General features: G+C 41.5%; 1 long non-coding RNA gene across 1 annotated transcript; it reads right to left on the reverse strand.

Annotated features, from left to right (window-relative positions):
- Positions 1 to 33,012: 33,012 nt before the first annotated feature.
- Positions 33,013 to 97,081, reverse strand: LOC112639771. The gene is made up of 3 exons (XR_003123666.1): positions 96,977 to 97,081; positions 80,383 to 80,483; positions 33,013 to 33,931 (listed from the first exon to the last, which is right to left on the reverse strand). It is a non-coding gene; the product is annotated as an uncharacterized LOC112639771 (long non-coding RNA).
- Positions 97,082 to 144,179: the final 47,098 nt, after the last annotated feature.

Below are 144,179 nucleotides of genomic sequence, written 5' to 3' on the forward strand. Positions count from 1 at the left end.
CCATCCCGAAGACTGCATGTGCCGAGTTCACTCTTCGACTGAATATTCCCGGCCTATTCCAACGACGATGACTCGTTCGCTTTCTTTATTTCGCGTATCTTTATTCCGACCGTCCTCGACTCGTTCCACCTTCATTTTTCCGCCTCAAAGTGACTCGCGGTCGAGAGCAAAGTGGATTATCCCGCCAAGGATTATCCTGCTGCACGATGATCCTGAATTCACCGCCCGTGTGTCGTTGAAATCCTGTTTCGCCGGCTGCCACATTAGGATAATGAACCTCATTATCCGCCGCGAATCATTCGGTGACTCGCGTTTAACGATCGAATGCGGACGCGTAGAGTAGAGTCGCGATAGAGCGGCGATAATTGAATCTCGCCTCGATGAGCGAGCGCTTTGTACAGGGGGAAAAAGAGAGAGAGAAAGAGAGAAAGAGAAGGAACGAGAGGAGGAACAACAATCGAGAAGTCCGCACTTGTACTTGACGTTTTTCTCTCTATCAGCGTAATTCGACGTTTCGATCGTTTTCTCGGCCGTAAGAAAGAGAAATACGACGCGGCCGTTCGGACGGACCGTTTAACCTTCCGTTTGCCGTGATGCGCGACGTAGTTTTTCGTCCAAGACGCTCGACCGCAGAGAGGCGTCGAGAGGATGATATAAGTGGCCGCTCGTCGCAAGAAACGACCTGCCCGGTGTTGTACGTGTGTACGTCTGTTACGCGATATCGACAAGTCCATCGCAAACTAATGCAATCATATATGCACGTGCGGGTACCGTTAGTCGCTTCGCGATTCCTTAGATAGGTGCGTTCGATCCTCATCAGGAAGGGGAGAGGGAGAAATGAATATATCGATAACGCGTATCGATTTCAGGATCAGTGGTCAACGATGATGACTATGCGAGAGAACTGTATACGCGGGATACCTAAGATCGGTGAAAAATTAAACTGGTTTCGAAGCATAGACAGGGTATAGATAACGCGCTGGTTTTTCCATTTAGCGAGTAATCTAATCGCGTAATCTGGCCAGGACAAGTGATTAGTCGATTTAGACGGAAGACGAATAATTATTAAGTACCTTGTCTTATATAATTAATTATTTGCTAATATATAGAATTAAAATGGAGATATCGCGATAATTAATTCGAGGAGAAATCCGCAATGTTGATGCGATTGCGGAAGTTATAAAAATTAAGTTTTATCGCATATCTTTACACGATCATTTATACGTTATAATTCTTGATTATCGTATTTTAATGTGTCAATTTAACACGAATGTTCACCGGAAGCACGCTGAAGCTATTATTAATATCATCCGATGGCAAGAAAACACCCGGGAAAATGAAAATTGTAGAAAAGGGGAGCACGCGACATCAGGCATATATATATATCGAAGATAAGATCGCTCCGTACGAATCGATTTCTCGATCATTTCCGACCGAAAACTCCTGCTACCGGTAGCCACGTTGGGGCGATAAAAAGCAGGAGATTGGACAGTGATAGCGGAGGGTTCGAGTAAAAGCGGAGAGAGACTCGGAGAGGAGAGAACGATGGCACTTCTCCCTCTCTCGTTCCTTCGAGCGAGAGAGGAAGAAGAAGAAGAAAGGAACGAGGAGCGGCGGAGCGAGAGAAAAAGAAAAGAATAGCCCTACGGTCGGCGTCACGCTGTCGGGTACATCGGTTTCGCCTTCTCTCCGACTCGTGCACCCTGGTCGGGCTCTCCGACTCGTGCACTGACATTTATATACACGCACGTATCCACACACACGCGCACACAGAGTCGCCCAATATCGCGAAACGCAGCGTGAAGGGACACGCTGATGTGCATGCGTGTCAGATAATTATATGTAATTGCCGGGCAGGATAATTAGCGATCAACAATAAGTCTCTGCCCCTCCTCTCTCCCTCGTCCAACCGTCTCGCTTTATCCTTCTCTCTTATATTCGCCACGTTGGGGTACACGAGGTCGTTGAGAATGCATGTGCGTACGCGCATCGTACGCGTCGGTCTAACGTGTGCGTAATATGCATATATATATATACACATGTATACACGTACACACACGTAAGCTCGAGATGCGCAGTTGCGCGAGCGCGATGCGTAGCGCGTTCGTACGCGAGAGATACAGAGTTGCGGCAGGGCATCCTCTTCCACCGAGAGAAACAGAGAGGCGTGGTGCGAGGCACGGTAGCCCACAGGGGCGATCGGGCAACGGGGGATGTTGCTAATAATATGCTACGCGAGTTGGCGCGTTACTCGCGCTACCAGGCTGCGCGCAGCCGGGGAGATCGAAACGGGAGCTACCGGGAGTGCATCCGAGATAGATGAGGATTCGAGAGGACGAGAGAGAGGGAGAAAGAGAGAGAGAGAGAAGAGAAAGAGAGGGAGGCAGAGAGGAGTCGAGGGGCCGCGCGCGCGAGTGATCCCCACGGCGATGCGCTTCGATCGATCGAGGACGAGTAGCACGACTTCGAGCTTTGACCGAGGGCCTCCCGGTGCACGTCTCCGCCTCTGACGTACACGGCATAATAGGGTTCCGCTGGCCTCGCGAAATTGGAATCCGGCGAATGCTTCTACGATCGGCTACCGTCGTCTGAGCGCGCACGTGGTCGTCGATTATTGCGACGATCGTTTCGCGACCGTCTGGTTCGCGTCAATTTTATGACATACCGTATAATTTTCATCCAGCGTGGATTAATATACACGATTCGCGATAAGTACATGTTAATATATTCGTGTAACGTATTTAAAAAAGATGTTAACACAAATTAGTATTCTTAAAATTGTTTATTACATACGGCAGACAGATGTAAACGATCCTTTGAATAAGTATTTTACCCATTTCGATTCTCGATAAATTGCGAGACGTCGCCTAAAATCATGTTTCATGGAGATTCATCGCAGCGTTAATCTTTAGGCAATTAATTGCAGTGATCATAGATCTGCTCAAACGGACACCTCGCGTTCGCGAGGCATTACTGCAGACGTGACTAATCTTCACCGAGATCCTGTATTGACAAATCGAGATTTTCTTTTCCGGCGAATGACAGGACGCGTCATGGGAACGTACAGGTGCGCGACTCGATCGTCCACTAATTACGCAGACGGGCGTCGTGGCACGTCGTCGTTAAGATGTTTCTTGTTACGATTACCTACCTATTGGACGAATGACATTGCGTCGATATTCCGGACATGCGTAATAACGGTGAATCGTGCAAGAATTAAAGCGAATAGGAGGATCATAAATTGGAGTAGATTCGACTAAAGTTGACGGTACGACGGAAAATTTATGTAGTGCAAAATTCGGTCTCGGATAAAATCAAATCTCGTATTCACGGTGACAAATACCTTACATTCTCTACGCTGAATTTCAAATGGATTTATTATAGACGTCGAAATATGTCGACGATAGAATATGGGTGTAACGATTGCCAAAAGTTCCAGATGCATAATGCATTGTTGATCTTTTTACAAGATATGGAAAAGATTATTTTAACTGAAAGTTACATTCAATATTTCCTTCGCACAATTTTTAAAACGACAAAAGATTTTAGCTAGCCTCAAATTTCCTCATCAATCTTTAGAAAAACGCACTTTGCGAGTGTACAAATGCTTTGTATTTAGCGATAATATTAATTTTTCAATTATTATCCAGTCCAAAGTGATGCTAAAACCCAATGTTGACCCAATAGACGAAGAGACTCAACAGGGTCGACAGAACTCTGCGATAATAAAAGGATCGCGATTGCGACCTATCAGTCTTTTCGGTCGAGTCGACGGAAATAGAAGAAGACGCGAATTCGTAGGTACCGAGGGAGCGGGGAAAAAAAGGATGGGAGCAAACCGACGGTTTATCAACCTTATCTCTATCTCTTTCTCTCCTCTCCCACCTTGTTTCTCCACTCGGAGGCGAAAAACAAAGTCAGGAAAGTTACGGCGAAACGCAAGCAACACGAAACGAGGGTCAAAATCCTTGCGCTTCGAAGGATGCTGCTGCTGTAGCTGCCGTTGCAGAGACGACGCGCGCGGAGCGAGAGGCGGGAGGAAGCGAGACGGCGCGCGAGGAGAAACAAAGACAAAAACTGAGGAGAAAAGAAAGAGTACGAAGAAGAGAAGCGGGAGAGCGCGAGAGAGACGGAGCCAAGGGCTTTCGAGAAAAGCAACGGGAGTGAGAGAAACAGGGACTTGCCTAGCGGGACGAAAGGGAAGCGGTGGAGGCAACGGAAGAAGGGAAACGGGAGAGGAGAGTAAGGCTACTGCGCGTTAGCTGTGCCTGTAGTACTCTACCTCCGCGGCCTCTGCCACCTCCACCTCTTTCGACCGGCTCACCTGAAGACAAGTTACCCCGCAATAAAAACACCGAGAAAATTATATGCCTCCTGGCCGCGCGCGCCAGCGGTGAACGCCGAGCAAAAGGACCACTTGGCTTTTCTACTAACGCGGGGAAAAGGAGAGCAGAGGACAGCGATGCCGAGAAGACAGGCAAAAGGAAGAGGGGGCGAAGGAGAACAAGAGCGAACGAGCGAGCGAGCGGAGAAAAGGAGACGGCTCTCGCGAGGAAAGAAAAAAGCGCAAAGGTTCGCCAAGAAAGGACGAAGGAGGAGATAGAGGTAGATTGCAGAATGAAGAGAGGAAAGAGAGAGAGAGAGAGAAAGCGAGCGAGAGAGTCTTCTTCTGCGCCTAAGGCTGCCAAGGAGCCGTTGAAGAAGACTGCATAAAGGAAGAAGCCACGCATCGCTACGGAAGCCTCGATCGAGCCACTAAGGCCGTCGCCTTTAAATACAGGGTGCTCGCCGCGTAACGCGGGTTTCGAGTTTATTATGTCGAAGCGTGCCGAAAGACACGCGGGGGTACGTGATTTTTGCAGATTTATTTTTTTCTTTCTCGCGTATATTTTACGTGTCACGATAGATGATAAGCTCGTTTGAGTTCAATGAAAAATTGAGCGAAAAATATATATTCGACATAATATATATAAATATAATTCTCGTATATATAAAATATATATTGCATATACGAAAGGCGAGAAAATATATCGATACGTCTTTTATACATTTATTTATACTGCAATCTTTCAAGAATATAGAGAGCTTAATATATTGTATTTCGTAGCCGTTTATCAACCAGTAAACTCGATACTCGGACGATTCTCGAAGCTGACCGTGTGTATTCCGAATAAAATTCAGGGCAGTAACAATCTTTCGTGACGGAGAGAGACGGTGCGGAGCGCGGCGAGCTTGCGGGAAGAGGACGACGACACAACAGACCAGACCAGTCCGACCAGCTGATGAGCCGGTTCTCCGATACACTTTGTTTCGTCTTATTTTCTTCCTCGGTACCCTCCTTTTTATTGCTAAGGTTCTGGCCCGAGAGGGACCCCGCTCCCTCGGTGTATTTATACCCGACTCTCACTGGTTCCTCCTCTCTCCTCTCCCGCTGTAGCGGGCGTATATACGTGTACCCCTCGACTCCGAATTTAAGGGCCTCGAGTCCGCGCGCACGGACGCGTACCCCGCGGGAGGCGACGTATACACGCGTCTCTCGATTTAACGAGCTTTTTATATATTTTCAAGTGGATATTGACGATCGAGCCTCATTCGTGCACCTCGCGCGTGACATGGAAGGAAATGTATCGCTATGCGGGGAGAGGAGAGGGACGTTCTCGATAAAGTGTCTGTAATATTTCAGTTGAATTTCTCTCCCGTATACATAGCGTCGAAATATATCGCCGTGTATAAACGGCAAATTACGGGAATTATTCCGATTTTATCGCGTTGACAACTTTGCCCGCGAATCCCCGGGAGAGAAAAAGAAACGAGAGAAAATACCGTATCGTATTTCATTAATAATGTTTATTTAATTATGGAACGGTTTAACATTTATGTTTAACCGCTGACTCTGAAGCGGCATAAATTAAATTGCAGCAACGTACACGCGCGAGGTTCTTTGTTTATAATATTCGTATTATTATACTCGTATTTATGTCACGAGAGAGACTCGAGGAAATCAAGCTGTCTGCTTGCAAAAACACGTTGCAAAATAAATCCCTCCGAACCGCGTAGACGTGGATATGAAAAAGATGAATGTTATCATATATGCGAATATATTATTATTCATGTAAAGACAGTAGAAAGAATGATCTATCCTATGAAAAACGTCAACGTCGATTTCGCTAGCACAACGATCGACGTCCCGATATTATACCGTCGCGGCGGGCAATGAGATCATTGCCTGGAATAAATGAGACAATAATTTTATGCCACCGCGCGCACGAGTAGCACCCTCGCGCTCCATCGCGCCTCGGCCGCTCGATTGCGCAACGATTTATTTTCCGCGGCAATGTAGCGCGTAAGCTGTAGTACAACTGGCCTTGGATAAGATAGGCACAAGAGAGACGGCATAATGCACGACGGCGATGCGGCCAGCTGCGTGCTCGAGGGCCCTGCATCATCATCATCGTTGTCGTCGTCATCCTCGTCCTCTCTCTTCTTCGTCCTCTTCATCGTTCCCTTCATCTCGAACGCTACCGTTACTCGCCCAGCGTGCGAGGCCGGTGTCGAAACGGCATGATCTCGCCAGCTTCACGCTCTCCGTTCTTTTATTAAAGATATTATCGTTATTAATCCGGTGAAATACGAAGCGCGTGGAACATGGACGCTTCGTGTATCGCTTTAGAGACGTAGAGAACGACGATAATGTTCTACAGCTGTAACTTGGCATCTTCTTTCGATGATGTTTATGCTACAATAATAAATTCAAGGTCGCCATCGCGCACTCATCGATTAACTTCGATAAAGAAAGAGAGATAAAGAGAGAGAGAGAAGGAGAACAAGGGACTTGCAATCTCCGCAGCCTCGAATGCAGCGTTTTGATACAATTACTAACGTTTAAGTAACGATTGGCAGTCAATCGGAAATGTAACCCACCGTTGTCGTTCGTGAGAATAATCTTTAAAGCGCAGTCTGAATCAACAGGACAATGTGATTCGGCAAGGTTCGTGTTCATCGTGTCCCGCTTCTTGCGCTCTCCCTCCCTTCCTCCACCCACCGTACTACTCTGTGTACTTACCATTCGGTTTCCAGAAACTACACTGTTTGCGTCGCTAATTAGACACGTAGTACAGCTTCGGCGGTGTACATATTCGATGGCGATGAACGTGAGAGGGAGAAGGATAGACAGGAGACGAGGGAAAGGGGAAAGCGAGACAAATCGAGGCGAGATATACGTCTCCCTCTACTGGAGCATATACCGACGTTCGAACATGTACGTCGGATATTGATCCAGGTACGTGACTACGTAGATCACGCTAAACACCGTGGATAACCGCCGGGACGCTTCAAGATTACCTTGGTCCACTGCCTTACTGCTCCCGGATTGGAGATCGCGCGCACCCGCGCCCGACGCGCTGCTCTGGCCTCTCGCTTCCTCAAGACCTGTTATCAAAACTGGTACACTCGGTGGTTAATGTCCGATAATACCCGACACGGCGACACATCGCCCCCCCGGACATATGTGCGCTATAATAAGTCGATTTGTAATTAACAAAGAGTCCATGGGGAGACGACGGTAATAACCATCCGATATCCTTTCCTCCGACGTCCTTTAGATAATTTCGAAATGCAGGCTTGGAAAATTGAGACTATGTTTCTCTCTCTCTCTCTCTCTCTCTTTGTCTTTTTCAAGCATTAATCGATAATTGTGTAACGAACGTGCGCATTGTAATAATAACTTTGATCATTCAGAGTTGTACATGTAATATCATTATTTTCTACAACAAGAAAAGCTACGATAAAGAAGAGAATTATAATATATTTCACACAAGTTAAAAGGTGGGAATTACGATATATTTCACAGAAGTGAGAATTATGAAAATAACATGATCAATTTATAATTGATATGTATACGATGATCTATAATGTTGCGATCGAAGATGCAACGCGATAGATGTTTATGATGCTCCGTTGATCTTGTTTTCTCGGCAAACATTCACGTCAATGTACTATTATCAATCGATTTGCAATTAGCAGAGACGTTAGGGATGATTCAGTGTGCACAGTCGCATTAATTCTCTGTCATGTTAGGCAGTACTCCGTATTTGTTTTGGCGAAATTACGTAAGCTCCGCTATAGATTATCGATTACTCGCTGTCTGCAAAGATCCGCGAGAGAACCTTGAATTATAATTAAAATTACGCAATATTATTGCCAAGAGTCACGATTCCTGCACGAGTCTGCCGCCTCTTCGTGTGTTTCTTCTCCGCGTAAGGACGTACAAAAGTTATTAGCACGTAAAAGCAGCACGTACATATCGTGCAATTATTTCCTTTGATTCATCAAATGAATCTCAGATTTGCCGTGCACATGTCAGCAATTACATTTTTGGAAAACGCACGATGTATCTCGGGCCACCTTGTACACCTGCAAGTAAATGATGAGTCTTTCTTCTTCCGTGAGAATAGAAGAACGCGTCATCGCATAAGTATCGTCTCATTTTTGCGTTTAAGTACATCCGCTATTGTTTCCATAAAAGGCTATATGGAATTTCCCGCAAATCTCTGATTGATATCGTTCTTGATTAACTTTTCTCCTTCATTCTGCTCGACTCAATTCCATCCACTTACTCTCATTTATTCATTTGCAGTTTTTCGCAAAATTAAATATCACATTTATATGAAATATCCGTTATCTTTGCTATAAAATCAGATTTAAACGTTTTATAATTCGCGACGAAATTTAAAACAGAATTATATTTATAATTTAATGTATTTTTTGTATATTTATGAAGACCACTTTTTTCAAATGTGTTTTTCTGTATAAGCAATAAATTAAAATTGATGAATAAAAAATCGTGAATTATAGATCGTTTGATAGCTTATTGTTAGTGCGGCGATAACCTCAAGAGAAGAGAACGTTTTTGCATGCGAAACATTTTTCATGATATTTAATTATTCAACGGAAACTGTCAATATATATAATATATAAATTTTTGTCCTAAAGGATCCTCTCTTAACACGTGCTAGCGAAACATTATTGGTTCGACATTCTATTTCGTTGCGCGGATCATAAACCATACAACTTCCGTCGAAACGTGACGACGTGACATAAAAAGCGTATTAACGCGGTCGTAGAAATTTACAAATATATATCTCCGCGGAACATAGTTTCTTTGTGGATCGCTCGTCCGACAGGCACCGATTTATGGAATCTCTTTCTATTTTCTACGTGTAACACATTATTACGACAAAAGGTTACGCTCCGGCGATCGAGTAGAGTGAGTGTCGTATGACGAAGGACATAAATGCGAAGACCTTCCAGTTACGAACGTAAAAAATGCATTAACGCGCCCGTAGAAATAAATTTACATGTACGCTCTTTGTAGAGCAACTCTTTGTCAGTTACTCCTTTGACAGGCATCGATTTACGGGAAAAAAAGGGTGCGAGAGTTATGCCTGTTAAATGGCCGTTAGAAACGATCAATTTTTTAATGCATCTTACAAAGTTGTCCATAAAATGACCAGCTGCTAACGTTAATGGTGTCTCAACGGGGCGTAAGTTTAAAGCTTCTCCCAAGTTTTCTCTCGAGCTCTCTGCCGTAAATTCATATTCCTATATATTTGAAACACGAACGTGCGATGCGATTTACGCATCGTACATTGCGCTCGATTTATTATTATTTATTTTGTCATAATTTTTAAATATAATTAAGATTCAATTACAGATATTTCGGTATCAAACGTTGTATCACATTTTTGAAATACGATCCCTTTCGCGCAGCTTTCGCGTTTTCCAAAACAGGAATACGATCTTTCCGTGCACGACGATTACACTGCGCAATCCTTTTCCTCATTTTTTTCATTCTCTTGGATGGCACGAGACAGAACAAGACCAGCTGACAAGGGTCTCGAACTTCGACCTTTTTCTCGAATTTCTTCCAGCGGCGATCCTCCTCTCGATCTTTCTCTCTCTCTCTTTCTTTCTGGAAGCTCCTTCGCCCCCGAGGGGCGCATGATTTATTTTCACTGGCACCGCGCGACACGTGTTGCCTCGTAACACGTGGCCGTGCTTACATTTCGGAGCTACGCGTACGCGACACGCACGCACGCACGCGTGCATACCAACCGCATGTTATCTCAACGTCACACCACGTATTGTTTTAAGGTCATCTCGGAGACCTGTATTATTTGAACGCGGATATAGTGCCTCGGCTATTATTCCGAGAAAGAATAACTCTCGCGTGGCGATACGATTGTAAAAGCAAGGCGCAGGGAGCAGCGATACGACGAGCGCGCGAATTTTTCCACGAAACGACGTGTGCGACGCCAATCTTATCGTATTTCTATAATAATTCTCAGATGCGGGAGATGCGGGAGATAAATAATATGTAGCAATCCCGCGTACGAAGGAATAATGCGCCGTGCATCATCTCCAGCAGCGCGCGACAAAGAGAGAAACGCAAACGGACGCGGAGTCCCCCGTCTCTCTCGGTGTCTTAATTAAAAAATTACATATCCTTCGATCGGTAATCGGTACAATTTTCCCCGACGAGGCATGCATAATGTCGGGGCCATTACGGCTCCTTAATCGCCGGCAATCGCAATCGCCGTGCGCTATCAGCGCCGAGATCGATCACCGGTCGCGCGCGGCGACTTTAAGATATTCAGCCGTTCGCGTTGCATCGCATCGCGTTGCATCGCATCGCGGAGACGCATTGTCTCCGCGTGCGCGAGCCGCGACTCGGTGCCATTAGCGTCGTTAATCATAGAGCCCGCAGGCAACCCCGCACGTCGTAGAACGAGAGAGAAAGAAGGCTAGATCCAATTCAGATATACATGTATACGCGCGCGGTTCTCGCCGAGGATCCTTGAGCGAGGCACCTTAACGATCGATCGAAAAGGCCGTTACGCGACGTGCAATTAGAGGCGAGATTACGAAAGGGAATGCCTCCCATTCATTAGGATCTTTGCTAGCGAGTGCATCTATCGCTAGCTTAGAGAGAGTAAAGTTGCTCGCAGGACCGACGTCGTCGATGATCTAAACTTGGCCTTGCCTCCTCTTCCTTCGCGCCGATCGTCGTTGTTCCCCGACGGCTTCCCGTCCAGAGACAGGACGAGGGGGAGACGGAGAGAGAGAGAGAAAGATATAAGAGTTAATACCAAGATTACGGGTTGTCCGACTCTCGCGCTGCGGTAACCGCTGTACAGCGTTCTCGGGAGATGCAACGTTCTTTTTCTCGATGGAAAGACGCGACGAGAGGGACCTTCTTCTTCGATCTGTTGCTAATACAAACACGATTGACCATGACACCGTAACCTTACCCGATCCCTCTGATTGCTTGTACTGACGGCGGCGGTTAGGATCATTAGCTATCGCGTGTCATTAGCTTCATTGTACCCGCGTTGGTGATGGCTTTGTATGCCGTTTGCATAATGACGCGCAATTATTTATCTGGAGTGCATTGGCAACGAAAGAAAGAGAAAGAGAGAGACGTCTAGGCGTGTCTCGAATCATATTTTCTACGTAGTTTGGTGACGGCTTGCGATTTGTACGTGTCGTATCGCAAATGATGAATCGAATAGTAAGTGATGCGATTTTCGTCGTAATAAAATCTTAATATTCGCTGCTCTTTCGAGAGGTATAATATTAATTATTTAGATTTATGCACAAATTGATTATTTATGTAACAAAATGAGTTATCATATATATAATAGTAATAAATTTGTACTTTTGGCATAGATAGATTATTTTTCATATTACATTTTTCATCAAAAAATTGTATAGAAATAAAAGACTTTTCTTGACATTTTCAAGTTTTCATTTTGATACATTGCGAAAAAATAAGAAACGCTTGCTCGATTTTAGGAATTTGGATATACATAATTTATGTAGCACATTTTCGGAGAAATATAAAAGTTTTATACAATGTAAATCTACATCTCAAGAACCGAGCTTTCTGCTAGCAAAATTTTCCGACTACCTGATGTATATATAAGATAAATGAAAAATAGGAAAGCAGGTAGACATGGGAAACAGGTAAAACTAGTTATTATTAGACTAACAAAGACAAGTTTACCTAAAAAAGAAGCAGTAGAAGAAGATTCGTACTGCACCAGAATTGTGAGAGACAAAATAACATCTTTCTTGATATTTTCAATCTTTTATTTTTATAAATCACGGAAAAATACGTCACGTTTATTCGATCGTAAAAGTATGAAGAACCTAGCTTATTTACGACGTATTTTCGTATTGCGGAAAAACATGGAAGTTTCAAAGAATACACAGATTCGCCGGCAGATAATTTTGCGCGATGCCGAAGGGCCCTCTTTCCTATTTAATAGATAAACGAGAACGAAAAAGAAAAGAAGGGGCTGAAAATAGGGGGTACATTGTAGCTAACCAAGTAGACGTTAGTAAGGTAGAAGAGACCAGAGAAGCGAAGAATAGAAAGGTAGAAGCAGCGAAGATGAAAGAGATTCGTCGTGCACCAATAACAAGGAAGAGCCGCGCGGTTTTACATATTGCATTCAGCTGAAAACCATTATGCAAAGTCGAAGCGACGTCCCGGCGCATGGACGTGGGCGAACGTGGCGTTGTAAACCGTGATTAAAACATAAATCATGCGTAAGCTAGTAGAGCGCTCCCTTACGATCTCCGCAGCGTAAGATTCGCGGCCCGTTCCTCTCTTTCAAAATGATTTCTTGGCGGCACGCCGAATAGATATCTCTTCTCTCGACCTCGTCGTGCCTCGCACTTGCATAATGCGCCAGCATCATAACTTTATTCCGGTGACTTTATTCTGCGGTACGTACACGGGAGCTTGTGGCTTTTACCGGCTTCTCGAAGAACGGCAGATTAAATACAATTTCGTATATCTTGCGGCTTGGTTGCTTTCGGGCTAGTAATACGTTTTCCTCACATACAAAAGTGCGTACACTATTTTTGAAAATTTCCCAATTTTCTTTCCTAACGTAAAATGAATTTTAATAATTTTGATTAATTAAAAGTGACAAAAATCTAATCGAATTAAGCGACAATTAAAATTGATCACATATAAAATTGTTACATCCCTTTCCCTTCCTCGTACAAAAATTGCAAACTTGCAAATGTTCTTTGAAATTATCGCCGTGTGTATTATTTATACGGCAAATAAAGCTTGATTGCTTTCGGGATAGTAATACGTTTCTTCGCACACAAAAGTTATATATTCGTACGCTATCTTTGAAAATTTCCCAATTTTCTTTCCTAACGTAAAATGAATTTTAATAATTTTGATTAATTAAAAGTGACAAAAATCTAATCGAATTAAGCGACAATTAAAATTGATCACATAAAATTGTTACATCCCTTTCCCTTCCTCGTACAAAAATTGCAAATTTGCAAATGTTCTTTGAAATTATCGTCGTGTGTATTATTTGTACGGCAAATAAAACGTTCAATCTGTCAGTTTTCTATGACAAAATCGCTAGGATAAATGGTAGGCGAGATAACCCAGATAACCGTTATGACTATCGACAGTCCGCTCTCGATCGTTCACGGACACGCGAGGATTTCTTTGTCCCGCGTAAGATTACAATATTACGAGAGATAGTACGCAATCGAACGGCAATTTTCTGCAATGATATCCCCGCGCGGTGCGCTAGTCGGCAAAAACTTTTATCACTCAGGTGTCTCTCTGTCAAAATCAAACCGCACGTTATTATTATACGGCGCAATATACCAACAACAAAACTAAACACATCGACTGCGCGTAACAAGTTTTCCCGTTATTATTACTTCTGAATGCCATTGACCCCGTTCGATTCTTGCAAACTTCAATATAAGTTTTCTGTGCAATTAGATGGGAAAATATCGCGATCTTTTTGCAAATAATAACCGCGCAAAAACGAGCTAAATTATATTAAATTTTTTTATTTAGAATGTACTTTTTTAATTTGTACTAAATTGAAAATTTTAATCAAATTGATATATTAATGTTTAGTATATTTTTATGCCAAAGTTATAATAATAACAATTATTTATCTATCATATGTATTTTGAGGATGGCATAAATATTATATAATTCATCAATATGAAGAAAAAAAAAGAAATTATTGCGACGAAAATGACGTCATCAAACGTTGTTATACACAACGTCAATTTTATGAAGCTGCATAAGACTCAGGGGAGCGTGATATAAAAAGAGACACCTCGCTTTTATCAACGGTTCGGCGATTTTTGTTAAAACGCTGACTCAGCGATGATTGTCATGGATTAACAGACCGCGACGTTTCGATACTAACGATTTTCTCTCGCACAATGCCAGTCTGTAGTATGAATCTTCGTAATCGTACGCACGACACGCCGACACGCTAATTGAATTAAATAGTACCACAATACACATGTTAATTGAATTAAATAGCACTACAATACACGTACTATATATATATATATACGTACGTTCATATACGTCATGAATGCGCGCGTATCGCGGATTAATGACGTTTATCTCCAGGTCTACTATCTACGCAATTAATGTTTCGACGGCGCAATAGCTCATAATTGTCAAAATTGTATCTCTCTCAGAGATACGATTTAATGTCGATTATCATTATCACGTCAAATTGCAATAGCTCGCTATAAAGGACATGAATGCATGCGTGAAATTCGCGAGATATCATATACTTAAAAATTAAATGTCATCAATAATCTTCAAATATCCTCAATGTTACAGTTTTAAATATCTAAATTGTGACGTTATCGAATATCTGAAATTATGAAAATTGCATTTCGAAATTTAATTTCGTAAAATAATAAACTTAACGCAATTTACATCACTTTGTAGAATCAAAAGACGTATGAGTTCGATAATGGACAATCGGCTCGTGTACCTGTCAGGTGTAATAGCAATGAGTGCCGCTCATTGATACGGCTTTTTAACGGGCGATATTAAGTTGCAATCACTGATAAAAGTAATCGATAGCTCGGCCGATTTAATTACTGCGGTTCGTCCGCCGGTGCAAGTAAATCGCCTCGCTAATTATCCGCAACAGATAGAGCAGAGATAGAACACGTGTTGCCTATGAATAACGGAAAGGAAATTAGGCGTCGGTTAATGGCGAGTGAGGGAACGGGCGCCGGCGGGCATTCATTGTACACTTGCCGGTACACTTGCAGTTTCCGCGAGCGAGCAGCGGCTGCGCTTAGAGTTCTTTTAATTATAGCCATTTTCTGCGATTAGGAAAACGGAACCCGTATCTTGGCGCTCCGTTGCTCGCATCATTCTCTGACACGCGAGTGCCAAGCGGCTGTTAAGTGAGATAATTTCTATTTTCCCACATAATCGCGCTCTCGAGCGTGCTTATCTATATTTTTCTGTCCCTTTCTCGTTTTCTTTTTCTCTCTGCCAGTTTTATTGCGCGTAAAATACATCAACTGTGCCACACGCATTAGTCCGAGTCGAATGAGACAAACGAATCGCGTCGTAATTAACATGCGCCGCGTTATCTTGTGATAATTTTAATTTTAGATATCGCATTTATCACATCTAGCGATATGCAATCGTTGTAAATGGTTTGCCGGCTACTTTTAATAGAATCAGTGCGGATTTTCGTTTAGAAAAGGAAACGCGAAGCAGGTTATAAATTTTATATATCTTATATAAAACTTTTAATTGGTTTTTTCTAACTATATCGCATTTGCATGCATTAAATTTATAATCGTTCTCAATAACACGTAGCAATACATGCACGATAATATTTTTATGATTAAAAATAACGATTGAGTCTTTTCAGATAACTAGATACTTTGTTCCATCGCGCGCAGGCTTGAATTCATCTCTTGCGTAATTTGTGTCCACGTGAGTCAGAATTGGCGAGATTTAAACGAAACGACTGACACAACGAGCTGCATTGTACTGTCGTAGCTATTATAGCACAGTAACAATGTCCGCGTATATATCCAGGGAATAGCTTTGAATACGTTTGAATCGATTTGCAGGACTGTTGGAAGGATCACTGGGCATTCCCGGTAGGTTCGGCTGGAACCAGGCCAGCGGCAATTCCGGATGGAAATTTCATTCCGACATGAATATCTTCGTTGTCAAAGATTGTATCGTCGTAGACGTGAACTAAGGTCGCACAACTAAGAATGCGCATTGTCTTATATATATATATATATATATATATATATATATATATATATCTTACGCGCCAATCAGCATCTTTTTTTTCCTCTCTCTCATCTAAAACAAATCACGTTTGAGTCCTCTTGCGATCTTCTATTGTGTGCATGTGCATTAATCGCTTCCTCGAGATGTTAATACAGAAATAAAAGAACAAAGTAGTATATAAAACAGGAAAACTGTGTTTGATTCTCTCTCTCTCTCTCGTATGTATGTTATATATATATATATATTTGACACGATTAGATATCTTATTAGGTACATCAGTGATAAATAACTCGTAATCACAATTAATTAGGCCAAATTAAAGTCTTGTTTAAGAGTCTTGTCTAATGAGACAGTATGCAGTCGTAGTAAATTGCAGAGTCGCACGAATCGCTAAACGTGTCGTAAATAAAAATGAGCCCAAGAGAGCACTGCGATCCATCACTCACGATACAGCTTTCGTGTCTACGCCGTGTCAGGAAACAGGTTTGCTCGAGATAAGAGAAGATCGAGGAAACGTCGTTTGATTAAAAGTCTTAAAGGATATCTCGAAGCACGAGATTAATGCAGCCGGCATTTAGAAGTTGAGGGAGATTGTATTAGATCAGATTGCGCGAGAGAGATTGACTACCGTCTTAATTGCATCGCAATTAAAACCTCGTAAAAACGTCGTTTCGTCCTACTCGAGCGAACTGAGAGATCGCCCTTCGGGCTATCGCTTTGTATTATACATGGTGCATTCGCGAGCAACTAGTCTTTTTAGTTTCCGCGTTAAATACAAATCATGCTTGCGCCTCTCTTCGATCACGGACCGCAACAGCGACAAGTGATTTGCATTTACAACTTCCCGGTCATGTAAATTGTTATGTAATCATTTTCTTTATAATAGTTTACGCGGAATCGTCTCGCTATCTTACTCAAATAACATAAATAATAAAATGTTTTTAATATATTAAATATATCGATTTAATCTTTGTCGCAAATAAAAAACTAGGAAATTTTAGTCCTTTAGTTTTAAAATAATTATTAACGCATAAAAATTAATTTTATGTAGAAATATATGAAATATATTTTATAATTAATTATTATAGAAATTATCATGCGTAAACTTCAGACTGAAAGTATCACTACGTACACTTCAGAACAGTGATGCCAGAATGGATACGCTGGCAACGGTGGGTTGTTTCGCATAGAGTATGGCTCGGCGTTCCTGTGGAATAATCGAGGGTCGAGGGGCATCGAGGAACGTCGAGCTGTATTCTATGCGAAGTAGTTTACTGTTGCTAGCGTGTCCATTCTGGCATCACTGCTTCAGAATACTTGAGTAATAACAGACATAGAGTCGAGAAACATGCTTGGTCCCTCGGTCAACGAAAAGAATTCTAAAGAAACACATTTCGAGTCGTTTGTCTGGTGATGACACCTGCTACCCACAAATTGATGAGGGTTTTTTAAAATTTGCGAAGTCAAAGTTAAGGTCAGGTCTCAAATTGAGAATCCTCTTTTTGCGCAGAATGAAAGTGAACAAGGAGAGAGAAAAGTGCAGGGTTGGCCCTAAATGCGCAGTTCTGTGTTAGTCAGGTTAGAGGTTTACTACTAGGTCTAACCCTCCCCCCTTCCCCTCAGGATAAAATAAAGATTAGGATTGATGAGAATTGGTGAGGGGGTAGTTTAAAAATATCGGAGGGATTTGTGTGGGTAGATCTAAAGTTCAGGTTAGTTCTTCAACAGGTGGCAACCTGCCAGGGGAGCTAACCTACACAAACAATACGTCCAATGTACAAATACGAATCTCCCCTCTTGGATATAACTTGGATATAACCAGGGGTACGGGGTACACAAGACGAGAGGAAGAAGGAGAACAGTGACGAAGGAGCGGGGGAAGGCTCCTATATTTCACTCACACATTCGTGCAAGTACCATCTGAACACGTTTACGGGGGAGAAAAAGGGAGAGAGGGAGAAAACCTGGACCGTTCGAGACTGCACGTGTTCCTAACGTACCCGAACCCCTGGTTCTCAAATTCTTCTTACATTACCATACGTGGCAAATCTGTATTACCTTGGTCATTTTAACAATTTTCTCGTATACAGAAAAAAAATTATTTTACATTTAATTATATAGTGTATATCTTTAGAGATATATATGTGTGTGTATTAATTTAAAAAAATTAATATATGAGAGATTATTGTGATATTTTGTAAACTTTGCATGGTTATATCTTTAAATATGTATAATTTCGTAATGTCTCTTATTATTTCTTGTCAAGAAATTGATAATTTTTTAAGATAAAAATTTGTACCCTTTTTATTAAAATCGCATCTACTGATTGTCCGTCGAAATCTATTAGCGACATAATACATGAAAATAATAACCTATACGCGAATAAATAAATGCGAAAAATATATAGGAAGAGAGACTGCGAACCACTGTTTCCATCGCTGCGGGGCACCGTCCGTGAGTCATCAGGCCCCTCGATTCCCTCTTACGGGAGCAAGGCCCAAAAGGGAACAAAACCTCATCCATAGTGAGCCGAAGGCAGTGCCTGATCGATTTACGTTGTACTCACGCTTTGGGGAAATTTACAACGGAAAACGTTGCCATCGCATTTTGCGCAGAACGTATCTGTTGGAAATATTGTTTCGAAAATAGCCATGTTCGCCCTTTTTTTCTTTTTCACTTGACCCAAAGGAGGAGAAAGAGAGTCGCGTCGGAAAAAAAAACAAACTCAATCACATCTTAAGACTGCTATCCTCAAGGATAATTTTTGTTTCGCTCAACACGAATCCTTCTTTCTCTAGACGTAAAACAGTACCAAACAATCAAGAGATAAATTATAATCAGACAATAAATGGAAATTGTGCAGTGAAAAATATTCTGAAAATAGTGTGAAATTTTCACAAAATCGAATAGGCAACAATTTGTTACGTTTGCTGAGGTAATTTATTATCAATAAAAATCTCTGCTATTTTAGATGGACAAAATTTCTATCTTTTATTTCTAATAGATTGATATCATTATTATATTTAATATAAGAATAGAAAAGTGTACGAAAAAAATAACAATATAAAAATGTACATTTTTTATTTATTACCATCGATAATAATAAATTAAATATTTGAATATAGAAAAAAAAATATTGTAAAAATTATCGGAAAGATTATTAGATAAAGATTAAGTTTTAAGATAAGTAAAGTAAATTATTATCATAACTTTCTAGTTTGTGTAATGTACTAAACATACATACATGCATAACACACATACACACATACGTTACAGAGAACAGATTAGAATCGTAAGGCCCGATAAAAATTGTTTGTAATCGTTTCGATATGGCAGCATTAAAAATGTTTCGATGCATACTAATAAGCAACGTGTAAGCAATATATAATTTTAAAAATTCAATATGGTCTTTCCCAATATTTAATGTGTACGAATCACGTTTATCTTTAATCACTTTTATCTTTAATCACTTTTATCTTTAATCATCGTATCTTTTTATCATTACACTATTGAATTCGATAAATTGTAACTCTTTCATGATACGTCTATCACGGTACGTTTACGAGCGTTTGCGACTATCATTTTATTGCGATTATATCGTAGAATCATTTACTGGATCTGGATTAATGGCATAATTAACAGACTCATATTTTTATTAATTTCAGTGAAGACTATGTATGATATTTATAATTATTAGATTCATGTAATGATCGCGATATATGAAAAATAAATTATGTTTCTTAAATCACATTATGACACATTGAGTGTCGCCTCTTTCACTTTGTCTATACTATAAATGTGTAAGTATTTCCGACAGGGCGACATATAGTGATAGATGAAAAATTACAGAGATGAGAGATTACAGAAACGATTGAAATTTTCCCAAGCTCTTTATAAGGCTTCACGATCTCTCTCCAATTCGTGAAACTTTATAGTTAATATTCTTGACCTTGTCCCTTCGTCTCTCTCACTCCTTCGAACGAAGAGTATCGAATTCCATGCACGTGCACTCGAGCAGTGTCATCACCTACCACCGTCATATAGTCTCTGGACTTACCCCTGCATCGTACCATAGAATATTATGTTTTAATATCACCATCATAGTCATAACCCCGCCCCCCTTGCGCGTCGCATTCACCCGCACGTACACGACGAACGAACGAACGAATGTTCGCCCCCGGGGCGAAGTCCTCTGCTCTCTTAGAAAACCATGCACCTGTGAGATTCCCATACACTCCGCTTACGGTTACCCTCGATTCTCGACCCCTCGATAATGCGAAGCTTCCTTCTCTCGTCCTGGCCCCCGTGCGTAACCAAAAGGCGAAGGGGGAAACAGCGAGGAGCGGACAGCCGAGATAGAAAGAGGGAACAAAATCGTGGTGTAACCGTTTCTCCACAGAGCGCTCGCCGTAACACACTTGTCCCAGAAGATTTGTTCTTTTATAGTGAATGGGGTGGTACACCTGCGAACTTAGTAGGGGAGCTATTGATATGCAGATCACGGTGTTAAGCTACACCTTTGCCATTCTACAAAAATAAGAAGTTTTAGGGACGAAAGGGACGGAAAAAACGCCCCATTGTGAGACGGTAGCCGCGGTGCGGAGACGAGATCGGGTTCCCCTACTTTGCTATTACGAATATGTTCGCTTACATGTGTGAACGCGAAGATCGTCGCCTACTAGGATGAACCGACGGTTGTTGACGGTTGTTGGTGAAACGGTGTCAAGTGACGCGTGCAATTAAAAAGCAGATTTCCCGCACTTCTACTCGAGGAATATTATTTTAAGATTTTTTTTACAATTCCCCATTGAAATGTATACTCTGCGTAAAATGCAAAAATTAAATTCACGCGAAACTTATTTACATTACTCTGCAAAATAAAATAAAGATGTGATTTCTGAATATACAACATCTAATACGACAATCGAGATAATTTATTATTTTAAATAAAATTTTCTCAACGATATGTGCGGACATAGAATAGATAATTACTTGAAAAATTTTAGAAAGGGATGATTTATTAGCCCATTAAATATTATCGACACGAGAATGAAACAAAAGAAAAGTAAAGGCGAGTGACTCAGGTAGCTTCGAGAGACTGCGTAATTATGTCACTTGTCTGTGGAGCAACAGAGAAGGCAAAGAAAAAAAGAGAGGAGACACGAAAAGACAAAAAGAAAACGTCGCCTTCTTGTGCAAATAATGTGAATCATACTAAAACTTTCTCTGTCTTTCTCTTTCCTTCTCTCTTTCTCTCCACGTGGTGATTCTGTCTCGCAGCACGCTAGTCGAGAAAAAATAAAAGAAATGTGTGTTTATGAAAAAAAAAAAAAACAAAATTATGATAAACGACGAAAGTAAACAGCTTTTTAGATAAAGAAAACTTTTTATATAGAGCGTTACAAATTTAAATTTTGCTAATTAGCGTTTCTGCCGTCTTTTGGAAAGATAACTAATAAATAAAAAGTAATTAAAATATATAAAAGTTTCACGTTCTGAATTAATATATATCATATGATTAGAAGAATTTAAAGATAAAAAGATATTAAAGAGAAAAAATACGTAAATCATTGTTTGGATGCAGTCTATTTGTGTTTTTTCCTCGCTCTACTTTCTGTTAGTTGGTCTCGTTTGTGTTTTAGGACACGGCGTCGTTCTGTACTATTCAAAGCTCGAAAGTGCTTACTTAGGACGAGCGAGCTAATCCCCAAGCGTGCATGCGTGGACACACTGGATGATGCGCGCGTCTCTATTCTCGATTTAGACTACATCCCCTCACCTCCCTCTCTCTCTCTCTCACTTTCTCTCTCTTTCATCTCCTCGTCCTTCCACTTTTTCTCTCTTCTTCTAACTTGTTCATCGTGCGTCGCGCGATGACCTGCCATCCATACCGGCCACTCGACAACGATCCCTCGTCGTCCAGTAGACGCTTAGATTTACTTCTGTTACTCGCTGACAACTCGCCGTAATTATCAGCTACTTTAGATCTGGGTCACTGTTAGCCATGTGTCGGGAGCAACGAGAGCGAAGAAATGACTCCGCTATAACGATTTCGTTTTCTACGGCAGCTGGAAATACTAGACGCTATAGTATGAACTGAGCTTTCAACGACCGAAGAATGATAGACTGTTGCATGCATATTGGTTATATACATTTTTTTCTTTCTCTGATAGCTTCCGTACAAGTCCAGCAGAATAATGTTTCTCATCGGCAATAATCATGTAACTAAATTAATAATTATAATTTTCCAAGCATTTACATTTATGAATAATCTCTTAAAAATAAGATGTGAATCACAGATAATTAATATTAAAAAGGTGTGAACACGCTAATCATATGCGTGTTATTAGTACTACCGAGAAAATTACAAGCTCGACGCAATTTATTTGCGCGTTGATAAATATTCCTCTCGGCAATACCGATTTCTCTTGAATAGAATAATCATCGATTTTCATAAGCGTTGCGTTACTTTTCTGCAATGTATTTCCGATATTGAGTAAGTCGTTTGTAAATTTATCAAATCCATCTGGAAATGACTACTGCAATCTACTTGTTATTCATGATTAAACATCCATTCTCTATTTCCACTTATCTAGCTGTCGCTTTCAATCTCTGTCGACGTACTCGTCGGACGTATTGACTGACGTCGAGTTGCATACAGTAGCTAACCCCTTTATGGTCTCTTTCTAAAGTTTATCGATCCATATCGTACAACTTATGTGCTATCATGGATCGTTATCTTGGAAGGAACGGGCGTTTAAATTAAGGAGAATTGAATAAGTTGGAGCACAGTAAAACCGTGTTAATAACGCTATCGCGAGATCGAAAAAAGAATTTGTCTATTGTGTAACGAAACGAGATCGACCGTTAAACAAGTAACACACACAACAAATAAGATTGTAGATAGGTATAAAGATAACGAATTGTAGTACGCTCTCTCGCTTATCTGTAAAACTCATGGTAAACGAAAAAAATGAATTTATTCAATAATTAGAAAGTAAGATATTGTGCTTCCATTATTTGAACATATTTTGAAGAATGCAATTCCCGTTATCGACATTTAATTTGCAAATCTTTCTTATTCTTATCATCTATCTTCTCGATTTTGATTTTCTTATATATTAGAAAAAAGAAAAATCAGATTATAATCAAAATGTATTGTCTATTGTGTAAAACTTGTAATCGTGACATGAAAAAGATAATAATAAATTAATAAAGAAAAATGATCAATAACCATGTTGCAACAAGATATAGATTTATATTTCTTTAAATCGTCGATATGAAATAGAGATTGTATCGATTAATAATCACTCGAAGCAATCAATATTTTGAGAAAATACAGATCCAATTAATCGCAGCAATCATGCGCGAGATTGTTCGTAAACATTAGAGAAAGATTATCTGCATTCAATATCGAACGTTAATACAGGTAGTGCGTTCAGAAATCGCATGATACGTGAGTCGATCGTGCCGCTCGAGGGTCACGGCATAACTCACTTCTATGACTATTTTATGGTTCGCCTCTAGTGAGTCATACGGGATGGGAGACAATACTGGAAGCCCTTCATCATGCGTGAAATCACTCGTATGTGTATAACGCGTTTCCGTATATAGAGAACAGTGTTAGAGAAAGAGAGAGAGAAAGAAAATGGGCCCCACGTACCTGTTGAACATCCACATACAACCGACTTACGCGATACTTTACGTATACGCTGGTGCTACGCGTGTAGAAAGTGATTCACGTCAAACAAAAGGCTAAACACTATGTGATCGCGGGTGGAACACGTGTTGGAGAATTTCAGAGGAACCATGTGGACATGTCCGACATCCTAGGTAGCGGATGAGAGATGAAAGTGTAAATCGAGAAAGGAAATGTAAGAAGATGTCATGTATATGTGTCTGCCATCCATCGTATGAATAATGACGCATGTTAAACACGATATTGGACACTTCGGATTAAATCTGGATACTATCATTCGATTGACTTTGAAACATTTGCCTTAATATAATTGCCTTATTTACGATGTCTTATAATTTATATGAGACCAATAATTCCGTAATAACTGTAAAATTAAGGGGCAAAAAAATCTTGTACATTAAAATTCTCAAGATTTGTCTTGCGAGAACTCGAGTTTCTTCCATCGAGAACTTTACGCGTAATCATTTGTTTCATGGAGGGAGGGCGTGCCGATTTTTACGACTTATTTACACGCGATATCGCGTCGCAGTTTACCCGGGTTTTCAGGTCCACGACATGTAGATATAAACGTCGTCAATTGCTCTTCGCCGCCTCTCTCGTCCATCCGTGGACCCGGGCGTTTCATTACGCGTAATTACCATGGTCTGCGGTCTGTCCTCTTGGCTACAGGTACAGTATCATTTTCATAATGACGCTCACCCCTCACCAGCAGTCGTCTCTCTTTCGCGTTCTTCTTCTACGCTTTCCGAATTGAAAAAAAATAATTCTCAACGAATTCTAGAAGAAATGTAATAGAATGTAATAGAAAGAGAAAGAGACAGAGAGAGAGGGAATAAGGAACAAAGAAAAAACAAGATCTGATAATTGAGAGAGATAAAAGAAAAAGGGAGAAAGAATTGGACGAAAAAAATACAATCAAGCACTTTGCTGGTGACCCAGAATTCAACGAATACAGATTGTTGGGTCCTGAAGCCTACAGGCCAGCCCCTAGGCTATGAAGGACTGACTTGCACAGAACACAATGGGATCAGGTCGACATTATTCACTAAGAAAAAATTCATCCTTCTCACACGTTCCAAAGGATGGCTTCCGTATTCTTTTTCATTTCTTCTAACGAAAAATCACTGAGCTATTCTCAATGACAATAGATGATTTATATTCTTTATTTCAACCGTTAATGAGGGTTTCATGAAATAAATAATTATCGACAGGTTATTTAAAAGGATGCTTCATTCGTATACAAATAAATTAATGTCGATAAGAATAATAATAATGTGTGTAATATAATATTTATTGCGTATATATATGCATATATAAATATATAGTATAATATATATAATTTAAACAAGTAAAATGATATTGATTTTTTTCCATTTGAATATTTATCGATACTTAAAATTACATAGAATTGTATTATATATTATTAATTAATTAATTAATTAATATAATATTTTAAATATCTAGATTCATGTTTAATTGCGTGTTAAATTCAATCCCATCGATATATATTGTGCATCGAAGAAATGTTTATATTATTAAAATTAAAATCTCGAATGAAATTGCGAGTGACTACGCCAATGAGGCTCAGCTGCACTTTGCCTCCCTCGTGTTTCACTTTTTTCTCCCTTTGCTCGTTTCGTTTGTATCTCGACTCAGTCTGGTTCGCCTCGGCTCGGCGTTCTTCGGGCCCAGGACAGCCTCTCGCTCTTATTCGCGTTTTCGCTCGCTGTCTCGCTTCCGCGGGCCCTCGTCCGGCTCCTCGTCCCGCTCGCGGGGCCCCACGGCTATCAGCCACTCGTGTTTACATCGGACCAGGTTGGTGGGGACCTCGACAAAACGACGAGTAAGTTAAAGTATCCCCGCCTGCCTCCGCTCGCTCGACGCGCAGACACGTCAGTTCGATAGCCGGGTGGAAGAGAGGGACGGAGGAAGACTCTGCATGAACACACATAGAACGCAGAGGTCTCTACATAGAAAAGCATGGAGTCACAGAAACGTACGTCCAACGAGGAGAGATTCGACGCACACGTATTCGAGGATTTGTCAAAACAAAACCCCAACCTTTCGTCGAGTCACGTTCTAAGGGTAGAGAGGCAAGGAGGGCGGAAAGAGAAACAGAGATAGAACCATTGAATCTCGGAAGGTGCGGGAACGAGACGCTACAATCGATATCGTGTTTTCCTACAGTAATAAACTTGAAAAAGTGACCTCCTATGGTAGGAGTCCTCCCACATTTTCTCTGTCCAAGAGATATCTCGTCATGCCACTTGGATCAAAATCCAAGTAATTACGGTACCTGAAAAGGATTCTAGGGCTCCTGCGCCCAGAGAGAATCAGACGAGGAAAAAGGCAAAGCAGAAAGGGTGGAAGAGAGTGGGCTGCGTCAAGAGATCGGCGGGATCCACTATCCAGAATTACTCGTTATCCTTGAGAGAAGCCTGCGCGCGACGGCCTCCGATGCGCTCGAGGAATATAAGAAGCCGAGGAGGGGGAGTTGGGTGCTGAGGACTATGCCTCTCTTCTCCTACTTTTTTTTTCCTTCGCTTCGCTCGCCTACCTCTTCCTCGCCTCGTCCCTTTCTGCCTCTTGACACCTGTTCCTTTGCGATGGATTCGAATCCTTTTAGGGATTCAGGTAGAAATCTATGCGGATATAGGCACCAAGCGAGGTTTGATGAACGGAACAGTGTTGCCATTTTCGTACATTTAAAACACGGTAAAAATAACATTTTACCTTAGTAAAACTAATGTTTTACAAATTTTTACACTTTTATATCTCTATATAATTTAAACAAGCAAAATATTAGTAAATGATTTCGACGACAGATACATATGTTTATGGAATTATATATCCATGAAATGAAATTAAAAGTTCTCACAAATTTGTTTTCGTCACTGAAACAGATTTTCTCGTCGAAATTCGTGCGTCATCGATAGCATTACGAAATTAGATCGTTTTTCTTCATGCGAAATTGCTCGTAAATCGATACTAATCATTCAACAATGGACAGGACGAGAAAGAAAAGCAGAGTATCTATCGCGAGGGAAAACGTGCGGCTAATGGCAATCGTAGGAAGAAACGCGGGAGACGGTTCGCTTATTCGTGTACGTACGTGTGCACACCCACTTACCAGCACGTTAGCGCCGCGACGTGAAGGCGCTACTGACAACTCATTCTCCCGTTCAAGGAAGTGCCGGAGAAGATTGGACGAACTCGACGTGGATTAAACTGGTCTCGAGATTCACGGAACCGAATTGCACCGGCACCGGCACCGGCAGCGGCGGCAACATCCGCGACGGCTACCTATAACGCGGCGCGGTCGGTTCAAGGAACCCGATCGCCGTAGCGCGTTGATTCTTCATGGCGTCGTTTTCTGAATCGACGTATAGAAAAGAACGACTCCATCGCCGATATGAGAGAGATTCGTTCCACCGAATCGATATATTTCTATCTCAGCTGAGCGCGGGGCAGAAGCGAAACAGGATTTTCAGGATTCCCGTTTGTCGAGACGCGAGATGCTTATCTGTACCACTATCGGACTTTATTTCGTGCGAGATTTCTGTTGACGTTTAATAATCCGATTTCAAACATAATCCCAATACGAGATTTCATGCGTTTCAGAATATCTGGATTAATATTGCCGTAAATTTTCCGCGAGCGTAGAAATTTCGAAACGTGCACAGAGAAAAATCTATACTGTATTCAAGTAAATATTATTTATTTTAAGTGTATCATAAGTTTGTATATCCGCAAATATATCATAAGTTTGCCACAGCATTAAATTTAATTGAATATATTCTGAATTTTAGTAAGTGCAGTATTTTAGTCGAGAATTAAATTAAAGCAAAAATTTGATTTGTTTACTACAAGAGTTGACGTAAAATAAGTTTGATTTTTCTTTCATACAATTTTCTTTATAATATTCTTTATAATATTCTCTCAAAAGAAAATAAATTCTTCTTTTGAGTACATGATAATGAGATTTTCTAACACTTGTGATGAGTATATTTTAAGACTATTATCAAGAATATATTCTTTGTTGAAGAAAACTATTACTTAAAAAAAAAAAATAAACTGAGTAATCGCTTTTCTTGGCAGTAGCATGATATTTTTCTCTGTGCGGATGAAAATTGTTCGATCTTCAAACATGTTTTGACGCTAAAAGAGTCGATTGAATAAAGAAACGAACGTGCGATTTATTCCGACGCTTCGACCTCGATAAAAAAACAATTTAAATTAGTAACATATCCCGGAGTGATCACCGTAACTGCTGTACAGGCAAAGCTGCTTGAAGATTTCCAGTTGTTGGGCGATTTACCGCAAGTCGTCTCTATCCTCCTTTTTTTCTGGCTTTTCTTATTGACTGTCGTGTCTCGTTCACTACCGTTCAGCCATAGCCAATGGTATCGGCCGGGTGCTATTGTATGCTTTGTAAGTCGAAGGAAAGAAGGGAGAAAGAAATGAATTCGTACTACGGTCCGTGTCCCCTTGAATAAGTTCAAGTTCAGGGAAACGCGAGCGTTTTGCGATGGGAGGCGCGATATTTCAACCAACAGTGATCCGATAGAGAAGAAGCCGTCTCTATCTCGCCAGTGTTGATCTAGACAAGAAACAAGTGGATCGTAGCTGCACCCGGTAATTTACTGAAGGCTCTGCGGATAATCCCTCGATAAAGTTGGCTCAAGTAGATACGATTCTATAGCGAGCACATACACGGAACTGGCAGAGAGGCAGGTGTAAATAAGTAAAAGCGCACAGATAGTAGACTATAACTGCGCTGTACAAGAAACAAGTGGCGAGTAATATTTGATTTATTTAATTATTGGTAAAATATCAAAATACATTTTGCTTCCACTAAAACATATTTTATCGAGTTTCCTGCGACATTGAGATACATTTCTGACGGGACAAACGACGTTGCTGTGTCACGACATCCGAGACAATAATTTCCAGCAAGAAACGAGACTCATGCACGTCTTACTAACGGCTGTTAACATTATCCGCGACCTGCGTGCGCGCGTATGCACATACGAACGCATCGCACACTTAACAGTCTCGACACACGCACGACGTGCACGGCACTCGATGAACCAAAACAAACCAGTGCCAGCGAGAGCGGGACAAGGAGACAAAGAGGAAGGGCAGAGCGAGAGAGGCGCGGGGAAAGGGGAGAGAGAAGGCGCGCGCGGACCAACAAACCCGCCTCCACACGCATTAACACCTTGAAAAGTAAAGCCGGATCTATAATGCATTGGTCGTATTGTAACGTCGCGAGTCGTAAGTCGTGGGCAAATTAACCAATCGTGGTTAATTATTTCAAAAATAATCAAACCACGATTGGTCAATTTGCCTTACGACTTGCGACGTTACAATACGACCAATGTGAATCCGACTTAATAAGCGCGCGATAGTGTGCGCACACGTTCGCGCACACTATCGCGCGATCCTCTCTCGGCTTTGGCCCCACGTCAAATTGTAAGTACACCCGCGGAACAAAAGCGCGCATTACGAGCAGCTGAAGTCGCTTTGTACGTTGCGTCATGTCGTCGATTGTTGCGCGAAGCAATTCTAATGACGTGTGTGTGCGCTGGAGGACATTAAGAGAGCCGTGCCAACGGCAGTTTGCCCGCTCGTAAGAAATACGACCGAACGATTTGAATTCGAGAGTTAGGAGGAGCGAGAGTCGCGCCTCGAACGTTGATACGTGCGGTTTCTTTTCTTTTCTTTTCTTTTCTTTTTTTTGTATACGTGAGTATTAAATATGAAATAAATTTGAGAGCACGCGGGCTGTAGAGCTCGTTATGCAACCATAAATTGCACGTCTCGAAAAGATCGCCGGTTTCCTCTCTGCCGCGCTTATAACAGTACCCGGTCGCGCGCGCGTTTTATATTTCAATTTTATCCTACATGCGCTATAAAACCGCGCGCTGTTATCGGCGGCACACCTGTTTTCTCTCTCTCTTGGGAGACATCGCGCGCGGAAAGAAAGATTTTCCGAGAGACTTTCACCCTTTTCCTGTCCCCTCCTGCTCCCCGCGCGCGCCGAGCCAACGTTGCTATTTAGCACCGTAAATACCCCGCCGTTCCAAGCGCGTTCAATCTCGACGTGCACCATCTCTCAGCGTTGCTTACGAACAAGTTCAGGCGAGCGCGGGAAGGAGGGGGGGACGAGAAGCAAGGGTGGAGGAGAGACGCGAGCAGAGAGAAAGAGAAAAACAGGGAAAGAGCGAGGGACGTGGGAAGGAGGGAGGGGGGACGGTGGCATTGGTCGGAGCGAGAAAATAGGCAAGGTAACGGAGGAACAAAGACGGAGGGACACGGAGGAAGGGGGAGGGTGCGCTCTCCCCTCACACCGACTCCCGCGAGCGCATGCAGTTTAAGACGCACACCGGGGACCGTGTTTCCAGCACGCACACACGTGCGTGAACCAGTCTAACCACCTCATCACGAACAATCTCCTCGTGTTACTCTTTTCTCGTTCTATCCCGCTCCTCGTCTGCCGTACGCCGCGAGGCAGGGCCCTCTTTGTTCAAAGGCAATCAGCAGGCCCCGATAACGGGCCTACTCTGTCGTAACCCAAGACATGAATACACACGGACGCATCGACGGGGAGCACCGGAGCACGAGAGAGAAAGAGAGAGACAGAGGGAGTAAAGGGGGGAGGGGGGAGGACGTTGTATACGAATACACGCGCATCCTCGGCGCTCTTTTGTGCAAGTGAGAGATGTGCGTAAAAGATTCCCTGTAATAGAAAAACGAATCGCCACGGAGATCGTTTTTATCGAGACGCGCGAGTTTCTTGAGGTCTTGAGAGAGAGAGAGAGAGATGGAGAGAGTCGGCTACGATGTATACGGTTAGCGGCTTGTAGAAACGGTAGCACCGCGATTGGATGCTTCTTTTTCGCGACTCGTTTAACGAGCCAGGTCCGACCAGTCATTGATATGCAGAAACAATTTGTTAGCGTAGATAGCAATGTCGTGATGGAGAGCAGGTGAAGCAGCCACGTTTCTCGCGGGAACGAATCCTACGATCGAGGCTCTCGCATTAGTCGTCGAATCGACAATTCGTAATCCAATTAACGCCGTGCGCGCGCGCGCGCGGACGCATAAACATATGATCAAAGGATTGATCGCGCAAGGCGAGCCGTCCCGTTATAATTGCTCCGACTACCAGTGTTAACGACTTTGCAAATTAAGGAGAAATTTCATTTCCGATTGATGAATCCTACCGTAACGACCGAGGCAAACGTTCATAATTTAGTAATACAAGAAGCGAAGCTTCCGAGATTATTTATTTCGTATTGCCTCGATAAGGCTACCGATCTCTTCCTGCATGATAATTCAAAAGATCACACTCATACACGCACATTACTCTTTTGTAATAAATCTTTAACAAACGATTCTGTTGTACTTCCTGCAGTATCAAATGCGATGCAATCATTACGATATAAATACCTTGAAGAGATAATTTAGAACTTGTACCTTTAAATCGACAAATATTTTGTTTTGTCGCATATTAAATGCGCAACGAATTGCATAATTATTTATCAAACGCATTTACACATACAAGAATTTATTAAGTTTATATTATATGTGTTATCTAATTTTTGATCAAGATATTCGACGTCCAACTCTATGCAAATAATGCACAGGTAGCGATCGAATTAAGAACGATATTGCGCGTTGCAACTGCATCTCCAACAAGCTTGCCGCCAACGCAGCCATTTATATTCTAATTTAGCGTATTAAAGACTCGGTTCGAAGCGCGAGAACGTCTCTCTCCCTCTCTTCCGAGCACTCGCAGCGAGCAGCGTTTCCGACCACGAGTAGTACGACTCTCGTTGCCTAATGTCATGCATCGGAAACCGACTATACTCCGTGAAGGTGCAGAAAGAGAGGAGAGATCCAGGTCGCGACACGCATGAGTGCGCGCGCGGCGCGGAATTATTACGAAATATCTCGGAGCTGTCCGCGGAGCGTAGGACTATGGAGAGCGTTTAGGACCGGTTGCGATTTACATAGATCGTCGTTCGACGGTGACGGCGATGCGATCGGACCGGAGTTATTAATGGGAAAATACTACGAACGCGATCGCGATATCGTCGGGCGCAGCAGCCCGTTCGATCGAAAGGTGGTTCGCGCTTCCTCGTCCTTGGCGGTCACCCTTCTTATCATCGATAGGCATACGTCGCTTCCGCGATGCGCGTCTAATGTCTTCCGATTGACGCGCGATAATCCGTCACCGCCAATCTGAATATGTCAATACATCACCTCTTTTGCATTAAGATCGACGCCTAGTTGACTCGGTCGCGAACGATGGGATATATGGATAACGTCTGTTACGTTATTTGCATGTAATTTAATTAGATCGCGATATTGTTTTTGTTAATTGACGACGGCGAGTGATTTACTTTAGATCAAATACATGCGTGCATATCTCTTATTATATATCGTTATAATTATTATCATTATTATTTCTAAAAATACGTGCCGCGTTATGCAACGTTTCGACGTATAAAGTGTCGATCTAATTACGATGCTGATGATATAGAATATCGGGTAAACAACGTGCTCGCGGCAAATAACGACTTTCAGGACGCATCGCGTGATCGGCTCGCTCGAAAATACCGCGTACGTGATTTTCTGCTACGGGGAACCTCATAGCAGGCTGCCGCCCTCGGTCGGTTCTACGAACCCCGCGACCTCGAGAAATACCCCCGAGTGAGGAAACGATAGGTGAGAGACGAGCAGGGAGGGGAGAGGGAGTAGCGCGGTGCAGCGAAGGCGGTAATCGACGGCGAAAGGTAACCGCGTCTCTCCGCCGTACGTCGTCTTTACGCATATTCGTAGTAACCTAGAAAGGAGCCGGAGTGGCGCGTGCTGTTGTACACGAGGGACAGATTGGCGGTCCGCAGTGTGCACCGACCGCACGGCGATCATGCGCACGTATATGCCTATCTATCTATACCTATGCGCGATACCTGTATATATATGTATGTATGCACGGTGCATTACTTTCGCCGTTCGGTGAACCGCATCAATGCCATCGCAAAGCACGGCTGGTTAACTGAGCTGGCTGGCTGGCTGGCTGGCTGGCTGGCTGGCTGGCTGGCTGACTGACTGACTGGCTGGCTGGCTGGCTGGCTGGCTGGCTGGCTGGCTGGCTGGCTGGCTGGTTGGTTGACTGGTCGGCCAGCGCTCGAACAACGTTGGTCGAGACCAGGTATCCGCAGTTTCGAGTCGACGACGGCGGGACTGCCTGGAGAGAAACTGGTCATCTGGAACCGGAGTTGTGCTACCGCGGAGTTGTGGACCTGGTCGTGTCGAGGTGGAAGACGTGGGTTCGAGCTCGGGACAGCTGGGCAGATACGTCGGCCCACGCTGCAGGCCGCTCGTAACGTATTGCATTATAAAGTACAGGACAGGTCTTCTCTCTCTCTTTTTCTCTCTCTCTCTCTCTCTCTCTCTCTCTCTCTCTCTCTCTCTCTCTCTCTGTTTTCCTCGCGCTAGCAACCTCCTTTTTCGTCTCTTCTTTCTCTCTTTCACTCGCCTTCCGCGTCCGTTGTGATGCGTAGGAAGCGAAAGTGAAAACGCAGTTGCTAAATGCGTGCAGGTAGAAAAAACCGACCGGACTATGGTCGTTCTCCGTCATTCCAGGTGGAAGGATTCCACCCGGATTCTCCCAGGTTTAGACGGACTCATAATATATCTGTCGAACTGAATACATCTGTAATTTCCCAGCGACCAAATATTTATCCGAGAGAGAGTTGTACTAGAGCTCAGAGATATATAAACTTGGCTACAAGAGGCTTGTCTTGATATATGCGCAAATAAATATAAAAGATTTTAAATTATTAACTCTCTCAAACGCGTTTCCAATCTTTTTTCAATGTTCGAACTAAATCAACATATTACCTTAAGGCTTTATTATTATTATAACGTACACCATTTATGATTTATCGAGAACCGAAAAAATGCATGATGAATGATTAACGGAGTAGAATTACATTACAGTTATTTCCCGAGGTAATCCGCTTCCTTATACAGGCATCTCGACTTCCTAGAACTCGTACTCCAATATCGAAGAAATTCTTCTGTAAAAAAAAAGAGAACACAATCTTACAATTGATACATCCTACTCTTAAGAAATGCAATCTAGATAATATGAAGCGTGTTACAAACTAACGGCGCCATTTTAATATCCATTTACAAATTTTATCGTTTTACGCAAAATCCTCTCGTTATCGATAAGTGGCTTCCTAACGCTATCTAATTTATCAGGATAAAACTATAAATTGTCTGGTCCGTCGTCTCGTACCCAGCGTGATCTGCGACGGGGAAGGAAAGGGACGAGAAGGGACACGAAGAAGGACAAAGTGCCGGTATATTTAATGGCAGTTAAGAGCGGAAACTGGTATTGGTACAGTTCTGTCCGCGCACGCTCGCATACACTCTCGGCGTTCGTCGGTGTTGTTGTTATTGTAGCATCGGTGGTGGGGTGTGATGCAGGTGTTGGCCTTGGGCTCCCTAACACCGAGCCTACAATCTCTAAGGCTCGCCTATATGCGTATTTCTCGTACGTTCCGTACGCACCACCTCGCCGTCGTTGCGAGATGTAAGCCCATAATGCGATATTCCATCGATCCGTCGAGCCTTTGTTTAGGTATCACGGAGATACATTGGATTTTTTCAATTAAAACGCGTTGAATTCGCGACGATTTCGTGCCGTCCCGTCGAAAGTCCAAAGTCGCTCGATTTCTCGTCAGAAAATTGTAGACGGACTCGGTCGAAACCCCACGCCCACGCGATCAAGGATTTCGATGCGATTAGAACGGCTGATGCAAGGACAGCGGACTTTCCAGCGCGGAGAGAGATCTATCATTGAATTAATTCGTTTGAATGGGGCAGACGTGGATAAGCTACGATCGCGACGTCTGGCTCCCGATTTATCGCGATGGCAATTACTGGAACACCTTCGAATATAATAAGCTGTTCTAGCCGTAATCATATTAATCTTTGCTATAATTGCTACGCTCTATTTATAAATTATTATTTCATCAATTTACACAGTCGGTCGCGCCGTCAAATGTTGATGTTGCGCCTAAGTATAGCGTGCATCGCTCGTAAGTTTATCCCCTCGGCTGTGCCACATAACGAGAGACCGGTGTCGAGGGACTCGCATGAATATGCACGGGTTTCCGCGACGAAGGACGAGGAAGGCGTCGGAAACGGCCAGGCCGGCCAGGTTGGACCGTCGCGGATTTATCTCGCGCCCAGCGAGGTCGCCCATTAACCATTTTATCGCGCGCACATATTGTTATTATTCCGGGCGCGCGCTTTTATGCAAAGCAGGCGAGAGGACGCGCCTACGGCGCGCGGGAACGACCGATCGACGGAAGAGGTAACCTTGGAGAAAGTAGACACGCGGCCGATCATCTCCGGCTCCGGCTCCGCGCTTCGGGGCGCTCGGCGTGGCTTTCCAGCATCGAGCACGAATAAATTACCAGCGATACCGTTACTGTCTCGCGCTCACCGCCACGCCGCGTTTACTCCGATGGCACCGGCCACGCACGCATCGGAGAGATGTTCGGGATTTCCAAGATTGATGCCGTCGAGCCGAGCGAGAGCGCGGAGGTCAATATTTGCTGTCATAATATCGCTATTACGGCCAAGTCGCATCGCGACGCGATATATACACGGGGCGCGTGATTAATACGGCCGAGAGTTCGGCACGATGAACTGTTAAGTAAGCATATTTGCGCTCGTGGATACGATTCGAGCGAACGCCGGGATGAGCTGGAAACAAATAAATATTCGATAGCGAATGTTTGATCAGCGACGTGTAGTTCGATCCGATTATCGACGGCGAATTAAAAGAGCAAGGTAAACGATAAATAGACGGAACGATCAACGTCGTATTTACTCTCGATTCGTTTTGAAAATTAATTTTTATAATTTAAGTAAATTAAACTCGCGATAATTAATCGGTAAAGAAATTCAACGGTAATTTATCGCCCGTTAATGCGCGGAAACGCAAGCGTTAAATGAAGAGATGTGGAATAAATTATTGTCAATAAGTACCGGGCGCGCAATTTGCCTCTCCCACGCGAACACCTGGTACGGTTTATGTATATGACCGAAGGGTGTATTGCATCAAGCCGTTTCATCATCCCGCACGGCTTTTCGCCTTCACGCTCGCAACAATGAACCGATTCCGTAGATTTCCCGTGCGCACTCGCGTCAAACATCCTCGCCTATTTCCGTCGTCCGTTTCCGTCAACCTGCTTTCGTCGCGAATATATTTCGCCGCGCGGTTGCGACACTGGCGGATTGCCAAGGTCTCTGAGTCTGAATGCAACTGCCGATATTATTACGCTCGCGACGCTTTTATAAATAAACTCGATGAAGAAGGAAAATAGAGAGATAATTTTTTCATTTTGCACAAAGCAGAAAGGAAGAATTTAAAATAAATTTTCCGCGGTGATTTTCATAATTGAATTTAATTGAAAAAATATCCTCATCATTTGTGTTTTTTTTTTCGTTAATTAATAAAAAGAAAAAAATCACAAGAAATAAATCTATTCGAGAGAAGAATCTCGAGATTACCTGCGATCGTACGATGCGTGACGTCAGGATCGACCACGTGTCGAAGAAGGGGATGTCGAAAGGATCCTGTACGGCTGGTAGTTCCAGGAAGAGGTAGTTTCAGGATATAAATATAAAGGGATACTTCTTCAGAAATAGCTACATACATCTAACGATTCGATAATAAAACGAAACTGACACGCGTTATACGTAAACAGGTCTTTCACTGATATGAAAAATAATCAAACATCACATGTGAAACGAGTCAGCTGTACTCGGTGTCCTATCATTGGTCTGACCGTGTTATGTTATGTAATATGAACCCAAGTGACACACTTGTTAGATTTCCAACTGTAAAAATATACCCTACGAGTTATTTAGATTTTCTCTCACGATACAAATTTCGAATCATTCACGTTTTTAGATTCGATGTAAACCGGCATCTCGGTTTGCATCGCGTAAATATGATGATTATTATTATATAGATATATTCTTCTCTCGCTTTCCAAGACGCTAAAAATTCAACAAGCGATTACTGCAATAATTTAGTCGAAAGAGCCGCAAATATATACACGCGTCACCATCAGAAATTATCGCCATTAAGCTAGTGCGTAATTGTCGGTGTTGCACATGTACAACGCACACTAAGAGATCACGTAACGATACGCATCCCATAATAGACAGCAACGCATATTGTGCTCGGATATCTACATAATGCTAGATTCACATAGATTTACATCATTATCAGGATTTCTTCACTCTTGTTTCTCCATCCTAATTTTCACACAATAATTATATCAATAAAGTATACAAGTATATATGATATAAAACTTTTTCAGATCGAATTAATTGGACATTCATTGACATATAGATTAGATTGTTAGTCTAGCGGACGAATAGAATTTCGTCGATGAGTTTTCGAGAGTTCGTCGACTCTCCTCAAAGATGTTTACATCGAGAAAGTGTTGTAGTATTCGAGGGCAAGCCGCGAGACGCGATGTGGAACCGGCTTAAGCCTCTCTTCGTGACGATGCTCGCGGTCGAGCAGTGCGCCTCGTGACGTCAGCGGTGACCACGTGCTGAACAAGAGGGAGAGTCGGGGAGTAGAGGAGCCTCTCCATGTGCCTCTCTCGTATCGTATGGAGCGTGGCCCGGGGATCAAGGACGGTTTTACTCGCGAGAAGCGGAGCCGCGTGTCCCTGCATCTCGTCGCGAGGAGAAGAGGTGGAGAAGGAGAGGAGGTTCGTGCAGGGGGCAAGAGTGGCTCGAGGGACGGAAAGGCAGCGGGCGAAGGCGGGAAGGGGGTTGGGGAGCGAGGAGCGAGGTGAGGGCAACGACGGAGGAAAGAAAGACTGCAGCGCGAAGGAGAGAGGGGCGGCTCGAGTTATAATGCTCCGCTCGTACACTGTCCCGAGGAGGTGAGGAAGAAGGCGAGAGAGAGGAACTCGGGGATAGAGCAGGAGAAACGGAGAATATACTGTCCACTTGCTCGCTCGAACCTCTCTCTTTCTCTGTCTTATACGAGTCCGCCGCTCCGCAATTCCCTCCGCTCCCTTCATCCTCGTTGCACTCTGCGAAGAGATAAAGAGAGAGACGGAGAAGGGGAAGGGGCAGCAAAAAGAAGAGGTCAGAAGGGAAGAGAGGGCGGTGGGGGAGGTGAGGGAAGGGTAGGAAAACGTGTCCCAACCTGCACGATCCGGTACAATCTCTGCCAGCAATTCTGACCATAACAAAACTGAAGACAACTCGAGAAGATTTTTTAGTGTGATCAAACATTTTTTCAACAGCAAATTTTTAAGAAAAAAATCTTTGTATTTTACTTTGTATTCTAAAAGAAAGAGAATTTAAAAAATAATAAATTTCATAATGCACTTTTCTGTTGCTTAAATAAGCAATTGCGCGAATTGGCTCTCATTGCTTACTTTATTTCTTCTTTAAATAAAAATTTCTTATAGTGTACGCAGCATTTGCGTAAATATAAATATAAATTCATAATAATATAATTCATATAATTCATATTAATATAAATATAAATTCATATTAAAATAAAGATTTGGAATATGTATGTAGATAAATAACGCAGAATTTGCGTAAATATAAATATAAATTCATATTAATATAAATTCATAATAATATAATTCATATAATTCATATTAATATAAATATAAATTCATATTAAAATAATAATTTGGAATATGTATTTAGATAAATAACGAATCATTAACATTAATATTTTTTTCTCATATTATTTCTATTCTGTAATTTTATGTTCTATATTTTTAGCGTATTCATTTATTTCACCAACTCGTTCAATTTCAATTAATATTTTAAAATATAAAACTATTCTGTATTTAAATACCGTTACACTAGCTTTCGAAAGAAGGGTCCACAGGCAAGTCTATAAATATTATATCCTAATCCGTTCGCTAAATATTGCCGCATCTGAATATGCGATCGTGTGATTATGCAAAGATTTGCGAGCGAAATTATGTAAAAAAATGTTGCCGCGCCGCGGTGCAACGATTGCGTACGATTCGGCGCCGAATGATTCGCCGTCGAGGGACGCGAGGGACGTGGGGGAGAGGATGTCTTTTTTTTGTCGTCGTGAAGGAGACGGAGAGTGAGGGAGGAAGTTAGGAAAACGTGTCCGAGCTTGCACGACCGTGTACAGTCGCGTCAACGAGTTTCGACGACAACACGCTAAAGGAAGTGCGATTTAATGAGACGATCTTTCAAACTCGGAGCATCGGTACCGATGTCGATCCCGATATATTGAGCGAGATAATGACATTTTTCTCGATGCGAGAAAATATTTCTCGAGAACGAATACCCTGTTGCTTCTCTCGAGGACGTCTCGCGAGCAAACAGGTCCAATGTTGCGACTTTTACGCCAGCGACTATACCGGTTTTTCATAAATTATCATAAACCTTTAACCCCCGCGCGGACTAAATTATTTTTGCATTCTGATTCAAAGCAGCTTACAATAACTATTCTTTTCGGATATTGAATATTCCGTTTATTTTTACATATTTCGTACATCTGAACTGCATATATTGAAACCTAGTGCTCTAGGAACGCGCGATAGTTTCGAAATTCACTCGAAAAATCACGTCAAACCGGTACCGCGGAAAAAATATGTTATTAATAAAGATTACATGTGTCGCTCTGTAAATCTTTACATAATACGTGCATAAAAGTCGGATATAGAAACCTACAGTGCGCCCGCTAGTTAGCCGGTGATAACTATCGTGACAGATATCGCATTAAAGTAAGCGCTGCGCACATCCGTTAGATCGTTATCAGACGTAAAATCGAGCCGCGCGCTCGTTTTTGCTTTTGCCGCATAAATTCATGTATACGGGGATTGCTCGTGCGCGGAGAGTCCCAATGATAGGTTGCATTCGCGTATTTCTCGCATTATCGCGCGGGAAAAATTCGGACTTGCTCTCGAGCGAACGAAGGAGATGATTGCGCTGACCTTGAAGGCTTCGCGTCAGTGCGCAGCCATAACTGAATCGCGTTATTGCGATACTTTCATAGTGCAACCGCCACGACGTGACAATAAACTAACGGCCAGTCCGATGCCGTGCTGTTCATCGCATTATCTCCCGCCTGTTGTATCTCTCTTTTTGCTCCCTTCTTCTCTCTCTCTCTCTCTCTCTTTCTCTCTCCCTTGACATTATTCACGACACGACATAACTCCCGTCGCGGTGTAACGCGTCGGAATAACGGTACTTTCTTATATTATGGTGTCTTTAGATTATCTCTATTTACTTTTAATATTTATATTCCTTTTTGCATCTTTTTGCCTAAGGTCAATTGCAATCGTCAAAGCTATTACTTTCGTCGTGAAAAGTTTTAATAAGAATAAACAGAGTCCATAAGTGCATAATTGAATTTTTGATATGTATTTTTTTTATTAGATTATATTGGCTACGTAAAGAAAAGAATTTTTTATTAATTTAATATCTGCATTTGTATCTCATAAATATTGAAATAAACTAAGGGATACGTTTGTTCTTTATATTTGTAATAGGATACGTTGATGCAATGCTTGTACAGCACATGTTGAACACAAATAATGGTATATTTCGAGAAGGGACGAAGAAAGTTGTCGTTTCGAAGATGCGCATCCTTTAGCCGGAGCTAATAAAACGCATCGTCTCGGATAAAGTAAAGTTTACTTACACGTCATGCTCACAAGGCCAGCAAAAGTAACAGGAGCTCGCCGGTGTACATAAAGGAAGGTAAAAAAGAGGGAAACTATGAAATAATTTTTCTCTCTTCTTCGTTCTCCGTCTGAAATCTCCATTGTTCTCTTTGAAACGATCAAGCCCGTGGCACTTCCTCCTTTCGCCTCCGACAAGTATATCTCGCCGAAAAGCCACTATCGAGTTCGTAATTTTACAACGGCACGGAGTCGTAAAATTCGCCGATGTAAATGTTTACGATGGTGTATTCGTCATGAAAAACACATCGTGATTACTCTTTGTACCATTTTTGTGTCAGAATATCGTGCGCATGAATATTCAACGGAGTTTGTCAGACTCGAGCACCCTCGTCCAAAGGGTAATTTATAGCGACGAATTATATCGCGCGAATCTTAATGAATCAATACTGGAATCTGATAAAACTCGCTGAAGAAACTCGTCGTTCGCCGAAATAAAACGTCGTTTGAAATCGATCGACAAGACGATAGCGAGTTAATAATTTATCGCAATTATTCGCATGAATCGAGACTTAGTATCGCGTTATAGCGTGATAAACTCAAGTTGTACCCGCGCTATCGTAGGTATTCAATTTCCAGAGAGATGCAGAGACGTTGGAGCAACCGCTTTGAACTCGTAAAATACGCATACACGACAATCGCGACGATTCGACGACCAAGATCGCAAGTGTAATGCTCGCATAAAGTCCTGTTCATTTCTCCGGTGGCAGATAAGGCCTTGAGGAAGGTCAGTGTACAAACTGGACACGCGAGAGGAATGAGAGCGACCGGCTGGGATAGAATGAGAGCAAGAAAGACAAAAAGAAAGAAAGAGAAAGAGAGAGAGAGAAAAGAAGAGTCTGAAGAGCTCGCGGCGGAAAAGGGGAGATGAAGCGAGATTCGCGATCGCAATTGGGCTATTCCCGCCGGGTCGGATGGAAAATACGGAATGCGCCATTTCGCGGGATATCAAAACCACCGTCGTCGTATCGTTTCGCGCGCTCGTCGCCTTCCGGAGACTTTCTCGAGCGCGACGTGCTTGTCCTAGGATAAGAAGACGATGTTCAGGACCTACCACTACGTGTAAGCGCTGTCGCGTCGACGCGACGAAAGAAAAGGAGAGGGACGGAGAAAACGAGCAACCGTACGAGACCTTTAGCATTACCAAGTCAAATACGGCGAACGTTGCCCGCCGCCGGAAAAATGGCGAGGGAGTCAAGGAACCTCGCGGCAAACAACTCGGTTGCTCGCCCGCGTCCCGTAAGCCCCCGTAGGTGCTTTCCCCGGTGGCAACCGAGGCGTCACGGAACGCGCGCTTCAATTTACAGGAACGACGTCGCGGATATATTCCTGGCACCTGGCTCAGTCGGACGCTTCCTTAGGGAGAGCCACGGATTGAATTCTTTCCGGAGTTGAACTTTGGTAATATCGAACTTTTCCAGCGAAACCCGAATCCAGCTAACATTCGACGAAAGTTTCCCGAAAATCACGTACAAGCGTCAGACTTGAAATGTATGAATCTTCGCGGAGATATCAAAACGATGATGCTACTCCAGCTCGCGTAATATCATTTTATTGGAAAAAAGACATACTAACGTAACGCATACACCGAAGGCTCAAGGATACGAAAGCTATATCTTTTATCCGAATCATTGGCTGCGATTGCGTTGCACATACGAGCGCGCGCGCGTACGACGGCAAAGAGATGGTGGGAGGGAAATCTTGCGTCAGAGATCGCCGATGGAGCTGTTGGCATTTTGCACCGCGCACCGTGTTGTGTGTGCTCGAAAGTTTATCGTCCTACACTTGGATCGCCGTTACTCGCATAGCCAGGCTGCGATCATAGTCGCGATGTAAGAGAGAGGGATGGGAGGAGATGAAAGAAGAAATTGTCGTACGATTTTCATGACTCGGTAAAACGCGGCTCTTTGCAGCACGTTTCGCAAGACGAGTCCCGGAGATGAAGGCTGACGAGATTGAACGATGTCGCTTCGATAATCGATCGACGATTATCCCGACGACCCGTACCGCTAATTAAGATTTTGAGCGTTAATAAGTAAGTTGTTTTAATTAGTATTCGATGCGCTGTAATATAAGCATCTCGTTAAGCACGTCGTAACAAAGTCATTACTGAACCTAGTATCAACTATGATATCACAATTTACTCAAAATGAAGGTCTATCGGATGTTTAAGTCAACATGATTGCTCAATGTTTATAATCGTGTTTCACTGACATAATAATTTATAATTGATCAATGTATATACATATAATATTTAATTAATAATAGATGTTCTATTTTTAATGCTGAATTAAAACGCGACAAGTGTCATCATTCTCCGATACAATTATATCACTGTAATATAACACACCATTCTATTTAATATTAATTCTATAATATTAATATGATATTAATTCTATGTAATATTAACTACTCTCCTCTCGTGCCTTTGGCATTGAATTAATTCGCGATTCAGCGTTGACGCATACCAAGATCATGCACGATGTCAGGTCAGTGCTACGACGTTAAATGGATTATGTGCTCGCGACGTCTCATAATCAGCCTCTCCTCGATGTTACATCTATTATCGTTGTATCGGTCGTATTAGCCCAATTCCGTTCGATCGGAGGAGTCGAGACGATGGCGAAGCCATCGGCTTCCGTGATGCAATCGATCGCTCCGCGCTGTTCCTGACCTGCCTTTGTCTTGTTACTTTTTTTTTCTTTTCTTTTTTTATCCCCCACCTGGTCGAGTCGACCAGGCGATCGCCAAGCTCGATGGCTAAGAGCCAACCGAGAGTAGTAACCGCGATCCGAGCATAGGCTGGCTGCCTCATAACGACGGACAACCGGTAGGTTGTAAAGCCCTCTCCTCCCCCGTTGTAACTCCCGCAGGATAAAAATCCTGGCACACGCTCTCCTCGAGGTATATCGTCACTGGTGGTGGCAGCTTGATGGTGGGGCGGAAAGACCGACCATATCTCGACTTGCGACACCCTTCGCGGGAGAGACCAGCGCGTTTTCCGCTCCTTGGCCTTAATTAACATCTGACATGAGTCCACTGTACCGGCCGTCCCCGTCCGCCCCGCTGATCTCCCGTGCTTTAACTTTCAACGTACTTCTGCTTCTTTTTTTCTCCTCCTCTTCCTCGCCTTCTAATGCCGTTTAATTGCTTCCCCAGCTGTTGATAGGTGGCTGAAAGAAGTGCTGACCGATGGCTACGCTTGCTTAACCCTGAATGTCGTTTTACCAGGTGCAGAAGAGAACGATAATATCTCGCGGCTATTTAACTCCCCGTGAAAATTCATGGAACTGATATTGCGGCTCGCGCGAACAATTCTTCGAACACTTTATGTGCCTCTTATTACAGGGTAATAATATAATTGATACTCTGCTCGACTTCCGGAGTCATAAGTAAAGTTTATTCGTGAAGAACGAAGAATCAAGATTTATCTTTACCTTTCATAGAATTACTGTTCAGAGAAAATATCAAGAATAGTTATCAAAAGAATATTTACTTAATTAAGCTTAAAACATGCCACGTAAATAAGCAGAAACAAGGCTGTATAAGCTATAAGTCACGTGATTCATAATCACGTGTTTCCTCGAGAAAGCAATTTGTGTGCCTAAAGTACAATTTAAAAGTCAAAATCAAGTCTAATTATTTTATCGTATGATATTTGCATGAATAAATAACACATAGAAAAAGAAGAGAAAAAAGTCAACTTCAGATAGCACTTGAGAATGTCAAGATGCGAGATTGCGGAATCGATAAATCAACCGGGTGATTGATCACAAGAGCGATCGCGCGGTTCAATTCCCAGCATAGGACAGCGGTGATTAGCAGATATGTTAATTAAGTATATATTCGCGCGACTGAATTATGTATGATTCATCACTCGTATATTTGCGAGTAATCATCGACACCGAAATGAAATTCATCCTAGTTGCAATTCGAAATTAACACCGTTCGCTACCTAAAAGCGAGCTGTATATGATTTGTTCGATGCCAATTTTGTATCAAAAAATTTCTTGGACGCGAAGGACAAAATTCAAACACGACTTATTATAAATTTATATATAAATTTATATTACATATAAATTAAATAACATATTTTAATATACAAAAAAAATTTCCCTTCAAATATGCTCTGATTAATAGCTATAATTTACCGCGCGATATTCGATTATGACAAACTAATCACCGACCATCCATCGTCAAATTTAATTGCACGCCGAGTAAATAACTGTATAGCGCGATATAAAATGTGCATAAAATGCATAATAAATAATTAATTCCCGCACCCGAGCATTCGACGATATCCATCGGCGAGCTGTAGCCGTGAGAAGCGGAAATATATGCGAAGATGCATCGGTGGAAATGAAGGAAAAGTCGAGGCCGCGGAGGAACGCGATCTGGCCGAATGCTTAGAACAATGGTCTTCCGATGGAATTAACATTTTTGCACGCAGAACCGACTCAACGCCGATTATACGCCGCGGTGTGCTCGGCTTGCATGAAGTCTCATTGTTCTGCAGCAGTGGCGAACGACGCAGCACATGCTCGTAGTAACCTTGGCCCCGATATTATTTGCTAATCTTTACACCACGCGATCTCGTGGTGAGCGATGAGCGCGCGTGGTTCCGCTAACGATAGCTTTGTTTATGAATAGCTTTTCATCAACGAGCGAGACAAAGATACGTTAACGTCGAGGAGCGAGCATTTTTTTATCACATATCATATATATAATGATATTATGGAAAAGAAGTATAAAAATCAATCATGCAGTTTTCAGAATATTAAATAATATTAAATAATACTGTTACTAATATTTAATATTAAATAACAATATTTATATAATATTAAATAATATTATTTATATAATATTAAATAATATTATTTATATAATTATACAGAGTAAATATTAACAGATTAAATAACACTATTTACATAAATGTTTAATAATAAAGCTATAAAAAATTGAATAATGTGTTTATACTTGGATATATGTGGATAATAGAGGTTTAAACACACTTGCATCGTTATATTCGTTTTAATAATTTTTAAAAATTTTATAAATATCGCTTAATTATCGTATAGTATCGTGTACAGAGATCAAAGAATCGCTCCATTCTTAAGCAAGCGGTCAATTGACCTACTGCCAACCGCAGCCGTTTAAATTTCCTCTTATTGTTAGCGGGCAGAACTTGATACGGTACTTCGAATTATTATCTCGGAAATAGTTCGCGTTGCCTCGAACGAACGGCTCTCTCGCTTACTCGATACCACAACGAATCGTGTGTGATCACATTATTATCAAAATATATACGCAGAGGTAGCGAAATTCAAATATAATAAAATGCAGTGTCCGATATTATCTGGAAGAAAATAACGATCGCTGCTTTAAACTTGCAAAATTTACATCCTACTATCGTCCACTGTATAATACATTCTCGTTATCATCGCGCTTTGACACACATGCAACGGTATATGTATGCGCGAGACGGTAATAAGGAGAAGGTGGCAAGGGGGAGGGGGAACAGGCTCGGCGAGCGGGACCGGGGGAGGAAGAGGGAAAAGAGGGAGCTCCCCTTCGAGCAATTTTCTACCTTTGTTAGGCAAGCTGCGGACGACGGGCAGGGAGGGGAAGAAATCGCGCGGGAGGAGGTGATACAAACGAGGCCTGATGCAATTAGTTTTACGAGAGAGAGAAAGAGAGATCGGATGTATTATGGTATATAGGTGGCTACCGTGGCATTAAAGTGCCACTAAGGCAGACACGCTCGCGCTTTAGTACCTCTGCGTACGTTACTGCCAACGAGTCGTAATCGGACGGTCGCGAGGAGATTTAGCTCAGGGCTAGGCGAAAGTATCGGCGTGGACGATCGTACAGATCTCGGCGGAGTAAGGGCTGAATTATGCGCGGTACCCTGATTATCGTTCAGAAAAAAACCGTAGTTTCTAGGTGGAATATTTAGGAGAAAGAGAGAAAGAGAACCGTTTATAAAATCGCGCTTTTAGAGTCGATCGTTGTAAAATTATCCGAGAATCTGTATGTGGATAATTTTCACACATATACGGTAATATGTATTTCGATTATTATTATCGCGCAAATCCGAGGTATCCTCATTTGCTTCTGCTATAAAACCCTCGAGAGAATTATGAATAATTTTTCCAAGAAAGCTAATTGTGAAGATTGAACGAAACTCGTTGTACGCACTTTGCAATATTGTGTAAGATAATTGTGGATATTCACTCTCACCCCGATTGCATATACGCGTAAGCATTGCGTATATTTCGCTGCGTAGTAGTAAGGGCTTGATTATACGGTCTGCTAATGATCATTAAGATTGCATTCAATTTCTTTTAGTTAACACGAGAAGCGTGTCATGTATAAAAGTAGTTCACAGTCATTCGTGCGTTAAGCTCGTTATGTATAATTATTATAAATTGTAATATTTGACGTTCTCTAAAAAGAACATGATTGATTTGTTCTCTTTACAATATTGTTACATATTTTGTGAATAAATATTTATTCTGATTTCTTCTCGATTGCAGTATCTTTGTTTCGTTCGTATCTTGTTTCGAAGAGATAAAGAGAAACGAAACTGATATGAGCTATAGTGTGTTTGTATGTGAATTTTAATATCTGATAAATATGATATGTAATATGGTGTTATTCAAGTTTCTAATATAATCTGATAAATATGACGGTATATATGCAATATATTATTGAGTAAATTATCAGTAATATTTTAGACAATATATCGAGTTTATATAATTTGTTGTTTTCATAAAAGAAAACCTATGATTAATTTTGTAATAATTGCTGAAAATATATATAGTTTTTGCGATATTTTTATAGCGACGTAATAGTGAATATAATAGACATCATCAAACTCTCTCACGAAGCGCATAATACTTAATGCAAATTCGCGCACGTGTGCTAGAGTCTCTCGATGGGGAAACCGAAAGAGAGCAAATAATAAACCAATTTTGAGAGGTAATATGGAAGAAACTTGTTAAAGGTTCGTCGTTTCGTGCGCGTCATTAGATACGATTCGTGACTTTCGCAATGCGAGTAATAATTTTCCTCATTTTCCTATTTGAAAGCGAATTTAGCAAGAAGGCTTTCCTTGATTGGTACCCGTGTTTTTAATTCGCTAATGACGACTCCTTAAATTTTTCGTCAGAATCATTCTTTAATTGACTGTTAATTTTATAAAAAGAATTAAAGCGCAAAGTTCCAAGTACATGCTTTTGTTGCAAGTAAACTTGAAAATATTTAATAAATCATTAAATATTTATAAATTGTTAAAAATTAAAAAAGCTAATATACATATTACTAAATAAAATGAGATTTCATGTAAAAAAAATAGTTAAGTTCATTATTATTGAAATTTATTACGTTTTATCCGTTAGGACTTATGTAATGATTGTGCACTATTATGCAAGACACATATGTATATATCTTTATTTTCCTTTTATCTAAAGTAAACCTTATGTAAGCTCATAGGCATAATGATTGATTAATAATCTATCGTATGATTAAATGCCTATATATGCATAGCAAACGCACAACCTGAGAAATAATGCATCGTGCGTAATCGATGATGTAATCGATCGTACAGTTGATTTTGACTAACAGCAATCTAACGTTATCCAACCGATACGAGGCTTACTCTACACATGTACGTCGAACATGTAACATATACATGCAGCACCCGCACCGCGATTGCTGCCGTCACGTCGAGCGGTTTGAAAAGGATGTCGCATGCAAAGCGAATCTTCCTTCCGATTCGACAAAGGCCACACTCGAGGTATGTCTGCGCCCCGAGCTGCATTGTCTACCTGCGGTTTGCAATAATGACGACACGGCATACAGAGAGCTTCATTTCACGATGCCTTTGACCGACCCACCGCTGCGAGGAGACGCTCAGACTCCTTGTCTCGTCGAATGACAGATATGATTTTCGGAAAACTCGCTTCTAAGGTGTTGTGTATTTGTTGGACGAACCGAATCGTCGCGCAGTCTGGACTCGCTTCGAATCCGTGAAAGTTAGAGTCTCGTCAGAGATCCTCGGTCATTCGTATTGCGCGTTAAATCTTTCTCGTATGCGCCACGAGCGGAAATAATCTTTATTCACGGAAAGACTGGAAGGATAGATTGTTTGACGTGCGGCACGAATTTCTGCTTGTTAGAGTAATTGAGGAGCTGTAAAGCAACGAAGCGTGAATAAATATTGAATAAAATATTCGTTTATAATCAAACACTTTCTCCCCGAGATATGATGAGTTTCTATGATGAGTTCATATGATGAGAAGACCGAATTTTAAATAGAATCTTCTAAGCTGATAATGCGTATGTATTTGCGAGCATGAGTGAAGTGTCGTTCCCACACGACGAGCATTTCCGATGACAATATTATTCGATAAAGAAAACAACCGCAAATGCGTAAGACAATGATATTATCAAAGATAGTCGTTATCATGTCTGACAATCGTGTCGAGGATAGAGATTTTCTCACGAGATACATGGTCAGTATGAGTCTTATCAGGCTTACAGAGTTACAGGATGATAACAGGAAACCGCTGCGTTAACCGCGATGCGCTATCCAGTATCGTAAGCTCTACCTCTCCTCTCGCGCTTACGTAGCACCATCGATAAAATCCAACGTAAACTGATTTATAGCCGCGCCAAGTTTAACCCAAGTAGGTCGTAGACGCTAATGCGCTCGCCAGCCTTCGACGTATACATCTGATACGCCACGCGTTCGAGCGTATACGCGCTTCTGCAGAAAAAAATACTGCGCGTTTTCAACTTTACTTTAGATAAGGGACCAGAGTTCTCCCGCTCGGCACACATGTGTGTATACATATCGGAGATAAAGTAAGCCGTAAAAAAGATAGAGATTTATTTACGGATATGCACTTATGACGGATGAAAAACTATTGTGCCTCATTTCATCAGGAAAAAAAAAAATTGTTCAAATATTGAAGATACGTACGATACGTGAAGCGATTCCTGGAACTTGAGCCATCTACCGCTCTCTTCTACGGGAGCATCGCGAGCTTACCCGAAATACGAGGTTGTTGGCCGTGCTCGCTGTTAACAATGATATCTCGGGATCCGAGCAAACACCATTATTTCTGCCTATATCTGCTACGCAGATAATGCTCTCGGAGCGCGCCACGAGAACGGTCTTTGTAACGAATTTTTCAGGAGTACGCTCGGAACAGGGCGGAATGCGCTGATACCGAAAACGAACGAGGTTAGTAACATTATCGTAAATCTCGGGGCAAAGGCAAAGGAGACTCCTTAAAGACAGATTTATCGAGCACCCGTAAGAAGAAGCTAATTCTCTAGCTTAAACGACGCGATTACTGCAAAGTAAAACGTCCATTAGATTTATCTATGTTTGTGTGGACGTAACAAACCATATACATATATAATGTATTTTATATATCAATAAGAAAACATAAATATTTCTTTTATATAAATATTATTCTATAAATATGCTATAAATTATATAAATATTATTCTACAAATATTTTACATACATTCATACATCAAGTCATATTTAATTAAATTAGAAAATGATATAGATATACTATTAATTTTTTTATAATATATATTATAAATATATATAATCTCTCAATTTTAATATTACCATGTACAAACAATATTATTGTGACACGAGTTATCTTATGATATTCGGTTAATAAGCTCTGTTGTTGACTCAGAAACAATCGAACTTTCCACACCTGCGTCTCTAGGATAGATCCAAATTTAGGAATCTTACAACGATAACCAAGACTAAGTAGGTCATGCGTATGATAATGTCGCCATTATCGCCGCCGTAGGGTCGACCAGGGACCGTCAGATTTCGCAGGACACCTGAGTCTTCGTCGAAGACTTAATTAATTAAGAACCCTTCCATTAAGAACGATTCGTCGCGTAGGGTCGCGACGAAAGGGTTACGCATTTAACAGCTGATGTCCTCTTGACAACGAACGGCCAAAAAAAAATGCTATTACGAATTTATTATTCGGTTCTAGGACGCAGCTGCATAAAGGATCCCCATAAAGGATCATATGCGTCATTCGTATTTCAAGTCGGTCCATTGCAATTTCTGCGAAGAGTAAAGATTTCAATCATTTTCGGGAAAAGAAATTGACATGTTATTCGTGTACGTACATCAATTATCTTTACACATACATGACATATTTTAAGATCCTGTTAAGGAAGATCCCCGACGGAGAAAATTTCTATTCTATACTTCAACGCGTGCAACAAAAGCGCTCGTCGTCATGAATATATTACCGTGCCTGAGGTGTGTGGAAAACTTAGCTGGGGACGACGGGACCAACACGAAGCCACGGAGAGCCTTCCGGCGCTTCCAAGTTACCGCGCATCCTTATATACGACTTAATTACCTCGTGTCTGCTCACGACGACGTTATCCTAGCGTGTGCGCGTCGCATGCTAATCGAAGCACGCGATTCGCTCGCTCGCTCGCAATACGGAGCTGCGAATCTTGCGCGATGGAGCGACTAGAAAAGCTACTATATTAAATTAAAGAGCCCGCTAATCTAGATCATGTACACACCCACCTACGGATGATTACGACCGAGACGAAAATTAGCTCGCAAAACGCACTTCAACTCTTGCGTCATCGTCGTCGTCGCACATGTATCGCACGAGGTTTATACATAATTGAGTCGCAGCCGCGACATATCCATGCGTTTCCCCGTCACACCGTGATTACGAATTTAGGAAATTCCACGTTCGCCGTCCAATCAAGCGCGGCATTTCCGCCATTTCTGGGATAAATGTCTCGATTAAAATATTAAGCGAGAAGCGCTATCCTAATAGCACAATATGATTAAAATTGAAAGATTAAAACGAAATGTATATCTAATATACTTATAATATAATTTAAAATAATGCAATCAATCATTTGTTTTCTAAAACAAAAGATTTCACCTACATTTCATCTTTTATATCAATCACTCGATATATTCATATAATATATCTCCTAGATATATAAACTTGTGAAATAATTGAAATAGGTGGTCCTGCAAAACATCCTTTCTCGAAAAATAAAATTTATTAATATGTACATGTGATAGATCTTTCTCATCAGCTGTGTCGCGCAGGGGGCTGATTTTTCCTAAGAAAATGATTGTAATCTTCGAGTATAAAGAACATGCGCCGCGCTTTCATCGACAAGGGCCGTAAGGGTCTCGCACGATTGGCCTGTGGCCTCGATATTTACACACGAGATGTACTTTTACGTACATTGTAAAGAGTTTGCATCTCGCGGCTATCAGACAGATCCTCGTTTGCGTGACTGATTTCGATCGGTCTCCAACCAGCCGACGTTACGTCGTCTTTGTCGCCCGATTGTACAGCAATGTTGTCCCAGTCGGCTTATCACGTTGTAAGACACGTAACACGACAAGACAGATAATGTCCACCTCGTCGGCCTCTCGCCTCGGCCGATCATCGGAGACTCGCGTGTACCGAATTACGTGGGGCGACCACGAAGTGAATAGAGACGTACCGTTAGTCGTTTAACCTCCCAGCCACGATCAAGGACACCGGCCTTAACTTTCGAATTCAGTCCGTGGTTACTAAAAGATGCACACTTTCGAAAATCCACGCGGTTGCCGAGCAAGAATCAAATAAATCTCGTTTGAAGATGAAAATGAATGTGATATTCCAATTTTTCAAACTTTGAAAAATTTCAAGTTTCGACAAAGTCGCGAAAAAGTGCAAATGAATCCTTCTTTATCTGACGCATTCAATTATTTGATGATTCGTTTGGGTGAGTCCCTATCTGACACGCTGAGGCAACTTTTGCCAATGGAGGGATCGTTTTATGACCGCGTTGCCGAAATCACTGGCGACGTGATAATAAAATAATCTAGGTCTTTCGAGTCATTAGGTCGACCCTTGTTACTTAGAGAGCTCCACTTGGTCTCGACAAAGCCCTACGCTTCGATACACGGAAACTAGATGTGTACAAAATGCATACTGGTCGCTGGAGCAAAGTATATAAAAACATGCAGTTACACATGCAAAGTAATATTATTTTGTAATAATAACGATATGTATAATTATATAAACAGAAACAAGAATTTCACACACATGTCGCATATGGGCAATGTAACTTGAATCCTTAAGGTTTAATCATACGCGCGTTTAACGCGGCGCCGTATTAAATTTCGTCCAACTATTCTCGCTGTCGCGCCGAGATACATCCTCAAACGTTATAGCAAGATGTTACGAAAGTCTCGCTCGAACTATCCCCAATAGTTTCCAGACCTTTAACGAGACCCAGACAACGGCAATCTCGGGAGTCGTTTCAGTCCTTCGCTGGATTATGCGCAACGCAACAACACGCTTCGCTATACACCATAGAGCAGTAATGTCGCATAGCGTATATACCCGGTTAAGTGGACCCAATCAACTCGGTGGCAGACGAATGAACAGACGCGAAGCGAGAGTGAAAGAAGCGATTTTGAGAGCGAAAGAGAAGGAGGAGCGTTATCGAGAAGCGACGAGAAAGAGAAAGAAAGAGAGAGAGAGAGAGAGGGGAAGAGAGAGGCTGGATAGAGAGATGACACAGTTACTATATTACACTCATTCGGAGGAGATAGCAAGAGCAATGTTAACACCCAGGATGATGGAGTCGATATTCGGCCTGCTACTATGAACCTTATAGAATAGACTGGCCCCTACCGTAAGAGGCAGCATTGAAAGATCTAAAGGACAGAGAGATGAATCCGGGCATCTCTGTCCTTCTCTTTTGTCTCGTGGTGGGGACACTGATGGGATGAGTGAAAACAAAGCGAGCATGCGTGTGCAGTGCACACTGCTTTCCCCTCATCTCCTACACGCATGCTCGCTTCGTTTTCACTCATCCCATCAGTGTCTCCACCACGAGACAAAAGAGAAGGACAGAGATACCCGGATTCATCTCTCGGTCCTTTAGATCTTTCAACGCTGCCTCTTACGGTAGGAGCCCAGTCTATTTTATAAGTCTATGCGATAAACCCTTTTGTAACGCGCTGTTGATTTTCGAATTGGCGTCAATTTCATTTCAGGACATTGACATCAAATCCGGAAATGAAGTTTCCGACCTCGAATCAAAATCGTCGGCAAGTGCGATATAGTCGTCGTCGTCATCGTCGTCGCCGCCATTTGATCGTTCAGTTCGGGATCGTTTTGTTAAAAATCCTGCTCACGTACAAAGGATACTAACTACGCAGATACTGTGGTACGAAACAATGATGGTACGGCGTCGCGGTGATGAAGATAAATTATTCATAAAAGCGTTCTCTCTCTCTCTTTCTCTCCTCCTCTTTCTTTTTTTATCGAGAATATACGCGACTTTAGAAAAAAAATCGCCGCGTATAAGCATGCGTGTTAAATACATAAAGCAGCGTAACTGAAGGTTGAATAAAAAAAGAAAAATATATATTTATTTATATACATTTATTTATATACATTTATTTATATACATTTTATAATATTTTTATAATACAAATAATCCGTGAATATGCGAAGAATATTTAGTTTTCATAAATTTTGCAAGAGCGAGTATACAAATTATTTTCAAAGGCAGCGATATTTAAGCCAATAGATGATAATAAAAAATGTGATATTAAAATAACAGATTTCCCTCGACGGAGAGAAATGATAAATTGCGAATTAATTTCATCGAAAGCGCGTGTGCGTGTCAAATTAAAAAGATAACGATGATGCATCATTATTAGTACTTATAATAATCGTATCGTCCATTTACCTGACACCTGCTGATCATTATCGAATGTCCATTCATCAAGCATGACGGATGAATAGAAAAGCACCAAAGTTGCATTTTTTTCAGTTTCACGTATGCCGACATTTCCACGAAATTATAATCGCAGCTGTATCGCTTGCGTGTTATGATAGATGTTATCGCGAGAAAATAATCCGCCAGTGATACGATGGCTAATGCTTTTATAATATGACGAAAGATAAAATCGGACATTTTGCGATAAACGCGATTGAGTCGATTAGGACGGATGGGATGAGATGCTCGAATTTGTCGGGATCGCGCAAAGAAGGATGAATCCTCCCGGGAAAGATATCATATATCTCGTAATTAAATCTGATCCCCAACAGTTAACATCAAATGGTCTCCGAACAATAAAGTCGATCTTCATGTCATGCGACTACATAATTAAGCTTGCACTAAATAAAAATAATTGTTAGATTAATTATTAAAAAATTGTAAGAAGTATTAATTTTTTATTATTTTTGTTTTATTTTCTCTATTATATATTTTTATTTAAAAATACAAATTAAATTTATCATTTATAATTTAAAATTTATTGCAGCGAGATAAGATATAATTTGTTGAAAAATTTAATTTTTATTGTATTCTTGTCGCATTTAATTATATTTTCTTTAGATCAAGCATTTACATAATCCATTTAAACGTGCCCTTTTCTATGCAATTATTATAGTAGAAAGAACTTTTATTATTCTCGGTGCATACAATATAAATAAAAGAGCCCCTTTAGAAGATAATGATGTTAAATTGTGAGATTGCAAGCATGAATGAAAGAACATTTACATTATGCGGGCAACAAGGAAATCTTTCGTTGCAACCGAGCCATTTAACCGAGATCTTTAAGCGCTTTTAAAACATATGTACTACACACACATTATTACGGGAGGTGCACGAGTTTTAAAACGCGGATAAACTAATAGCTTTTAAGAACTCGAAATTATCAGCGCACACTTAACCCATTTTCAAGTGGATTTACCGCCGCTATTGTTTCGGTTCCATCGCCTCGTCATCTTTTTCAGATGAAACTCTAAAAATAGCTACTCGCGTAAACATATTATTACTAATCCACATACAAATGATTATGATTAAAAAATCGTATTTCATAAAAAAATATTTAAAAAAACGAAAGATTAAAATTTTTCATTCTTATATCTTATAGCAAGATTATCACAGGAAAGTTACATTTATGATTCATTAATATACAAACGCGTTCTCTTAGATAATATTTAATACTTATGATTTACTATGTGAATAAAGTCGCGTAATTAGATACTCGGATAAGAAGCGACGGCGGCTGCTTTTGCATAATGCGATTTATTATAATTATATCCGTGATGTAAATCGAATTTTATGACGTGACGCGGTGCAGCTTTTACTTACGCGTCATTTTAATTAATGACACGTAATCATTACGGCGGGACTCATATTTTTCGTAAAGAGAAAAAAAGGAGCACAAATTGCCTACGGGCGAAATTTCCTCTCCGGGTGCAATAGTCGACGGGCCGAAATCGTCTACGAAACCTTTTAATCAGGATCGAATCGCCTCGAACTGCCGGCTGCCTTCTTCGGGGTAATCAGGGTTAGAGTTGGGATTATAGGCTGATTGAATTAACCCCGTGTTGCCTGCCCTCGTAAACTCTTACTAAAGTCAAGCCCCGGCTCCTCCCGTCTCGTGTACTCGCATTACGGCCCGAAAGAGTATACGAGCAACGGCTCGTTATGGTCCTTCACGAGAGGCGCGCTGTCGAATTTCCGTTTCCTTCCCGTTAATGCCCGGGGATCGATATCGCATCGGCGTCTCTCGTCCTCGTGCGATACATTCTTAATCCATTAAAGCGAATCGGCAATTTTCGGCGACGGTTTTATCGCTTCGTCATATATATTGTCGCATCTCGTAATTTATTGTCGATAATTAAAAAGGCGATGGATTCGGAATGACTTGTAAGTCAGAATTACGTGACTCTGGAGAGAAGAGAAACATTGTCGGAGAATTATGTAAGGGCCTTAATGAGTCGAGTCGCCGCGCGTATCGGTTTTATAAATAGCGATTCTCATAATTACACCCGCGCGGGAATACGGATAAATGTGGAAACGTTAATGCGCGTTATATAATTGAACGATGTTACACACGAAGGAGGGAGGGGAATGCGATTTATACGGCGTACGCAAATTAACGACTTGGACGATAGCGAAATGATTTTTTTTCCTCGAGTTGTTACACTCTCGATGGTAATCAAAAACACGCATCCCATGTCGCGTGTCAATTAGCGGGAAATCATGGTTATTAAACGACGACGTGTCCGATTATTTCTTTTATCGAGCATGACGCGCAAACTGTGATTAACAATCCGCGAGTAGTATATTTTTCGCAGAAGCGTAAGAGGCGAAAAACGAAAGTGTGAATTAAAGCGCAAAATGAGGTCGACTTATAGTACTACTCGCGAACGTTACGGTACATTCGTCGTGTTTTATCTCGCATAACGAATATCTTGCATTACGTACGTGCGTCTGTAAGTGTATACACGCTCGCGGTATTACGTGTTGATACTCGGCGTATGTTTATCCGCTTAAATCGCGCGTGTGCCGGCTGAACCTGTCGAGAGAGAAAGCTGTTTTTCCATACTTGACGCACTCGTCATACCTACGCCTCGCATTAGTTGCGTTACACGTCTCTCGCACTGACCTACGCATATTACGCATCGTTAAAGTGAACGAGCGATCCGATCGACTCGTGAGAAAAATATCCAGCGAGAGATACATACCGTTGATGTGCATGCAGATGATAAAATATATATATTTCGATACTTTATAAATGTTTCGTCGATATTTAGATATAATTTATTATTCGGATTGAGAACGCGATAAGGCACGAGTCGTAGGATCGAGTAATTAACATAAGTTGAAGAAAAATCCCGTCGTATATTTATCGTTATTTAATGAATGTGCATACGATTTGTACTTTACTAAGTTTTCAATCCGAATATCATATCATATCTAAATTGGTCGGAAAAATTACAAGTATTTTAAATTATCGATTAATTGTATATGTAACAATATTGTATATTGTTACATATTATATATTAATTGTATATGTATATATATGTTTTGGCAACAAATCAATAAAAAACATTATGTTTGATATTTGCGAATAATGCCAGATTCCGGCCTTTCGATAGCATGTGATAGCAGGAGGCATGGAGGGGGTAGAAGGAATTCTGAAGAATCATGTTTTGTCTCCTTCTACCCCCTCCATGCCTCCTTCTCTACCCCTACCGAAGGTCGAAATCTGGCATCACTGACGTGTAGCTCGCTAATGTTACGTGCCTCGACCTATCATTCATTTACATAACGGCGTTCGAACTGTAAAGTAATAACGTGAGACGCTCCTTATATCGTTGAATTTCTCTATGAAGCACAATTCCAATAAATATCGGGAAATAATTCGTTATGATTATTATAATTAATTATTGATGACACGTAATTCTATCGCGATCATAAGTCTTTATTGAAACGCGTGATTTTTTTATTTATATTTCAAATAAGAATTAGAAAGAGAGAGATAACAATTATAAATTATCGTTTCGTTGCGATCTTTGCGGGTAATAATTATTTCGATTTATTATAACGATGCTTAGAGTCAAGTCAATGAATGTCGTGCATGAATTAAAACGCGGCGAAATATTTTAAGTATCCAAATATATTTATAAATATATCGCCGCGTTTTAATTTTTGATTCTTTAAACGTTTCGATACTTTAAAAATAATTTACTATTCGGATTAATAACACGCAAACATGAATCGCTGAATTGAATGATTAACATAATGAAAGATCTCGTGATACATCAATCATTTAATAATTAATCTATAAATTCCAGAAATAGTATAATATAATATGCGTAAAATATTTCGGCAATTTAATACGTCCGACCTTAGGTCGTCGTACCTTGGGTTGTAGCGCGCTGTTGTTTACATGGCACGACATTCTTTCGGCGATACTCGAGTAGTAAGGAAGTACGAGATATTCAATGTATCGTTAATCTTCTTCTTTTCAATCGCGACAAATATTGGAGCATAATTCGCTATAATCGTCTTTATCGTGCATATATTCCGCGAGATTATGCATTATTTATATCATCCGATATATATTTTACATTTCCTATTTAAATTCTTATCTCACATATATAATTTGCTATCTAAGTATAATATAATTGTCGTCGGGATTGAAATCGCGTGATAAGATACACATTGCAGAATCGATCAATTTAATTAAACGTATTAAAATAACAAAAAATAATAATTCATTAATCATTTAATTAATAATTAATTTTATTTTTAAAAACCAGAATATTTCACATGGCTTTATTCTGTATCTCGTCGACTCGAAATGTGATTTTTGTGCGAAAAATATACTATTTCGCGACCTGCAAAATTCGGGAGCGTCGTACAAAGTTTCGCGCGAACGAGTTCGGGAGTGTCGTACAAAGTTTCGCGCGAAAGAGTGCGGGAGTGCCGTTTAAAGAATCGCGCGTGTGAATCAATGCATCCTGACGATTATGATCCTGACGATAATGGCAACACTGACAATCTGAGAGGAGGAACAACTCTAAAAGATGCATCGATGGAGCAACTCCATGTGAGCAATTTTTATCCATTATTTACTATATATATATATATATATATATATATATATATATATATATATATATTGTAGATAGATCTGTTATCTTAAAATAGATGGGCTAGAACGAGATAATTAGACCAAATAATTTTTCACATGCTTTAAAGTATTATTACAAGCATTAATTAAAACATAAAAAAAATAATAAACGAAATTACAATTTAGATTTTATCTATTTATCTTATTTAATAAACAAACTGCTAATAATTTTATTAATTATAGATAATAACTTATTCTTTCAACTAATACCGATTTAATTTTAATGTATTTATTATAGCCCATCTATTTAAAAACTTATATAATTCTTTACAAAATCAGAAAATCTGGTTTAATTGATGTAAAGCCAAGTTGTCAATTAAATAAATTACATATAATCTGATGTTTATGTTTAATATTTTTTGTTATTATAATTATATATATACATTTCATATTCATTACATACTACTATAAAACTTATAATTAATCAATTTTTATTAGTAACTTGGTTCTGCATCAATTGAGGCAAAGTTTTACTAAAACTGAAAGTGTTTTATTAATCTAATTGTAAGATTCTAAAGTTGCAAGATTATAAAATGTTTACGCTTATGCATCTGCCAGCGATGATATTTAATCGGAAATGAGAATTAGCCGGCAGCAGAAGTTTATCTCCTTCGTTGATTTCTAATAATAGGTAGCCGATAGATAGCAAAAGATACTTAATCAAACACGGCGTAATCATTGTTTTTCGTATATTTTACATTATTATTTTATTGCGATCGTATAACGTATAACGATTCGAGCAACTTTATTTTTCATTATGGAAACAGGGGGAATCCGAACAACTTGGCTTGATTTAAGACGCCTCGGTTACGGTACCGAGCGGGAGATTGTTTTGCAGCACGTATTAATTGCGTCATGTATTATCCGCTGACCCAAGTATAAACTGCATCTCTCTGCGGAACGCATGTTTCAGTAACGTGTAAGTCTTATCGCCGACAAAACGTATATCTCCGGTTACGATGCGCTTTTTTTTTCAACGCGTGTGCCAATAAAACGTCGAGTTGTTTTTCCCTCTCTTTCTTCGGTTTGTTTCTTTAACGCAAAACAGGTTGATGGGATATCTTATACCGATATGCGGCAATGCTTTTCCTTGCCTCGATTTAATAGATGCTGTATTAATAAGCGAGATTAATTCCTCGCCACGCATTCGTGTTCATATATCTAATTATGCGCTTATCGCGCCAATAATAACTTCTCTCTTCCACACTCGTACGCATAACATCGCGCTTCACGCATCATTACGCGTCTATGCTTCTCGTATCTCTTGGTGAAGATAAGATAAAAAATGCGAAGAGTCGATGGACTTTTATGACGCGCGATCTAATTTATGGCACTTGCTCGCTTATCTATATGTATATTAATTACAGAGAATAGAAAGATGGACCGATTAAAGGTTTTTAAAAAAATCTCGATACATCTTAGGATCTTTAATCATATTTATATCGCTTTTAATATAATAGAGAATTAAAACTAATTTTAATTTTTTCTTCTGATGATAAAGCTTATACATGGTGTTTCTTAATAAGTACGAAACATTTTAGGAGATGATTCTTTGTCGAAAATTAAGGGGTTTTTTTCATATAAACATATACTCTTACATTTCTCCCTGTGGAATTACACTCCTCCAAAAATGGGAGTAAAAATTAGGTTTTTATTTTTTCCTCAAATTTGGAACAAATTAAAGAAATGATAGAAATTAGATGGATATTTTCTACTAGTAAAAGGATTATTTATCAATATTTTTTTCAGTCTTCCGTATTGTTCTAAGGGGATGAAACTAGCAACTCCTATTCATTTTTTTATTAGAACTTTTTAATGTTTATATGAAAAACCCCCCTTAATTTCGACAAAGAATCATCTGAAATTGTTCACACTTATTAAGAAACACCTTGCATATACATGTAGAGATGCAGTCATTAAAATACTTTATTTCCAATTTCGACGCAACGCGACTGCGGAATCATTTTATCCATCTGCGTTTCTCTGCGATGTCGAATGATGACAATATCCCTATCTTTATAGCGGCATTGTGGTCGAAGCTGTAAAAATGTCAGACCGATATTATCCACCGACTAGCCTTATTCAAATGACGCTCGCGGCGCTAAATAAATAGCAGCATTGAATTTTAAACGCGTAGCCCGAGACCGCGGACGAAGATTATTCAAGCGACATCGAAACCGCGAGTTATTCGCGCCATTAACTGCCTATCGATGTCGACAATGACTGCAGTCCTACGCCTCATTATACGCATCAGTGTTTATATAGATATAAGTCCAAGGTAATCGCGTATGTCACAACGCATGGCACGCGCGCCGCGCCTGTTTATACGCGAGCGAGTACGTGCACCCGGTCAACACGTCGCTCACGCACTCGCATACGCACGCACACGCGTACGCTGGGCCGCTGGGCGTGCGTTCGCGACGGAGCGACGCCAACGAGCCGGCAAGTCTCGAGTCATTGATCATCGCAGAAAACGCGGGAAACTCGTCGTCGTTCGCTCATAAGGCAAAATCGTGTTTTTAACCGTTACAGACGGAATCGATGAATGAACGGATGAATGAAGGGGACGGTTGTCGCCTCGATCGTCTCGCGACAATCGTGGGACGTCGTCCCACTGACATGAGACACATCGTTCGATTTGCTGGATCGATCGCGCGCGTTTCATCCCACGTTCCTTTCCGCGGAAGCGACGCGCTTCCTTCCGCGCGGAGGAGGATTACGCGAGGAAGCGATTACGTGACACGTCTGAGATTTTCCGCGACGCGTAGGCAGATAGGTAGGTAGATGGCTAGGTTCGAACGTTCACACCTGACTGCAGCCGCGGGAGAGCGTTCCACTCGGTGTCGGCCTTGTTGATCTTCCGCGTCGAGGTGATCTCTTACGCAAGTGTATCGATATATCTCGGATCTCAGTTGGATTTTTGAACCTAGATCCCCGCGTTCGAGGGTCATTCGAAAAGTATCTTCTTAAATTTTGCATTAGCCGAGGAAGGACGGTCTTCTCTCCAGATGCCTCCTCGTTATTGTATTCCGATCGAGATAACGTCTCGTAACACGATCGCGAGGATACGCTTCTCATATGCGATGACTCAAGCAAGAAGTTAGCGTTTTAGATATAATCTTCGAGTTGAGTCCACAAACTTCTATATATTCTGGATTGCTAACAGCGATGTTACAGATGAAACCAGAGCAATAATTTATAATTAGATAGAATATATGTATATACATTGTGCACTTGTATTTGAGTTATTTATATAATCTAAATAAAATTCAGAATAATTAATATAAACAAAATTACGTTACAAAAATTATTTTTTTTATTATAATTTTATTTTAAAATTAAAATATTTTAAACGTACATTTTTTACTATCACGTCTTATTTGATCTTATCAAGTGGCACGACATATCGAATTTTGCGATACTCGATATGAAATTTTGTCCAATTATAAATGATTGTCCTCGTTTTATCATTATATAGCCATGTAAGCAATCTAGGTATAATATATAGAAGTCTGTGTAGGGAAGGAGGAGAAATTAAATTCATGTATTACTATTAAGCGCTTAATAGACTAACGTGAATTAATAATAGATTGCTACGTGAATTTGTACATTTTACTAGTTTCCAAATGCAATTCTAAAATTTCAATGAAATAATCATTTCGAAAGGAAAACTAACGTCGGCGATCTTCTAAGGAAAAGAGAAATAATGGATTAGTCACCGCTACGTTCGTGAAGGTTTTCCCTTTTTGAATTAGATTTGCGTATCGAAATTCACTATCGATTTTGGGTGGTCCGGCACTATAAACTCTCTCTCCTAGTATTACTCGTAGGGTTCGAAATGTCTTGGCGGACACCCATGGACTTCGATAATTCACGATCTATATGGTCGCCTTTCGCAACAGTTCATTTTCAGGTCGTTCATTTATGCCGGCGGCAACTCTGACCAACTTAGTGCAACTTTGTGTGCACGCTTTGAAGTGGTTAAAAGGCCCGCTCGCGCTATTATGAGAGTGCTAAGACGGCCATAAAATTCTTAGGAAGCGTGACGGGCATTGTAGGCAAAATATTGTATATGTCGCCAGATACACAAAAAAATATGAGATCTTCCTCGTGGTAATAATATCCAAACGACAGTCGTCACGGCTAATGTCAAAAAGGCAATTCTCCGCTTTCACCATTTCATTCGAAAAATCCCATCCTAAGCTTATATACAATGTATACACTATATATATAGCTTCAAAGTAACGCATACAAGTAAACGCAATATCTATACCTGTTCTAAGAATCACGTGAGAAACTGCACGAAATGATGCGACGATTTGGTTCCCAACCAGGTCGCACATTTTGAACTTATATAAATGATAGAAATTGTAACGTAGTATATAATAACAACAGTGTATCGTTCTATAAGCAACATTCACAAGAGATTGAAATCCTATAAACGTTCAATTTTCCTTTTTTTTCTTGTACCAATATCAGAGAAAATTGATTCTAACCTTCAGGCTTTGTGTGCTTATAACAACGCTTTCACTTAACCGAAACGAGCCTTATTCGTTCCGATGCATTTCTCCATCGCATCTTGACGTTTGAGATTGATCGAACGACGTAACACTTTATACGAGCGAGGCGAGAAAGAAAGAGAAAGGAAAAGAAATCATCTTTAATACCTTCGATTGCGCGTCTCACCCGGCGATGATGTCGCCGAGGTGACGGATGCTGCTTGACGAAAGGGGACCAGCCACAAAATTTAATTCCGACGGCCGTTTAAAAGAATTACAGCGCATTAGTACGCACCTTGACCCTCGCGGAATGCAACCGTAAAAAGAGCGTCACTAAAGCATCGTGGCAACTCTCTAGACCGCTATTGTCATGCATATGCGTACGCTGTATACGCGCGTTACCGATACAATGAGACCTAACTAGCTATTATATTATGCCACGACGACAGTTGCACGAGTTCTCTACTACGGGAATGGATACTGATTTCTTTCTCTCTTTCTCTTTCCTTCACGCGCGCGTGTGTTTACCTTACCGCGGAATGACTTATCTCATATGGCTGATACGCGTCGCTTGAGAGGACCAGAACTTGGTTTGTCTCTCGGACTTCGGGGAATTTCACTGAGGGGGAGGAGAGGGCGGTTATCCATATCTCGTTTCGAGGAAAAGTTACATATTTGAAGAATGATAAAAAACCACAAACTGCGTATCCTTTCTCAAGAGTGTACAGCCTTTTAATTCTTACGACTCGCGACGGTGATCGAAGTACGGATCTTAATGAAATCGCATATGGCTCGTGCATTTATATCTGGGATCTAAAATGAAAACGGAACAATGGTTTCCGTTGATCATCTCTTTCATGAGCTCTCGGGCGCTCGTTATTGTATACGTTGGGCGCGACGAGTAATTACTTTTCTTAGGCTGCAATTTTCACGGTGATACATGCATTCATCGATACCTTGAGCTGTCAAGAGATACCCGGGTGCTGGAGGAATTCGTGTTCTCCGATGCTTGACGCAAAATGGAGAACAGGTGCCAATACATTCGTTATTCGTATTGCTCATCGCTTCCTGCGCGGTGCGCCCCGTGGGAAAGGAAAATGTCTGCACGCGACAATGTATTCGGATGGCCGGTTAATCGCGGAATCCCGTATTTTCTCACGCTACGTCGTTCGCGGCTTTCCGTCGTTTTCCTCGGAACGAACGGAAATCGAGATCCTGTTTAGGAGAAACCGCGAAAAAGTCGCTTTAATGACAGGTCGAGAATCTAAACCACCGTCTCGCTTCTCCCCCTCTAACCGATAATGACGGAAAACAATGGCGAAAGCACGTAGGTACGTGGTACGTAGTCTTAGACGTATACAATGGCTTCGTTGCACACATGGTGCGCTCGCGCTCCCTGCCTTCCTCTTCTCGAAGGGAAGAAGTAGACGAGGGAAGGCGTAGGAAGAAGGAGCCGCGGCGGGCGCGCTATACCCGGTCTACAATTATTACAATTACCGGCGACCGTCTGCCATTTGTTCGTTAATCGCTATGCTACACTCCACCGACTCTAGCACGCATCTCTCCGTACGACGTCGCGACCATCATGTACGAATATTTGCGGTCGCAGACGAGAAAAAGAAGAAAGAAAACGCCAGAGGCACGTTGTACTCGGCTAATTACCGAGATGCGAGCGGCCGTTTCGAAGTAGAGATGGATTTTTATGGAGCAGGGTGAAAAACTTGCATCGGCAAAGCTGCGAGAGAAATCGCGGGGAGAGATACGTTTGCGGATTTTCGAATCCATAATAAGTGTACGTAAAAAAATCTGAAGATAGTGACAATTTATGATAGAGGTTGCCAATCTTGCAATCTTGCGAAAAATGATGTAGAAAATAATATTGAGATAATCTTATGAAAACTTAAGTAAAATAATAAATTACTAAAGAAATTTTTGTCATTTTTTAAACGAACATGAAATGATCTATAGAGAACTGTAAGCTTGTTGAAAAGTAAACCAAACAAAAATATAGATAAGTGCGTCGTCAATAGCGTCGGCACGTTTGACTTTCGTAAAATTCGAAAAACGGATTAAGCATGACACATTTTCATGGACCGAAGCTTTCTCACCAGGGTGTAGGTTCGCAAGAGGAACAGATATAATAGAGTTCGCCAACCGAGATACGAGCGTAACCGAAAGTAGAACAAGTAGCTAGTCAGCCGAGTACAAATCCGACGAGGAGAGGCGATGCCATACGTCTTGCTTAAACTATGAAAAACGTCCGGGTTGTATGAAGAAATATTGAGACACGCGCGACTTGACCTGCAATATGGTCAAGCAAAATATTTCCAAAACTTTAGGCCGTTCCGTAACGAATCCTTCGGAATCGTGTAGATCAGTCACGGGATTTTTTTACTCGCGTCTCTCTCTCTCTCTCTCTCTCTCTCTCTCTCTCTCTCTCGACACGCTATATTCTTTCTCGTTCGTAGATACATAATTTCGGACGGTCTTTGTCGGCTGACTTATACCGGTCATAAGTCAGCCTGCATTGTAACAATCGGCTCAGACCATCTTACGTGCCTCCCAGATCGTACGAGGTGACATGCTCGACCCTTTGAAAACGTACGCGCGAGAGTACGACCGAACTCGTATATTTTTGTCGAGAGGAAACAGACGGAATCGTTTTATCAAAAAGTAAGGTACTTACGGTCAACCGAGAAACGTCGTACAGTTGCACGGAGATTTATGACGCGGATGAATAGTCGACGCGACGACGAAGAACGTCGGGGAGATAAAAGTGCAAATCTCATTTCTTATTTGATTCACGAGAAGACGATTCGTCGAGGACGCGATAGATGTGGCTTCTATCTCGAGTAAAGTTAAAATTGTGCGCAGAGAGAATTGAAACGAAGTGGACGAGAGATCTCTGGAAGTAATATAGTTTAATGCGCGTTTAACGAGGACATGGTATCTCTTAATAAGCTCGCAAAAGTGAATTGATTTACAATGTTATCGCCGTGTAAAGAGGAAGATTCCAATTTTCAATTCATTCTTCGTCGAATGAAATAATTCGATCGCGTGGAAGCGGAACTGCTCAAATTCCATCGCTCAACTTCATTGCGTATACGACGGTATCGGTTGTATCTATCTCGTAGGAGGAGGTCATCAAGTCCACCCCGCGTATCATCGAGACGAGAGTTAGAGGTCCAGACATCGGGACTCCCACCTTTATTGTTACAAATGACACGGCAGTCAATTCGCCTCTGACCCCATCGCGGGTGGGATTGAGCAAACAAGGAGGGACTTGTCCTCTCTTCCCCGTCCCGTTTCTTTCTCTCTCCCTCTTTTTCCCTTTTATTCTTCGTCGTTTCCATCGACAAATGCTTCAGGCCGTTCGCCATCGACAGTGAGCTATCGCGGCTGGAATTCAGTAGATCTGTCGGTAGCTCTCGAGCTACGAGAAACAAGCAGCTACGTCAGCGAGATTCCGGTGGATTAACCGACTCGTTTTCGTGCAGCTTGCTACGCTTGCCTGAAAAATTGGATGAGACCTCGCCGTCGACATTGTCGTCGTCGCTGACCGTTCCCGGCGAACGAAGACGAATTTCGTTTACGCCGCTTACAACGTAAGCGGGACGACGGCAACGGGAAAGAGATAGATGTGAACCGAGCTAGTTTATTATGCCCTGACTATGGATCAATGGTGAATAGCAATGCGTCGTGAAACAGCGGTTCTCTCACCGATTGAATAATCGATACAGATGTCTGTGTTAACTTTAAAAGGATTGACCGAACGACGAAATTGTTTTTGATCGCGAGTGTACTAAAGCACGCGTTAATATTACGCAATATAATGCAATATTGCGTGATTTGTAAAAATGATAAAATTATAATTTCCTTAAGTCGATCGATCAGATCACGTCTTTCTTATTTTTCTAAACAGATGGATTAAAAAATAATAACGACAATCAAATCGGTACTTGTCAAGAAAGAGATATATAAGAATAAAAATGTGATTTTACAGACAAGCAACTTAAAGATTGAATCTATCGTTACTGTGGAAAATGAGGAAAATCGCTTGTAATAGAAAGAGGGCTTACATAACATGGGTTTTTGTTTTATTCATCTTTGCGCCGTCTGCTTCCTTATTCTCACTCTGATTTTTTGCGCGTGGTACCGCCAAGATCCCTGGAAAATCTGTTATTACGTAATGGTCTAGCTGAAGAAAAGCGGAGATTCTTTCGAGACGCGCCCTTTTGCATGCGATCCGGATGCCTTTATCTCCGTCTACCTCGCGAGGCGCCACGCGTTTCATTGGATTTTCTGCCCGAAGACGTACAGACAGGTCCCTATTGATTCGATGGTTCGATATATCGTCTTTCCCGGAGCGCGCATGAATTAGCACTTGAAAACTTGCTCGGCGACGCATCGGATTATTCACGGGTTGCGGCTACAACGCGTCAATCGCCGCTGTTGTATTACGAGGGTGCCGAGAGAGCGTTGCACCGAGCGAATTTGCAAACCGATGCTCTCGCGGCGAAACTACTGTCGAGAGCGCGATCGATCCACGATTGATGTCATAAGAGCAACTTCGTCTTGCATTAATACATTGTACTCGCGCAAGTTGTAGCGTAAAGTTTTAACGCTGCGATTCGATTATGCCGATACGCATTTTATTTTAAGCTTGATGAGGAGAGCAATTCCGTTTTTTTTCGCATCGTAAATATTCGTTAGAATAATTTCCCAATGTACGAATTATACGATACGTCCGTTAAAACGCGCGCGGATCGATAGACTCGTTTCACACACGTACAATCTCGCGAGAGATCTCGGTGTCGATCGTCGCTGAGTCACGAAGGGAAAAGATAAACGCGCTTCTGGCCGCGGGGTCAGAATTGCCGCTTTTTCCACAACCTTACGAGTGATCTAAACGACAAAGTTTACGCGTCCGACGCGAAATCGCACTTTCGAATCGCCTGCTATCATCGAGAGCCGATGTCGAAAGATCCAGGAAGAGGAGCGCGCGGCAGGCGAGTAAAAAGAAAGGCTCTCGACGGGCGTTCTTTTACTTCCGTTCCTCTCCTTCTTACACCCGCCTCTCGCTCGCTCGCACTGTCCGCGTATTCATTTTTATTAACCGACATTTCTCCCGTAATAAAATCCCGGGCAATCTTCATAGAATCTTTGTGAAACACGCGGTATCCAGTATCGTTTGACCGTCCCCTCGCTACCGCCTGTCTCCGTCTCCCTCCGGCACGGATATAAAACCTGATGGCCGATAACAACCACTAGCGCCCCTCTTCGCCCTCTTCCTCGACAGGCACCGCCACTGTATCCGACACAAAAGCTGTGAGTGGTTCCCGTTTTATTGGAACCATACACGGATACAGATAGGGGCGATATACCTCTTGCCCACCCCACCGGCGTGTTTCGAGACAGAGAGAGAGAAAAGAGAGAAAAAGAATGTAGAACCGTAGTTGGGTGGCCACGCGGGGGTTGAGAGGAAAGACCCGGCGACTCCGGCAACGGCAGCAACGGAGCGAGGGACGCTGATGGCCTGACAATATGCGATCTCCCTCTCGACTCAGTGAATTTCTTATACCCGATATATACGCGATGGGAATCGTGGATTACCGGTCGAGGGGTTGAGAGAGAGCCGGGGAGGTTAAAGAAATTACCAGCCTCGTTTGCGCCGCGCAATGTGAGTGAGATCCTTCTGCACTTCGATCCCGAAACGGTTTCTACTCGAGAAATCTTGACGGATGGGATTTAAGAAGCGCGCGGTTCGAGAGTTAAGGAGATTACGGCCGAGAGCGAGGATTCGTTAAAGTGTTTCGAGTTTCGCGAATATCAACAGGGAGAGTAAGATCCTTGTTCGCGATACCTTGGAAATTATTATATTATTTACGATTGAGATAAAAATGCGATGATTTTGGATGTTTCGTACAATTATCGTAATATAAATTAATTAATTAATGTAGTTTAAATTTAAAAAATTAATACATCTCTGACGCGATGCTTCCTCGTTTGCGAAATTGATTTCGCCGATCTAGAATTTATAGAAGCTTATCGCTAAAAGTGCATACGACTCCCGAAACTTTTCGCAAGTATTATTTCACGTTATCCGATAGTTTCGATCTCACAGTACGTTGCTCATCGAGTACCGAGCACTCTGCGCGTATGCGCTCTTGATTCACTTGGAGAAAATCAGAGAATTTCCACGACTCTCGCAATCCTTGTCTATAGGGGAAAAGGGACAAGAGGGGAGAGGGCTACGAAACTTCCGTAAATGCAATTCTACCCGAAGAAATTACAGCTCCATTCGACTCGCCGGAACAGCGAGCACTTGGATATAGCTCGCGATAGTCTTCGCTTTTCGTTTTCTCAGGAAAGGATAAACCGGACGGTAGATTGAATTTGGACGCGAGCGATATAGAGAGTTTGCGCGGATCTGCGAATAGAATGCCGCTTCCTCGGCCGAATTGGCGGAAGTCCAGCATCACACCGGCAGTTGCTCCGCTGGAACAACTCCCGGTATCCCGTAGGTGTGGGACAAGCGATATAGAATTGCGCCAAATAACAGTTTTGGTCGCCTGGCGTCCCTCGGTCGGCCGTAAGCGTCTCCTGATAATACAGTAGGGATATCATGGAGAGCTCTTGATATTTATGCGCCATAAAAGTCCTGTACATGGGGAAGGGCAACGTTCGAGTCAAGGGTGCTGACCGGACATCGGTTTTCGGGGGGGAGGCCAAAACGGTCGATCCTTCGCGGCATTCGGGACTGTCCATCTTCCTCTCTCCCGTCATCTTTGGCTGGCCTACTATGCCGCGTATACCTCGTCCTACTCCTCTTCGTCATTTATGAGCGGTGAAGTGACCGATTTACTTACAATGGCTGTGAACAAGACGGCCGCCACAAAACTCGTTCGATCGGAGGAAGCGTCGAGAAGAGGGAGATCAAAAGAGAGATTTCGTCGCGACGGATTCTTCAGCCTTCTTTTATCGAGCTAACAAATCATCCGTATCAGTCTTTGCTACAGAGTTTCTCTCTATATCTTATTTAAATCCGTTCTTGATTGAATTGTCAAACTTGATCAGAAAAATACTATTGCATGTTTGTTTAGGAAAAAATATATATCCAATATTGAGAAGAAAACAAATATTAAATATTACACAGATAAAAGAAACATTATTTTCTCGCATTTTGAATAAATTATACCGTTTCATTGCAACTAAGAGCGAGATAAGTCTAAATATGAAAAATGAATTTTTGAAAGCAACCTATACACTGCACGTTCATAAATAATGCCAAGATAAAACGTCAAAGGAAACATTAAGGATGTCGTAATTGGTTTCGTCAGATAAGTAACGATAGATAAAATGTAGTCGGTATTAAGGCCGCATCGTTACAACAGCCTTCGTAAGCGCTCCGACAACTTTTTTTCCATTAATCGTACGACAACGAATTCACGGACGGTGGCGCTTAGCCTCCTTTCGAGTGACAAGTCTTCTGCGCCATAATCTCGATCGAGAAAATTTCAATATAGACGTGAACATGGTCGTTTCAAATGATAAAAAGCTGTTGCCACTTGAAGGACAACTTATCAAACGTGTTGCACGCGATGAAATTCGATATATGATGACAGATCTTACATGATGAATTTTAATTGTGAAAAATTTCACATTTTTATATTGATTTGATTTTTATTTGTCGATTAAACACGGCAATTAAATCACAAAAAATAGTTATTATTCAAAACAACAGCTTATTTTCCTTCTCTCTTTCTCTCTTTCTACACTATAGTATTTTTATTTATAAATTTTAATTTATATATAACTTCACTTTCAAGTTTCAAAGTCATTAAAAGCACATATTATTTTTATACAAATTTTGTTTTTACTAAAAGATATCGTGACATGTTTTTAAAAATTGAAAGACTAAGGTATGGCAAGAATTTCAATTCGAATAAAAGTGAGTTCCGCGGATCGAAATTCGTTTAGCTTGTTTGTAATATTGAATAACAAACACGAGAGATTCTCGATTTTCCGAAGATCTCGAATTCGTACGATGCGAATAGTCCAGTCACTGTTTTTCAATACATAGAAGTGGCATTCGTATGCATACGAAAGAGAGCAAGCAAGCGAAGGAGTGTCGCGAGTGTGTATCGATGTTTGCGAGGATGCGCAAATTTTTAGTTCCGCAAATTTTTCCCGCATGGAATCACCATCCGCAGAGCTCCATTTCCTGCGGGAGCCTTCGCTGACGGCAGCCGTCGTCGTTGCGGCCAATCTCGATAAAATGTAAGAGCAAAGAGTCAGACTCGTCGAGCGAGAGGAAGGAGAGGAACGTGAAATAAAAGGAAGCAAACCTCCGGTATCGTTTTAAAATACATTTGCTTACCTCGCATGCACGGATATTTGCAGATACTTCAAAGATACGTACGTAACGTTAGATACGTTAGGTATCTCGGGATTGGATAAGGCGAATTGATAACAAACAAAGTCGAGTGAGCGCGGAGAGAGAAGCGAGCCCTTACATATCCCCTATAGATCTGTCTTCGTACCGCACCATACGTTTCGTCATTTCGGAGCAGCGGGGAAAGGAAAACGAACGCGGAAGATCGTGACGGCGGGGAGAACGAAAGGTAAAGATTTAAATGGCTCTCGCAAAAAGCATTTAGCTATTCGCTGTAGCAAACGACCATGGCGAAATGGCGAGAGAGGAAGAGAGAGGACATATTTTAAACAGATTTCCCTCTTCCGAACGCGATGTATTTATGTGGCGCGCAGAAGCAGCGGTGTACGTGTATATATATCGCCTCGATGCTCCTGGAAGGGACTTGCCTTTTTTTTCGCTGAGAGGGGTGAGGAAGGTTTCGAATTTAAAAGGTTTAAAGCGATTTCCCAGGGGGTGGCGCGTCGGATTGTCGGCTCTCAAACACCGATCGACCGACGATTCTTTTTCTCTTTCTCGCTCTTCCCTTTCTTTACGTCCCAACCGCTCTTGTCCACCGTCGCGCTTGATCCCTTTTCGCTTCTTCTCGCTTCTCTCTCCCTATTCGGTCTTGTGACTTATTGCGAACTTTTAAGAGAACCGTGCCGCCCTGCCGAAAAGGACTCGGCGTTGTCCCTTTCGATGCGGAAAATTTCGTGCGACATGAAAAATGGTGCCGACACGCTCGCGGCCCGTCTCGTTTCGTCTCGTCTAGTCTCGTCTCGACACGTGCTGCCGGAATCGCGTCGTTTGTCGTGTGTGATAATAACTTTTACGACGCGCACTGGCTGTCGGAAGAACGTCGGCGATATTGCGGATCGCGTCGCGGGAAACCCCATCCCGACGAGCGGGGATTAGGGAGGGCCTTTCATAAAATCCCTCGCGTGATCTGCTTCAAGAGAGCGAGAGGCATGTAGTACCAGCATTCAATGTTCTCAAGACATTTGACGATCTTTACGAGTGCAAACGGTTTGCCATGTATGCTTCCAGCGTGTTTATACATCAAAAATTCTGTTGCAGATTTTATCGCGTGTACGAAACCGCGCGATATCGCGTAAATTGCGAAAGAATTATGACAGGACATGTGCATTTATGTAAAGAAAAATATCACATGACGATATCGATAGAGTGCATGAATATATATTGAATTTAATAAAAGGGATTCAGCGCTACTCTTTTTATTTAATAATTTTATTAGTTTTAGATTAATAAAATAAAATTGTCACGTATTTTTTTTGTGAATTATACATCACATAATTAAAAATTCATAAATATATAATAGATTTACAGTTATATAAATAAATCTTTATTAATAAATCATGCTGACACGATATTAAAAGAACATATGAGAACGATCTTGTGTCATATCAAGAGAACGTGATCCGTAGAACCTGTCCCTTCAAAATCAAGGAAGGAGGGACGTCTTTTCTAATGGAATTAATGTGCTCCTTATAACCCGCCCGGAGCGTAAGATTTACCTTTCATCCCTGAGAATATGTGATCAGGGTATTAGTGCCTCTGTATTATTAAGAGATGAAAACTGAAAGTGGGATGGCGCGCGATGGGAGGCGGCGGAGGACGACACGGGGTGGGTTTGAAAGTCCTCTCTTGGCAACGGAGACGTTTTCCCGATTTCAATGCGCGGCTGATTTAAAATTCATCAGTCTCTTTAAGGGCTTATTTTTCTGCTCGCGCTCGAGGGTATTTATTTTTTTTTGTGAGACGAAGATGAGAAAAGCAAGACGTAATCCTGTATTCTTCCAGTGCCTAACGGTCGTGGAACTGTCTTCTCTTGTCACGGTGGGTAGTAGCTTTAATTTCGCGTGAATGCGCCAAGTATTTTCTTCCTACACAAATAAGAATCTCGTGCATACCAATTTTCGTACATAATTGTTTTAGCATGATATAATATTTTAAATTTCATACTCCATATAATTATAGAAAATGATAATTATAATACTTTAGATATAATGACTTGACAAATTCTTCTCTTCAATATTTAATATGAGAAAAATATAATTATTGGCTTCAATGGCCACTTCTCAGTAACAAAATTTTTACTGTGGGAATGAATTTATAAACTTTTTGCACAAATCAGACACCGAATCGCTTATCAATGAATTTATCTTAATTCGATGTCATAATTTCAACTGGGAAATGGAGCCGGTATTTTTTGCGGGGATGTCCCGATTTTATTCCGAACAAACAGGGAGTAATTTCTTCACAAGACAAGACTGTGCAGATTGCATTAAGTGATATCCTGGCGAAATTACAATACGCTACATTTGACTTTGAATTTATAATATTCGCGCGCTGGCTGAAAAACGCTACTGGCATCCTGGGACCTATATTGTACGAAGCGTTCTACTAATGCGCACCCTCACCCTCGTTTGGATTCAAACCAATAACACGGACGCAAAGAGATTAGGGACACCATTTTTAAAGTACTCGAATCGCGAAAGGGGGTGCGGGCGCCCCCTTCTTTTTTCATGCCTCGCTCTGTTACTCTAAATCATCCAATTTTCAATTATGTAAGTTTTAGCTGCTTCCTTTATGTCTCTTCAAAATTTTATATTTATTAGACAAATATTTTTGTCTTTGAAATAGAGATAATTTACCAATAAAAAATTTCTCTTTTCGTACGCAGATATTATTGTACGAGACGTAAACGCAGATTTCTGGATGCGATTTTTTCCAAGCAATCGATCTTTATAATATAATTTTGAAAGAAAATTCGAAATCAGCGATTCGTAGAATTGCAATATAATATTCCACTATGATCTGGATTATTCTGTGCAACTAGTTCATTCGCATAATCAACAGAGTTAGTCAATGGAAAATGACGAGTCTCCCTCCCAATTATGTGTCCGAGTTCCGAGATCGTCCCTCCGCGAAAACGGCATAGTCGATGTTATTTCAAAATATTAGCGCGGTTCGGCAAAGCCTCGGTAGTACAGCGTTCGCTCTATTACCGTGATTAGCATACGTTGACAGGCGGCTATAACCCCTCGCCTCCCCCCGCTCGCCCTGGATACGATTGGTGGAGGGTGCGAGGCGAAATCAGTCGCCCTTCCCATCGCGCGAACGACCTATAGAGGCGTACGACGACGAACCCGTCGAAACACCAACACTAACCCGATCCGATGGTAGAACGGGACGTTGTTGGATGGTATGTAACATATTGCGACAAGCTATGCTAAACATTATGCCGGTGACGGCGACTGATGCTGGCTAACCAACCAGCGTGGTGATATACGAGAACGTATCCGTGTATAGGATGCTATTCGCGCGCGTCGATGTGTTCTCTCGTCACATCAAGAATGGCAATTTTGTATAGTACTTTGTACTAAACTCTTGCCCCATAAAAATGACAATTTTGCACAGTACTTTGTACGTTATTCATTAAAACAGAATCTTTCTATTAATATCTAACAAACAGTGTCTGATGAATATTTAATGAACAGATTGAGAATCATCTACAATAAATTTCTCGTACATCATACTTGTGTTGGGTGATGTGCAGGGAAAGTTATAATCCTGAATTTTTATACGTGCAAAAGTAAAAGCAATAATAAAAAAATATATTTTTATTATTTGGCACAGAATTTTATTTTTATTTTTGAAAAATATATATAATTAAATTATTATTAATATTCTACTTGAAATCTTAGTGAAATACATATTTATTGTTTTAGATATCGTTGAAAATTTTTTCGAGATAGCATCGATTAATCAAAAACTGTAATATTCTCGTTAATTAAGTAACATTGATTCGTCTGTTAATCTCTTGTTGATTAAGTAACATTGATTCGTCAGCGGATGAGCAGCGTAGTGAATTTTTCAATCGCCATATATCAGGACGAATCGCACTATCGTTGCCGTGATAAAGCGCTCCCGTTTAATCAGTCGGTCGATGCCGTTGCGTTATTTAGCGCGGCGTGATTACGAACCTGGCAGTTTAGGGTGCGACGAGCACAGCGCACGAGATTTGCTGGTTATAGCGATTGTATGTAGCCCATATAGAGAGGAACATGGCTCAGGAAGATACTTGTAGTAACCCGATTGGAGGGACGAACGCGCTCTGTGCTCGCTGGATAGTGCGTAACATATTGCGACAAGCTATGCCAAACATTATGCCGGCGACGGCGACTGATGCCGGCAAACCTGCTCCGTAATATTCACCGTCGCTCGTCTCTGTGTGCGCCGCATGGCTCGTTTATGCGAGCATTCGCATTATTCTCTCTCTCCCTCTCTCTCTCTTTCTCTCTTGATCTCTCTCTCTCTCTCTCTCTCTCTCTCTTTCTCTCTCACGACACGATGGCGCGAGATGCGCGCGAGAATAATTATCACACGCGCCCGGCTGTGTCATCTCGTTTCGCACGTTGACGAGCCATTGTTGGAGCGGGCCGCGACACGCGATCCTTACGAAGACCGGATGACAGCCGGCTAATAACCGACATTAAGAGACGCCCAGGCGGAGGTGGCTGTGACTATCATAGTTTAAACGCGTCGACAAAAGCGTGCAAAAGCGCGCAAAATTGCGATAGATCGTTGACTACTAATGCAAATTAACCTACTATATTTCTCTCGAAGAGTTAATTTGAGTGTAAATTAAAATTAGAAGAAAAATTTAATAATGTACTTTTTCAAAAGAGTTTTGAAAAAGAAGCATTCTCATCGCTTCACATATACGATTTTATATATAATTATATTTTTACACATGATTATTCAATTTCGATTATTAAATTCCATTCACATATGTACCATTCTTCTTGTTTCTATTACTTTATGAATATTTTATCGTTCATTAGAGAAATTTAACAGTAGTGCATTGGCGGGTAATACAATAATAGTGTTTCGCGTTGAGATTTCTCGAATCACCGTTATTCTCGCATTTTTGAATCCGTGAATAGGGTAGATACTTTCCGGTAATCGCGATGACGCAGACGAATTTGCATTCGTGCCCGATCGTTTAGTATCGCGCGACTACGCGAATTTGCATTCGAGACGGTCCGGTAGGATTCGTCGGAAAATGGTCCGAACGCCGTCGTCGCCTAAGTGCAAGGATAGCAGCAAACGACGTTACGGGGTTGACGGACTCATTACGCGGTGGTTTGCATATAGAACGCGTCGGCCGGGTTCTCTCTAGTCTCTATACACACAGTCGAATACTCGCGCATTCGAACGAATGGATATGTGTAGAGAGAAAGAGAGACAGAGAGACAGAGAGGGGGGGGGAGAGGGAGACAGAAAGAGAGAGAGAGAGAGAGAGGAAACGTAAAGTGGACGGACGGACGGACACTGACTGACTACTACACGAGTAATATGGATTTGAAGGGCGGCTGGCACAATGGTGCCACTAATGCACAACCACCCCCTCGTGCTGCGAACCCCTCCGGGCAAACTGCGTACACGGACCATTCAATATTGGCCGTGGCTCTAGCCACTGGCTTATCTACGCTTAATGGCACGACATTGGAGCGTGCCGAAGAACTATGTCGAATCATGGTCTCGTCGCGTCATCAGGGATGATGAGGTTTCCGTCATGCCAGAATATACCTGATCGATATTGACTCTAGCGCATTCGAGATGCATTCGGCATAAATATACTCCCGTTCGCGATTGGCATTACAAATGTACCATCGAAATTTCAACGACATAAAGTCAGACCAAGAGAGAGATTTCTGCGTTATAAAATTTTAATAATCACGATAGGAAATATGCACATATTTTTCGCACAAGCGATTTATTGATGTTATTCTTATAACAACCCGACGCTTTAAGGTTAATTTTTACGATATCGATAATGGAATATTAAGAGATTCATGACTTTTTCATTAAATAATTATAAAACTACAATCCTTGATAGGAAAATTACACTCTTGTCGATAAACCGAATTGAAGAGGGACGTCTACCAAAGCGAAAGCAACATCGTTAAATCCTCGACGCGCCTATCTTTATTAAAATCATGTTACGGCCGATTCCCCGGATGTTAGGGATTCACTGTACACGATCGCGTTGAAATTTGTCGACGCACTTGGACACGCACGGCGGATAAACACGTGTAAGCGGCGCGCTTGTGTGCGTCGATCACGTCGTTGTACGTACCGCAACACTTTGGACTGATATCCGCGGCAAACATTGGTCCGGCTCCGGTATCAGCATGGCCCATTGCCCGCGAATCCGGCCAATTTCCTGCATCCTGATCTGATCGTCACTTTACGACGCGTGTACCGGTGACCAAACCCTGGCAGTCTAACCGGAGCGCGTTCATCCAGCGAAATCCGACGTGGTCGCGCAACCAAATCGCCGCGTGTACGCGCCCATATCCATCGACCATACCTTATATATATGTATATACACCGGCTGTATAACGTATGTACCACGTTCCCCGGATTCAGCATAATCTGACTGATTGGCGGGGTAACCTGCCGGAAGGATCCTGCTGCTTGTTGTCCGGCGGAGTTGGGTTTATACGACCGCTGTTTCAACCCCTCGAGTATTCATCTCCGAAAGACAATTTAACGACGTATTCTGATACGGGCGTGATTTTACGCGAAATAGCTCGTTTCATAGTACTCGTGTAAGATTGTTTTGTACTACTAATTGCATGTAAAAGTATCGAGAAGAGTTATGAAAAAGAAAAATTACAGAGCATAAACAGAATATAAAAAATAATAAATTGTACAAGTGTGATTTTGAAATCGAAATAATGTGAAATCTAGCCACAAGCAGGAATAAATTGCGGTTGTACGAGCATTTGACGTAATATCGCTGACGGCGGTGCAAACAGAAGCGAGCGGTTTTAGAGGCAAGTCACGAAGCCGTTGATATAATCAGTCATACATAGGAACACGTACAGAGGAGTCATTAAATCTTAAATGTAGAGCATCTCTCTCTTTCTTATTTCCAGTTCATGTTAGAAAGGTAAATCTCAAACAAGCGCGATACATTTCGTATTTTTTCTCATCGAGATGAAGGTACGTCGCTCGTAAAAATTCAGACTATAAAAGTTTCATAAATATATGCTGATAAGGCATATTACGAAACTAATAACAACAAATTGCATTGTACGATACAAAGCCAAAGCTGGCTCGAAATATTTTTCCAGGGAAAACTTGCATTTCCCTGATTATTTAGAGAATGCGAATTTATAGCAGTCAAAGGAGCACTAAATACGTTTATTGAACCAAATTGAGTTCTGCATCGAAAAATTCCTTCTCAAATACATTTCGCTTGCAAGCTATCTAGAAACAATATTCGATAATTAACAACGAAAGCTCGATTCGAGTAGTAATCTTTCAATTTTCAAATATGCAAAAAATAGTTATCAATTAATATTTACAATATTTATATTTTATATGCAATATATATATATATATATATATATATATATATATATATAACATAAAATATATATAATATTCAAATATATAAAATATTATGTCGGAACGAATGAGACTTTGAAATTTGATCAGCGGTTTTCTTCGATAATTTATCCACATCTATCTGTCCTACATTTACTCCGAGATTCCGAGATCTTTTCCATGCTTGCGTTATCTTGTCACGTAGGTACCAACCGTGAGATTTTTTTTAAATCCCGGGAAAATGAAAATCTTCCTAGCTCGAACGTGTCTTCTCACGAAACAGAGGTGCGCGAAGACAAGGAGAGCTTCGGTGTGCGGTGACGATGTTACGGGCGTTTATGAAATACGTGTTTCGCCTGGCTATTTGCAGTTTGCACCAGACACACCGGGCGGCCATTGTATGGGAAACGGATAGAGTGGCGGCATTTGCTATTCCCGTAGCGCACGGACTACGTTCCATTGTCACATTGTGCTTGCTAATACGCTAAAAGCCTATCTGTGTTGAGATCTGCGCGTGGAATATTGCCGCGCCCGGGATTCAAGTCGGTGTAACGAGGTTACGCCGAAAGAGACAATCGCGAGTTAATGACTGCGTAATTGAACGGTGGTCGATGGGCGGGTCGGGGACATCGAGTGGAGATTGACAGAGGAGATTGGTCTTGGTCGAAGACCTTTATCAAGTCGGTTCGCGACAATCGGTTCGGCTCGGCATTGCCAGAATAAATAGATTTAGCGCAAATGTCGCTTATATAGTTTCGAGATTTTAATGACTTTGCATTTCAATGATAATAAAATATACAAGGCACGTATATTATTCTCCTATTTGTATAGTATTAAAAATTGAATTCACCGAGATGATTTCAGCTCCCGCTCATAATTCACAATTCAGCTGCATTCTGTCGAGATCCATTTGTCTTGCGTTTGACAGCTCTTTTATCGACGCACGTCCACCTGAAACCAATAACAGTCCGCATTACTCTCTCTTTCGCGATGCAAAGAACAGATACATAAAATAAGCATTAAACAAATACAGCGTCATAGTTAGCGTTATGCACTTCGCATGCAGTGCCATTAATAGCGGCCGCGGGAGCAGAAGCAAAGGAATAGCGGCGCGAGAAGATTTTATGTCTATGGCGACACTCCATCGCGTGTCGCGAAGCACAGTGTTGCGAAATTAAATCGAACGTAAAAATATCGCCACTCGTTATTTCACGTCATTCCCGCCTTCTCTGAATTCGCGTGTTCGTGGTACCGCGATAATACCGCAGTCAATTTCTTCGGGTAAGACACGCCGGTGTAATATAATGGTCGTTATTTCTCGCGCGTAATAGCAAGAAATAATTCCGCCTGTTTGCCAACGTTTTTGCTCGTTTTGATATTATACTCATCATATACGGCGAGAGCAAAAGAGAGAAAGAGAGGAAAGAAGAGGAGGAGAGAGAGAAAGATGGAGAGAAAGAGACGGGGACGATCGAAGACGACGGATGCAGCGCGTCATGAAAGGCGATGCAACCCTCGATTTTCGCGAGATCGCGTGCACCATCGAACCGCAACCTGCCCCAAATTCTTCCTTCCCGAAAGAAACGATCGCGGTCGACGCGATCGGCATCTATAATCACGGAAGAATTCGATGCATACGATGCCATACGACGCGTAGTCACGAAACGATGTTTTTCTGCGATGATTGAAAGAACGGAAAGAGGAGAAAAGAAGAGGGAGAGAAAGAGAGAGAGAGAATGAAAAAGAGAGGGAAAAGCTTCTCGAGCCCTTCGCATCGTTTCTTCACGGACGGACGAACGGCTGACGAGTGCCCGCAAATTCTTTTAACGACACTCAAAGCAGCCGGAAAAACAGCGCGTCGGTAGCGCGATTATGAAAATTTTCTTTAATAAATATCTCGCCCACGTGCTCGCTCCTTCAGCCTCGTTGCGCGCGTTCCCCGCCGCAGGAAGAATAATTATGTCGTCGCTCGTTGAGCGGGAACGACGGAGAGAAGTTCTGCAACCATCCCGGCATCAAACGAAATTATTCCGAGGAGGTAAAAATTTCACGGCTCTTAATCGCTCGTGAACGGCTGGCGAGATGGCAAAGTCCGCGCGTTTTCATAAATATTTCATAAATAGCGTTGCACGTGCGCCGACATTGAAAACGATAATGTATGCGTGTTTCGCGTGTACGCAACGGTGCAGTATATAATAATATAACCGTTATATTGAAAATCAGAAATAACCAATTGTTTAATAGATACTTTTTCGGATGATTATTTTTTTGGATACTAAGAGTAAATGAGATTACGCTATTATTAAAACGACTAATCTACCCTAATAGCCGACATGAAAGGCACTCAAGCTCATGAGAAGCAACATTTCTCGCGAGAAAGTCTCTTTTTTCCGCGATTTATCATCCCCTCGCGTATTAATGCTCAACGTACGTCGTGCGAGCGAGCGAGCAAGCGTATTTATATACATGTCGGCGAGGATGGAAACACTGGGGAGGAGGAGAGCCATATAACGGCTCATCGGGGGCTTTTTAGGAGTCTCCGGAATATCTCGTGGATATCACTGCGGGTTTATCATGAACAATACGAGATAAAGCCGGTCGAACTGCTCGCAATAAATTCGTACCGCGCTTCCAGATATTTCATAAGGGTGGAATCCATCAATAACGGCCGAGTGTACGTGTGTATGCGTGTGCGCGATCGTCGATGGCCCAAGGAACGTACGGAGGGTATATCGATGGTGATCGCTATAGCACGGAGAGCTCGTGTTTCTCTCGTAGCAATAAATAATGCGATAAAACACGAGTTTGTCAGGCTATCACGAGCAACGGCAGGGCGGCAGAATTTCGCTCGGCGAATATTCGCTCGAGACCCGACATCGTACTTCCGTCTTTGAAGTCTTCGCGTCTTATGCAAGGATAATTTCTCGGTTCTCCTCGTCAATCAACCGGGACCACTTTACTCCAAGACCCTACGGAAACTCTATTACGCACGTGAGCGCGCCGTAAATTATTTACCGAGGTAAACAATGCACTCCTTAAAATCGAATTAAGCCGACAAGTTTGTTCAGACGCGCACTGGAGAAAGCTTCTGCTTCCTTACCTTTTTGCGTTTCTACCGGTAAACTCAGTTTTTCACCGGTAAACTCGCCACTCACCGCTGTACGAGCGATACTCCGGCTTATGTACGTTGAAACAAAATTTCGATCGTAAACGAATTTTCTTAGCTTTTACTTATCTCCTCGCCGAAGAGGTCAATTCAAGAAGCAGCCAAATGAGATTAAAGACCGGCTAGACATCTTTTTCTGTGCGCGCAGCATGAATATCAAAAGATATTTGCGATTGTAGAATTTTTTATTACTGGAAGAAAAAATAATTTTTGGTTCTTGAAATTGAACATAGATGCATTTTTTCCATTTTTGCAAATGTTATGATTGTTGAATCGTCAGTTATACCATATATTACATATTCTTCTATTCTTTTTTAATTTTTATATAATAGAAAACATCTCAAGCAATAAATAGAATGGTCCAAAATCATCGTCGACTATCATGCTTGATCAATGAACTCGCACTTAGCATCTCCGACAACTATGCTTAAACGCTAAGAACTTCGGGAAACTTTCGAAACGGCGCGGAAAGGTTTCCCTTGTTTCACGAGGGTGGTCGATAAATTATCGTCCACCTATAACACTCGCTCGGCTTTCAACCCCCTTTCCAGAAGTCGACGGGCTCCGCGACTTCTGCCCCGGCAAGGGGTGCGCCTACCGCGTCGAGAAAGCATATTCATAAAACTGCTGGAGCAAAACCGCTTTATATCTCGAGGTTCTCCTTCGATCTCCTTCCTCTCTCTTGCGGATCGAGGAGTAGCTGCCTCCAGCTCTTCGCTCGAGAGGCGGCGGGTCGAATTTATTAGCACTAAGCCGAGAGAAACGGCCGGTGCCAATCACGAATTACGTCCAATAACGGGAATTGTAACCGACGAGGTTGCCTAAATCGGGCGATTCCGCGCGATGGCGATCGTTGCTCTCGCAGTGTCGGGAGAAAGAGGGAGAGAGAGGAAATTATCTTACTCGGTATAAACGTATAATAATGACGCGCGCGCATTTTGGCTTTGACAATACGGAGAATTATTATGCGACCACCGACGAAGGGTAGGTTCACTTGAGTATGCAATGTCATTTGCTCGTGGCACGCGTTACGACTCGCCGTTACGTTTATGTCGGGACATAAAAATGCGGATGCCGGATGCCCGATCGACTGCCGTATGCTTCGACGATCGACTCGAATCTCTCTGTCGACGGCTTCCGTTTCTTACATTTTCTCGTAGAGAGACGTTTTAACGGCAGTTGAGTAAAATACGTTTGTGCCGGAACAGAGTGACGCTCTTGTAGACTCGATGTAGAAAAGCATCGAGAGTACTTTTCATAGAGAATGTATCTTATTAAATTATTATGCAACACGTCTTCGTCTGCGCGCACATCAATATTGGAGGCACGCGATGAATTACGCGAAGTTTCTTATTTACATCGTAATCTCAAACTTGAAATTTGCAATCGCTATGTTTTATATCGATTTCACTATGCGTTACAGCACTCCGCGCTGCGTACTATAAACTACAATTATGACATATAGCTTTACAAATCTTATTTGCGCAATCGCTACCAATGAGATCAAAGGCACACGATGCAATAAGAAAACCAGTTCCATTCGCAATAGTTACTATTATTGGCATGTCATCAGCGAATTCAATATAAATGATTGTTGTATTCTCAAACTTGATCATACAATTGTGATTTTTAAAATAAAATCTTTATATATTAAATATGATTTATTATTTTTAGACAATCGTGTAAACTTACTACAACGATTAACAGAAGCAATGATTGCCCATAAACACAATCGATTCTCATCTAAATAATCGTTATTAATTGAAAGTGTTAATAAAATTTATTAATAGTGGAAACAAGATAAAATTTAATAAACCGATAGATATTGATAAATTTATGAAATCGTTATTAATTAAAATGTGTCGGAGACAAACGCATTTCTCGATTCGATATACGACTCGATTTGCGGAGTTTCCTGAAAAGGGAGGAGAGTCAAACTTTTACGATTTTTAGCTTCCGCCGATTTAACGGCACCTTTAACGACCATGGCTTTCGCCAACATACTGGAGGGCCGCTGCGTCGCGATACTGGGCTCCCGCGTATTATCAAGTTACATCTAATCATCATAACCTCTTGTCCGACCAGCCAGTCAGCCAACGAGAGCTAGGATTGTAAAAGTTTAATATCTACCGGTTTACGATTCCGCGACGCACACAGTCGCGTGCGACACACGTGTATGCGTCACGCACGAGCGAATCGTACGTTTGCACACGTAATACAATCCGTGCGATAGATCCTACGACAATAAACGACGCAGGGCCGCAGTTTTAAGACCGCGTGCTGAGCAATCATTATCGCATGTGTTATTATTGCTGTAATTTACGATTACAATGATTTGTTATGCGTAAGTTATAATATTGAAAAGTGCTCGCGCGCATCTAAAATGCATCAAAAATTTTGATCATGCAGATAATTGAAAGTATGCGATCATAAGATTTGAAAAATTTGACAAAATCAATTCATAAATAAAATTACAATAAAAATTAAATATATTTATATAAAAGTCTTCATTCGGAGTCTTTTTTCGTTGCTTACATTTGTTTCTAGCTTGTATTTAGGTGCGTAGATTTAACTGATGAACGCAATGCTCCTGCCAAACATCCGCGGATGTGAAACACCGCGAAATCACGAAGCATGGAACATAACCGGTCGCGAGAGCGACGACGAGGAGAGAGATGGGAACAAATCAGGGGGGAACGCAAGGGATATAAACATAGAGAGTTCGGTTAGTTTGGATTTAGTTTCGAGTTTACGTTCTCTCCCCGGGCTTCCTGAGTTAACCAACCACGTAAACGTGGCCGTTCCGGCCACCGACGGGGTTATATTCTATTACGCGATAAATATTAAACCGAGATGTACGATTCGCGAGGGTGGGCGGCGTATCGTTCTCCGCATTACGGTGGATTTAATTACGGCACATTGCGTCGCACACGCGGCCGTGAATACGGTCCGCGGATGAGTCGACATCTGGTCAATGCCGAATTAATTTTTCCCATTTATCCGTCGTGACCATTAACGAAATATTCTATATAATTCTGATAGAAAGATTCCAAAAAAATAAAAAAAATGCATAATATAAAATATTTTATAAAGTAATATAAAATAATACTATATAGTGTTTCAAAACCATATCTTATTCATAACAGTAAAATTATATAAGTAAAATTATATAATTAATTAATTTTATTGAAACAATGATGACATAAAAACTAATTTAAATTATATATTAAATATTTTTCAAGAAGGAAGCACTATTTTTTCGAAAGCACTATTTTTTTTCGAAAGCATTATTACTTGCTAGCGTCATTTTCGCACGTGACTTGCATCGTGAATTTCGCGATTCGAGGTAAAATTGGACGACTCGACTACTTCAACGGTGTTACAATTCGACTTGGAACTTGCTCGAAATGCTCGAGACGCGCTCATTAAAATTTAACGCACTACACACAAGCGTTTTTGAAATTTCGCTTACGACGGTTTCTCCTGCAAAATAAACAGAAGATGATACATAATTGCGCCGTTGCCGCGGCTCGTTTTCGCTGATGCGACATTATTTGAAAGGTTCTCCAGGCCCGAGGACACTTCGTCCCCGGCCGAGTAAAAAGAAGGAAGACGAAGGGCGAAGGGCCCCACGAGAACTCCCGCGCTTGTATCTCTACTCTCATCAAAGAAGATCCATTTCTTTCTCTTCCCTTTTTTTCTTTTTTTTCTTTTCTTTTTTTCGACGGGCGACTCATCGTACTTGTATCGGATGTGTCAGGTTTCCAGGCAACTGGGCGCCTCTCTTGCGCACGTAATAAAGAGGGCAAACAAGGAGGTACGTGACCTCGTGTGGGCAAAAGCCCAAAAGGAGAAGGTGTAAGATTACGCCCTTATCGGCAGTTCCTACACGCTCTCTGCCAGCGACTTTGGGTTATTTGTCCCGTGTCGTGTCTTCGATTGCTCTTCGGTACCGCCCCCCATTTGACCTAATTTCCCCTCAATTTGGTCCTAAATAAATGAACAGGCAAACATTAAATGAATCAAGACATTTATTTGGTCACGAAAAAGAATTTCGTGTCATTAGTCCGGCAGTCTGACATGTATACGTCAGGTCCTTTGCCCTTTATCCCTTCTTTATTTTGTCACGATATACTCGAGGCCCCTAAAATAGAACCGCTGTCCCGTGTCACGTGTGCTCTCTATCTAAATCGTACATAATAAAACGTATATATATGGTGCTTCATATCTATAAAACTTATTTATTACGTTCACATGTGACACGTTAACATTCATATCGCGTGACTATTTTAATATTAGTGCAATACGCCATCGCGCTTTAAGGAGCGACAGCTACTTTTACTTTACATTTCTCCTCCCCCGCTCATGCGAAAGAAGTGCGCTCTTTGCCGATGAAGAACCGTAGGAGAAGATTCTTTCAGCAAAGTGATACGACTCGCTTTGCATTCGAATGCTCGCCAGTACGTACCATTACCGAAAGAATAGCCGAGACACTGAGGGGAGAAGAAGCGTGCGAGAGGAAGACAGGGGGAGAATAGAGGAAGATCGCGGCTAGGAACAGAATACCAAAGAAGAGGAGAAAAATCGGTGCCGTCGATTTGCACCCACGGCATGGGACCGTCATTAGACGTTCGAGCTATTTGCATGGAGAGGAAGCGTGGTCTGAGTTTTCGCGGAGTTTAACATATTCCATCGCATTTCTCGATATCGTCGAGAGAACGATGTCGTAAAGTGACGATTCCGCAAAGATTCATCGAACGGTTCATCAAAAGCAAACGGATAATTTCTCTCGTGTTCGATTAACGTCAAAAACATACGATCAAATATGTATGTTAAAAATATTCAGTCTAAGATGTATCCTTTCGAGCGTGAATTTCGAAGGAGAACTCGATAGATTCTCTCGGTTATCGTTCGAGGACCATCGATTCCCCGGAAAACTCCCACTCGAGACTGTTTGCGAGTCAAAATACGTCTCGAGCTCGACAAATATCGCGTTACCAATTCCACAATTTCTTTTCATTCCCTCAACTCTTAGTCGTCGAAAGAAAGAGGTCGCGAAATATTGACCTACTGAACCCTCGTTGCCTCTTCGCGCATCATCCCTTCGTTCATTATTTACACCCTCGTGAGGCGCGACGAGTCGAGTATGTGAAACTCGGTGACTCTTGATAAAAGAAGCGGGAACCACACAACGCACTTAATTCTCCTTGCCTTTTCAACCCCTTTTCAATCGCGAACAAGTGGGCCAGTAGGCTGTCGAAGATAATAACGAGCAAGCATTATAACGCGTCGAATAATAATTCCTTGACAATTTTATCAAATTATAAAGAATGCATGCACGAATGAAAACGATGCCAGAATTTAATTGTGACTCTCTCTATAGTTTCGGTGAGCTGTTAAATGCCTTAACGATTAGACCTTAATAATATTAAGATTAAAATCAAAATTAAAATTATATTAATTATTATTACGATCGTACAATTATAACATTTTTATAATTTAACGTCGCACGCGCGTCCGCGGAAAATCCTGTAGACTTTCAATTGCTTATAACTCAAAAACAATCGTTGGAACTGACATTTTCGTTAAAGAACAATCGGTACTAAACTTGTCAACGGATTTGCGATTTGAAAGAAATATAGGAAAAATCTGTGTACACATCTCTATCGCGTTGGGATTTAATATAAAAAACAAGCGAGGAAAAAGAGAACTCCACTCCAATACGTAGCCAAATACGTGCTCCACGGAGAGAATTCGATTTATCGCGTATCGACCTTTCGCTTCCAACTAGTACCTGCGGGTGATATACGTCGCGGCGAAGTGGATTTCCCGCAAAAACGCGAGGCGAAGCGTTATCGTGGCCTCGTAGACGGGATCACCGCCTACTGCGGAATTCTGCGCGGGGGAGCAGCATATTTTTTCCTCTCTTCCCGGGGCCAGAAAAGGGGGTAGTCGAAAGAGGCCACCCGCCACCCGCGGCGAAGTGACTCCGCGGCGCGCGTAGTTGGACTAATTTAAATATCAGTTCGGCAAGGGCGGCTTGTAAATCTATCAGCCGTGTACAAATTTATGGGCGAGGCGCGTATGGATGTTTTATTTAGTAGCTCTCGCATCGCGCGCGCTCGGTTTGGGTTAGGCACCCGTGTATATAAGGTGCTTCATGAATAAAATATCACTGCTAATGCCTGGAGGCCCGGGCGACGCGTTTTTCTCCCCGAAGATGCGTCGCGAAAGCGCGCATCGGCTCGAATAAAAAAATAAAAAAAACACGCGAATGCCGCGCCGTTGCGTTGCCGGCACGTTGCATTTGGGAAAACGCTCGTAAATAATCGGGCGAGAAAATATTCGATCCCAGTTTCTCTCGTTCCTCTCTATCGATTCTCGCATTTCCATTCGGCTCAATCTACTGTCATTTGTATCGCGTTTGACGGAAATCCGAACGTAATCTTCTCGCGAAAGCTCTTATCCGCTATATACATTTATAAATATCGACATGTGACTGATTGTGAGATATGACTTGTGCGCAAAAATATTGTTGATATTCATACAAAAATGTGAATAAATTTTGTCTTATGCAAGAGCGAAAATTATCACAATTTTCCAACCAAAATGAAACGTTATCCGGGATATTATAAATAATGAATGCACACTTTTACGGCTTCATCTCGAAAGTAACAAAATTCTCGGAGCGTGAGAAGCAGCGCGTGCATTCCTAATTAAAGCAGCGCTATAAAATTAGTTTGAAACTGCGCGGAGGGAGGGAAACGCGTCGGATCGGCTTTTAACGAGTTTCCGCGTCCGGCGGAAATCGCGTTTTATTATTTCTGCCGTAGTACAGTTAAGTAATGGTGGTCCCTCGCGATTCGAGAGCATCATCCTTCAACAGGAAGTCGAACGAGCGGATACGGCGCTATTTGCATTCGCGGTTGTAAAGAAGGCGAAAAGCGATCGACTTCTCTCCTTTGTCTCTCTCCATCTCCGCGATAATAAAGACAGCCCGCAGGATAAATCGACCCTTTCGCATCTCCGTCTCTCCCCTTTGAAGAAACGCCACGGAGAAACGAGGGTGAGCTTATGCTGCGAATAAAGCTCGAGAAAAAGTACGATCGGGCTCGTAGAAAGGATCGCCGCGTATGCGAACTTTTATTTTCGCGGCTTCGGGAAATTTTCCGTCGCCTCCCCAAGGGCCGGCTTTATCTTTACAGTCGGCCATCCGGTGTGTGGCACCCTTAGCGGGCTAATTTCCTCTTCGCATTCGATTTTCACGGGCGGCACTCAACGCCCTACGATCCGCAATAAGTTGTTGCGGCCGCGTTTACGGTCGCGTCCTTCCTAACGCGCGCACTTTCATCGCGCGTATAATATTTATCTCGCGTTATCACTTACTGCCGGTTTTAAGGTGAGCAGGGACCGAATGACGGGAGTAAGAGCGATAGAAAGTCTAAGGAGTCGTCGAATATACGAGATATACGTCGTTAACCGCACCTTAACCATGTTCTTTATCCAATATTATTCTTTCCCTTCTTTTCTTCTCTTTCTCCTCTTTTTTATTTTTTTTTTTATTTTCCTTTGTCGAGTATACATGCATTTTATTTATTATTTAATAAAATTAAATTTATCGTAAATTCTCGAGTTCATCTTACATTTTTTCAGCGTTTATTTCTACTTTTCATTATTATTTCTACAATTTTCACTTTGGATTTTTTCGTCTCGTTAAGAATCGCAGATCAAAAATAGCGATAAATTTACGACGTTGATTGTGCAATTTATCTCGGTGACGCGCGCGAAGAAATCGCGCGTGCCTATTGAATGCTCGAAAGTGCACGCGTGCGCTATTGTGAGCGTGCACACTTTACATAACAGTAAACTTTACAGTATGCTAATCGCCGACGTACATGAAACTCGTTACCAAGCCTAAGTTTGAGCAATGAACGGAAAACACATCGAGGCGCGGCTAACGATCGTAGAAACCGACGATACTAAAGATAAAATACGAGAAAAAAAATCGGAAACAAAAATAGACGTCGAGGAGAAAGCGAGAGCGCAAAATTGCATCGAGGCTTTCTCGATCTCTCATAAAATTGCGAGAGATGAATTTAAGAAGTCTTAACTCACAATCGTCGCGGAAAACTCAAATACACCGACTTTCGTTTTATCGTACCCCTGCGTTTTATATCGGTTGCTCTTTCCTTCGTCCTCGTACCCCCTTTACGATTCTTTCCCGCCTTTTAAAGAACGACGGTCGAACAGCTGGTTGTGACTGACGGGGGCGTCGTATCGCCGCGGCGCGGGAAATAAATATCACAAAAATATGCCGAATAAATGCAAACAATTCGAGGCGGGTCTTCAGAGTCAGAAGGGTTTGCTGTTGCTCTCGTCGGGATCGTAAGAGAACACCCCACGAAGCGTCGCCTCTTATACCTCACGGTTATTATTTTCTGTTTTATTGCCTTCTGTACGCACCACGCATCTCCGTCGCCTTGCTATTGCAGGCGCACACACGCACGCGTGCACGCACGTGGAACCACGCGAGTGCAGACATGCATAACGTCGTCGTAAAAGCTTTTTATATCGAACCACGAAAAAAAAGAAACGATCGTTATTTGCAAATTCGGGGAAAGCGTCGCTAAAAAGCTACGGCGAAAAATTATCGGTGCGATGCTTACGTATAACGCCCACATCCAATCGCCGGTGCTCCCGCGCGCAATTAGATCAGATGGATCGTTAAACGGGTTCGCGTATAACGGCGACCGTAAATTCGGCTTCGATAGTCTCCCCGACGATCGCTCTAATTACTCGAATTTCCGTTCCCGATGGCCATTCAATGTTTTCGGGAAAAAGTTGAAAAATCGATTGGAGTAGACCGATCGTATACCGTGAGAGAAAGCGACTCTCCAATTCCCGCGAGTATTTTATGGCGTGCGAACGCTTTATGGAGTTTTGAAGGTGATTTCGAACGACTAAGTACCATTTCGTGGAATGCACGAACCGTGTATCTAGTGAAATTCACGCTACCTGTCTCACTCGATATCCATTCTACGTATCCAAAGCGTATTCTCAGAACTTAACAGAAATATTTCTCTCACTTTCACGATAATTATTTGATGCGAAAATTAAGCTTTCCGATGTGAGAAAGAATAATAATTGAGATGAAAATAAGTCGACGAAACGATAACATCCATCGCGATCTCGAGAAGACACGATCACGCTCGATGATTCGTCCGTTTTACTTATCGAGCGGAAGCCGATCGAAGCTTGCGCGAGCGAGAATAACGCGCGAAAGGGCGAATTGTCGGGCGAATAATGCTTCGAGTGCCATATAAGATCCGGTGCACGAGAAGTGGCAGCTCGCCCAGCCGTACGTTTTGCGGGCTGAGTCAGCGTAAGAATAAAACGGATTTGCCATCAAGGCGTTACTACCAGCATTAAATAAAGAAATATAGCCCCACGGCTTTGGCGTCCACTATGGCACATCTCCCGGATGAGAAGCCAGTCAGTTGTACTCTCTCTCTTTCTCTAAGCATTCGTGCGTTAACACTAAACTATATTACAACCGCAACGTGCCGAACGGAGCACACCGTCGTTTCGCAGACACAGATACTGCCTAGGCATGATGGATGCCTTTACGAGGCCGTGATTTATTTTATTATTGGCGGTCGCGCGCGCGAGGGCGTTATAATCCTCGACTGGGAAATGAAGCGATTTACGAAGCGAGCACCTCCTCGCGCGCAACAAAAATTCGATCGAAGCGACCGCCCTTTATAGATCGCGTCGTCTCGCTCGCGCGTTTACGGCCGCGAATCGAAATTACTCTTCTCGTAAAAGCGCCCGTATTCGCGCTCGAAAGCGAGGCCGTATCGGGCCTTCGTTCTTTCGGGAAAGGGCGCAGATATCGCGAGTCATAACCGACAGCTTTTTGTCGTTTGCTCTAAAACGAAGTAACCGTTTGGTGAAGTCGTCGGAGCGTGCTCCTCCGCGTCGTTGTGCGCGTTTGCTTGTTTATAAAACGCACCCTGGTCCTTAACCGTATCCATTTGCGAGGATTCGATCGGCGTTTTACCGTTTACTACGACTTGAAAATTTCAGCGACCTACGACGAGGGGAGAAGCGAGAGTCGCGTCGTTGAGATAAATTAAAAACTCTTCGCGTAACTTTGAACGATCGATGGCACATACCCCGGGGAAGCATAAAAACCATGGAAGCAAGAGAAATTGGTAAAAGGATAAAAGAAGAAAGATGGGATAAGAATAAAGTAGGATAAGAATAAACTGCATATCATGTTCAAAGTTCACGTAGATATTTTAAATGCAATATAAAACAGAATTACAGTGTTTTGGCTGAGAAAATGACATTTTTAATCAATCATGATTATAGATAATATTAGAGTTTATTTATAAATTAGAGATGCATACATTTTAACTTTTTTAATATAAACATGTTTTTTGAAAACATCAGTTTTTTGATAACAAAAGTTTATTTAAAAACATCAAAGAAATTTGCTCTTTTTTTTCCTTAATAGATATGCTGTGATGCTTAAGAGCGACTCTCATTACGAAGATTGAACGAACATGAACAATGAATATTAAATCGAAATGTAAGCGTGAAAAAAGGCACGAAAGCGTAAAAGACGACGAAAGAATGTGGAGAGGGAATGCCCGAATACAAGACGAGGAGCAATCGGGTCGTTTTCGCACGACGATTCGACCAAGGAAAAAAAGTCGGGAAGGCTAAGAGGAGACTCACATTTAGATGTTGGCGAGGGCGGGGGAGATTGGTGAAGAAGTAAACGGGTGCATCGGGAGGAAAAGAGAGAGAGAGAGAGAGAGAGTTTAGTGTTAGCAGCGCGGATGGTAGAGAAGTAGATGGAGGTGCGTGAGCATCCTGGCCACGATCCTTTCAAGATCCTTCGGTTCCTCGTTTTAATTTTCTTCGCGGCTTGATTTCACCCTCACCCCCAGCCTCGACACCAAGCCGAAGTACCAACCCCCGAGTCGCCGCGGAGGTTTCCAACTGTACCGGGGCCCACCCCAGTGTCGTCTCTCAAGAAGTGTAAAGTCTCGGCACCCTCGGCTTAAAAAATTGATCCGATATCTCGCCGCGTTGGCCCCGCAATCTCGCGGGAACTGAAAGGGACAATGCCGTGAGACGAAATACGAGGGAGGAGAGAAGGGGATCTTCGTATCGACTAGAGAAAGAGAGAGAAAGAGAAAGAAACAGGATTCGCGAGATAAAAAGGGGAATGCGGGAAGGGTACCAGTCAGAAGACTACGAGGGATGGTCCTGCAGTGATTATATCCGACAACCACCCCGAAAAACTTCGGGACACCTCGTTTTTCCTCATACCTTCTCCTCCTCCCGTCAGTCTTCCATCAGGATACGAATAAAAATGCTTTAAGCAATCCCTCTTCCTCTTGGACGTGACTCTTATATTTATCACGAGATGATGTTCTTTATACCGTCTTTCGAGTGAGAAGTGCCATTATGGAATATTCAGGTTCTTACAACACGGTGTGATTCTTCAAGAAATAATATTCTTACAAGCTAAGGAATTTGACGGATTTCGAAGAAAAAAATATATGTTATATAAACTTAATATTTAAAATTTTTCTGAAAAAATGTAAGATGCATATATTATATGTCAATCTAAAAAAATTAAAGAAAAAAACGAACTAAAAATAACAAAATAATATGATTATTGAGAAAAGGATTTGATATTTAGGAGACTTATTATGGCCGAAACCGGACGAAGATCGTGTGGACTAAAATCTGTGTAATATTACTCCAATCTATAACACAAAGGGTTAAACGTGAACGATATCCTGGTGATATTATGGACAGTAACGTTAATATCGGCAATATTCGGCAGAGTTACGATCGAGTCTCAAAGTCGCACGAAGACGAGCTCTTCCTCGAACCTAGCTCCGGGGGACATTATGCAATATTCTATACTCTACTCCAAAGTTCTATCGACGACGTTCACCGGGTACATCGTCGACATCGTCTCATCCGGCTCCCGGATCCACCTTAAGTGCTCTCCAACAGGAGCTGAAACCCGAAGTCGAGTCCCCGGAACGCGAGTCGGCACGATATCATCCGAATTTCCGTTCAACAAGACGGCGTCGTCGTCGACGAGCACTCAGGTCATGCTCCACGATGGCTTAACGTTGTACGAGGAGGACATCGTTGTCGTCCTCCCCCGTCCCGCGCCTTAATGCCGATCGAAGCGAGAGCCGCCCGGCTAGACGGACAAGGAGGATTTCGCGCGGAGACGAGAAAGGGACGCGCATTAAAGGAACTCGACACGATGCGTGCCGTGCTCGAGGCACTTGGGTCGGTAACCCTCTGGTCTCCGGCCGAACCTAACCCAAGGAAGCAATATCGCCGTCATCCTGGCCGCTCGTCTAGATTGTCGTCGACCCGTAAGTTACGCGTAAGAACGTCGCTTGTAAAAGACCACGTTGAGAGACAAAACTTTGCTATTCCATGTTGCGGGAGAAACGGGAATTCGCGGATCGCGATATGGATATATAGACAAACGAAAACACGCGAGATGGAAAGACGAGGTCCATCTCTTATTTTCTCTTTCTCTCTCTCTCTCTCTTTTTCTCGTTCTCCGGCGGGTGGTCGTTCCCCGGACGGTGCACGATATCCGGGAGACTGGGAAATTAAAATAGAGCCCGCGGAAAGAAAGTTGCGAAAGAGAGCTCTCGTCCGACGTAGCTTGTGTGCTTGAAATTTTATTGCGTCGCGCGGCGACGTCGAGCGACGCGGGAGAGATTTTTGACCTAAATATCAGAGGTGAGAGAGACGCTGGCCGCGCGTTGGCAAGATCAAATTTCTCTTGTCTCGAAAAATAGCTCGTGGAAAATCCATAATCCCGCGTATATAGGATGGCGTTTGCATTTCTTATTGCCAGAAGAGCAACGATTGACCTATTTCTGCGCAATCCGTTGCAATACAATCTCGGAAGATGGTTTTCTCTATATTCAATTCCTATTTTCATCTCGATAAATATTCAATGAAGCTCTCGACCTAACCTAACAATAGAACTTTTCATATATAAAATTGATTTGAATTACATAATAATTTATGCAAAATTTTATACAAAATGCGCCAACATATTGTCTTCATAAAATGCAAATGCGACATCAAATAAATCGATGCTTATTATAGAAAGTATAATATAGTCGCGTTGAATGATCGTTAGACGTAGTTCTCAGATGCGTTCTCCACTCATATACGTGTCGCTCTGTCATATATGCAATGCGCAACCCATTTGTCGCAACTCACAATTTAATACAAAGGATCCATACATCACAAGCGTGACCTCCGCTATTCAAACTAAGAAAGTGCACAGTGTGAAATTTATTATACCGTTCCAAGTATTCACAGAGAACTTTCAAAGACAAGTCTTACACGCAACAACAAATTTTATCACTAGCGTTAGCACAAGCGAGTTTCAATTTGCGCGAATCTAATCTCCCAATGTTGAGCATTATGCAAGCTAATTACCTCTAACGAGACGTGAATGCTGAAGGCAATAAAGTACTCGGGTTAATTACTAGCATAGAAGTTTATGAGTGGAACGCGAGTCGAGCGAGAGGAGCGCGTGTAAGAAACGGTTGAACGGTTGAGTCAGATATCGTTTCAACGAGACATGCACATCGGATGCGAAAAGTTATCAGCACTCTAATGAGAGAAAATATATCGATGAAGAATACAAAGGTTGTTACGTTTTTTTTGCATTTCTTTCTCTCTCAATTCTCTTTACTCATTGTATCCTTTTTTACTCCAAGAGGTTTTATTTCACAGTAAAATAAATAAATTGCCCATCTATTTTTACCTATCTTTCCGTCACGATGGAAAGCATGGAAGGTTTCGAAGATTTTTGTCGTGTCGGAATCGAGCGGATTCACGAGAGGAAAGACGAGAGCGAAACAAGACGCGAAGAGAAAGACGACAGGCGACTAGCGCCATATGGGCAAATACACTCACTTTAACTCTTACTTAGCGCCTTATTTCCATACGGTTGCAAAACCTGACGAACGCAGTGCTTTTATCCTGATGGGTGGGCGTGTACATATGTGTTGCGTCGCATTGTAAGTCAGGCATAAACGTCGGAGATTTCGCGTTTTCAGGCTGCGGACCTTTCCTCTGTCTCTCTCTGTCTCTCTCTTTCCACGTCGTGTGCAGTCCTGTTTACCCGCTTCGCACAATGGCGCATAATAAATCACGATGACGGTCTAACGTGCGCGTGCAATTATAGAAATATTTTTACTTAATCGTAATTATCCGCCCGCCTACTCGTCGGCGATGTTGCAACGAGCGCTTCCAAGGCAATCGCGTACCTCCTAGTCCGAGCGTTGATCCAGCTTGATCGCGACTGTAAGGTCATCACCGTCATCGATTGCTTTATAAGCGCAGCGAACCGTATCGGCCATTTATCTTCTTTACACGCAAAGAATCTAATCTGCTCGGCATGAAGGACAGAAACTTCTCTTCAGACCGACACAAATAAAATACAAAATGTCACGTTTGCGTTACGCTAGTAATGAAATACATAAATGGATTAATTGACTTGACGAGGCGACAGACAACACTCCAATAATTATCTCAATATATTCAGATACACAAACGATAACGCATATTTGCTAGATAATAATGAAGATTCGCTAGATAGCTGTTTGAAGGGACATATTGAACCGACGCTATAACGTCCGGGTCCTACAAGCAGCTTAGGATGATTCTGTAAAATACGATTTACATCGGACAGGCAAGGAGATCTAATTAAGCGAGTATCCTGAAAACGCTATCCCGCCCTCGTACCCTGCACGCGGCAACAATGCCTTATTATATCAAGCCAATGAAATGGCGCGGACATAAAAAGAAAAGCATAATTACTGTATAGGGGTTGCTATGGAACGACCCCTGCGTTACAGTACACCAGAAGTGCCCCACGGGACACCGCACCGACGGGATTGGGAAGGGATAGAATGCAGGCGGGCGACTCTGCCAATAAGAAAAATCGTTTAATTTAATAACCCATCAAAAATATTTTCATAGCTCACTGCCGGGCGAGCGCGGAAGAACGGACTTATCAACGAAAGCGAGAGGAGCAGAGAGTCCGGTTAATGCAAGCTGCCTTAAGCTCTTAACGACGGCCAATTATTTTCGTTAAGACGACCACTCGACGAGAATAGCTGCTAACGAGACTTTCGTGACGTTATTCCTTCGTCTTGAACGATAAATCTACGGTGACGAAGAAAACGAGAAAAGTCGAGATAGTATTTACATTGCCATGGAATAAAGATGCATGAATTATACGTGATAAAGTGAGAGGGCTCGTCTTGAATCTTTGCTTATCCTTCGGTCGAGATCGGCAGAATCGATAATCCGAATGCGAATAATTTTAGGGCGGGAGATCAGAAATCTCGAGAGCGATAAGAATCGCGCGAATCTCGACCGATACAACATCTCGAGAGTTGCCAATTAACTTCAAAATTAATTATCTTCATCACGAGTGGCCCAATTAAAACGACACAATGAGATAAGGACGAGAATGAGCGCGACGAAATCGATGACGCGGACGTGGTTAAAATCAAGGTACGAGAAAAGTCGGAAAAAAAGGAAGAAAAGAGAGAAAAATCCTTAGAATCCAAAGCACGATTAATGAGCAGATTTAGAATTTTTCTCGCGGTCTGGTGATAAGGGGGCCGAGTCTCGACGCTTTTAAAATCCGAAGTAATCCTTGTAATTATCAAATCCCGGCGTAGCTCCCTATAGAGAGCATCCTTGAAAAGATCCTGACTCCTCATTACCCAGCACCGTCGCGCGGCATCAAAAGGACCTCTTTCTTACCCGCTTTTCTCGCGGCCTCTGACTCCTTCTGTCTCTTGTACGATCTGCGGAAAAGAAAGTCGTAAAAGGATCGCGGAGATAAACGCGAGCGACAAATTGCGACAGGCTCGCGGAAACGGACGACGATTACGACGACGACGACGACGACGACGAAGAAGCGACGTTAAACGTGCTAAGACGACGAAAAATATACGAGAAAGAGTTAATAGTAACGAGGCGCTATGAGAATGAACGGCCATCTTGCAGACTTTTGGACGAGTTTTGATGCGAAGCGTGGCAGGGAGAATAGGGCGGACGGAAACGTTAATTACTGAAGTTTACTAGTTCCCCGAGACGAGAGAGAGCGAATTAGGATGCTAATTTTTCTCGCCGCGTCCGTCTCCTCCGTAAGTCCGTCGACTTTTACGATTTCTGATGATTTTATGGAGCGCCTCGTGTCGACAGCTATCTGTCACGTCTCCCTTTCATAACGCAAGTAACGTAAATATATAGTTCTGGATATTTTGTGCAGACGCTTAAATGAAAAATAATATGAAATCCGCTCATTTATTTATTCCGATATCATTCAAAATAAAATATATTTTTCTCGATTTAAAAAATCCTCGGAAAGAGACAAACAAAAATCTCCTAACGTGTTTTTGCATTTTTATCGATGAATCGGAAATGAAAGGAGATACGTCGCTGTTAAAACACATGATCAAATATTAGCGATTCTATCGAATTAATAGTCGACATGATATCTCGGGTCGAATGAATAGCAAAGAGAGAATAAATGTGTGCGATATATACAGACCGGCGGCTTCTCTCATCCAGCTCGCTTTTTAGTCCGATTCGTCCATCCGCCCTTCGGCAGACGCTATCTATTGTTTCTGCCGTACACCCGCATATCCAGCGCGATATATCTTTTCGACCCTCTTATTGCTGGGGGTAGTTTGTCATGTTAATTTCGCGAGACTCGCGCGCGAGGGTGGCCGAGCGGGGCTTTTAACGCACTGCCACCGTCCTGGCGACGGCGGCGTCGCTGCCTTCTCCGCCTCCGCCCCCTCTGCGTCCAAGCCGCTCAGCCGCCGCAGCGAGATGCAAATCTGCCCGACGCCGATGAAAGGGTTAACTGAACTGCCGGCCATTAATATGCTAATAGTTTTCGAGTCTCGCGATTCCGGCTTATGAGAGTGATTATCGCCGCGTAATGACCCAGAAACGCTTTTTCCGGGAGGGTACTCTCCGCCCCCTCCCCTCACCGGAACGAGAGCTCGCACAGTTAGTCTATATATCGCTCGCTGTTACGCGGTTTTCCAATGCGATGGTTTATGACCCGCTGCGAACCACGACGCGTCGATTACTCTCTAAATTTCATAGAGTGAAAATGCACTCGAAAAATTGTGTGACTGGTCAAGACACTCTAGTTAGAGTGACTTTTCATAGGAGTGAATTCTTCTCACTTTTTGTTGTAGAGTGAAAAATTCACTCTGCAAAATAGAGTGCGTATACTCTACTTTGTAGAGTGAATATTTTCACTCTATGTGGCATTTTTACTCTGTATAAAGTGAAAATTTTTACTCATGAAGAGTGAGTAAAGTATACGAGACATATTAAAGTAAATTTTTATATCTTTTTATTTTAATATATTTTGAAAAAGTGTAAACATATTTTTTTTTGTGTAACATTAAATATATTTATATGGCTGTGACAAGGAAAAAGGAGGTTAATCGGCTTTTACATCGACAATGAAGTAACATGCTGTGCGCGATGTTCAGCTTCGATTAATTCAAATAAAAAGCAATGATTGCTTCTCATTTCTACTAGCTTCTCTAATCGAAGCTTCGTCATATACGTCATATACGTAACGTGTTCTTATTATTAATGAAAAACGGCTTAGAATCTCACTTCCTAAGAGTGAATCTGTTCACTTGTAATTGAGAAAAAATAACTTGACAAAAGTGATGACTCAACTCTGGTTGAGTGAATTATTCACTTCGAACCAAGTGACACATTCACTTTACGTTCAGAGTTAAATAGTTTAATAGAGTTCTTTTAAAGTGAATGTTCACTAATTACGGCAGTGGCAGTATTTTCATTATCACTTGGACTAAATATTCCTTCGTTTGGAGTTAGATTTCACTCTAAGAAATTTAGAGAGTACTATTCACGGATATTTATATACATAGGAGCCACTTTTTCGTTTAACTATTCACGGATGTTTCCTATGAATAGGATAATATCGTCAGCCTTCGAAAGGATCAATTAGAATTAATCTCGTATCCGTCACGTTTTGTTAATCAAACATTTTTATATTACTTACGACCTGGAGAACGCCGTCAACTGACCATTAGATTAAAGACAGATGCGGGTAGCGATAAAGACCCCATTGAACACGTAATCGCACATGCGACGCTATGCATTACAATAGCGCGTTACGAAATAACTTTCTTGGAGAGGCGATCCCCCCACGATCATATTGTACGGTGGTTGACCTCTTTATCGAGCCAATGAAATTTCAGGATTAAAAAATAGCCCTTCTAAAAAGTTTCTCTCTCTCTCCCTCTTCCTCTCTTTCTCTTTCTCTCTCTCTCTTGTTTATCGCGAGGAGCGCTTTTAACATCCGGCCGTAAAAAAAGGGCGCCGCGGACGATCGGTGCGTCTTTTAACGCGCGGTAAAACTCGACAACATGTTCACCACGGCTCTGCAAAATATCCACATCGGCTCGCAGCGACCGATACGTGATCTCGTTACAACGACGGCTTAAAGCTCCGTCGCCATCGACGAAGCTTGCAATTTTCCGTCAGTGGGGATCGGCAGCAGGCGATGAAAAAAAATCCTTTCCCCGAGTTAAGCCTCCCCCTTTCTCTCTCTTCTTTTTTCTATACGCGTAGATCGTGCGGAAGCGCTTTACACTCGACCGAGGCCGATCTTCGAGGGTGTCGATCTTGAAAACTCGTAAAAGCCGAATGAGATTCATGCTCTAATCCGACAGATGATTAAACCTTGGTTTATTGCCGCGTTGGCGTTACGATGTTGCGAGAGGGACAATCGGAATTTCTCGACGCGCGTGCTCCTCCATCAGTCGCGTTACCAGCGATAGCTTGTACGGTCCATCGATCGCCCTTCGCGCGCGAGAGATTAGGCACGTATCTACTGGTTAGCCGAGTGTTGTAAATTGTGGCCGCTGGCGTCGTCGGAATCCTAAGCATCCGGAAACGCCATTGCTCACGACAATATAGAAATTTCGATGAATTTAGCGATCTCACACACTAAATGTCGTTGTATAAAAGAGATATTCGTTTGTGAAGAAAGAAAATTATTGCGCAAATATTAATTTCATCTCAATAATGAATAATTTATTCGAAGAGTACGGTACACGGCGTAAGCTTCGTTATAACTGGATGTAACGAGAGAATTTAATTATAAATAATACGCTCGTAATAAATACGCCATTCTGCATTTCGCGTGTCGAGAGTCGCATCTTAGTGCGCAATAATCGCTCCGGAAAAGACAAAGCACTCCGCGATCTCGCAAGGTATGAATACCGAAATAGACTCTGCACAAGTGCGATGATGGCGGAACGTAAAGCACGGCACGGTACGGCACGTAAGTTGCCTATCTTCTCTCGACACTCGGTACCAGGGGCTTTATGCGACGGTCATAAACACGAATTAATTTCAATCGTTCTATGCGCGCACGTTGAACACGTGTGCAACGTATTATACGTATGCGAGCGTATAAGTGTACGAGACGCGCGAGGGGTGGCCAAACATAAAACAATAATGGCGAAACATAAACGACAGAGCACTTAACACTTGGCACTTAAACAACTGGCAAATTGCTCCCGTGTCAGCCCGGCCTTAACCGGAGAATTTAGGTGCCGGAACTTGACGAACGACCTCGTCCCTAAATCGAAATAATCATCCGACGAATCGCCTCTATTGTCTTTGTTTCTGTTCGGCGGTCAATCTCTGATGATTATCCCCGAAATAACAAACCCACGAAACAGTAAACCTTATACAATACGCTAACGCGTATCCAATTTCCTCGCAGAATCAATCCAGGGATCGCTATTTTTATTTGTCGAATATATAATATAATAATTTAATTACTTGCAAATCGAATGATGCTAAAAAATGACAGACAATTTAGAAAACTTACGATTAATTAATCTTAATTTTACATGTCAATAATAAATAAAAAAGATTTAATATCGTTTTCCAAAATCTAGAAGACAAAATGAGAGACTCTAAGTGAAAATATCTATTCGAATATAACAATTGCCATAAATTTCTCGCGAATCGTGGATTCACATACGTTCGTGCGATGATGGAAAAATTCATAGGATCCGGCAGGATCGAGGGTCACGGAAACCTATCGGGAGAAATCTGTCAGATAAATTTCTCCTTTCATAAGACATAATGAAAGTCAAATAGTGGTCTGGCACCCCGCGCAGTTTAAAACGTTTTCCACGATAGCTATGGAGAAAGGAAGAAGGGGAGAAAGAGGAATGAAGAGAGAAACATGGAGGCAGAAAGAGGGGAGAGGAGGCATATGGTGTGTCGTCGCCCTTGGTGCGTATATATGGTGGCCCCCACGGAAACCAGCACCCTTATTATCGCCAGACAAGCCGAATTGTCGATGGGGTGCGCGCGCGAAGAGAGCCGCTTTTTAATTTTACAATATCCCCATAAAATATTCGCCGTAATAGTAAAAGTAGACGGAGGCTAAGCTGTGATTTGCGAGCGGGCGATATTGCGGTGTCCCCCCAATGTTCGCTGAATTCTATCGCGTTTCGAGTCCTATTGCGTCTCTCTGCGCGATGAAGGCTTCGCGACGAGAAGAAGGCTCCAACTAGCAATCGGACCACCCTCGACGAGGGAACACACCATGGCCGTTTTACGGGATTAAGTGTACATCGTCGCGAAATCCAGATTTGGTCTCGAAAGATGGATCTCACGGACGGATTACGGAAAGCGTGAAACGGCCCAGACCAACTGATCAAACAGAGTCGGAGCTGTCGATTAAGATGTTTACACAGCCACGCCTTCGCAGATTTCTGTCTCGCGATAAAGTACATAACTTTGACGTCTCGTATAAACCACGTTGTTATCTTAGTCCGAGCGAGGAGTGCACTTTTCGTATCTGCTTAAAATCCATTTATCAACCGATTTAAGCTCATATTCTAGACGTATTTCTTATGCATTTTACAAGATTATTTCACGACAAGATCGTTCCGACTTTTACGGTGAAACACAGGCATGCAAGTGTCCATGTCGAAATAACGAAACAATCTCCATAATTCCAAAAGCAAAATCATAAACTGTGTTCCGATAACGAAAAAGACCTATGGAAAGGAATAACGGGAAGCTCATAAAATCTAATAGGCTTTCTCGCGCGCGGACTCCGAATCTTCCGGTATTATCGGCAATGGACCAGCCGCGTTTGTCTGTACAGTATCGGATGGGGCGAGATTCTACATAACGCCTCTACGAACCGGTCATTACGCGATGAACGCGAAACTGTTTGACGGGAGCGAGCGAGTAAACCGTTTTCCAGGCGTGCATTACGCGGACGGTTCCGCGCTCGAACGAGGAAATAAAACAAACCTGGGTTGTGGCGCGATAGCATTACGGTCGTACATAGGTACAAGTACTACGTCTATATGCCCGGCTATGTGCCCCGCTCCGATAAATGCACGAAGATAACGGTACGAGCGTATATCATTATCTCGGTAAAACTTTCCGCCTCGGGCTCCACGTATGCGCCATTCGGACGCAACCCCGCTGTCGCTGGTAGGGGAAGGGGAGGCTGGCCTGGTAAATTTTTAATTTTTATCGTACTTAGGGACGACAAATCCATTCCAGATCCGTGATCCGAAGGAACGATAAAGGATAATCCACAGCGACCGCGCGCGCGCGCGCAGCGTTTTATTGCCGGATGAATCGTGCGATTCCGCCGCGAGAATACATTTTCGAGAGGCAATAACCTCGCGGAAAACGATCGTTAATTTTTCATTCTTATCTTCGAATCACCGTCGCTATTGCCTGGAACGCACGGCCAGAGATACTTCTTCGTGGATGCGAAACGATGGCTTCATCGCTAGCATCAGCCTTAATGTTTCGTTTGGTTTAATTGCATCAAATTTAATTGAATTAAATTGAGTTAAAAATACGAAGAAAAGTTAATAATTTATAATTTACATATTAAAGAATATCAAATATCGATTTCTGTGTTCAATTCCTGATGTGCGAAATTAACTTTGCCAATTATGAAGTAGAAATAATAAAAAAAAGAAGCTATCAAACAAGTCCAATTATTTGGCATTTAAAAGAAAATGCGACCTTATTTTTAAACGATGCGAGCATTTTTGAGACTCCCACGTCCGGTAACTCCTGGACGATCGAGAGACGATTGATGATCCTGGATGAGTGACGAGAGACGGATTGCCTCGTCGGGATAACACGGGGGAGGCTTAAACGAGTATTTATGCCCGTAAACGAAGGGAAGAGTTAGCGCACACCGCCAGAAAATAAATAACGTCGCGCGGGAACAGGGGAAAACCCTGGCAAGCGGCGCTTGCGCCAGTCTTCTCCAACGGTACGCGGTGTGTAAAATCTTTCCGCGTCATGCCAGAGATTAGAGGAAGCGTTACACAAAGCAAAGAGATGTACGACCGAAGAGCATGTGCGCCCGCGCGATCGCTAAAAATAGTCACGTGCAACTTGGTGCACGCGTAGCACGGTGTATGGATCGCGCTTAAACAGATGTTTCCATTACGTTCTCTAATTAAAGACGCACGCCGAGATATTCAGCGGATATAAATGTGACATCATAATAAAAGTAAATATCGGAGAGATATATCGATATAATATTTTTTATGTATGACGAAAATATTTATATTATTAAATTCAACTTTCTTCGGTTAAGTAAAAACATCTTTAAATACATTATTATTTAACTTATATAAAATTGTAAAATTATTTATTATTATATAAAATATTTAAGAACATTATTTTATTATAGTAAAGTTTGGGAGATGAACGATGGAGTTTCACACAATATCGGGCGATATTTTTGTCGCAATCATCGGCATGCATTAACCTCTCGATAATTACAAGGGAGTTGTATTTCCGCATGAGCATTACGTTGGACGCCATTAAGAATCAAGCTTTAAAACATTTTACGCTTTACGATCTTCCGTGAACGAGCGAGTGTTTCTTCTGTCGTAATGATTCATCATGAGCGCGCGTGTGTTAAAAACAGAAAAGAAAACTGTCAATAAACATATTGCTTCACCGACTCATTTAAATCGACATAGATCACCATAAATTAACATAAATAGTGCATGTATAAATTAATGAAAAATTATCATATTAAATTAAATCTTTCTTTAGCAATGGCAATGATTTATGAAATATTGAGTTGTATGCGATATAAGTCATGAAAATATTTAATAATATTGTTAAATTTTTTATTTTAAAGAAATTCTAGAAAATATTTTATTTTTATAAATTTTTTTTCTACAAAAGTGACATTTAGGAAGAAGAAAAAGAAGAAACATTGTCAAAATCCTTCGATTCCGCAATTAGCTATCGCGTTTCGTGTAATCTGATTAACCACGTTAAATCAAGTCATCAGCAAAAATTCTCGCGAGGGCTTAAGTCGAGGCTTAGGGATTCTCTCACCCTGACTGAGAATAACGAGGGGTAATCATAATTCCTTGTCGGGCGCCAGCCAAAGAGACAATATTAATTACACTGCTGTAATAACCAGATGCACTCTGTGTGGCCGGTCACTATCTCTCTCTCTCTCTCTTTCTCTTTATCTTGGCGTCAATATAAATGGTATTCATCAGCGTGAGCGCACTATAAAACCATATATAAGATTCCATCAACATATATCTCCCGGAGTATAATCCGCGAAGTGGGGACCTCGAGGGATTAAAAGGCGGGGTGGCAAGGGAAAGGACCCACGAAAGAGGGAGGCCTATTAACGAGTACATTAAAACGTATAAACCTTGCGATGTTCCCCGAAACGAGTCAGTCGGCAGTGTATTCTCCCGCCAGTAATTTACGACGTACCAGAGAGACGTCTCTTCCCTCCCCTTCCTCTCTTTTCTCGCTCATTCGCCGATTCCTACCCGCTGGTTTCTTTCGTTCTGTCCATTTTTTATTGTTCTCTCGGTTGCCCCCGACTTCCGACTCTTGGCGCTCGTTGAGCACCTCCACCCACTTCTCGCAAATCTCTTCAGTAAGATGGTCGGACGCCCGTCCGTCGCGTACTCTGTATTTTCTCGCTCATTCAACTTTCTCGGTGCGCGAAGAATTCGGGGGCTTTAATGATTCTCGACTGGCAAACAAGGCCGGCTTACTACGGATTTAAAAAATAAGACACGATTCGGGAGAAAAAGATCAGATGACGTCTTTGCTTTTTCTCGAATGTAACTTTTATACAATTAATTTATGTGAAAATAATAATTGGTTTAAAACTTTAAATTAAACATATGTGCACTTTTATATTATATATATCTTTTTTCATAACAGTGATTTTTTTTTAAGACACTAGAATTAAGACATTACAAATACATTTACATTATTTACTTTTTCCTATTATGTGATATATAATTATATACATATATATATACATATATATATAAATAATAATATATAATAAAATATATAATTATACGTATATTATTACATGTTTATTTATATATACATATACAGGAAAAGAAGTTGTTGCAAAATAATATTCTTTTAATATTAAACTTGTCAAATGTTTGTGTCGCCGCCATCGAGACTTTCGAGTATCGACATTTCTTTTTTAGTGAGGGAAAATAATAAGAATTTCCACATGAGAGACTGATTGTAATCGACTGACCGAATGAGAAAACTCGATTGTAATTTATTTTTCTTCGATTGGTTGATTCGGTCCGAGAATCTAACTTAATTAACCGATACCCGGCACCCACGGAACGAACGGGGTGAGGGAGGATATCGCGCGACGACCGCAAAAGGTACTTCGACAAATCGTCGATCAGATAAAGAGAGACTGCTACAGTGCTTGTGCAGTTTTATACACGGTGGCGTAACCGCAACGCGAGACGATGGGACACCTGCGCGGATCCCACACCGATGCGGATCTGCCGTGAGCACAACCGGTCGTAATGGTGATTTAATTCCTAGCACGTGAGATCGTCGTCGTAGATGTCGTGCTTTTTAGGTGGCTTAATGGCCACTTGACACACGCATACACACACACATACACGCCCGCGAGTGCGAGTGTCAAACCCCGCAGGTGTTTTCGGGAGGAGGATATGCGCAACGACACGTTTTGTCAAACGAAACTAGCGTGGCGATGACTTTTCCAGGCCATGTGCACGAAGATTGATATCTAAATAAAACGTATGAGTTTTGTAGAATTTAGGGTACGTCGAGGGCAAATGTGTGTACGGATATAAATTACGCTACAAATTGAGAATCGGCACGAAATTCAAAAGTCAAATTCCAAAAGTCCGATAAATTTGATTTGATGGGATTAGTATTTTTTTAATTCAATTTCGACAATTTAACGATGAGCGTAATCTCGTCTCTTTCACTTGAATTTCGAATATCAGTTGTGTTTCTGAATTATTTCGAATGAATGGATCATCGTAATAGTCTATCGATTCGAAACCACTTTCTCCAAACGAGCGTGCAACCTCAACATGTCTGCCTCGCACGGTTCTATCTAAATTTGTTTCATTATAATCGTTCGGTTCTCTAATTGTGTGTGCCCTTCGAGCGAAATTCAATTATATATCTCGTCCCTTCGTCGCTCGCCCGTCATATTTCACGTTCCAAATGGCTCCGCCGGATACGAGGAGTAAAAAGAAAAAAAATGCAACGAGAGGTGAAAAAATGGTAGGCGCCGGACGATTTCGCGGAGGAAAGTGATTATGACTGATACGCGGCAATATTCACCCTTGGCCGTCGCGGCAGAAATTCACTTGCCGAGGAAATTAAAAACAGTCATCCAGCGCCGGGCCCGCTAATGGCAGGCATCGTTCATGTCAATATGGGCCATTGCGCGTATTACCATATTACGCTTAGGAAAGCCCCGACAAAGCGCGTATTCTCGCGCCGGGTATTGCTTATAAATACCGGCAATTACAAAACGGGGTGGCTTCTCCTCCGCCTTCCTCGACCGATCCTCCTCTCGCCTCCCATGCCTCTCTCTCTCTCTCTTCCTCTCGCTCTTTCTCTCGATGAGAATGGAAACTCGATTATATATAGTACGCGCTCAGGGTTCCCTCTCGCAATCTCATTAACGGGCGTGAGTTTATTTGAGCGTTCTTTTTTTATTTCTTGCCATGTCCGCGGCAATCTCTACCGTTCTCGGCCCTTAAACCGCGTATCGCCATGTGCGATATTCAACTCCGTAAACCGACTCATTATAAGAAATAACGCCCGATGATATTATTTATGGAAATGGAATGGTAATTGCGAAAAACATTTCGCGAAACGCGCTCCGCACACACATTGCTTTTAATATATTTTCATTTCAATAGTTATCCCGGAATGTAATTAATATCGCATTTTCGATATTTCCCGATGTATATTCCATTGGTTAATAAAACGGAAAATTTAAATTATATGTTCTTTCGATGAGAGGATACTGCTATTGTCGATATCATCATTCCATTAAATGATACGCGTAGAAAGGGAGGACTCGCGTGATTGCATTATATATTATTGTACGAACAAATACGCGTTTATTCGACGGGTAAAATTGAAATGATCGCGACGCATCCGGACAAATAAAATATCGCTCTGTCTACTGGCGCTCATTGCCGACTAACAGCGACTCGATTTTGTACGGATCGCTGCGGAGCACGCACAATGGTAAAAACGGCACGTGCGGCCTCAAGACTTCCGATCAATTAACTCCGCTTTCGATTCGAGGCGCGGTTAGGGACGCGCTCTTACTTGTTAGCCGTGTAACCACCTCCCTTATTTTTTCTCTCCCTCCGCGCGCAAATCACTCTTTCTTTCTCTCTCTCTCTCTCTCTCTCTCTCTCTCTCTTTCTCGCCCTTCTAGAAAAGAAAGGATCGAAGCATATTGACGGCCGATGGCGTTCGACCGTAGCGCGATACACGGCTACGAGGGTGCTCGAGGGATGCGAGAGTAAATATTAAAGTGCGTCGCGCGCGGAGTCATCGGGCCGATAATGATTGTCGCCCGAGTAGTCGTATAGCGCTTATATCTGATGACTGTCGAGGAGACGAGGATCCGACAACCATGGGAAACACTTCAGATTTTGTCCGTGACTACTCGGAGACTGTCGAGTACATACGAGGAACGAATAACAATGCGCTTTGAGTTACTTCAAGATTACACATGATAAATTTCAAGTACCGGTGTATTTACTTATTCGATATCGAAAGTTATGTATGTATATATATATATATATATATATATATATATATATATATATATATCGATATATCGCTGGATGAGATATGTATTTCTTCAAAGAATAATACGCGAGTATTGTTTAGTTCAATATTACCTTACAAGTATTTAAAAAAATGTTGATAAAAATAACACAATACTTAATAATGCAATATTTAATCAAAAAATAATGTCAGAAGCAAAGTGCAACAACTGTGAAAGTGTCTCTTGTTTCATAAATATCTTAGCCAAGGTTTAATGAAAAGGGAATGAATCCTCACGGTGCAGGTGGCATCGTTACAAAGTCAATTAAGCAGCAGCTATCGTAAATTAGAAAAAGACATAAGTAATGTGTGGATTGACTCTGCTTCGCATTTACATGATTGAATATTCATGGAAAATGCATAGAACCGACTAGTCGTGTCGTCCTTACCTTGTTTGCACGCAGAGACGATCCCGACTCTATCTCGAAGCGTAATATCGTGCATGGTGCAAGGAACCCGTTGTCGAGTGTCATTCTTCGCCATACGTTTTGCGGGACATGCAGCTAGTCATTTTATTCCGCTGGTTGTTTCCATACGTTTATGGCAAGTTACTCAATTATCGGAGAGACGACGATCGAAAAACTGTACGTTTTTTTTCTAATATCGAATTTTTAACTTTTCTCGTGTCTAAAAATCGATAAAAGAAGAGAAATTAAACTATAAAAAATGCTATTCAATTATAAGGATATTAAATTATTCAAATTCAATTAAATGTAGACACTTAATTCATTTAAAGTAATAAAAACAAATCGTGTATAGACTACACATGTAAAAAAACTTTTTATATTTTTCACGCTCGAGGAAAGCGCAAAATCACACTTCATTAGCCCGAAGTTTTTTGTTCCATGTGTCATACACCTTCTGTTTCGCCATTATTATCAAAGAATGACTAACTGCCGTTTGCAACGCGAGCGTACACGTGCGTATATACGCAGGTACACGCGTACGATAGTGCGTATATAGCTACGAGAGCGAAGACCTTAATAACAGCATGCGTTTCACACCGCGCCACCCGAGTAAACTTTACAAAATATCACATCGAGGGGGGCCAAGTGCGGCCATTCGTCCTCTCTTTCTCTCTGCGAGACGTGGCCGGCAAATGAATCAGAAAATAGCGGCGGGAGCTTCCCACACGTGTCAAGTCACGTGTTAGATAATTAGATATTCTTTAGACTCGGGAGGAGAGGCGCGTTAGATACTCGCGCGTGGTATTCCATTAGGTCGGACTTCGATTCTTCGTCGATCGAGTTTCTCACCCTCGCGAGTTCTCTCAAAAGCGTCGCTTCTTTACATCGATCATCGATAGATGTTAATGATAGGATAGCGTGTCAAGGGCGGAATAGAAATATATCGTTTGACTCATCAGCTTTCGTCTCTAATCGGAAGTCATGCCGCATCACACGAAGCGTTTCTCGTGGAGGTACAACGGGCAATTAATTAATTAAATGCATACAGTTAATTCGTACGTTTCTAACGAAGGGAAAACAATGCTATCGATGAATGTTAAAACGTTATTATTTTTCCAGGAATAACGATAAACAGAAGCCCGATATACATTTACACAACAAATACAAATTACACGCATTGTGCACAAATGATTGGGATTGCCCATTACAATTAAATATATTACCGCGGCCTCCATGAAATCACACCTGCACACGTTGCGTTGCGTAAATCGTCCAACGTAATATCGCAATTATTCGACGATCGATGAGCTACCCCGATTAATGAAAACTCGACAGGCGCCATTTGCGATTAATATTTTACGCGTCGCTACAAAATGCAGGGAGAAAATTATGACGTAACCTGATTCACAGCCCGAAATAACCGTGGATGGTTACACGTGTAAACGTGGGGTAGAAATATATATTATCGCGGATATATTCCACGTGTTCATCGGAAATTTATATCGGTCAGTGAAAGTACAACGGACCGCGAAATAGACGGAACACATGTAGACGCATCTCGCTGGGCAAATCCATCGCGGTGAACGCGACGGACGTTTGACAGCGGCGCAGCCTCGCTACGTTAAACGGTTTGATTCGGATTAAACAAGCCAACTGGGTGGAGCTAAATTTCGGTCGCGCGGTGCAAAATGGCATTTTGTAAACGTGCGAACGTTGCGGTATGGCCTCGACTTGGGGGATTAATGCATCCTGGGCTTTACATTTCATTGGCGCTCGCGGCTCCCGGGTTCGCGTTTTATACGCACATAAATGGAGGCGTTAAACCGACTGCCTGACAACTCTGATAATTGCCTCGCGCGTAAAACCCGTTACGAGCCTTGTTTGTCAGTTTCGCCAACATATATTACCGCGATGCTGTATTATACCCTTCTCTCCTTTCGTCCTGCTCCTCGCGTTACTACAGCACTACTCCATTTTATCGATTCTGAAGATGAGATCGAGGTTTCTTGCACCGATTCCGTTCCATTGAATCTTATAGTAAGAACTAATGAAATGTCTCTCCGCGTCGGAATGGCGATGTTTACGATCAGTTTCCTCATATTGGTCGCGTAATACATACTTAAATTGATTACTTTTTTTTAAGGTGCACCAGCAACGATATATGTATTGTTTTATAAAATTTTTATAAAATATAAATTAATTTAAAATATTATTTATACAAATTAGAGTTTATTTTATGTAAAAAAAACTATTAATACTTTGTTTAAACCGAAAAATTTCTATTCCGAGAGCCATCAAATTACACGATTTAATCGGCCAGACAGATGAACAGGCGTTTTTCACGGTAGCAATCGCGGTATCATGCTCCACCGGAGGAATTCATTTTCCAGGCGCGCAATTCCATTGAATGAAGACGGCGGCGTTAATTTATCGGCGCGACATTTGCACAGTTCGATTGTTCCGCGCGTTGTAACGGCCAATTACAGCTGTATTACTATATATCTTTCTCTCTCCCTCTTTCTCTTTCCGTCGTGCGCCGCGTGTACCATAAACTAGTAACCGCGACGATCAAACACGCGTGGTGCGCGTAATACAAGAATAAATAATTACCGACGTATTACTGGCCGTGATGCAAATTATGCGCTTTCGTGTCGTACTGGACGACTCTGTCCCGCACTTACGAGAAATTAATGTAAACACGCGCGGTATAGTTACATACATATGTATGCGCGTATGCGTTCCGTTCTATTACTGCTGTCGGATGCATGCGGCACTCGTCGACTCCTACGCAAACAGTATTGTTTGGACATGATTGCAAGAAGAAATCGAGAGACTCGTCCCGTGGAATAACAAACGACCGCGAGATTACGAGCGCGCGATGTATTACGTTACGCACGTGTCGTAATCCAGTCGAGATGATCGACTATCGAAATAAGCCCCGACAAGCTCGTCGTGTGCGTACGCTTTTACGAATGGACTCCAATCAAAATACAATGCGCATTACGATTCGATCGAAAGTAAGAATAACGATCCGCTCCTAAAAAGGAAATAGTCAAATACATTTATAGCGAATATGTAAATAGAAAGAAATGAACGATGAATTATGAAATAAGTGTCAATTTGATTTATCACGCGATGATATTTTATTCATTCATTTCCCTTACTTTTCCAGTTGTAATGTCGCTAGGGAAGGGATAAAGAAGCGCCATGACATTAAGTGAAAGTGGGTACGAGGGATGATTTCCGGCTAACCGCCATCGGCTCTCTCTCACCCCTTTTCGACAAACTTCCACTCACCAAGTGATTAAAAACAATTACAGTTTTGTTCGGTGGCGCGGACCCTCCTAACCTGCGTAATGAACATCCTGTTACCGGGGAAAGAGAAAAAGAAGTTGCAATAAGCTTCCGAGAAAATCTATCAATTTATAGAGCGCAATCTACGCTCATTTCTAACAATGACATAAACGCAGTGTGATGTAATTATATATTTTCTCAAAATAAGTTAAATAATTATAAATTAAAAGACGAAAATATATGTGTCGCAATCTGTAGTCATTCATCTTGTTCGCACAATTCGCTATGAAAACATTCTCCGAAACACAGATACGATGCATTCTAGCTTTTCCCCCTCCCTCGAAGGGTAATCCAACTTTCGCGGCGAGATAGAAACTAGAGGCTGAATACTTGCGCAAACAAGGGTGGCTCTCATGTTAAATCACGAGGTAACTTTGAGAGCCAGCCAGCCAGCCAGCCAGCTAGCTAGCTCGTACATCGTCGAATCAGAAACTATCGCGTACCCCCGAGAACATCGAACTGAATGGATTCCCGCGGAGTTTGGAAATGCCAGGGCTAATTAACAATTACGACGGGGGAGGCCGCGGCGGCTATTCATAATCATAATCGACGGGCCATGGAGACTCCATGGAGTCTATTGTTGGGAGCTTCCGTGGCGTCGCTTCCGACAAAAGACTACGTCGTGTCTGTGGTTATCCGCAGCGAGTGATGCCTTGTCTCGGTCTTTGTTGATATCGCGTTCTGTCTGAGATATCTAGGGATGAGTTATATTCATATAATTTACTATACGAATCCGGCGTCTCGCTATACAGAGTGTTTCAAAATTACCGGATGTCCTTTTAATAGCGGATTCTCTGGCCAATGTAGAAACTTTTTCTCAACGAAAATCGAGACACGAAAAATTGTTGAGTTAGATAATTTGAACGATTGTAAGAGAAGAATTTTTCGTAAATTGAATTTTATGGAATGTTAAAAGATTGATAAAATTATATTTTTCAGTTAATTTCAATTTATTTTAATAGAATTTTAATTTTAAAGATTTGTGATGAAAAAAAATTGAAAGAAAATTATAAAAAAATTAATCTTCCTCGATATTTTCGTTTAAAAAATCATCTTTAAATTAACAAGAGAGTCTATTGTTAAAAAACATCTGATCATTTCGGGACATTTTATATACATATAATAAAGAAATACGATCTGTCACACTATTCAATACCTTTTAAAATATAAAAAAATAATTTTAAAATGTTGATAATAAAAAGATTTCAAATTTTAATATATCACTTGAAAAAACGCGCTATTATTAACGTCGAAATAAAATTTCATGTAAATATCATTTGACGTCGCTGCAAAATATTCCCGCAGAGGATTTTAATGGATTTTATTCAATTTTGCGAGAGCGGTTGCATGCAAAATATGACGCGGCGCGTTTATATAGAACCGCCCGGCGAGTGATACGTGAATAGAGAGCAATCACTCTGGCATATTGATAGTCTCTCAGGGATGCATGGAGTTTCGCGATGGATGCTCAGTGTTTACAGGGAAAAATTCGATGCTTTCCATTAAAGGAGGGTGCACGCAAAATACGATCCACATACGTTCTACGCTACAGTTTCCTCCCGCTCCCCCTTTCCACGGTAAACGCATCAGAGCGTTTCACGTGTAAAGCCGCTTGTTAAATGCGATGATAGAAGAAAAAAGAAGGAAAACGATGATATTGATGAAATGGCCGCGTTCTTTCATTAACGCGACGCACATCAGTTTTACCATACGAGGATTAATGCACACGCGGTAAAATATGCCTCGAAAAATGCTTCGGAAAACTTTGCTTCTCGGCTTGGCAAACAATAGAGTTAATCCATTCTCTGGCGCTGCTCTTATAAATTCGCTCTCCGTCTAATGAGAAAACGACGTAATCTTGGAAAAGTTGGAGAGAAGAGCCGAGAGGAAGCGAGACTGCGGCCAGTTTCTTTTCAATCCCCATCGAAGCGACTCTGCGGTTTAATCAATCGCACTTGGTGCAATTAAATTTCTTTAACGAGACCCGACAGTTCCGGGAAATTAACGAAGCCGAACTCGCTGGCCGAATAGATTAAGATCGGCTTGCTCTGTGTGAATCGAAAGCTCTGTATGTATTTTCTCTCCCTTCCCCCTCCTTCCTTCTCTCCCTTCTATCTCTCTTTCTCTCTCTCTCTCTTGTTACTCTCCATCCTCTCGTTTATCGTTTTCTCTTCATTCTCTCGCTTCTTCGTTAAAATCATCCCCTTATTCCGTCGTCTCACCGGTTTGCACCGAATTTCTGTGCCACCGCGGCCCCAGCAATATCGTAAGTAATTAAACAATTTGCTTACAGATGGAGTTTTTAGCCGAAGCATTTCACGCTTACTGTCGCTTCGCCCCGTCCGCCCGTATTCCCTCATCACTATGCATAACCACATTGCTCCTATATTAAAGCGTCCAGGCACCGCGCCGCTAAAATGCTCGCGTGATTAAAAATGCTGTCGCGGAAATTCCGACATCAACAGAATGTCAGACACGACCGTCCCCGGGGGGGTGAAAAGAGAAGCGCAGCCAAGGACCTTTCTCGCACGTCGACAACCTGTCGCGCGTGCTTGCACGCACCCAGAAAGCTTTCCACGCTCCGGTAATTAATCGTGAAAAGCGAGAAGTAAAAGAAAAAAAAAATGGTAAAAGAATGAGTCGCGAATATACCCTGTTTCTGTTTAGTAATTTTGTCCATTCGCTGTAAGCTATAAATATAAACGAATTGCTTAAGCGACTTTTTTCCGCTGTCATCAACATCGTTGTCCTGTACCAAAAATAAATATTCTGTAAAATAATCGATCATGTGTGTTCAGTAAAAGCAATATATTCAACATCACTTATTCTCATTTAAAGACAATAAGTGACAAGTAGATGAATAACTATTCGTCAATTGCCTATTTAAGGTATAAAGTAAGAGCTTTTTCAATATTTTTTTCTATAGAAATTATATTTATAGAAATCTCCTTTATAAACCTGAGTAAATAAAAGTTGAAAATAGCAGCGAAATTTCAACTTGCAATATGGTTTGTGCGCAACATATATATTCTAAAATAATACAAGCAAATCTCTTTTCCGTGAATTTTATTACCTCTTTTCATGCTTCCGCAAATTGATATTTATCGTAGCTTCAAAGTGCTTCGAAGTAAAGAAATACTACGAAATCCATTATATATTCGGTGGTTTGCCGCTAGTTGGAACTTTTTGCAACACGTCCCGTGATGGAAGGAATCGGATAGGGTAGGTAGATTAAGTCCACCGGTGGAAGGGAATTGTGCAACAAAGTGTCACCCTCGTCGTCGCAGACGTTAAAACGGGATACGGGGATAAGGGGCGAGAACTTTTTTTCGTCTAACCTGTCGTACAGCAGTTAGCGTTCAACCACGGTGCTAAGCCTAGCTGCAAAACACCATGTTATACAGGGTGCGCCTTTTCCAGCGTTATCTGAATCTTTATGGGGTAGCTTAAACTACGGGGGTAAATAGTATAGGGCGGCTTGACTAGTCGTAATGGCGATGTCCGGACCGTCGTGTCACTTACCCTCCCTCTCTCCCCCCCTGGCCCTCGCTTCCTTTCATCGTCCGGAAAGGGTGGTACAATTCGCATGTAAATCGTGAGTACATTCCTGTCGACGTTGTGCGAGTTGAAAGAAGATAAGGGGCAACGACCGTGTTTAGAGACGTCTTCTGAATGTCGTCTGTCTGTTTGCAAGATCTATTAATTTTCTATCAAACCGACAAGCGCTTACTTTCGACATATTATTTTTTACATGACGTTACTAGAAGTTTCAAGACTCATGATTAATTAATACTCAGTCTGATATTCACAAAGTTATTTATTGCAACAGGCCAATTACCTTTTATACGTGTGTATAAAAAAGACATGATATATTCATAATTTCGCAAGAATGCAAATATTGTTTCTGTCAGCTTGATTAACTCTCGTCTACGATGCAGGATTTATTCGCGTCGTGTTATCAAGGCATTAGTACATAATCGTGTCCCGACGGCACGCTTTATCACTGCAACTTCCAGCGCTGTTATGCGTGCTCCGCGTCACTCCGTCAAATGCGTGGCGTTGCTCTGAAGAAGGCTTAAAAAAAATAATTTACAACCCTTGAGCGAAGCCTCGTACTTGTATCGGTTACACAGTCTAGTGAAAAAGCGCACATTTGACATGATAAAGAACCGCAGAAAATGTTTCTGTTGTCGGCTAAGATAAAAAGGGAGACAAGAATGCTAACAGCAGGTTTCTTACAACCCCTTAACACGAAAGGTATTTGGTCGTGACTACCCAACGGCGATCATAATAACAATATTGTTCAGTCTTCATTCTTAATTTTTTTTTCTACCACATATCTGCCACACATCTAACAATAAGAATATATTAATAGATATGAAGAAACTGTCTAAAGAAGAATTTAAATATAATTAAGTTGTGCAATTTCAAAAGAACTTGTATATATTAATATTTCTCTAATAATTTAAATTTGATTCAATATATCTTTCAATACGAGACGTTTCTCTAATCCATGTAATTACATTTTTTTAATCTTGACAAAATAAGATATGATTAAAATTTATCAATCGTGCTCTTCGCCATTCAATAAAATCTACATCAAAGTAACCGCTTTCAATGGAACGTCATGAACCGCCTTCTGGAAACACATTATATACCGGTAAAAATCTGAGATGACGAAAAGATGAAATCCCAAGGGGAGAAATCCCGTTCTTCTTAGGAAAGATCCCATCTACAATAAGACTTGCTTTTTTGATGATTCACCGTATTTAATATTGGTGCAAATAACAGTTTCTTATTGTTGTCTGAAAGAAAACTCAAATAAAGATCGAAACTAGTTCTCCCATGGAGACAAAAATATTGTATTAAAAGAAGTGTGTTATGAATACTTTCTAACATACATATATTAAATTAAAAATAAGAATGAAATTTCGATTCGAGGCTTTTATTCCTATTGTACTGTAGAATTAAAAACTTAACATAAGATTAAAATATCGATGTGAAAATTAAAAAATTTTTTCCTTTTGCGGATGTGTATTTCACAACTAATTAGAATCTTATATAGCATATGAAAAAAATTATATAAATTTCTACATCGTATTGTATGACAGAAAATAAAAAGCGTAGAGTTGAGTATACGAGTATTATGTGCACACTCGTTAATCGTTTAACGCGAATTCAAATATAGAGTGACCAGCAAGAAAATGGTAAACTAAAATTTGACAACCGATGCGCGATTACCGGCCGGTGGCCGAAGGCAGATCAAAAGGGGGATTGATCACACGGAATATGTTATAAACGTTTGCGGACTCCGCGCGCACGTACGATATTCTCTATGAATATCGCAGCATGCCCACGGCTACGAGGTTGTTCGATCTTGTCAGCAGCAGAGGACATGCCGCGTTCCGTAAACAGAGCTTTAATTTTCTTGTGCAAATACAAGCTAAAGCTCGATGGCGTCCACATGTTTCTGACTTTGTCCAACAGCATGCATCGTTAATATCCTCCTTCCGTATTAATATCTCGCTCTTAAAAGTGATATTAAACCCGCGAAATTTTCTCTCGCGCATAAGAGAATAAGCGCTGAATATTTCAGATAGATAGGCCAATCGCATCGTTTAACTTGATACATTATGCCTCAATTATTTCTTCAAATATTATCGACAAAGGGGGTTTTAGAATCATTCAATATTTACAAAAATAAACAGCAAGCAACACACACAACGCAAGGTGCAAATGACACACTGCAAATGCAGTCTGAGAATGGATCTAAAGAATATCGTATTCATTCCTGATAATATCAATTTCGAAACCGTTACTCGATCATGACTCGCGAACGATTGAAAGGACGAAGGAGGACGATTTATCACGACGCCGCACGTGTGATATCGGTTGTCTGACTTGCAAAAGCGCACGCGTGCGGTTCTTCTTTTCCGAAAATGCAAATCATCCCGCGACTCGGGAGACTCGCGGTGTCGCGCCGGAATAAATTGAGAAGAATGAGCGGGAGACGGAGATGACATTCAAATTCGAGGCGCGGAAAATGACAAAAATATACATATGACACGCACCCTTCATATATCACGCGTAATTGGCTGGTATTCAGATATCGGGGAATTGAGTTTCGCTTTCATCCTGCACCGGGCCAAGGGGCATTTTGCCCGCGAGAATCGAAAGACCCCAGTCTCTATTATCCGTTATTACATCGCGCATAGCTCGCAGAATGACGAGACAGACAATCGGTTCGCCTCTTACAACCGGAAAATTTGCAAATGGAATCTGTACGATGACGGTTGTTTCAACAATCGCAATCTGTTGGACTGATTCGTTTTCGCTATATATTCGTTACTTTATTTGTCGAATTTTACCTCAAATTATTATTATAGTAAAAATAGAGAAGAAGCAGAATGGCAACCAGTTTTGTAAAGAGCATTCTCGTTAATATGTTGACAACCGTAAAAACCAATATTCAATGCGTCTTTTTTCACGCTTTTTCCCAGAAAAGATGCCATTGTGGATAACAACGGATAACAAAAGTGTCAACGAGTGACATTTATATTTAACACGGCTGTCACTGACAGATTATGGCTGAACTGACCACTGGTCAGTTCCCATACAGTACGAGGAGCTAATGCTGTCTACGATCGACAATATTGTCAGCCAGCCATTGTTTGACAATCACGAACGATCGGACAACAACAATCGGACTGCGATCTGCTAGCTAGTGCCGGAACAATCTAAGTACCGTGAGACGAGTCTTGTCGACGACGATGGCTTTAGCAAGACCACGAGACCGGCCACGACTAATTGACGCTCGTCAATTTGCGGAGCCAGCCGTCAAAGGGGTTTTCGACACAAATATATATAGGGGCCACGCACGATAGTAAGTAGATGGCCATTGCGAGACGAATGGAATAAATGACCGACGTCCGACACGTGGACGCTGTCCATCTTCATTTTCTGGAGATGGAGAATCCAGCTGCGGAGAGGAAAAAAAAGGGAGATCGAAGGGGAGGACACGATTCGTTCCCAGGTGAAACTCGAAACCGGATGTAGCGAAATCAGGGTTCGGCGTCATACGTGGCTATCTCACGAAGGAAATCATTAGAAATTAATGGGATTGATGGTAATATTTTTAAGGGGGCGGGAGAAATGTAAACTACACTGGCATCGTGTTGCCCCGCATTTACAACAGATCAATCTTAATACTTGACATTGTATATACGCAAATATAAAGAAAAGGAGTCCCGTAAAGCTTCACAAAAAAGATTATGCAAATATATATGTGTGCGTGTATATTAAATAAGATACTGAAAAGAGAACAAACGCATATTATAAACAGACGAGAGATTTTTCAGATTCCTTTCTTCCTCGAGTGACATGTGGGGCTTAAATTGACCGGTATATACCGGCGCGCATCACCCTTGAGAAGAGCCCGTCGCCGAGGGTAGTCAAGCGGTATCGGCTTACCCCAATTTCACCCCAATCATTTTGAAACCCAAAACCCCGCCGTATAACCGTGCTTTTCTCCCTGTCTGCGTATCCGTCTTTATGCGTATGTTGATGATATTGATATCGAGAAAGAAAAGAAAAAGATGGAAGGAAGAGAGGTATCGCGGAAAGAGAATACGAGCGTTGTCCACCGGGCCGGGACTCGAGGAAGCGGGGAATTTGACAAATCGCGACGCGTCAGAATTTTCGTACGTCAATTTTTCACGTCGACAGAAAGACCAAGAACAAGAGGGACTCGCTACGAGCATTTTTCAAGCAGTCGTTCGGAACGAAATCGACCCCGCGAGAGACGCTTGAACGTGCGCTACGTATCTGTCGTTACGTCTAGAGTAGAGAGAGAGAAATCGTTGGCGATTTCCTTAAACTGGCGCTTCGATGTCGATAATGCGATTGGTTGGTCGCGCTTTGTCACGTGGGAATCGATGACTCGTTTCGCGTGATTCACAAATTTTAAGTTTATCTAAAGGCTTTTGCGTCGTTTGTGTTAAAAACAGATAAAACTTGAAAAAAATTATTTAACATAAATGTCATTATTTTTTGAATATATAAATGAGAAAACGAAGAAAATGATTCATCTCGAATATTTCTGTTAAAAAAACTCGGTAAAATATAGCTTTCGTAATTGTAGTCTTTTTAGCTGCGAATAAACGGTTTTATAATTACGCCGGGTTGTATTACGCAATTAATTTGTACGTTGAAATGTTTATGAAGAAGAAATCATATGGCAATAATAAGGTAATGCCGTGTACGAGAGGAAGTAATGAAGCGATAAATTAATTTGTGCCCGCTATACCGTCAATAAAATCTGTCTGAAAAAAATCTTACAACCGCTCGCGAGACGCGATCCTCATTAAAATACGTACGTTAACGCGACAAGAGACGACAGGCAAAAATAATTGCTGGTCTTAAAGTTTAATTATTTGCGATGTACCGAAGATATTAATGACAATGTCGGAGCGCGAGGCAAGACACGTGGAAAGAACGTGTAAAAACATCGACGCGAATTTACCCTTCTTCGTCTTCATTTTCGAAATCGTAAAACAAAGTAGACACGCGCGCAAAGACCGGTCCTTTGATAGTCGCGTTCCTTTCGATTACGTTTATTGCACCGAGTCCGGCCATACTAAATCGCGACTCGTCGCGCGGCGTAAATGAAGCCGGGAAATGTAAATTATAACATCTCCAGTGCGCCCAGGTAATCACGCCCGGACGATAAAAACGTGATAAACGAGCGTGGCAGCCCCGGGAGCCGCGATGCTTATCGGACGTAACTCCCTTTTTTCGAGCTACCGAAGCAACCCGTAAAAAAAAATCCCGCTTGTATTTATGTCACGACGCTCTCACCCCTCTCGACATTTGTCGAGGCACGCTCGCCGTTTGCGAGCATACACGCACACGCGTATCTCACGCACATGGCTCGAGTGCGTGAGCGTGTTGGTCGAGTGCACCCAAGTGCATCCCGTAGAGTGCGTTAAAGAGGCGTCATTTTCGGTCTACTCCGGCGGAAAGGCCTTCGTGTCCCTCCTCTTCGACTGATAGGATCTGCCTTGAAATGAGCTCGGCTGGTTACCTGGCTCATGCTGTATTACAGCATGAATAGATGCCGCTTGTTCTCTTCTCATTAACGCCGGGATGGATCTATTCACCGGCGATACCCTCTCGTCCGTTAGCGCTGGGCGACCCGTAGGAAAATGAAAAATGAACGGGGATTAACGCGTGGTTGACTACCGTCGCCCGTTATATACGCACTATACTTGTGGTCGTTTATATTCGCTTGCCGGATATATATTTTTTCAACAGCTGATGTTAAAAGTATGTGCGTGATGTATTATAATTTCTAGAATTTATCGAACACGTATCAAATATGACGATTAAAAAGAAAATAATATAAAGATGAGATTATATGAAGATAAAATCGACACGTTTAATTGGATAATAAATAAAGAATATACAATTTCCGTATAAAACTTATAAAGTTGTATCTAAATGATGTAAATTGATGTAGACAGATATTTTGAAAATTGAATCAGATTTTAACAATACAATTTTGACAGAATTGTTGTAGGCGTAATGAGAAAATTTTGCTTCCACGTGTAATCATCGACGACGCTCATGGAAACACACGAGCAGAAGGGTTAACGAGATACGATCTCCGGAAATAGCTCCAGAAATGATAAGGGAGCCGGCTCTCTCCGTGGCAAGAACGGGCAGACGCGTTCTGCCGCGATGATTTTAATAAATTAAGGGAAGGTACATGACGCAGGTAGGCGTGCTGCGGAATCAGCATTGCTCGTTAATGAGAGAACGGTGGTTGCCAGTCGCACCATCGCGTCACGCCATCGGGGCAGTCAGCAGGACCCCATCGTGAGAGCATCTCTGTTCCGAAACACCATAGTGCCTATTCACGACGTGGTCGAATACAAGGGGGTAGATATCCTCGTATATAGGAGCGGGCGAAGGGGGGGGGGAAGCAGACACGTGACTGCTTTATAGCGGTGGTGCGACGAAGGGGCGCCGACGGACGATCGAAGGGACGGTCATCTTTTGACCCTATGCGCGTCCCTTCACGTTCGTATTATTCAACACGGATCCACGGACCAAAGTTACCCGTCCCGCGCTACGACGGTTATTGTGATGCGCGGAACACATATTTATACGGAAAGTGCGTATTGTTTCACCGGCCGCGACAACGTGTACAAAAGGATCGATCGCCCGGTGCCGTGTCCCCGTGTCCGCTTTTTGTATTTTTCATTTTCGAGGGGACGGGAGGGGCGCCAGAAGCATTACAAAACGCAATTTCCGGACTCGGCTGCTGGAGCGATTTTTCGTTGCGAACGAGAAACGAGGGTGACCGAATGCGTTCAATGCGTTTTCGGGTCAACATCAATCGGCCACCGCGTGAGCACAAAAGGGAAGGAATCGTTAGTATCAGTGACACAAAACGGCTTCCGCGTAATTAACGCGACAAACCGGGCACAGCCGGATGGTCACTCGTTAATATTTATATGCGCGCTATTTATCTGATTCGGATCTTGAAATTAACGCGTGAAATTAAAAAAATAAATTTGTAAAATAATAATTATTTATAATATACATCATTACAAATTACATTAGAAAATATACGATACAAAAAAAAATCTCTTCGAGAAAATATACAAGAGTGCTCGAATCTTTGTTAGATTGATGTTATACTGAATTATACTTGCGTATATCATACTGTTGCAAGATTTCATAATGATAAGCTGTCATGTTGCATTCTCATCCTTATATGAAATGTAAGTAAGTACCTCTGCATACGCGTAATAACTCTTAGCGCAATCAAAACATCCAAGGAGTGATTATCATGTTGTAGTGTACGTGCACATCGTAGAATTTTCTTCCGCACTTTCGCATAACGTCATTCCTATATGTAAAGCCCAATTATAAAAAACTGTTTTCCTCGCAACTTGTTTTACTCAATATACTCGATTCTATCGACGATAAATAAGATGTACACATTTCGTAAACTTTATATTCTTTAAAAACTGACAAAGTTATTATGAATTTTTATAAAGATTTAAAACGGATTGCTATTGAGATCTTGTCCAGATTTATCAGTTTCAACAATTCTAACGTCAACTTTATCACATACTTTGTGTACGCATGAATGGAGACAAATCAGACACGTTACAAAGGCCACGGGGAAACAATAAATTGCACGTGTCCGACTCGTTTGACTCAGCGCACCGTGGTTACCCGCAGAAAAGTGAAAAACATGCATGCGCGTGTGTACAAGATGTGTCAGCTTCGATTTACAAAGTATAAAACATGTTCTTTATCTAATTAAAAATTCAATAAAAATAGTGAACAAAGTTACGTAATAATAAATTTTATCGCACATTTTTTCTCAAAGTAAAAATTATAAATATCGAAAATAAAAAAGAAAATTTCACTTGAGAATTAGTTGCAAGTATATTTTGAAAGAAAAATATTAAAATATTAATAGAGAAAATATTATCCAATTAATGTTTGTTAAGAAAGCTTAATTTTTCGAGTTAATCTCTCAAAATTTATAAACAACAGGTAATTTGAAACACCTAAAACAGCCCCTTTATGTGATTTCTTGCGAAATCGTCGACGAAATCGTACGACGCACGCGATCAACGATAAGTATACGGATTCCGTGCATTGCGAAACGCGTCTCCGCGGTGAGTTATGGCCACCGTGAGTACGTGTGGGTGCCTTTGCCTCGCGATGCGAAGTAGGAATAATAAAATAAAAGCGTGGGGCGCGGAATGATGGAGAAGCTTGCGTATATCTGGCCGCGATAATAATGGCCCGCCGCGAGCGCATCGATTCTCCCAGCGGTGGATCGATCGCCGGCGCCATTCGTCGATTGCCCGTAAATCTCTGTCTCTGTATCGTTTAGAGGCGCCGTTAAATTCACCCTTCCTTCTTTTATCCAAGCGGGCGCGTTGGACAAACAAGATTGAGTTACTCAAAATTCTCTGAGATATACATCTAATTTTAATACTTTAAGATTAATTCTCAATCATTTAATAAAATTCGATTCTATTATTAAATTTGAAATTTTTTTCTTTCAGCGATTAGTAATAAAGTAATTACTAAACGAATGCAGGTGTAATCAAATATTGCATTTTCAAGATCGGTTAGTAATGTTATATCTAATAATTTTAAACATATGAAATTTAATGGGTGAAAGAAACGGATACGAAAAGAACCAAATTGTCTCACCCCGGAAACGTTAACTCATTGAATTTTCACCCCCGAAAGGTCTGCGAGAGGAAGTATTTATTAGATTGGAATCTAAACACCCTCATGGGTCTAAAAGCGTATTTCCTTCGCCGTAGGTGGTTTCGTAGGCCGACGATGATCCCCTTTTAGATTGAGTCGGTCGGTTCCTCCTTCTATAGGGTTTTAGAGAAATTAGCCGGTGCAACTTTATTAGCCTGCATCACGAAATCGCCGTTGCTTTTCGAAGCTAAAATCGCGATCCTGGAGGGGTCGCGCGTAACATTTACGTCCCTTTTCGTCGCAATAAAATAATAATTACCCTTAATCACGGTGCGAATCAAATTTATTGCCGGCACGATACATCGTTTTTTTTTTCTGAACGATATTTCGACGTGTATTTCATAAATACACGTTTCCCCGCGAAACCGGCCGCAGATGTTGTCGACGGACATTTCGTCGAACGAATAATTTGATATATCCGACCGGATAAACGACCAACGTATACGTATTTGAAAATGCATTATCGAATTACACACGCATAACATTCGCCTGAACTATGACATCATTTATCCTGTAAAGCCTGTGACAATCACCCTTCTGTCAAAACTCCACAACATATTCTGATCGATATTCAGAACGTCGTCAGATATCGATTCGATTCAGCGAGCACGCGAGACAACACCTTTTCATTGAAGGTATAAACATTCGAATTTCGAATCCTAAGGGAGGCTGCTCTCGCGTACGCAAGATAAATCAAGCCTCCGTCGTCGGCTCATAAACCGTCATTTCCCATCATTAAAGTCGAGAGTCGAGTGAGCATGGTCATCCGACCGGAAACTGACGTTTCAAAGGCCTACCAGCGATACATCCGTTTTGCTCAATTTCACCGATTTTCCGTCGCCTTTGTATCGGTTTATCGCTCTCGAAGACCGATCATTAGTATCCCCGTCAAACGACGAACATTGTCATCGCGTATTTATGGATCTATGGATTATGGCATCTACCTGCTTTACCTTCTCTTTCGTGCGGATCCCTCGAACCCTCCCTTTGCACCTCTATCCGATAGAGATCCCGCCAGTGAACCTCGTAGACCTGAATGTATGTGTCTTCCAACTATCATTATTATTTATTATATCCGCTTTACAGGAATAAGAGACTTCTAACGGTACACTGAGTTTATGATCCTTTGACTCCAGCGACGCTTGTATCTTTTTCGTGTCCTCCTTGACAAATGACCCGCAGCATCGACTACGTTGCGTCGACGCCTCGGAAGGATTCGGGAGATTTAAGATCCGTCGTTTCTCTCGCGCTCTACGACGTATGAATCCGCCGACGTATAGCGACAAAACGTGAGATTACGAAACGGCCGAGAGGCAAAGACGGTTCTTTACGCTTACATAAAATTATGTATCCCGGATACATATCGGCCGCGCGATATCACGCCTTAATCCGTTCCGCGTGCACACCTGCATATGCTAATTTATCGTCAATAAGTATGACAATAAGCGGTGTCGAGCATGACTTTCCTCCGCGAAGTGATCTTGGACGCGTCGTCGTTAATTAGTTAATGCTTTGTAAATTATTAGCGTGCGAATATTCAAAGTTTCCTAGAGTTTTCTGAAGCTTCTTTCACAACCATTTTATGACTATTATATAGGATTATATAGATGACATTATAAAGAAAATTATATTGCTAATAAATATCAACAAGCAGCTGGTTAATTCGCTTTAAGCTCTACATTTAACTCATGTACACGTTCATACTTTGTGAAAAATCCGCAAATACATAAATACAGTGCAAGATTGTACGTTTCATGAAACGAAATTATCGGGTAAAGGAAATTATACCGGTAGTAAATATCAATTAAAGATTCTGTAATCCACTCGTGCAACTAAATTTAACGCAGCTTTTGTATTGTCCCACGTGTGCAATCCTATAAAACATTATACGTTGACAATCGCGATGGTTTCGAAATGCATCGCTTCGACCATAAATCGTTACAACAGATTGACCAATCCGCGAGCACATTGTAAAAGTTCAACAGTAATAAAGCCTGCCTTTAAAAAAAATATAATTATCGAAGAGATAAAACTATGTTGTTAAATGATATCAATTAAAGACGATGTAATTTTTACAACTAGATCTTTTTATTGGTCAATTCAATCTTTCAATCTATTCGGTTATACACAGAGAAAAATGTATACTGTATTCAAGTAAATATTATTTATTTTAAGTACATCATAAGTTTGTATATCCGCAAATATATCATAAGTTCATCACGAGCATTAAATTTAATTGAATATATTCCGAATTTTGATAAGTGCAGTATTTTAGTCAAGAATATTAAATTAAAACAAAAATTTGGTTTGCTTACTACAAGAGTTGACCTAAAATAAGTTTGATTTTTCTTTGATACAACTTTACAATATTCTTGAAGAGCAAATAAATTCTTCTTTTGAGTACATGATAATGAGATTTTCTAACATTTGTGATAAGTATATTTTAAGACTATTATCAGGAATATATTCTTTGTTGAAGAAAATTATTACTTAAAAAAAGAAAAATAAATTGAGTAATCGCTTTTCTTGACAGTAGAATGATATTTTTCTCTGTGTAGTTGTACATGTTACATCGATCATGACGACGATGACTAAGGTCGATCTCAAAATATATTATTAGAATATAATGCGTTCTCGCATTACGTCGAATTAGTTAATCCCTCTGGGAATATCTGTTTAAAAAAAGAAGAGCGAGATGGCTCTCTTCCGGAGAATCTCTTTCAGGTAAGGCCACCTGGTCGTAGAGTGCCGTGTGAACCTGTTGTGTCCTAAGCGATACGGCGTCGTTCGAAAAGACACGAAGGGTAACTGTTTGTACAAGCGCCCTGGTATTTTTATCCGAATGACGATGACTCATAAAGATCAGAGTTCTCTCGCGCGGTGTATCCCCTCCTCACGCACACATATGTGCGCACCCCCGTAAATTGTTGTGCAACCACACACGAATACCATTACAGATGCACACGCGAGCGAGTGGAAGGAGAGTGAGAAAGGAAGACAGGAGCGTGCTTGAATGTGTACTTAGCGGCAAGGAACACACTCGCTTCGCATGTTAGGATAGAGATTATGTCGTCCAAGGAGTCTATAGTTAGTTAAGGCTACCATTCTTCGGCTGGGTGGGCCTTTGAACCCCACCGCCGAAAGCGGTCGCGACGTTCACCGTCACGCGCGCTAACAATTAGATATTAATTCTATTCAAACCTCTCTCACCTCAACTGCGACAGCCTCTACAAGAGATGCGGGTGGATTAACCTCTTTCGGTGATATTTGTCCTTTTTTCTTTCTTTCGGGAATCTGATTCCTTTCCGGCACCAGTCAGTCGGGTATCACTAGGATAAAGCCGAATTTGTCCGTCGCCTCATAATGGAGTCCGCAAACACGTCGCCGGATTGGATAATCCGTTATTTTCGTTCGGACACTTTGTTCGATCAATGAGAATTCTTGCTACGCATATATATTTCGAAAATCGATATTTTCTGATTCTATTTTCATTATATTCATGTATCTTTTTTTTCAGAGATAGTTGCTTCTTGTAAAAGCTATAAACTAAATTAGTTTTTATTTGTAAAATTCCTGATTTAATTAAATCTTCTGTTGTAAAGTTTGACTCATATTTAATTCTTATGCCACATAAGCAAATCATATGCAATATTTTGTAGAGAATTATCAGATAGCAAATGTAACAGCGAAAAACAGGGTCCCCAAAATTCGTCAATTTAGATAAGAAGCTTTCATTCGCAGTCTGATTAAAAATTTTGCTCATGATCCATGAGAGCTATAATATTTCAGCACAGCTGCGAAGATAATAACCAGACTGACATATATAAGACGGTGCCTGTTTTGCATCAACACGTCCGCGACTGGTAACATCAGCGACTGTTTCACTTTCCTTATCTACGTGGCATAAACTACCCGGACATAAATGGAAGATGCAATCCACCGCGGTAGAAGAAAGAAAAAGTGGGAAAAGAGAAAAAAATATCATTATCCCGCAACAGCAGAAACACTCGCAATTTTTTTTCATTTGAATCCGACCCTCGTGAAGATGAACGAGGATCCGATGGTCGCGCGAAGCGCCTCGAAAAAGGGGAGAAGGTAGTGACTTTCTACCGATGGCAATTTTTCTGAAAAACGAGTACCGGACACATGGCTCGGGTATGAAGGACAACGGTGGTCGCGAAAATGGTGTGTTTTATGGTTTTATAATACGAATGGTTGACCGAAGGGGATCCCAGATGAGGAGACTGTAACACATGGCTGCCGCTATCCTGATCGTACACGTACAGCCGAGGAGGTATGTGTGCGCAAGGGGGTGACCGCTCTTCAGCTGTCCACTACGAAACTGGGTAATGAGCCGTCACGTAGCCTGGGTTTACTCCCCAATAAAATCTATATCAGGATTTTGAAGGGACGCCTTTTTTTTACTTTGCCATATATCATTCTCAGTACACTACTACTCTCCCGCTTTTCAGCTCATGACTACGCGCCGCGGTTTGGGAAAGATTTGATTTATCGTGGATGTCCTCGATGTTTCGAGATATCATATTTACCGGATTTTCCGGAACCTTATTTGAAAAATCGACTCAACAGTCGAAAAAATATGATATATTATAAGTAATAATATATATGTACATAAGTAAATACGATACAATGTGAATCTTTACAATTAATATTAAATTATTAATCGAGTTTTTGTCCATTATACTGAAAGATGAACCAACAATAATTGCATAGTAAAAAAATTATAGTTGATATTTCCATTTTTATAGTTTCTACTACTATAATGTTGAACAATAATCTCGTGCATAGTAATACCTTTGATTTTATTGTTGGCGTTTAAAATAATTATATTTATGGTAATTACACCTATATTTTTTTATCAGTGTAATCGTTAATAATAATGTCATAACATTTTACGCGCACTTTACTTCACGCGCTACACGAGAAGTGTGATTCAAAATACTATTTTTAAATTCTTTTAAAGCGTCAATGTCTTTCTTCCGAGAAAAAACAATAAATCGTAAAAAATCATAAAACTTGTCGGCGGTATTGCGCAATTAGCGATGCGCATGGCGCCATCAGCGTACTAAAATAAATAACTACGACTATGTGACTTGATTTAGGAGGGAAGCCTGATGTTCCTGGATGTCATCCGGATTTTAACACTCTTGTTCGTGATCTTAGACGCGCTTTAAAGCAACCCATCCCGAGTCCGATCAATAATGCCGTACGTAAACGTACTTGCCATCATCAGGAGTGATGGCTTCTCTAGTTTCAGGTACAGCTAAACGTGAGTAATGCCAAACAAACGGGAAAATATATCCATCTAGCAGCGACGGTGCGGCGACCACGTCGTGGGAGACGCGGCTATATTTACGCGGCGGTGGTTTCGCCTTTTTTACAGGCGCCCACGGTCGACCCGTTATATTTAGCGCGCGTTCTGACTCGGCCAAAAGCACCACCTTGTGACGTGTCAGATGCGACAACTCGCGCTCGCCTTTTTATCAAAGGGAGAGGAGGAGAGGATAGAGAGAGAGTTAACCCTTCATGACACCGACGCTATTTCAGGGCGCATGGGAACGTCGTTCGGCAGGTGCCTCCGGCTGATTATAAATAATCAGAGTCTCGCCTCTTACGAAGGCGCTTGCCGACCTCTCGTGCGGTATGGATACGCTCATGTCGAGGGGACTTTGGAATATAAACGCGCGTGCACGCACGATGCGAGGGAGTTAAACGATATATTTCTTCGTTCTATATATGTACCGCGTTTATTAGACAAAATGCAGAAATAAAAACAATCTATCCTGCGTGAAAATTTTATCGGTTCGTACTTTTTTCCGACGTTTCGAAATGAAATATCTTTATAATCAAGTTTCGGAGATTTTAAAATCTCGTTTAAAAATGTCTTAAATTAAAAGAAGACGTCAATCTTATCGTAGTGATTATTTCTATTTGAATACTCATGCAAAATACAATGCAAATTGCACGATAACTCGAACGAGCAAATCATCGTTTGATCGGATCACCCCTTCTCGAACGGGCGGGCAGCGAATCGGTGTGGAAGTAAACGCGTGAAGTTTGAAAGCTCGTGGGTTTCAACAAGTGCTTTCGCGGACCTGAAGTATGCAGGTATGTGGAAGCAAGCACTCGTGCCTGTGAAGGCCTCTTACACGTGCATACTCCACTTGTGCACAAAGCGGGCCCGTATATTTCTGCTTTCCATCTCGAGAGCTCGCAGAGGCTCTCTCGAAAAGTGTGCCGCAGCAGCAATATGTCTCTCTCATCTATCTCTCCCTCTCTTTCTTCTCTCGATGCCACTCTTATATGCTCTTTCCTTTCGTTTGCTGCGCGCTTGCAGCATACGCATTGTCGTACGGTCGGACGTAAACAAATTTCCGAGGGAGATGCATGCAGAAACGTTTCGCAGTTAATAAGCTGTTGGCGAAACATGGCGGTCATTAAATGTGCGTTTTCATTGTACGGCATGCACTCTCGAGGATCTCTGGGGTCGCGCAATCATCGAGTGGCAAAGCTGCGGTTAGAGAATATTTCACCCTGATGTGCCACTTGACCCGTGATTATTCGTATCAAATGATGTTTTGCATACAACTAGCATGCATATTTAATGACGTATTTTGTTATAACTGATTATTCCGTATTTTTCGTGACAAAAATTTTTATAATAGAAATAACATTTTTTACTTGAACACTTGTAGCTTTCATTAGAAAGCGAATGTCAAAGATAGATGAACGATCGACCTAAGAAACGCAAAATATGAAACTTGGAATTAAAATCGAATACTCATCCAGGTCAATTCCCTTCGAGATCACTCGAGAATCAGGACCTATTCGTTCGAGACACTCGAGAAGATTAGACTGTCACAAGCTTTTCCACGTTTCACAATAAGCCACCGCGGGAATAGTACGGGAGAGAACCGACCCGAGGGGGGTTGCATCGCGAGTGACCGGATCCACTCGAAACAAAAAATAATTCTATCTCTATAAGCGAACGAGAGCAACGATGACGAATATCTTCAATGTGGAAAAGCGAGGGACGACGAGAAGAAAAGGAAGAGAGAGAAAGGAAGACGAAAAGAGCGACAGATATCCGAGGCTACGTAAGCCTCTCGACAATAGGGAAGATATTTTCTCTAATGAAGCAAGACGAGTACACTCCAGTGCCAATTACACTTCAACCGCGTTCTCCGTATTTCGCTCTACTTGACTTCTGTCATTTCAAAGCCAACGAAATGTCGGAGAGACAAGGGCAAGCTAAGAGAAGGAGAAGGAGAGAAAAAGTGAGAGAAAGAAAGAGGACGGCCCGCTGTGAGAGGTCTTCTCCATAGGCACCCGCGATCGATGCTTAAAATCTTGTCTCGCCTTCTCGTCTCTCGTTCGAAGCAATAAAGCGCGAGACGAGGAAGCGAGGCAGAGAGATAAGCCGGACAATTAATTTTAAGGCGAATCTGAAGATGGAGGGACTTTGGCGCGATGCGCCTTCGTTATGAAAGATCACTTACTCGTTCGGAAGTATGTACTTTTCTGCTGAAGAGCCCCGCAATCCTTTCGAAACAAATTCACGAGTCGTTGCAGAATATACTTTGCTACAGATAAGTAGCGCAATCGTTGAAATGCAAATTCTAATTAATAGCTTCATAGAGTTACGTTTATATATTTTTGAGTTTGAAAATAAAATAATTATATTTTCAAATATATTCAATAATTAATAAATACGAAGCGTATTATGTGTTTCGCTGAATATTATTAAATATTCTTGAGAGGAAGAGATGACGTAATATTATCCTCAAATGTAATATCGAGACTCTAATTATGTCGGATCACAATCAAGATAAAGTATGGTACTTTGGATAAATTAATGGCGGGCGAATAGTTTGTGTTACGCAAACGAGATGCGCGATTTCGCGACGACGGTACATCTTAATTTACCATAGATTACGCAGATCACAATAAACCAAGTCGATAGGGTCAGTCCAAGCCGTAAGCCTTGATTAACGGATTTAATTATGGGATTGTGTGCGGGGGCAGGATTGCAGCGGTCATTATGGGGGCCTTAGTAACCCGTATCCCATACACCCTGGCTATACCTACGATGCTCCATTGGTATACACGGTGTTCCTACGTAACGTGCAATAATATGTGTACGTAAAGCAAACACACACATCGACTAAATATATATGATTAAAATCGATATATTTGTCGTAAAATATATAAATCTCCTGTCATATTGTTGATTTAGAGTTTTCTGGATATATATATACTTTAATTATACTCGCGCGTAATATTTTATTACACCCCGTACATAAAAGTCCGTCAGAATTCAATACGATATCGCAGGGCTCTTCTGGCCCATGGGGAATAAGATTTTAAATGCAAACCCCATCGCGCACGAATGCCAGAAAAGCTGGCAAATGTGAAAGATAATTAAGTTCGTAATTAAAAGATACAATCACACGAAAGCCTTCATGGTAGCTAAGTGACAAAAGCAATCAATCAAAGGGACAAGCGTGGATTCCACTCACGTCGAGACATTCAATGTATATATAGATATAGACGAGCGTATTCGTGCTCGGACCATTAAGGCTCCTATCATTTGTTACTATCAGGGATCGGTGTATCCGTTAATACCATGTTTCATGGTTCCGTGATTCCACCGAGTATAAGCGTATTAAACTAAGTATTCCGGACGTGTGGAGGTATTGATTTCTCCGTTCGAAAAACTGCCGTCTACAAATCTCTCGCTTACGCGAGCAATAAAAGGATTAACTCTTTCACAAACGTTAACTCAAATATGAAACGCAGGATTGTAAACTTTAATGTTGCATATCATTAGCGAGTAAAAAATAAGCAATATTACGTTTCTATCATCGTGATAGATATAGCTATTTGAATGAAGATTGTTACACTTATATATTTTTACATGCGTATATATTTTGTAGATATTAGAAGAATATTATCTTGCTATATCCAAGGCATATATTAATACCTATATTAATATCTAAGAAAATATGTATTAATATACAAATATACATTATTACATATTAATTGCCATATCTAAAAATATATATATTGTACTCTAAAAACATATTATGTGCTGCGATAAGCGAAATGTAATTAAGATTGTGTAATTCAGAGGCGAATACGTGAAGGATGTTCGGAATTTCGATTGCAAGATTACTCGAGACTACATTCTCAAGATGTCACTTTGCATGAATTTCCTCGGGCTAGCGTCTCGGAGAAAGCTCTCCGTAACCATCGGCGTGTACAGAAGAGGCGGAACCCTCGGTTAAATGAAATCACGGTCAATCTAACGTTATGTAAATCGGCGGTCACTATCTGGTCAGTTTTGCATATGAATGCCAAAGGGACGGCACACTTACGGCGTCGTATACGACCTTGAGATGATGCTAATCAGTGCTCTCTCAGGAGCCGAGTTCCTATCCACGGTTCGTTTAGTTTAGTGCTTTCGGGAGTCAAAGCCGAATTGAGAGAGCTCGTTTGAACGCTCAAGGATCGCACAGTTGGATTAAACAAGTTTGATATCGGGCAATTTTAATGCTACAAATCTACATAATATTAGATATATTAGATATATTAGATATATTAGATATATTTGAAATTTAATACACTGAGGGAAAAATTTTTTTAAATCAAATAAATTTGTTTTCTTGAAACTTTTGCTTTAAATGCAAGGAATTGTTTATTTCATTTAAGCAAAAGTACTTAATTTTAATTAAATATGCATGTTACATTAAGTACATTATTTTCATTTATATATTTTTTATATTTAAATACTATTTTCGTAAAATATATACTATAATTTATTAAATTAAATATATTATTTTTTAAAATTAAAAAATTTAAAATTTTTGGGAATAAAAAATGCATTTTAATAAATATTTTGTAAAATTAAAATAAAAATATTTAATTAAAAATTATATTTTTTTAAGCAAATATATATTTTTTAAACATATGTAAATAAATACTTAACTTAAACAAATAGACGTTTTGAATACAAGTAAATACGTGATTAGTACCCACCGAATAAATAGCTTTCTTGAGTTAAAATTTTTTTATTTCAAGATAATTTTTTCCTCAGTGTAATTGCCTGTGTTAATTAATCATCTTTTATATCATCGCCAGTTATATCTAGCAATGCATTAGAGATGACAAATAATATAATCTTTCGATTGAAATAAATACATGCGGACATGATTCGCATGTATTTAAAATATTTTAATCGGACTATTTTGTGAGTTCCATGTCGACGAAGAATCTAATGCAAAGTGGTAACTCGTAACACCGCGCGCTTCTAATGTCACCGCATGGTTTCGATGACTGGGCCTGTACCGGGTAATCCTATGGGGTAGCACCTACTCGAAGATCGTTCATCGTGCAAGTATTGTCCGTCGACGGTTCGCGACGCCGTATCGAATTAAATGCGACCGAGCGACAACTGTTCTACGTTTATCGACAGCGACGGTATTATCCCGAGGGGTGCGCACCCTCTGATTAAAAATTCTCGCGTGGTTAAGCCTCTGATAATGATCTTCCCTAACCCCTTTCCGCCCGTGGGGTTTATACAGTATGGTCTAAAAAACGATTGTACTTACTCAGTCGGCGTGCACACGGCTAAAGCGCAAATGGCTCGAGGTCATCGCGAACAAGAGTTAACGATCGTTGTCAAGGATGGTGATGGTGCCGCCTTTTTTGTCAATTGACGTTGCTGCGCATCAAAGAAGTCTCGAGATAATTCATGAATCTATCTGTAACCGAGAATTGTTTCAAAATTATTATATCTTATGCCGTTTTCTTTTTGATTTTTCAAAATTATTATTTTCATAAATTCTTACACATATTTTTCATCCCGTTTGTCATCTTTAATATTAAATAATAATTTAAATATTGAATTTAAAAAAAGATATCCACTTGTAATATTCATATAAAATATGAAAGATATCAAACATGTCTGTATTGCAAGCGAGACCCTCCGAAAGTATCGCGTCAAGATACTATCTCTCGGTCGTTTGCTTCGTTATTAATTAATATCGTGCCAAAGATTAAATGAATTCCTATTGAGAATTCTCATCTGGCGACAAGCCAAGTGTGAAGCAAGCGACCGCCCGCGAAATTTGTCATAGGCCTAACGACCCTCGTTATTAAAAGTAACGTTCCAGTGACCTCGCGTGATAATCCACTCACTTGACAAATCGAGATAATTGCAGCGGCAGCCCTTAATCTTCTCCTTGAGCGCCGTCCAACGCGACAAACAAAAGACTGCTTTAAAAAGGCGCTGAAAACCTTTATTGTACGCGGAATTAAAATAAGAACTGCTTGCGCACAACTCATTATCAATTATTTATAAATTCGTATATGTATTTTAATTAAAAAACTGCAATTATCAAATAATAAAAAATAAACACGATTGCGTATAAATTATGAGTAGATGTTATATTTTGCGTATCTACAAAATATTGCAGTCGGTAGTGTGAATTTGGCCAATTTCCTGCGAAAATAACGCGGGAGAATGAATCGCACGAAATAAAACACAAAAAGGGTATAACCGCGCGAAACTACGATGAATACCCGGTAAGTCCAGCGAACCGCGCACTTCCATTAATTAAATATTCAAAATCACCGTTAATCCGTTCATCCCGCACGCCGCCCGTTCACCATGACGGACGAAATCAGCCTCGATGAAGCCTGGACCGTTTCGGATCTCCGTGGCTTAGGCAAATGAAAGCCGCGGCGTTTGCATGCAAATATACACTTTTGTTGCGCGGAACACCGGTAGCGGACGCTAATAAATTTTTCCACGACGGCGCGCCGCATTCGACGCGTGACTAATGACAGCGAATTAACGCGAGAGCCGTACCTGAGAAAGCAATCAGGTGTTAGCGCGAAGGAGAAACAAAAAAAAAACCGAAACCGCGACATCGAAAAAAGCGCCAGTCATCCTCTCCCTGTGTTTGCCCAAGGTGTGACAAATTCCGGAAGATAGATCGATCGACCAGCGCCTCCCGTCGCGTTATGCGCCTATCTACCTACCTGCCTGCCTGCGCTCATTCGACCATCCATTCACATTCAAATGCGAAGTTAACGAACAAGGTAGTCTCGGTAATAAATGACACGGGCAAAAAACGCGAGCGTTTCCCGGTCCCTCTCCTATCCCCGGGTTAATTATTCAGGCTAAGGGGGTTGTAAGCAGATTGGTCTCACCCCTAAGCCCCTATCTCGGTACAACGAGGGTGGCAAGACGGGGCAGCGGAGGGATCGACCGAAGACTTTAAACCGCTCTTACTTACTGACTGGTGTGTCTGTGATTAGAACCAGAAATATGCTAAGCGGCCTATCAATTATCGGAGATTCCTAGTCACGGAATTACGCTGCTTGAAATAGGAAAATCAGCTGATATCAAAAGAGCAACAATCTTACTAAAAAAAAAATGATAGTAATTATGAGAACATTTAGATATTATATCTTTTAATGTGATATCTTCTGCAAGTGACTGAGGTTAGTAAAATATCAATAATCTTTATATTATTAATGTCATTTATATGTATATAAGATTAAATTGCAATAATTTATTATTATCGTATGATATAAAAGTTACTTGTAATAATTTATTACATTATATAATAATCATTTTTTCAATTTTGTTTAAATCTCTATCAATTATGTGACACACATAATCTATATAGGATGCTAAATGACACATCGATATTGACACAAAGTTTTTAATAATCTCGAGATACGCCATTCTAGACCATAACTCGGTCGTCGAACCTCATAAAATCAGGTTCGCCCAAAACGTTTGAATTGCATCCGAGTTTTTCTAATCCCAACGTACGATCAAAGTCCGCTATAAAAGGCATGGAAGTTCAATCGCCTGCAGCGAGGGCAGAAATTAATTCCACGTTCGCGACAATAATTTTAGACGCAACTCTCTGAGAACGTAGACTGCCGTGGTCGAATACACGAAAGGGTAGTGGAAAATCGTAAGGGAACATTGTCGTTTACTTTTACGACGCCATTAACGTGGTCGTCTTCCGCCATTCCGAACGCGAGCTGGACATCGTGACGTCATCGTGAAAGAGGACCAAAGAGAGTAGCAAAGGAAGCGAAAGAGAGTTAGAAAAAGAATTAGCCGAGACCACACGAGTTACCCAATCTCCGTTCCGTTCGGTCTTTCTTCGTGCCTCGTACATCCTTCCATGGTATTACAACGGTCGTAACTTGGACAAAGGGCAATATTCGAGTTATTCGAGTTAAATGAAGAATGTTTTAGCAAATTGATTGCACGAAGAAGAAAGATTCAATAACACACGGCATACAATAACTTGCGTCATTAAATTGTAAAGTTTTATGCTCTCTCTTTATAAAAAAAAAATTGATAAAATTAATTTATGCACAATTGAAAGTCTGTATCATACGTTTACACGAGTTTCTTAATTTACCAGTCAGTTTGCGGTTAATCGTCGCGGTAAACGACGATGACAGCCGCGCCTTCGTCTGCAGGTGGCAGTTTGGTGTTGAAAAAAATAACAAATCGTGGAAAAAGAGACGAAGGGAGAGAAAACACGGAGACAGAAGAGCAGAGTAAAGGCGAAGGTTACATTTCGGGACTTGACACGCGTATCTAAAACACAAGCCCGGGCCACGTGCCGAAGGTCCCCTTGCCTGTCAGGTCACGTGACCGTGCGTAAAAGGGTTGAGATTTTCCAGTCCGGACTTTTCGTGGCGCGACTTGACAGATCGTCTCGCTAAGTCTGACTGATACTCGTCTCCGCCACGGGCCTCGCTTTAATTATGAGATATTATTCCGTGATCGCGCCCCTCTAAGCGCGATCGGGTTTAATGCCTTTTTAAAAGGAGATCAAGCCTTACGCAGACGGGTCGACGACATCGGTCGTCGTTACACAATAGTCGCCGTAGTTTCAGAACGAAACAATTAGCCGAGCATCGTTTCGGGAAGCAGGGCGTGAATCTCCGGGCAATACGAGAGAAGATCAAAGCTCTCGCATTTGTACGCGGAGCTTTTCGATCGGCTTCCCGCTGTCTCTCGAGCCAGAAAGCGAGACGAGGACAATATTATTCCGGCAAGAAAGTCGTTACTTCACGCTCGGTCGCCGAAACTTGGTGAAATTCTAAAATCTCGAAAGGTTCCGGGCAATATCCCGGGAAAAGTTCCGACACTTTCTTAAACTTTCGTCTAGATATGATATCCAGTTTATTGCAGTCTACTCAACAGCGCCCAGGAGCTCGGCTATGATTTTAATCCTTGCATTCTCTCTTACTATCTTCGCGGACGAGGTTCGCGATATAAAACGGTTTTAATTAAATTCTTAAGCATAGAATATTGTCTACTAAAACCGCGTATACGTAAAAAGTATACTTCAGAAATATCTAAAATTATATTATTAGCTTTTATTCTTCATTTTAAAGTGAGACGCAGATATCTGGAAGAACATTAAAAAATATTAATCATATCAGTCGTTATTATCAATCATAATATTATAAAAATATTATTATATTATTATAAAATTTTATAAATATTATTATAAATTTTATTATAAAATTATAAAATTATAAAATTATAAATTATAAAATTTTATTATAAAATTTTATAAATATTATTATAAAAATAAAAATACAGTAATCATTTGATAATCTTTATTAGAATACTCTTTATTAGAATAACAATTGCACAATTGGATTAACTGTATTATAAATAGTAATTATAACTTATTGTTGTATTATAATTAAGATTATATTCTAATTTGTACTAATCGTCACTCGTTAATATTGTTTTAGCGAATATCTTAACGTTTTTCTCCAAAATTATTGCGATAAAATATATACATTAGTATCTCTCGCATTAAGATAACGATTCTTCTAAGCAAAGCGTGAAGAACAGCGGATTCAAGAAGAGCTGCAAACGCCGCGTCACGCGCATTACGGACAATAATATCTCTCGCAACTTGCCATCAGAGGACGAAAGAAACGAGTGATGGATGCGCCCTGTAATCCACGCTAACTTCCTAGGGATTTAGTTGCTTCTGGTCTTACGGCGCCTCTCGCACCACCGACGCAAGCAGGCAGCCACCCCTAATTCAAATCTAGCCTAAAACCTCGAAATCAAGTCAAGTCACTAAGTCTCTTCTCCCGCGGGGCCTCGAGACGCCGTTCTAATTAACATCGTGTCGCTCCTACGGCTTAAGTCGCGGCGCACTGAAGACATCGTGTTCTGAAAATCATTAGAAGAGCGAAGAAGAGGCCTCGTATAAAGAGATAGATGGTGAACGACGAGGCGCGGGTGAATTTCGGCTGTCAAGTCATAACGAGAGACGGGAAAATGGTTGGATAAATGGAGGCAGGCAGATACCGACAGGAAATCCGAGAGAACGAGTCTCTCCTCTCCAATCGAAGAGTGGAGGCCAGAGAGGTGGCGGGATTCAAATTTTCGCAAATCATTCTGCAGGGTGAGGGGGTAAGGAGCATTCGGTAACCCCTTTTCCCGGGATTATCGGGGACCCATGTGGCTCTGGCTCGCTGATGGCTCGTTACCGAACCGTGCCTCTCCTCGATAACCGACAGATATTGCTATTTATGAACGTCGCCGGGCCCTCGTCACGCCATCGCCAGCGCATCTCTTTGTCTTTCGTCGACTATACGCGTCGCCGTTTCTATGGTGATTGTCGGCTCCAGTCACGTCCCTGACACGTGTCGAGGATAGTGTTCCGCGAAACGATATGCTGATGTTGTCGATCAAGATGAATCGACGTCAAGAAAGCGATCGCTGTTTTCCAAACTATTGGATACGTTGATAAAACACAAGTTGAACAAAGTTAAAAATATTACAAGCTAGACACCAGCGTAGAAAATCATTTGATGTTGCCACTTAAATATACATGAAAATATTCTACATCATTTTAATCATATATATATATTTCGTATAAAAATATAATTTAAAATAATATCAAGTAGAAAAATAAATAATAGTAAAATTAAATTGGTTGATGCTGTCTTTTAAAATATGCATAAAAACATTCTTTTTAAAAAATAGATATGATATAATAGATTTATGTTGCTAAAACAATTTAAAGCGACGTTAAATAAGAAAATTGAAAAATGAGAGATACGATAGGAAAAATTGAGAGCCAGAAAATGCAATTTACATCTTGAAAGGAATAAAACGATCAAGGATCCCTGATATAGCAATTCTAATTGTCTCCTATTAATTAAGCTCCAGCTCAAATGTTTCATCGTCGGTGGTATCGTCTCTCTAGACCCCAATGGAAGTTTTGCCAATGTCCGGCTTAAGTAAACGAAGCAGTCGCCGCAGGGGTTGCTGCGATGGACTAAGATATTTGTCACCTCATTGTTCGTCTCTTGGGTCCTGAGCTAAGTTCACGGACGGAGTTTAATGTCACGCAATTCCTGCGAGTGCCGCAAGGATTATTCCTGCGGGCAGGATGTGCTGCGATATATCTTGCGCAGTTCGCTGCCGAAACGAGCCCATTTCGAAGAGCACGGAGAAACGCTAGATTCCTCCCCTCTCCCGAACCCGCAAACTCGCAACTTCCGGCGAGCTTTAAACCGACAAAATAGCGAAACGGTGCGCGTCCCGAGATATTACGACGCGAATCTTAATTAGCGCGACTTCCAAACGATCACCGCACATAACTGCAAAAGGCCGATGACGACGGAAGCTGTCCCTCGTTAAACACGCTATCGTTAATTAATCCGCATCGTAACCGTATCCCAAGTTTCTCGCCCTTATTATTACCTGTATGCGCAAGAAGCGAGCGTTTATAACGTTCGTTCGATCGCAACGGAGACAGAACGTGTCCATGGAATATTTCAATCGCCGCGATAATGACTGACTTTCACGCTCGATGAAGTTCCTTGGTCGCGAGCAGATCTGGAACCCGATAACAGTCGCGGTATTAATTCAGCGTTTCGCTGCAACGCACGCGATTTCGAAAGATACATGCAGGTGGTTTGTTGATATAATTTCGCGACCTTACGATTATATATATATCGTAGTACGATGAGAATGGTGCGCGCGAGTCAGATCGTTTACCGTAATTATACGGGCGGAGCTGATCGTGGCAATGTATGTTGTATGTATAACGGCAAGGTATCACAATGTCCAAGCCATGTCGTGCCATGGTCCCTTTCGTGACCGAGTGATCAGCCGAGTCGATTTGTAGCGTGCATTAGTTATCAACATTCCGCTGGCTGATTGCGCGGCTACTGTCACGGAAGATGAATGTTTTCTATATGACACTATATTGCGAATATTGTAAAATAATTAATAGAGACACATTTTGTTAATAATTCGATTCATCGAATATATAAAAATAAAGAAAAAATAATTAATAAAGATAAATATATTTCCATTTAATTTTATTAATAATGCATATACATAAATATATATTTAATTCGTTTGTCTCCATTAATTATTTTTTATACTCGATAAATCGAATTAAATATGTAAGCATTCCGCCCAAAACACGTGTTTTACAAGAGAAATTGGTGTCTGGTTAGGAATAAAACACTGCGTTTTGTGTAACCGTTCGTTACATTTGACAGCTATTTGTAGCCGACGAGCCTTTCATGACGGAAATACGAGCTTCTTGGATCGAAAGACTGTAACTCGACCTCTCCCTTTCACAGACAAGCTGTTAATTTTCTAAATTTAGAGGGTAGACGTAAGAAAGCTCGATCGCCGTAGCGGTCATGGAAACGAGTTATCTCTTACCCTATTTGTTTTCAGCAGCTGACTGCGGCGGGGATAAGGGTGGTGCGCGAAAGCGACGAAAACGCATCGGGTCGAGGACTGGCAGCGAGGGCGGCCCCTCGCTCCCTGGGGGACATCATCAGGGAAATTGGATTCGGCATTTTTCAAATCCTACCCCGAAAACACTCGTATAGATGTTCGACGAGACCGGTCGCGTCGAAACCGTATTTTCGTCCCTAAGAGGCTAGTGCTTGACAATCAAATTACATCATTTTTATGCCGCTTAGGTCGAAAATGGAGAAGAAAAGCACGACGTATGGCGCGATTGT

Source organism: Camponotus floridanus, unplaced genomic scaffold (genome assembly GCF_003227725.1).
Source record: "Camponotus floridanus strain SB8 unplaced genomic scaffold, Cflo_v7.5 scaffold9, whole genome shotgun sequence".
NCBI classification, from domain to species: domain Eukaryota; kingdom Metazoa; phylum Arthropoda; class Insecta; order Hymenoptera; family Formicidae; genus Camponotus; species Camponotus floridanus.